The sequence below is a fragment of the Centropristis striata genome, chromosome 1 (assembly GCF_030273125.1).
Source record: "Centropristis striata isolate RG_2023a ecotype Rhode Island chromosome 1, C.striata_1.0, whole genome shotgun sequence".
In the NCBI taxonomy this organism is placed as follows: Eukaryota; Metazoa; Chordata; class Actinopteri; order Perciformes; family Serranidae; genus Centropristis; species Centropristis striata.
The window spans coordinates 22,317,714-22,450,359 of record NC_081517.1 but is presented as its reverse complement, the minus strand read 5'-3'; the positions used below and the strand labels follow the sequence as shown (position 1 = coordinate 22,450,359).

General features: G+C 40.6%; 1 protein-coding gene across 1 annotated transcript; it reads right to left on the bottom strand.

Annotated features, from left to right (window-relative positions):
• Window positions 1-16,902: 16,902 nt before the first annotated feature.
• LOC131968183 (glycine receptor subunit alpha-3-like) lies at window positions 16,903-122,895 on the bottom strand. Its single transcript, XM_059328989.1, has 12 exons — window positions 122,876-122,895; window positions 122,210-122,454; window positions 121,396-121,549; window positions 89,927-90,057; window positions 78,452-78,519; window positions 63,011-63,234; window positions 61,695-61,777; window positions 51,263-51,400; window positions 49,785-49,999; window positions 24,404-24,553; window positions 19,765-19,893; window positions 16,903-18,362 (listed from the first exon to the last, which is right to left on the bottom strand). The coding sequence occupies exons 1-12, from the start codon at window positions 122,893-122,895 to the stop codon at window positions 18,042-18,044; spliced, it is 1,878 nt and encodes a 625-aa protein (XP_059184972.1). The 3' UTR covers window positions 16,903-18,041.
• Between the last annotated feature and the right edge of the window lie 9,751 nt (window positions 122,896-132,646).

Sequence of the window (132,646 nt, the reverse complement as noted above, 5' to 3'; positions counted from 1 at the left end):
GTTGCACAACATGCTTACTGCTCAGTTAAACAGTAGACCAAGGTTCAGGTCTCTGCATGTCGACTTTCCCACCATGCTGAATTTATTAGAAAGCAGTAGCTGCTAACTACAAACTAACCTTTACTATTGCAGATTGGCCCTTTAAGTAAAGCACAATGCATTCCAGTGAACCTTAGTGTTGTGATGTTTCCTTGAGGGCATCCTAAAAATAATACTGAATGAAAGTTTTTGTATATAAATAAACACCACTATTTATACTTTGCAGAATATGAGATTTAGGAACATCCATACCAGGGCCGGAATTTCACGAGGGCCACGGCAATTTGGCCTCATGCCCTTAAAAAACACATCTGCCCTGAGGCCACGGTGGCCTTGAGGCCCCTCCCACTGCCCCAGTTGGTTTTGCTGTTCCTCTTTCCTGTTAACACAGCTTTGACACCTGCGACTTTTGAGAACAAAAGCATCTTTTGATGACATTCATCATCAGTGGTGGGTTTGATTGGAGCCTGGCATGAACCGCTCAGACGGGCTATAATGACAGTTTGACACAAATCTATCACCGGCCAAGCAAGAAGACTTCATCAAACACTCTAACCTGTCCCACCATAGTCTTGTGCTGCGCTAACGTCACATTTCAAGCTACTGAAAGTTTTTTTTGTTGCGAGCATTCACATACTCGTCCCCACACGATCGCTCCGTGTTTCACCATCACCGAACTAAATACTGTCAACCTGTCCGGCCAGTCAGAGGTCAAAATGCACTGTTGGATATGCCGTTCGGTAGCCGCAAGCTAACATTAGCTAACAGTTAAAGTTGTTTTTTTTTTTTTGTTTTTTTTAATGTATTTTTTTGGGCTTTTTCATGCCTTTAATGGACAGGACAGCTGAAGAGAGATAGGAAGCAGGGGGCAGAGAGAGGGGAATGACATGCAGTAAACGGCCGACCGATGCGGGACTCGAACCGGGGCCAGCTGCAGCGAGGACTGTAGCCTCTACACATGGGGCGCCTGCGTAACCCACTACGCTACCGACCACCCCGTTAAAGTTGTTTTAATCACACTAAACTGTGACTTACTGTTTTGAATAACCTCCTGAATAACTAAATAGCTTTCAAAATAAGAGTGCAGTGTGTTAACAGAATCCACCACAGAATTTACAAGAAGACTGTCAAAATAAGATGACTTAAATAAAATATACAAGAACCTTTATTCTCCTTTAAAATTATTCTTAAAACATGCAATAATTAAGATGAGTGTATATGATGCAATAGTTGCATTAGAATGTGTGAGAGGCACCAAATTTGGGCTTTTATGGAAAAAAATTCTAACCAGTGATTTTTCCACAGGATAGCAAAGATTCTATAATACTGTATCTCCCCACTGTCAAAAATGTTCTGTGAGGTGTTTGCTCTCATTTAGCTCTCAAAGAGTACGAGATTGATGCATTTTACTTTACAAGGAGATGTTTCTTTACTTGCTTGACAGTTTCAACTGAGACTCCAATCTTCCTCAGAAGCGTCATTACTAGTCCTTAAATTAGTTTCAGTATGAACGTGGACTTAAAATCATGGTTTTATTTCATGGCCTTGGTGCCCTGGCTTTTGGCCTTTGTGCCCTCAAAATATTGACAACACAAAAGACCAAGTGGCCTCGTCCCTAAAATGACGAAATTCCAGGCCTGGTCCATACACTTACCTCCTTCCTTCTCTCACCCTCCTTTTTCATACATCTCCTCCATTATTTAACAGGAATTTGGAGATGTCACCCTGCAGGTTTCTGACTCTCACAGGACCTGAATTGGCAGACGGACACAGGCTCCACTGATAAAAAAAGGCGCAGCAGAGGATGTACTTCCTGCATCAGTTTGGAAGTTAAACAGGTTTTTGATGTATCACAGTTCAGTTGGACAGGCCACCAAACAGGAAAAAAACAGGCTGTAGAAGAGATTGGAAACATAAAGGATTTCAAACTCCCCTCTTGAAATCTAAAGAGCACTATATAACACAACAACCAGACTGATCATACGCCATCACACTCTTGAACAGTTAAACCAGACCCTGTCTTTTGCCTCTATACAGTTTCTTCTTATAATATCACTGTAAGATAGTCAGTGTGCTTATATAATGGCCTGTACAAACTCCAGTATCCATGTTTGTCCAGTAACAGCATTACTAGTTGTATTGTACAGCAAACACAAACACTCACTTGGTCTGGTATGATCGGTAGCTTATGGTGGCAAGTGTTAGCACATTTTTGTAAAATTGTCAGATTTATGCCTTTAGCCCAGGCTCCCGAGTGCTTTATATTAAGCTCTCCTTTCTCGGACTTTACAATAGCTATGGCAGATTTGCCACTTAAAATTTGTGGTATTTTCTATCTGATGTCTGTTGATTTTTCCAGCTGAAATTATATGTGAAATTGTATCAGCTGTAGCTAGCCAGCAACTGAAAGGCTAACATTGGCTCCTTGTCTGTTAATGTTTAATGTTGACTGTGCTGTATTGCGCTGTACAAACAACTTCATTTGAACAGCAACTTAGTACCACCCATATTTACATTTGTATTTAGCAGTGACCTCTAATCAAGTTGGTAACTATGAAGGATGGAAAAAGGGAGATTGCTGCTGGATGGTCACACACAGGATTTCACCAGGGAGATCGGCATTTGTGTCTCATGTGAAACCAAACATAAATAATGTTATTTGAAGTAACATTACATAACATTTGTGCTAAGGGCAATAACTTTGGAAATGCTGCAGTGGGTCATATTCGTGGGAAGTAACAAACAACCTATGTGTTCGTATGATTTGGAGGACTTGTTGACAGCACCATTTCTTCTTCTTACCCTTTACTTATCCTGTAAGATTGAGGGCACGGGTTGGTTTATGAAGTATCCACTGCTTCCTCTTCTTACACTCTTCTTTCACCTTACCCTGTAAAATTGACATTGCAGACCGGATAATGAAGTATCCATTGTTTACCCTTCTTACCCTCTTACTATTTAATTACACATTACATTTCCACAAGGCATTTGGGGGGGAATACAAATGGTTTTATTTAGGGCTGGGATTTTAACGTGTAAATTAAGATTAATTAATTACACAAAAATGAACGCGTTAAAAAAATCGACGCATTTTAATCACACTTATTTTTGCACCGCGGAACATTTCTCACTGGATGAGTTTCAGGCGGACCGATTATACTGAAGCACCAACTAGCGTTCATGAGTTCAGACAACAACAAACCACAGTGAACATGAAGGAAGAAGCTGATGAGACCGCTTTGGTTGGCCCCGTGGATGATGGGACATTTAGTTACAAAAAACCAACGGATGGAAGCGTCGATAAGAGCATGGTTGTGTTGCTATGCAACAAGGAATTCACATATCACCGCAGCACATCCAGCCTCAAGTATCACCTCAATGCTAAACATATAGCAGCTAGCGGCTAGTGTGGTAGCTAGTATGGATTGTGTTTTACATAAAAAAAACAAAGTATTATAGTTTACAGAAGGTCTACCTACCTATAGGCTACCTGAATTTATGAAATGTACTTTATTTCTAATTATGCTATTACTACACCTAATGGCAAAAATTGCACTGGTCTGTTGGACTTGAACAAAAATAAACAATATTTTTGTTGCTTTAGCTTATGTATTCAGTCATTATTCAATGGTATACTAGAAATACATGTGAAAAAAATTACTTCTCACTGTTCTCAGGTCAAATATTTATATGCGATTAAAATGCGATTAATTTCGATTAATTAATTACAAAGCCTCTAATTAATTAGATTCATTTTTTTAATCGAGTCCTGGCCCTAGTTTTATTATATTATTTACATTGAACTGTCTTCTATTACTTCATGATTATTATCCATTGTTGCATGGTTTGTCTGTTCTTCTCTTCTTTCTCCTTTGATAAAGATGGTGGCGCTGGCTATTGTGTCACCTGCTGCTGTGCCCCTCCCAGACCCCGACTTCTACTAACATAGGCCATGTTAACATGGTCTATCTTGTTCTTCTCTGTCTGGCCTGGGAGATAGATCCGTCTTCTGTCAATCTCCATGAGGTTCCTTTTTTTCCCCCCTGTTAAAGACGTTTTTTGAAGAGTTTTCCCTTGTCCGCTGTGAGGGACAAAGGACATAGGGTGTCATATCATGTACAGTCTGTAAAGCCCTTTAAGGCAAATCTGTGATTTGTGATCCTGGGCAATATAAATAAAATTGACTTGACTTGAGGACAGTGAAGAAGCTGGCATCTTTTATGCTTTTGTCCATATGAAAAAAAGCATTAATCATATTACTTATTAGATTTGATTTCCCAAACACTACGTCTTACAGAAAGTGCAGTTTTCTTTAAACGGATTCAACTAACACACATAAAACTGAATATCATCAGTGTAGCAGTGATATGAAATACCTTTAAATTGCCTTATTATCTGTTCAAGGATGAGCATATATCAGGCAAACGTGAAAGGACCAAGTACTAACCTTGGGGGACACCACATAAAAGAGATTCCGATGAGAAGGAAAACTGCCAACAGATATAGAGAACCACTGCAGGGCGGACCCAGTGACACCCACCCGCTGCTCAAGTCTCTCAACTTGCGCAGCATGGTTGTCCGCAGTATCAAAAGCTGCACTGATATCTAACTAATACTGAACATTCTCATGCATTACACTGCATCAGAATATCATTTGAGACTTTGAGATAAGAGCCATTTCAGTTGAGTACAGCCGGTGGTAACCAAACACAAAATGATGAAACATATTATTTTCTTCGATTGCAGCTGTGAGCTGCTTAGTGACCACTTTCTCCAAAATGTTTGAAAGAAAAGGCAGCTTGGAGATAGGCCTGTAATTCTGGGGTAGGGAGGGATCAGTATTTGTTTTTTGGAAAGAACAGCAGGATCAATTGAGCCAAATAGTGAGATCATGAAGTGTTATAGGAGAAAAAACTCCCCAGGGGATGGGAGGAGAAAGTGATTGGACAATGTCAATCTGATATTATTTATCTTTGTTACGGTCCTTATTTGAGAAAATCAGAACAGCAGGCAATGAAGGAGTTACACTATTACTTATAGCATCAAATAAAACTTTGGGATTGGGCAGACTCTTAGACACAAGATTAGAAACAAGAAACAACAAGAAATATGTAGTTCTGGTATCCTTTACCGCATTATTAAAGGAATCTACATTAAAAGACAATTCAAATAAAATACAGCTGTGGTCAGTAATAAAAAGATCATTGTGTAATAGAGAATCAATATTCAAACCCAGAGTAAAAACAAGATCCAGAGTATGTCCTCTGTTGGCCCTGACCTATGTTAAGTGAGATTAAAAGACTCTGTGATATTAATAAAACTATACAATATCACCCTATTTATCCAGGTGAACTCCACTGGGGAATTTAATGTTTGTTTCAATCATCCTATTTTTCGGTCTGGTTTGCTGCTGGGGCTTACTAATTATGTGCCAATGAAGCCTCATGAAGCATTTTCTTTATTTTCTGAGCCCACTAGATGGCGCCCTTGGTTCATTGAAAAAGGCTCTAGCAATGGTAATCAAGTGTGTTTTCAGCCCTTTGTTGAACAGAGAGCTCCATCTAGTGGAGTCAGAAAATACAGGAAATGCTTCATGAGGCTTCACTGGCACATCACTAGGGCTTACTATGCCTCAAACCAGAGTACCATTTATGTTGATCTCAGATGTATTAAAATGGTTGTTAATGTTATATATGAATTTATTTTAATAATGGCATAATAATTACCAAAAATATGTTATTATATCAAATAATATGACATAATATGACATGATACGACATGATAATACAGTTGAAGGATTTTGGAGTTCTTTGCATAGAAGAGGTTCACACTGTCCCCTCTTGTGCAACATTAAAAGACAACACGTATGATTCCAAAAATAATTTCATCGAAAATAAGCAAAGAAAAACAAAACACACATAATCTTGTCTAAGCAGACTTTTTACAGGTGTAAATGTGTGTATTTGACAGTATTTGAGGCCACTGAAGTTCTCAAAATGGCCACTTGGCTTACAAACCAAGGAGGCATAAACAAAGGTGGTGGAGAGGTAAAGTTCCCTGTTTTGGGAATTATAAAAGAAAACTATGCACTGGCAGTTATAAGCACAGTTTTTATGAATCAGAATTGTATTTGGTGTACGTAACTTTACTCATTGGAACATATGCAAACATTTGTTGTAAAGTCTATGCAGTTTATAAATGAAGCATCTGGTCTTCCCCAGAAAGTCTATCAATTATCTATGAAGCCCACATTATTTGCTGCACACCACCTTGACAGTCAGCAGTATAATGATGACATCCAGCTAGACATGTCATCACTGGTCAGATTTGACAGTTTTGCATATGTACACACTGACTTATACATCACTTGTGTTGTTAGAGATCAAATGACATGGTTGTACTCAATCAACTTCAAGGCAGAAAAACATAACATATTCAGACAGACTGAGAGAAAATAAGGACAGTTGACATTAAGAAGTGGCTACCAAGTTTATTAATGCCATTGGTATTTACTTAGAACTATATAAAATATTCATATCTTATTTTTCCAAAATAGTGTTAGTGCTCTCAACTCTGTATTCAACAAATTAGGCATTTGCTTGTGTGTACACTACTAAACCCAACATATTAATGACAGTCTTTTAGCTCACAGTATATAATAACTCATTTGTTATGCTGTGATGACATACTGTTAAATTCTGACAGAGAACAACAAAGGTGTGACTTAAGTGACATTTTGTTAAAACTGTTGTTAATACAACCACTGAGATAAGAAATTGGCACAGATTACAGTCCAGCTTTGATGATACTGAAGTCAGCTTTGTTTAGGACTCCAATGGCAGATAGTCCATGGATTTTTTTAACACTGTAGTGAAGTAAGACCTGGGATAAGCACACAATTAAATGAAATATTCTCGACAAATCCACATACCTACACCACATTTGAACTACAATACAAGAATAAATACAAAGCAAACTTAACAAAATGACAAAATCCATGGCTCAGATAAAACATTGTGATGTGTTTCTAGTTTTCTTAATACAGTGTGTTGAAAATCATTTAGGGAAAGCTGCAAGCGAAATCTAGTGAGGGAACCAATTGTTCCAGTGCTTCTGTGGTTTTAAGCTGAACAATGTAATACTCACAATTTTCACAATGTGAAAACAGAAAAGAAAGGCATATTACATTTAAAAATCTTTGGAAATGACCCTTTCCTGCTTCATCAGCTGCCTCCTCCCAGCTGCAAAAATGACACATCAAACTAAGGACAAAAACTATGGCTTCAGCCCATACAGTTATATGACTGCTACATAAATATTATTTCACATTTAAACGTCTCTTTTTGCACAAAATTAATCATCTTTGACCTACCATATAAATGAACATATAGTATATTTACTTTTAAATATAGAGTATTTTTTATTGCATGTCATTGTAACAACAGTGTAAATGCATCCAGTTCACATATACTTTTATACTATTAAATCTGACCAGATTCCCAACAGCATTACAGAGACAGAGTTTGTTAGTAAGGTAGTGAAAGAGCAAGCCCGAAGTAGAAAACTCAAACATCTGAGGAAGCTGTGTTTCAATTCTTCCGGTTGAGCAGACTTCTTTGTATGAAAGGTTCTGCTGGGAATTAGACAAAGTCATCAAACTACTACACTGATCATTACTGAGTAATAGTGGTGGAAGGTGTCTCCACCTAAGTCAGACCACTTGAGTTAAAATGTATGTTAGCTCTATGTGATAGTGATGTCCTTTTCCTTATTATACCTCATTTCAAGAAATGAAAATGTACCTTGGCCAATCAGGGACCGGGTTATAGATGATGACGTTAAATACAGTCTGCCACTAGCCAACAGTAATTGTAGCTCCGGGAGGAACCAGCACTAATGCTAGTGTTTGTACAAAAGCAGCCATAACTGCAATTATTAGTGAAATCAGGCGGCAATCATCTGGTCTGAGCAGTGAAGCAATCCCATGTAAAGTGTCTGTATTTTTAACAAAAAACAAACAGGGGTTGCCAACACTATTGCAGAAGAACTCCAGTCCTAACTAACCCAATACAAAATGAGATGGCTTCTCACTTGATCACCTCAGAAAAAAATCAGTAAGATTATGGTCTCAAGCCGAGTTTCAAGTCTTCTCCAATACAATATGATGTTAATTGTGTAAATAATGGTCCAATTTAGAAGAAAATAGACGAGAAAGAAGCTTATGATTTGGGGCGTGGCTTCCTTTGATTGATAGGTCACTAAAACGACAAGCTGTCAATCAGGATAGAAACGTAGCAAAACAACGCGTAACCACGGCAACGCGTACATTATTTGTGTTTTGTCATTTTTTGTCTCAGAACTTTTACCCTTTCACAGTGTGTTTTCACTTAATAAAAGTCGATTTGACTATTTTGGTAATTTAAAAATAATATTGTTCAGCTTTCGGTTGTACCAACAGACACTCCAAGAACTCGGCTGTTCAATTTGTTCAGTAAGTAACACATTTTCTTTTAGCGTTGCATTTAATTTTAGATGCACTCGTCCTTGCGCCTCCCCAGTCCAAATGTGGTCTTTCCTGGTATCAAAAACCAAACATGGCGACCCACGTGATGGCGACAGCTGTAACGCCAATCTTGATGCTTAAAACAGGAAATCCACAAACCAATTGATGATGTCATGGTGACTACACCCATTATTTATATAGAGTCTGTGACTGAAATAGATGAACAGGATTCGTAGTTTGTTGGAGGCAGAGATGTTTTCACAGTTCTACCAACTGTATTTTGCAAAAGTGTGATCTATCAACTATGCTAACATTTATCCATGGGGTATCCACTGAACAGCGCACTGTTATCTATCAAGGCAAAATGTCCCCCCCAGCTCCTGCCTACTAACAGCATTTAGAAAGGTGGAAAAAAAGGCCAGACTACTACATAGAGCCACATGCTAGGATGGTCTGACCATAAATTGGTGCAACAAGTCATGGGGTGCTGTGTCAAATGGCAACAATGTGAGGATGTCTTACTACATCCAGTTGCATTTTGCAGTATGCAAGTCATGGGTGCATCTCAAGACTCTTCATTGCAACCACATTGTCCTCACTTGTGTCTTTTCCTTGTGTCTTAGTCCCTGTCACCGGGTAGACATGGAGAGTTGGAAGGAAGCCATATGAGCAGAGAAGAAATAAGAAATATGTTTTAGGAGTGCCATCCTCTGAAGTGTCACATTGAACGTATGATTGATGGTGATCACAGCTGGAGTAGCTGTTAGTGGGCTTTTACAGCTGGAGAGGCATTGTTTGGTTCTCTACACATGCAGTGTACTAATGCTAAGGCAGCACGGGGAGTTGCTGCCAGAGCAACAGTGTTTTCTGTTACTCTACTATTCTCTACTACTCACTTTAATTGTATCATTTCTAAAATATAATGGGGAAAATAACCAATCATGAAAAGAAGAATTATTCAAACAGATTAAGTTGTTTGTGGTCCAAATAAAATATAACCATTGTGAGTGACACACTAGAGATCCCTCCTCCCTAGGAACTTTAGGATGGTTGTAAAGATGGCGCACCAGAACAACTTCTAGCTGAAGCGAGAAAATATCTCAAAATATCTGATAAGCAACATGAGATGCAGCGAGCATGCTTACTGGCTAGTTTGAGCAAGTCCTCTGTACACCTTATAGTGTATTTAGGGCTCCTAGTTTATGACTCCATGTTCGGCAAAGTAAGTAGTAGTCCCAAATATATGCATACTGCATGCAACAGCATATACTTTGCAATGGCAGCGTCAGTATGAACTATGAGTAAAAAGACAAACTATGTGATTTGGAATGCAGCCACAGTCTGTACATGCCCTGTAAGTCCTGAGCAGAGCTCTGATCAGGCAACCAAACAGAAAATACCAGTGAGGGAAAGCAGCTTAAATCCCTTTTGAGATTTAATTACTGTTGTGTGGTAATGAAGTCTAGACTCTTCAAATCTGCACTTTAAGTTGCATTTAAACATTAAATTAAAATAAATAACTTTAATTAAAGTCCAAGCAAAGATAATCACTGTGAAGTAATTTTTGGTGGTATTACAAATATTAAGATACAGGAATTTTGGGAACTGTATGCTAATATGAAAACTATAATGTCATCACAGCGATATGCAGTGTGTTCACAATGGAAAATTTGTAAAAAAAAAGAATATTAATAATAAATTAAAAAATTAAAAAAACAAACAAAAAAACACTTGAATTTGCACACAAAGCTACAACTATGATAAAAAGAAAGCTGCAGGAAGATCTGGCAGTGTAATCCTAAAAGCATACATATAGCAGTAGTATACTGAAAACATATACATTAACAATAAGAACTGTACTGTATATAGTTCCAGTAGTATCATAGTTGTCCATAGTATGAGGATGTAGCATGGCATTTAGACTGAGCTGTTTAGTTAAAAACTAAAGAAATGGCCAAATGGCTGCTACTATTTACCTTGTAACAAAAAATAAATCTAAATGCAAATTATTTTAGGGGTTTCTTTTAACAAACCCTTGGTAGGAGCTAGACATCAGAAATGTCTTGAAAAAGGGAAACAGCAAGAAGTTGTTTACATTAAAACCATGCAAATATTTCAAGGGGGAAACCCTGGTGTAAATATTACACAGTGAGTGCACGGGAAGGCTTCATGTTCACAAGCTAACATCCTTCCAGGAAACACTGGAAACTGAGTTTTTAGAACACTGCAGTCTTTGAAGGGGAAGTTAGCCTGTTATTCTTTTAACTCTTTCAGGATCATAATTATTTTCATGTTTTTTATCCTTTTGTGAGAAATTAGGTATGGCTGTCTGGTAGGACAGCTGTCTATAGCAGACACTCAAATGTAACACAGTCAGTTTTGATAACATCAGTAATGATGATAGTGAAATAGCAAAAGAGATACATCTGTGTTGGTGCGAGGTCATGCACCAACTATTGAGGTCAGTCCGAGCCTGGCTCCATAAAGGCAAACTGGAAACATTTTTTGGGAGATCCAGCTTTTTAGCCCTGTTTAACATGTGATGCATTAAATGAATATCTGAGGTTCCTGTGAAGCTAGACATGTACAGAGCAAAGCAGTCATGAGGCTGTTCAGTATATCATACATATCCTGGTTCAGGGCCTATCACTATGCAGAAGGAAACAATTTAGGAGTGACCACGCACTTTATTTCTGTCACACAGCAGGGATTTGAAGTGTTTTTTCCCCTGTTAACCCTTCAAAGGGCACTCATTGAAATACTTACAAATTCCAAATTTCAACCCTAGAGAATATTGGAGGATATTACATACTGCCAGAATGTGTACGGACCCAGGGGAGGGGGGTAATATTTTGAGAAAGAAGTTTACGAGATTAAAGTGGCAAATCTACGGGTAAAAAAGGTGCAGATTTATGAGATTTAAAGTGGTGAATCTGCGAGAAAAAAGTTGCTTTTTTCCCCACTTTTTTCTCGTAAATCTGTGACTTTTTGAGCAGATTTGCCACTTTAAATCTCTTAAATCTGCGACTCTTTTCTTGTAGATTTGCCTCTTTAATCTAGTAAATTTTCAACTTTTTTCAACGTGTTTCTATGACCTCACAGAGAGACATTGGGGACCCCATTTTGGATATCCGCTGAAGTTACCAAATACGGTTCTTCGCCCGATAAAGGGTTAAAAGGGTTTTTTGAGGAGTTTTTCCCTGGCCGCTGTGAGGGTCTAAGGACAGAGGATGTTGTAACATGTACAGTCTGTAAAGCCCTCTGAGGCGAATCTGTGATTGGTGATTTTGGGCTATATAAATAAAATATATATATACATATACATGATTATACTGAATGTCTTTCCTTCAATGGATTTTTCTTCCCTGATGGCATGGGCATATTCCAAGATGACAAAGTCACTATTTATCGGGCTCAAATTGTGAAAGTGAGTGGTTCAGAGAGCATGAGACATCATTTTCACACATGGATTGACCACTCTAACTGGTCTGCCTCTCCCATCATCAATACTCTTTGCAAAAGATTATGCAACTCATAGAAATACTTGTTTTGACACTGCATAAGCTTATCGAAAGGATTCTATGAGAAATGCATGCCATAATCAAAGCTAAAGGCAGTCCAATGAAATTATAGTGTGTGACCTCTTCTAGGCCAGGAAGTGTGTATTTATTCATACTTTACTGTGGGAATTTAGACTTTTAATGAGACTTTAGGTAGTGAACATTTCCACTGATTTCCTTAATGTATGTCAATAAACCTGAGGCCTGAAACACTGACCATCATTATCACTGTGATCATTAAGAAAGGTCAAGCAGGTTTCACTGCAAGTCACATTGAAGTATTACCATCATGAACATTATGTATGCTCTGAGAAAAAAAGAAAGTCAGGAAAGCAACTGTAATGTGTAGGAAATGGGCCAAACCTTCAAAAGCACTGTACCACTTACTTAAAGAAAAAAACACAATGTAATACTACACCACAAACCTTTGCAGACCCCTCCGCCGTTTCAAACACAAACAGTCTGAATCTTGCAGTATCGGCTGATGTTAACAGCTGATAGGAATTTAAGTGAAAGCCAAGCTGTTTCCTAGAACAACAATGAAATTCCAATGAAATGGTTTGCACTCAGGGGTCAAAATTTCATAAGCCAACAATAGTTTGGCAACAGAACTGATCTGATTGTACTACTAGAAAATATAGTAGACCAAGTTCAGTCTGGCTCACCAATTGCAGACTGATTATAAATTTTATGGGACACAGGACACTTTAAGTCCATCACAGACCATGTGATGTTTTGAAAGTCTTCCAAGGTTCACAGTCTGATTTTCAGCACTCCACTGAGGCTCTGTGCAAAATGACACCAATCAGCCACTCTGAGACACTTCGCCAAAAATGCAGAAGCTACATAGAAAAAACTTGTACGCACACAAAAGAGGTGATGTCACATCTCCACAAAGTTCTATCAGATTAACATAAAACTGGAACAAGCAGTATGGCATGCCACACTGAGGCCCTGATCTCAACTTAATGCATGTTAGCCACCAGGTGACTATTTAAGAGGTTGAAAAATTTACCAAGCTTCCTTTTCCCAGCTCATCTTAGTATGTCAGTCCAATCTGCATTCACTGTTGCAAATAGCATTAAAAGTCCTTCATGATTAAATATCAAAGTCACTCTTAACCTTGCATCTGGCACATGGGCCTGTGGGTCAGACTTGCATTGCCTCCGAGGGTGGCAGGGTCCGGCTTGCGGTGGAGGCTTGGACCTGGTTAATACCTGCTCGCAGGTCTAGTTATGTTTGTATTTATATGCGCCCTCTAGTGGTTGACTTTGAAGGATGCTAAGGTGGAAGTGACATTACACTGCAAAAAACATAACGCTTACCAAGTATTTCCTTCTCATATCTAGTAATAGTATGTTAATTATATTGTTTTGAGTATAATTTACCTACTGACCAGAGCTTTATGTGCTTATTTAATTATTAATATTAGTATTATGTGCTTATGTAATCATCTTATTGTTTGAAAACTTTTTAGGATTGACATTGTGATCTTTTTCATGCTTGTCAAGCTAATCAACTGTTGAATATGGTGAGTTTTTACCTAAAACATTGGCTCCAATTGAGAGTTTTAGTTGCATGTAGGTTGAATGTTATTTTAAAAGCATTTTCTATCACCAAATATGCTCGTTTCAAGTATTTCTAGCTTAAATTAATGTTACTACAGTCGGGCTTTTCAAGCCACAATTGCTCAAAATAAGTATATTTGAATTTATTATTACTATTATTGTTTTTTCCAGTGCCGAGATATTTTTACTTATTTAAAGATTTCTTACAAAGAAACATTAACTTACTGCACTGGCAGATAATTTTGTTTCGAGCTTGTATTAGCTTAATTCTAGTTATTTATGTCTTATTTTTTGTCGGTTGGTTTTTGCAGTGTACAGAGTGAAAAAGCAAAGGGGGAACGAGGATATCAAGTATAAAGGACCTCGGGGTACACTTTGGGTGGGGTGATTGATGGGTCAAACAGGAATTTACCCCAAAAGACTCGCACTAGGTAACCAAAGTTACCACCTAATTTCCAGTAGTCACATCAGCTATGTAACTACCTCACTTCTGACGGTTATGTGAATTTAGTTTACTATATTTTGAAATGCCTAATCATACTTTTCTGCCCTACACTGTAAAAAACCCCCTGTTGATTTCACGGTAAAAAATCGGCAGCTGTGGTTGCCAGAACTTTACTGTAATAAATATGGTGCAACTTTTTGTAATATTACGGTAAAATTATATTAACACTGTTGTTTTCCTGTTCAACATTGCCATTTTATTCCATATTTTACCCTGAAAATAAAAATAAAAATTCCATCAAAAGAAACGCTGTTCTGCCATATAAAAAAATGAAAATACTTTATAAATGCTGCATAAATTAATAATTTTACCATTAAATATTACAGTATATTTTTGTTAGAGATATGGTGTTTAGTACATTTAACTGTGAGAAAAAGTATTTTTTACGAAAGATAAATGCAAAAATGATAGTGATGCTTGTATATATATTACAGTATATTTTTGTTACAAACACGGTGCCAGTGTAGTTTACAGTGGAGTAATGTATTAAAAAAAACAACTGTAAAAAATACTGTTTTGGCTGATCATTTATGGTGTTTCATTGTTACTGAAACTGAATTAACCCATTTATCATTTTACGGTCTTTTTACTGTCATGGTTTAGCAGACATTTTTTACAGTGTAGGGAAGTCATTTTTTTTTTGCCAAAAATGCAGCCCACTGACAATATTCATGACATATTTAAAACAGCTTCCTTACTGGTGGATACCTGGATACCTAAACATAAAAGTCCCTAACTTTGAAAATGCTCCTGTGAGTCATATTTAAAGGTCAGAATAGATTGCTTTGCATTGCTAGTGATATGTTAGCCATGTGACACATGGTTCAGTGGTTTTTAGCCAGGTATAAAAGTAGAATATTCACTTCACAATCTCACTGCTGGTCAATGTCACACTTGGCCCATGCAGCTAATGAAAACAAGCAAGAGGCAGGTAATGAATTTATGCATCTGAGCCGTGAGACACAAGTGGGCAAACAAATGTGTAATTCATGTGTGTGTGTGCCTCTGTATTCCTAATCTTCAAGGATATCAGTCTCCAGTCAGTTTCATTGTTTCTCCTCACAACAGTATCAACTAATCTAAGCAGTCACCCATGATCTAAACAGTCTGTTATCATAGTCAATTTTTGTTCTGAAATTCCTTCCTCTTTTTTTTCTTCCATGGAGTGTTACACCCTCTGTAAATGGAGTACAGTGTATCCAAACCCCTTTCTTTCTCTGCTTTTTGTTTGTCTCTATCACAATGTTGGAATCCATGAAAAGTTCCAGGATAGAGCAGAGATATAACGGTGATAATGTCTAAAAAAGAGAAATGGAATTTGAGAAAAGAAATATACACAAAGTAACATCTAGGAGGCACTGATTACACTTCACACCTCTCTTGAGATGCATCACTGTAAGTAACTGCAATTGTGTTAGCCTAACATATGATTTCGTACACTAAAAATAAGAAAATAAGTGAGATTTCTAACTATATCTGCTTTAAATCACTGAAAATGTCAGTAATTGTCAACTTGAGGAATAAAAGTTATTTTAAAATGGTACTCTGTCCTTTTTCATGCTTTCATAAATCAAGCACTCAGACAGGTCTAACCCGCATGTCATTGGCACATTTAAATAGAGTTGAAACACATACACATGCACTAAAAGTAGCATAACTGCACAGGGTTTTTGTGCAGTGTTCTCTGGATATGCTGTCTTGGAACAACAGATTAACTTGTTTTCTGCGTTAAGACCCCTGGTTTGTTAATCCAACATTAACCAAAATAAATAAGTTAGCACCAGCCGCTATGACAAAGTCAGCTAGATAACCTTGTAAAAAAAAAAAAAAAAAAAAAAAAAGAGCATACAAAGCAAGTTAGCGCTGAGCTGCAACCAGTTATAGCAACCATTGAACCAACTTTTCAAACCAGGCTTTCTTCAACAACAAAGCTAGCAAGCTAACATAACTGGGCTAAAAAAGCACAGCATTAGCACAGGCTAAACACATGGCTAAGCAAGGCTGTTTCACTTTTCTCAGTGTACATACATTTGATTTTGTTTAATGTGATTCATTAAGTATAGGGCTGTTCACTGTCCACTACCGGGTAATAGCCGGACAATACCCGGAATGAGGTGGGTCTCACTCGCCGAAACGCCCCTACTTTGAATACGAGCAGTCTGGAGCGGACTTGTCAGGACTTTTTTAGTCCCTATTGAAGAGCAGGGTCTTTTTTCTCCCCTGAAAACAGCCTGGTTACTGATTGGATAGATCGCTAAGCAAGATGTGACGTAGTACTCTACATGAAACAATACGGGATTTGTAAAAGCCCGCAAAGCAGTGTTCCTAACTTAGAGACTTTGTTGCTATATTTAGCGACTTTTCAGACCCCCTTAGCGACTATTTTTCAAGAAAGCGACTGGAGACAAATCCAGCAACTCCTTCTTACTAGCGGCAGTTAACTCTGTAGCAGTACAGTGTGTATGTGCTGCTGCTACAGGAGGTGTTCACTTAGCGATCTCTGTTATTTTACAACAAGCACCAGACACTCTTTGTACTTTGTTTAACAGAAATAACAAGTACCTCCTTTATCAAATATGAGCTAGAGCACTCCATCTGTACAAGCTTTGGTGCCATGCAAAATGTGCTGTTGGTCTCAATGCAACACACAGAGGTGGTTAACTTCCCACCGTGCTTAGCCACTAGCAAAGGTGATTTAAATCGCCAAAATTTGTCTTCAATAGTCTAGATGTTTTTTTAAATAAAAGGTCTCCAGACGTTTGAAATACTGCAGTTCCATATAGCTGCTATGATTCTTCTCATTCTTCTTCTAAGCTTATAGTTAATGTATGTGTTATAAACCAAGGTTTGTGTACAAGTGACCTGATAATTTGTGCACAGTGATACTGGTTTAAAGCTCCCTTTCTGTATGACACTGTCATGTTAATCATTCAGTTGTTTTCTTGCCATCTCATCACCTAATCATCATCACATGAATTTCAGGGCTCTTGAACTCCTCACATCACAAACCTTTTCACGTAACCTCCACTCTGGAAACAGAGCCATCCTACAGCCTCCAGGGCTAGGCTCTGGCTGCTCCTCACCTGTGGAGAGACCACCTGAGGGCTCAACAATCAACAGACTCTTTCAAGAAATATTGGATAAAAGCGTCTAAGAAATGACATTGTGTAAGAAAGGCCTAAAAACTTTTCTCTTTAAAAAAGCCTCTTCTTAAACGTATTGTTGTGCTCTTGTTTTTAAACCTGTTTTAATATTGTTGTACGCACCTTGGGATTGATTTTGACAATGAAAAGTTCTTCACAAATTAAAATGTTTTGTTATTATTTCTTAGTGATTTTCAAATGATTTAATTCCTGAAAATTCCTATAAAAAGTTGATCAGTTTAATAAAAATATTGTCTCTGTGCAGTGTCAATTAAATACATGTCAAAGGGATGAGCAAACTATTGCATTCTGTTTTATTTATATTTAAGACAATGTCTTAATTTTTTGGGAATCAGGGTTGTAATTTGTGAATTTATACTGGCTTTATGCTGAATATGTTCATGCATACTATTCAAGACTTTTAAATTCAGACTCTGTCCTTATGTGTAAACAATCAACTCTGTTCATAAGTAGCAGTATCCTTAAGTGAGCACCTTGCTTTGTACTTAAAATGAAAAAACAATTTCTCCATTCTGCTGTGGACAGTTTTTGCACCTTATTGGAAAGAAGTGATTTGACATGTTTTCATCCTGAATGGTTCTCGTGGTCAGAGTAAAGGAAAAGGGAAACAAAAGTGATAAGGTGTCCTCATATGAATAGTGGTACAAGGATGTGTGTTTTTGTCTACACACAGTATATAAATAATCAATATTTTTTCTTTCTCTATTGCTTATGTACATCTTCATGTCGAAGTATCTTATAAAGAACCCAGTAGAATATATTGAAGAAGAGAAAGGCCAGAGGGAAGCCGGCCCTCGACACAGTGTCAATCTTTTTAGCTCGGTCAATAAATAACTTCCTCATCTCTTCAGTGCTTTTACCCCCTCCACCTGCTGATGGAGTCTGGCTGGTGTTGGCTGGGAGTCCTGGGGTGTTGAGCACAGTCACAGTGTTGTTGGCGCTGGCCTTGGAGTCCTTGCTGTTGCTTGGAGTGGAGGTCACAGCAGCCGTGGAGGTCAGTTTGCTCTCATGTACTTCCCCTTCCTGTTAGGAGAGACAATGAAGAGGAGGAAAGGGTTACACATCACATAATATTGCTAATTTATTATTCTCTTCACAGACTGTATGTGCCAGGCACTGAAAACTATTAAACTGATGTACAGTTTTGTTTACATATTATATTGGCTTTGTTTGGATCGGTTAGTGCTGAATTTAACACTTGATGTCTTCAGGAGTTTAACTTAGCATAATTGTGATCCCTTGGATTTTTTAAAATGTTATTATAGTGTAATAGATGCACTTCCCATTCAAGCCAGGAAAGCATTACCACATTTCTACCATTAAAACCGGGGGCGCTGTTGTGTTTTTCTACCATTAAAGCCGGGAAAGCGGATACCTCGTTTTGTAGTATTTGTAGTTTTTTCCACCTATTTTCGGTCTCTTGGCCAATGACATGCATCAGAATACCTGTGTAGCAATGCAACATGTTGATTTAAAAAAAAAAACTTTATTGAAGGTTTGGACAAATAAACTCAACTTCTCATGAAAGCCACAGGTATAAGCTCTCAAATACTTTTTGAATTTCATTTCTATCTGCCACAGAGGCTGAAAAATCTATTATTTAGTAGGCATTGACAATTGTTATTTTAAAATCTTTTTGAGGTTTAACAGGCATTTTTTCCAGGCGTTTTAGGCCTAAATGGGTTATTTTTATATAACTTTAACAGCCTGAAAAGATGAAACAATCCCACCAAGTTTTGTGATTGTGTTTTTAAGAGACACTGTACTGTACGTAGCTTTTCACACTCTAGCATATCATTCTAGTTTGGGCCATAACTATATTATCTATATGTTCTATACTATCTATATCACCTCTGCCAGTGGCTCCCCACATGCACACAGTGTTTCTGTCCACATCGTTGCTACTGATAGAGGAGATCTTTTAACAACACACTGGTTGAAACATGCAAGTGAAACATGCACCATTACATGCATGTGCACGCGCGAACACACACACAACCACATACACACAACCACGCACACACTAACAACTACACACACAACCACATACACACACACACACACAACCACATACACACATACACACAACCACACACACACAACCACATACACACAACCACGCACACACTAACAACTACACACACAACCACATACACACATACACACAACCACACACACACAACCACATACACACAACCACGCACACACTAACAACTACACACACAACCACATACACACACACACAACCACATACACACACACACAACCACATACACACAACCACACACACACACACACAACTACACACACACACACACACACACGCACAACCACATACACACACACACACACACACACACACGACCACAACTACACACCCACACACATACGTACGCACACACACACACACGGACTGTGCCATTACCCTGTGGTTGCGTGTGTAGATGTTGGTCATAGATCCATAAGGAGGGTCTGTTGGTTTCAGGCCGTTGTCAACATTAACACGACGGAGGGAATCAGCTAGCTCCTCTGGATCAACTGCACCTTCACTGTTCTACCAGTCGACAGCATGCACACCAGAAGTCAACAGAAAGAAACCAAAAGGAAAGAAAAGCTACAAAAGCATCCAAAAACCAGGCTGGGAAACCCATTCATTCAGCCAGCCTATTTTTAAATGTTGCTATTACATTTTGTGTCTGTTTTTGTCTTAATTATCTACAACTCCTGGATCAGTTATTGTTATAGGACAACTGTCAAATAATATTTACTAATGCATGCTGAACGCATTACAACTCATCAGGTGAGGATCATATAAAATTAATAAAAATTGTCATTTATACCTTGCCAAAATAATTGCAACAATTAGTGGTATCCCCCCGAGCTGTGATATTATTTGAAGATGAAACTTAATTAGACCGACACAATTCATTTATTCATGTTTTGTTATGATGTTGGTTACGTTATGATGTGTAATGCATATGTGCAGGCTGTGAAGATGTGCCAATAGCAGTGTTAGTACTGTGTACTAGTGATATCAGCACAGTTGAGAAGATATTAGTGAAAAGTACACACACTCTTTTTACCTCCTCTGCACCATGGAACGTGTAATGGTGAGACTGCACTGTGAAAAATTCAGCAGATTTTGATTTGAGGTTTAAATTGGCCTATATCTTTTACAACTGAAAGGTGCATTTATAGCTGGTTGGAATGTTCGTGATAAAATGGATGTAACGTGAAGTGTGACATGAGGTCAAACTTGATGTGTGTGAGGCATAATATACATATAATGATTCCTCCCATTTAATTTATATTATTTGGTTTCAATTCACCACCATCTAGGTTCCAAATGTTCCATTTCTACATAAAGTGTGTTCACATGGTTCAGAGTTTCTGTAAATGGAAGCATTTCCTCGTTAAAAATCCCCATGTATGCTCAGGAAATGGAATACACACATTTCTTCAGAATGCAACAACTATTGATGCTTTCATCCCATTTCATGATTATTATGTTAACCTCAATTCAGTCATATCTTGAAAATTTTTTAGATACTGTATTTAGACTCAATTGGTATGTGTGAATATTGATATCTTAACCCTGGATTTGTGGCTTCCTGTTGAAGTAACTGCTCTTTGTGTATGTGAGCTGACTGAATGCTGAGTTGAGCCTTTCCCAAGCCACAGACGTCCTAATCATGCATAGACAACAGACTCATCCAGTGTTTGGATGGCTGTCTGTCAGATAAATAACACAACTGTAAACCAAAAAAATATGAAATTAATGTATCATGCACTGATACAATAAGTGGGTAGTCTCAAGCATGCACAGTCAGGTGAACTGACTCTTTATATCTACTGTTGCTCTTCAGTAGTGGTGCCGTTTTCATTCAGTATTCTCTTGAATGGTGATTTTCACCCTCCTTCCTCTTTCTTATTTAATGCTAATCCTCTAAGCACTAAACTGGTATAGCATGCCACCACAAGGTGGCAGCATCAAACCACAACCTAAATTAAAACAAACTTTGCAAAAGTCTGTTTACACACTAGAGATCAAAATTAAAGTTTAGAACATATATTTATATATTAACAGTTTATGAACTCTTGATTTTTTCAGAAATAATGTAATCTTCATTGCTAAAACATTTACAGGAATGTTTGTGGTGGCTATACCATGCTACTAAAACAGTGTTTTACATAATAACCAAGGCACTTCAACAAAAAAACTTTATTTTGCAGAAAACACAATGATCAGAATTAGAGAACAGCAATAACTGTTGCACAGAGAAAGATTACAACTATATTTCTGAAGGTTGCAATAGTGACCAATTAGAAGGAAGTGTATACATTGCAAAAAAGGTGTGTCTAAAAACAAGATAAAAACACTAAATCTGAGGGAAATGATCTTGCTACATGGACAGATAATTTCACTTGACAAGATTTATTAAATTAGGATTGTTAAATCTAGAAATAAGCATGTTGAACGCTTAAAATAAGAAATGAACTCTTAAAACAAGATAAATGATCTAACACTTCTAAATCTAAAGTTTTTTTTTATCTTGGTAAGAAACAAATAATTGTCAGTGCACTCTGCTCGGACCAGTTCATCGCTGGCAGCTTTAATTTATCTTGTTTTAAGAGTTAATTTCTTATTTTAAGCGTTCAACATGCTTATTTCTAGATTTAATAATCTTAATTTTAGAAATCTTGTCAAGTGAAATCATCTGTCCATGCAGCAAGATAATTTCCCTCAGATTTAGTGTTTTTATCTTGTTTTCAGACACACCTTTTTACAGTGCAGGCCTTTAATTTGAATGACTTCAGCCCATCTGCTGCTACTGAACATTACTAGTATCTCACACTGCTCTGCTGTGATTTTTGTCCACTCTTCTTCCAGTCTCTTCTACAGTTCGGTGACTGTAATGGGTTTCTTGGCCATAACTTTATCTCCAAGGATTTTCCAGAGGTTTTCTATTGGCTTTAGGTCAGGACTCTGGGCTGGTCATTTCATCACTTCATTGTTTTCAGTTTCAAGGAACTCCTTTACCCGTTTTGCTGTGTGACAGAGGGCTTTGTCCTGCATGAAAATTGCTGGCTGATGTGAACATGTGAACCACATGTTGTTGAAGAAGGTTCTAATAAACATTCACTCTGCCATGCAGCTGTAAATAGGCCCAACTCCTGCTGCAGAAAACATTCCCCAACCATGACACCTTTCACTAACTTCTTTACGCACTTTCGGTTCAGCTTTTCCTCAGTTTGACAACAAACATAATGTTTCCCAAATGAATTTAACTTGCTTTCATCACTATGTTGAACTTTGGAACACAACATGTTCCTCAGCAAAGGTTAGTCTATCCTTTTCATTCTTTTTGCTAATGAGAGGTTTGAACACTGTAGAGTAGGCTTTCTATGGTGGCCCTGAAGTGCAATTCACAACTGCCGTTGTGTTTTCTGTTTTGTTGTTGTGTTTCTTGATTTGTTGTTGTGTTTTTTGATTTGTTGTTGTGTTTTCTGTTTTGTTGTTGTGTTTTGTTGTTGTGTTTTTTTATTTGTTGTTGTGCTTTCTGTTTTGTTGTGTTTCTTGATTTATTGTTGTGTTTTTTTATTTTTGTTGTGTTTTCTGTTTTGTTGTTGTGTTTCTTGATTTGTTGTTGTGTTTTTTGATTTGTTGTTGTGTTTTCTGTTTTGTCATTGTGTTTTTTGATTTGTTGTTATGTTTTCTGTTTTGTTGTTGTGTTTCTTGATTTGTTGTTGTTTTTTTGATTTGCTGTTTTTCTATTTTTTTGTTGTATTTTTTGATTTGTTGTTGTGTTTTCTGTTTTGCTGTTGTGTTTCTTGATTTGTTGTTGTGTTTTTTTGATTTGTTGCTGTGTTTTTTGATTTGTTGTTGTGTTTTCTGTTTTGTTGTTGTGTTTTTTGATTTGTTGTTGTGTTTTCTGATTTGCCGTTGTGTTTCTTGATTTGTTGTTGTGTTTTTTGATTTGTTGTTGTGTTTTCTGTTTTGTCGTTGTGTTTTTTGATTTGTTGTTGTGTTTTCTGTTTTGTTGTTGTGTTTCTTGATTTGTTGTTGTGTTTTTTGATTTGTTGTTGTTTTTTTGATTTGCTGTTTTTTTATTTTTTTGTTGTATTTTTTGATTTGTTGTTGTGTTTTCTGTTTTGCTGTTGTGTTTCTTGATTTGTTGTTGTGTTTTCTGTTTGTTGTTGTGTTTCTTGATTTGTTGTTGTGTTTTTTTGATTTGTTGCTGTGTTTTTTGATTTGTTGTTGTGTTTTTTTGTTTTGTTGTTGTGTTTTTTGATTTGTTGTTGTGTTTTCTGATTTGCCGTTGTGATTTGCACTTCAGGGCCACCGTAGATTTCAGTCTAAATGCTCTTAAATGTTGAGACACTGTATGACGAGACAGATCCTTACCCTGTTCAGCGCTGAACTGGCGAGCAATTCCAGCTGCATTGTTAAAGTGATTGCCCATTGAGATTCTCCGCATTACCCCGTCCTCTCTTGCATTTGTCTTTCTTGGAGGACCAGCCTTCTTGGGAAACTTGAATGAGTTTGTGACGTTGTAAAGTTGCAATATTCTTAAAATCACAGATTTGGGATGACCAACTTCTTTTGCTGTGGCTGATAGGGTCATCCCTTTGGCCTTCATCTGGACAACCTGCTGCTGTAGGTTTCAGTCATTTTACAACGGCTCATCATCTCGTAAAGTCAATGAAAACTGGAAAGTTAGGCTGCTAGTTAAATAGGGTTTGTCAGATAATTAAGGAAATTAGCACCAGGTGCCAGATTAACGTCAAATCAGGTATCTGAAAGTGTTCTCTAATTTTGATCAGTGTTCTTTTTTCAAATATCTCATTTAAGTTTTTATAATATATGTTACTCATGAAATATGCTTCAAATACTGCTCTCTTACTCCTGTTTGGATCATTTCAAATAGGACTATGCAGTGACCTTGATATTGAGGAAATTGCAGGTAGTTCTCTAATTTTGATCTCCAGTGTACATGTGCTCACCTTTGTGGAAGAGGTACTATAAACAGTAGCATGTGTAGTGTTGAAGGATTTTTCTCTACCTTGCTTTTACTCTTGTGATGCCGTCTGAATCGCAGCAGCTCCTTATGTTGTCTTGACACAAAGTTGACAGCAGCGTACTCCAACAGTGCAGAGAAGACAAAGAGAAGACACACTGCCATCCAGATGTCTATGGCCTTGACATAAGAGACCTGTAAATGCACACAAACACACATCAATAAGTAAATGTCAATCTGCAGACTTATTCACCAGAGGCCTCTTGTAAATGTAGTATGGAAGAGCATGCAATAGAAATACAATGTTGTTTCAAGTTTCAGGTTTTACATCATTTTGGAAATTAGATACTATTGACCACTAGTGAATAGGGGTGTGATGATACAGTCAGCTCACGAGACGAGACTTTTAACACTATTTTTTTTTAAACTTAAATTACAAAATATGACTGGAAAAATAGTCTTTCATTCAACTGAAAGTCACAAAACAGAGTTTCTGCTACAATAATTTAGTAGCGGCGGCATAACTGTCAAGTTTTGGATTTGAAAATAAGGGAAGTTTTCCGGCACCCATTGCGAGCAGTCCCACCACCCCAACCAATTTCCAGAACCCCTCAGAGAGTTACATGTCCTCCTCCTCCTCAGCTGGGTGGGTGGAGGGAGTCTGACGAGTGTCACCAGGAGGTAGTCTGGTCCTAGACGGTTGATCAGGATGTTGTTGGTGGAAGTCAGTGATGAGGTCTGGGTCAAGAATGTGCCGCGCCGGAACCCACGACCTCTCCTCCTCGACCATAGCCCTCCCAGTCCACCAGGTACTGGAGACCTCTCCCACGGCGGCGGGACCGAACCAGGCGTCGGACTGTAAACGCTGGATCTCCATCAATGAGACGGGGAGGGGGAGGACGAGGCACTGCCGGAGCCAACGGACTCTCATGGACTGGCTTGATCCTTGAGACGTGGAAGGTCGGGTGGATCCGCATGGAGCGTGGGAGTTGGAGTCTCACTGCAGCTGGATTAATTATTTGCTGGATCGGGAACGGTCCAACAAATCGGCGAGCCAGCTTCTTTGACTCCACCCGCAGAGGCAGGTCCCGGGTGGAGAGCCAAACCCTCTGACCAACCTTGTAGTCCGGGGTCGTGGACCGCCGTCTGTTGGCTGCCGCAGCGTGACGTCTCCCCGAATGCAGAAGGGAGGAAAGTGCCTGGACCCAGGTCCTGCGACAGCGACGGATGAAGGCTTGAACCGAGGGGCAGGAGACCTCCCTTTCCAGGGCCGGAAAGAGAGGGGGCTGGTACCCATACGCACACTGGAATGGGGAAAGGCCGGTAGCAGAGCTGGTTAGTGAATTGTGGGCGTACTCCACCCACAGAAGTTGCTGGGACCAGGACGATGGATTCCGTGAAACCAGGTAGCGCAGAGCCGTTTCCATCTCCTGGTTCATCCGTTCACTCTGTCCATTGGTCTGTGGGTGGAACCCAGAGGAGAGACTGGCTGTGGCCCCCACCAGGCTGCAGAACTCCCTCCAGAAGACCGAGGTAAACTGGGGACCCCGGTCGGACACCACGTCAGCTGGGAGGCCATGCAGGCGGAACACCTGTAGCAGCACCAACTGGGCAGTCTCTTTGGCCGACGGTAACTTAGGCAGGGGCACGAAATGTGCCATCTTACTGAAACAGTCCACTACAGTAAGGATGACTGTGTGGCCCTGGGAAGGAGGAAGACCGGTGAAAAAATCCAATGAGATGTGGGACCAGGGGCGATGTGGAACCGGGAGGGGCCGAAGGAGCCCTGCAGGTGCCTGATGTGAGGCCTTGTGCTGATTGCAGGTGAGACAGGCCTTAATAAAGTCACTAGTATCTCTAGCCAGCGTGGGCCACCAGAACCACTGGGAGAGGAAGTCTCAAGTGCGCTGGGATCCGGGGTGGCAGGTGAGCTTGCTGGAGTGGGCCCACTGCAGGACCTCCGACCTCAGGGCCTCAGGAACGAAGAGGCGGTTGGGAGGGCAGGCACTAGGACCAGCCTGCCCCCCTGTAGCTGCTCTTACCCTCTCTTCCATGTCCCAGGTAAGAGTAGCCACCACACAGGGGGGTGGAAGAATGTTGGCTGGCTCCTTCCCCCAATCCCCTTCCTTCTGGAACTGGCGAGACAGGGCGTCCGGCTTAGTGTTGCGGGACCCCGGTCGATAGGAAAGGGTGAAGCAGAACCGGGTGAAAAACAGGGACCAGCGGGCTTGGCGAGAGTTCAGTGTTTTGGCTGTGCGTATGTATTCCAAATTCTTGTGATCAGTCCAGACTATAAACGGTACCTTCGCGCCCTCCAACCAATGTCTCCATTCTTCCAAAGCCAACTTTACCGCCAGCAATTCTCTGTTGCCAATGTCATAGTTTCTTTCGGCTGTGCACAGATGCCGAGAGAAGAAGGCACACGGATGTACCTTCTGGTCAGAGGCAGACCGTTGTGAGAGCACCGCCCCCACCCCCACGTCGGAAGCGTCCACCTCCACCACGAACTGGCGGTCGGAATCCAGCAGCTGGAGAATGGGCGCTGTGGTGAACCTGAGTTTGAGGGTCCTGAAGGCGGCCTCGGCCGCTGGGTTCCAGCAGAATGGCACCTTGGAGCTGGTGAGAGCCGTGAGGGGAGCGGCCACAGAGCTGTAGTTTCGGATGAAGCGGCGGTAGAAGTTGGCAAAACCCAGGAAGCGTTGGAGCTGTTTACGGGAGTCAGGAACGGGCCAGGAGGTGACTGCCGAGACCTTCGCCGGGTCCATCTGGAGACTGCCCTTGGCCACAATGTACCCCAGGAACGAGACTGTGGATGCGTGAAACTCACACTTCTCCGCCTTGACAAACAGGGAGTTCTCGAGGAGACGTTGGAGCACAGACTGAACGTGGTTGATGTGCTCTTCTTGAGACTTGGAAAAAATCAAGATGTCGTCTAGGTAGATGAACACAAACCGGTTGAGCATGTCCCGAAGGACATCATTGACCAGAGCTTGGAAGATGGCAGGGGCGTTGGTGAGGCTGAAGGGGTGTTGAACGCAGTCTTCCATTCGTCTCCCTCCCTGACGCGGACCAGGTGATAGGCGTTGCGAAGGTCGAGTTTGGTGAAGATGGTGGCCCCCTGGAGCAACTCGAAGGCAGATGAGATGAGTGGCAGCGGCCCTTGATGGTGATATCATTAAGACCACGGTAATCAATGCAGGGCCTTAAAGTCTTATCCTTCTTCTCCACAAAGAAGAAACCAGCTCCCGCGCGAGTGGAAGATGGACGGATGATGCCTGCTGCCAGTGAGTCGTTGATGTAGACCTCCATCGCTTTCCTCTCGGGAGCAGACAGCGAGTACAGGCGACCCCTGGGTGGAGATGTGCCAGGCTGGAGGTCGATGGAGCAGTCGTAGGGCCGATGAGGAGGTAGAGACAAAGCTTTAGATTTGCTGAACACCAGGCGGAGGCTGTGGTACTCTGGAGGCACCCTGGAGATGTCAGGTGGTGGACTGGAAGGGGATGACGGGGGTGGAGACGAGGCTTGTTTCAGGCAGGTGCGGTGACAAGTGGTTCCGCACTTGCGGATGACCCCCCGTTCCCAGTCAATGTTGGGGTTGTGCTGACGTAGCCAGGGATATCCCAGAATGAGAGGCTGACTGGGGGAATTCAGGATGTGAAACTGGGCCAACTCATAATGGTTCCCTGACAGCAGCATGGGTACCTGGGTGGTCTGGTGTGTGACAGTTCCCAGGACGTGGCCATCGAGAGCTTGCGCCGAAACTGGGTCACACAATGGAACCCGCTCGAGCCCCAACTGCTGTACCAGCCCCTCGTCCATGATGCAGGCGTCTGCCCCAGAGTCTATTAAAATGGCCAGGGTGCGAGGACCATCGGAAAGGAGCAGGCGGGCCTGAAGTCGTGGCCTTAGAGGAGACTGCGTTGTCGTAGGGCTCACCCGTACCTCCTCGTTTACGGGCGAGCCTGGTCTTTTGCTGGGCAGGTCAGTCTGTAATGTCCAGCCTTGCCACAGTACATACAGAGGTTTCTCTGCCTGCGTCGTTCGCGTTCCTCTGGCGTGAGGGAAGCACGGCCCAGCTGCATTGGCTCAGACTCCACTGGTGGCCCCGTGCAGATTCAGATCTGGCGGCCGCCAGGCCGAAAACCTTGCGCAGCTCCTCAGCAAACAACTGAAAAGAGGAGCAGGCTGGAGACTGACTCTCCCACTCCGCGGTTCCCCACAGGCAAGCTCTACCGGTGAGGTGGTTGATGGTGAATGCAACTTTTGCCTGTTCAGAGGCAAAAGTGCGAGGCTGGAGGGAGAACAGCAAGGAACAGTTTGTCAGGAAGGGGCTGCAGGTTTCAGGGTCACCGTCGTAGCACTCAGGGGTCCCCACCCGGGGCTCAGGAGAAACATCAGGGAGTGGTAGAATAGACAGTGCTGGTGGTGGAGCTGCTGCCGGTGCCTGAGCAGGAGGATTTGTAAGCAGCGCAGTTAGCTGCTGCATCTGTGCGGTTAATGCCGTTAGCGCCTGTGCATTAGCCTCTGCCGCCTGCCTGGTTTCCATTGTGGCAGCAGCCATCATGGCCTCGTGCTGCTGGAGGACGCCCTCAATCCTCTCGAGACGGCTCAAAGGGGTAGGATTGTGTGCTGGGTCCATTCTTGGCCAGATTGTACTGTCACAGATCAGGAAGACCCAAACGCAGTACAGTCTTACTGTGATTTTAATGTTCTTTATTTTACTGCAGACAACAGATGACTGCACTAGGCAGCAGGCAGGAACACAGTCTTTCTTAACAAGTCTATAGACAGAGCTGCAGTCCAGAAGTCCAAAGCAAAAGCAGGCCGAAGAGTAATCCTCCACGGAGAAGCCGGAGTGGCAACAGAAGCTGACAAAATAACACCAGGAACTCACAGGCAGGGTTCGGAGTCGGGGACGGAAGGCAGTCAGATAACCAGGGCAGAGACGAAGATTCTGGATCAGGAACAAGCAGGGTCGGAACCGGGAAATCAAGCCGAGGAAAAGCGCTGGAAAGTTCTGCATACTACAAAGACAATCTGGCGCTGTATTGCTGGGCTGGTGTAGCTTAAATAGTGGCTGGATGCTGATGAGGAGCACCTGAGTGCACAGGTGAACAGAGTTGGCTGATGAGAAGGGCGTGGCCAGCAGGGAGAGTGAGCAGAGGGGAGGAGAGTGGAAAACTACTGGCAGAGCAGCAGAGGAATGGATGGTGACAGTCTGCCATTATTGGACAAACGGATTCATCCAGGTGTGTCTGACCTCAGTTGTCACAACAACAATAATCAGACACACCTGGATTAATCAATTGGTCAATTGGACGTCATGGTGACTATGGCCATTATCTATTTAAAAGATATTTTTGGGCATTTTATAGCTTTATTGAGAGAGAGATGTTTGTTATGATATGAGATGGAATTACATGTTTGACCGCTAGGCGGCAGTACTAGTTCGTAGTCAACCCATCGGACGTTATAAGGTGGTAGAGTAAGACTGTATAACAACATGGATGCTGTTGACAAACGTGTGATATAAAAGTACGTTAAAAACTAACAACCGCCTCATCCTTTGAACAAACACGAACATGACATGGTACCAGGAGTAAATTCAACTCGACGACATGGATTTGAAACCGCCGGAAAGTTTGAAACTAACGGGGAATGTCGACGAGAACTGGCGCACCTTCAAACAGCAGTTTCACCTGTATGTTGCGGCTATGGGACTTGAGACGAAGCCGGAGGCAAGAAAGATAGCGCTGCTGCTAACGATAGCAGGGCCACAGGCCATAGAAGTATTTAACACGTTTGTGTTTGACAGTCCTGATGATAGTGAAAAGTTGGATGTAGTGCTTAACAAATTTGACGCTCACTGTTCTCCGAAGAAGAACGAGACGTACGAGAGGTACGTGTTTCGGTCTCGTACACAGCGGCAACACGAGCCCTTCGATAGCTTCCTGACGGACTTGCGGCTGAAGGCGCAGTCCTGCAACTTCGCAACGCTGAAGGACTCCATGATCCGGGACCAGATCGTCTTCGGCGTGGAAGATAGAAAGGTCAGTGAGAGGCTACTACGAGAAACGGAGCTGACACTGGCAGGTGCCATAAAGATCTGCCAGGCGAGTGAGCTGTCCCAAAAGCATGTGAAGACGTTCAGCGAGATGTCTGCAGTCGCCTCGGCGCAGGTGAGCGACAGCGCGGCAGCGGTTGGAGCAGTGTCGTATCAGCGGAGACGGCGCACACAGACCCGGCCTGCACAGCAGTCGGAGGACGTGATGATAAACTGCAAGCGCTGCGGCTCACAGCACAAGCCTAGACAGTGTCCAGCGTTTGGTAAGCAATGCTCCAGTTGCCAAGGCAAGAATCATTTTGCTAAACAATGCTTCTCCAAACGGAAAGAGGGGAAGAAAGGGAAAACTGTAAACCTAGTAGAGGAGCCTGAGCTTAGTGACACGTTCTTTGTTGGTATGGTGAATTGTGAAAGTGAACAAATAAATAATCCAGACAACGTACATGATGTCACTAGAGAAGATAAATGGATTGCTCCTCTGATGATGAATGGGACTGTAGTCACCATGAGACTGGACACTGGTACGAAAGCAAATCTCATAAGCATGTGTGATGTAAAGGCAATGAAAAATAAGCCACAAATAAAGAGAAAAGAATCTGGACTGAAAGACTACAATGGGCAGCCAATTAAATGTTTGGGCACGTGCAGGTTGAGTGTCACAGTAAAAGGAAAAGTGCACCACCTATTCTTCTTTGTCGTGAATGAGGGACGTGAATCACTTCTCGGTGACAGAGCCTGTGAAGAACTGGGACTTGTAAAAAGAGTATATCGTATCGTCCCAACCACAAACCCAACAAATGACTCTATGGACACAATAGTTCAGAATTATTCAGATGTCTTCAAGGGTTTTGGTGTTTTGCCCTTCACATATAAAATACAGTTGAAAGAAGGTGCCCAACCAGTTGTGCATGCAGCACACAGAGTTCCTGCTCCACTGAAAGACAGTCTAAAGAAAGAACTCGACAGAATGATCATGCTAGGGGTGATCAAAAAGGTAAATGAGCCTACAGACTGGGTCAACTCAATGGTCATAACAAAGAAAAAGAATGGAGAGTTGAGAATATGTATGGACCCCAAAGACCTAAATGAAAGCATAAAGCGTGAACATTATCAAATACCCACACGTGAGGAGATCATCAGCGAAATGTCAGGTGCCAGCTACTTCACAAAGGAAAAGCAGCACAAGGTACTGTACCTTTAATACTCCCTTCGGCAGATACTGTTTCCTCAGACTGCCTTTTGGAATAAAGTCAGCACCTGAAATATTTCACCGAGCGATGGAGCAGATCATCGAGGGCTTGGATGGAGTTCGAGTATACATTGATGACATCATCATATGGGGGTCCACAGCCCAAGAGCACAATGAGAGGCTGAACAGAGTCATGGAGCGCATACAAAGATATGGACTAAAACTCAACAAGAGTAAATGTGAGTTTGGCGTTCAAGATATCCTCTTCCTCGGAGACAAGCTGTCTGCATGTGGTGTCCAACCAGCTCAAGACAAAATACATGCAATACAGAACATGCCAAGGCCCACAGACAAAACAGGTGTGATACGCATCATGGGGATGGTAAATTTCATAGGAAAATTCATTCCCAATCTGACAGCAAAGACATCATGCATACGAGAACTGCTGCACAGGGACTGTGAGTTTAAATGGACAGTGAAACATGAGCATGAGTGGCAAAAACTCAAGAACACACTGACCACAGCACCCGTGTTGTCATTTTATGACCACACAAAGAGGATAAAACTGTCTACAGATGCTTCCAAAGATGGTATTGGTGCCGTTCTACTACAGGCTGAGGGTGAGCACTGGAAGCCAGTAGCGTATGCATCTAGAGCTATGACAAAATCTGAATGCCGATACGCTCAGATCGAAAAAGAATGTCTTGGACTGGCATATGGTTTGGAGCGGTTTCATAGCTATGTGTACGGCCTGCCATCTTTCACAGTTGAGACAGATCATCGACCACTGGTCGCCATCATTAAAAAAAATCTGAATGAGATGTCTCCACGGATTCAGCGGTTAATGATGAAGATGCAACGATATAATTTTGAACTGATATATACTCCAGGTAAACACCTAGTCCTTGCTGATGCCCTATCCAGAGCAACTACAGGCGACAGTGTGAGTGCAACTGAGGAGGACATACAGTGTCACGTGAACATGATGTCGGCTACACTGCCTGTGTCTGACACAAAGTCAAGATAAATAGCTGAGGCTACAGCAAAGGATGTGGAGCTACAGCATGTCATGAGGAACATGGATGAGGGATGGCCAGCTGGTTCATGTCCACAATTCTACCATGTCAGAGGTGAGCTCAATACTGTGGGTGGTCTGTTGTTCAGAAAAGACAGGATTGTCATTCCACAGGCACTGAGGATGGACGTTTTGCACAGAATCCATGAAGGCCATCTCGGCATTGAAAAGTGCAAAAGGAGGGCGAGAGAGTCTGTTTTCTGGCCTGGAATTAATAAAGACATTGAGACACTGGTGAGTAAATGTGAAACATGCCAGAAACACAGGAACAAGCAGAGCAAAGAGCCTATGGTGGTAGCTGAGGTGCCAACAGCACCATGGCACAAAGTAGGAATGGACTTGTTTCATCTCAGAGGTAAAGACTATTTAGTGGTAATAGATTACTACTCAAACTTCCCTGAGATGGCGCTACTAGCAAACTTGTCATCAACTTGTGTCATAACTCATGCAAAATCCATCTTCGCCAGGCATGGCATCCCACACACTGTGGTGAGCGACAATGGCCCCTGCTTCAGCAGCAAAGAGTGGCAGAAGTTTGCAGTGCAATATGATTTTACTCATGTGACGTCAAGCCCACACTATGCACAGTCAAACGGGCAGGCTGAAAAAGGAGTTCACGTTCTCAAGCAACTCCTAAAGAAAGCCACCGACAGTGATTCGGATCCCTATCTGGCTCTATTGAGCTACAGAGCATCACCTCTTCAGTGCGGTCTATCACCAGCTGAACTGCTGATGAAGAGGAAGCTCCGAACAACTTTGCCAAGTCATCCAAATGATAAAGTAAAGCAAAAGAATCCCTCAAAGATTGAACATAAGCTACGCCAGCAGAAAATGGTGCAAAAGTCATTCTATGACAGAACAACCAAGCATCTCCCTCCACTGACTACCAATGACACAGTCAGGATTGAGGATGCTGATGGATGGAGTACAAAGGCGACTGTCCTGCAAGAAGTTGCTCCACGATCTTACACAGTGAAAACTGAGGATGGACAAACCCTCAGACGCAATCGTCGCAGTCTGTTGAAAACCTCTCAAGGGACTGTTGGTGAGCTCAGTGTAACAGGTGGTGAATCTCAGGTAATCCCCACACCTGCTATGAACTGGCACACTGATTCTCACGCACCTACTCCAAGTGAACCTGAGTTAAGGAGATCCACAAGAGAAATCAGAAAGCCTGATAGACTGAACTTGTAAACAAGACAATCCAAAATACAGGTTAAACATAGTGAATTAATGTATATTGGTTGATGTTATAAGTGTATTCTAATGGGTCTAATGTTTGCTTAGATCTACGTTATGCTACCTGATACTATTTATACTTTAGATGTGTAGCAGGGTTATGCTGAATGAGAAAAGGTGAAAATAACTGACAGTTACTGAGATTTCATGTTCATACCTTTTGTTTTAGAAAAAGGGGGATGTTATGATATGAGATGGAATTACATGTTTGATCGCTAGGCGGCAGTACTAGTTCGTAGTCAACCCATTGGACGTTAAAAGGTGGTAGAGTAAGACTGTATAACAACATGGATGCTGTTGACAAACGTGTGATATAAAAGTACGTTAAAAACTAACAACGGCCTCATCCTTTGAACAAACACAAACATGACAATGTTCAGAGTGAAAGTGCTCCGAGCCGGATTCGAACCTGGGCCGCTCACGAGGACTTAGCCTCTTCCAGCTGTGCCACTGGAGACACACCACATTTATTATTTATACAGTGTATGCTTGTCACTCATCTGACATCACACACTAGCCTCGCGACAGCTGCCACCTATAGTACCTGTAGTAGCTACTGCGGGTGGCAGTTATCGCAAGGCTAGTGACAGAGTTCAGATTGGGAATGTTTTTTTTATTTTTTTACTCCCGCCCGGGCCCGGTTAAAATATGGGAGATTTACGGGAAAATACTAATACGGGAGGACGGCAGGAAAGAAGGGAAAAATACCAGGCCAAAACGGGATACTTGACATTGTCAAGTAATCTGGAGGTTATTTGAGATCCCTGTTAGCCATACACCAACAAAAGATGGTATGAGACTGTGAAAACACGAGGCTTTGGTTTAGCACTTTCCTGACGTGATGTAGTACACAAATGAAACTTGTCTATTCTAAGATGTTATGTGATGATCAAAATACATAAATGACTGGAATGACCAAAGTCAGTAATGATTTTTATTATGTGTAATGATATATTACCAAGTTGATGGGATTGAGTGATTTAACTGTTGAGTTAAACTACGATAATGATCAGTGGAAGAGTACGTGCTGTACGAGTGGTACGTGTGGTAGCTGATGTGATCATTTTTATTAAATGTGATGACTATGATATTAATTCTGATGACTGTGTTGAACAGAAGGGACAGTTAGAGTGAAGTCAGTTAGATAAAAGGGGAATTGAAAGGAGAGCAGAGTTGAGCCGAGACATGTTGTAACTTGGTGTACGTGCAAAACTGAACGAAGTCGTGAAGTTGGGAGGAACGGACTAAAGGAAATCTGGCCAGTAACAGAAGAATCAGAGTTAGAAAGAGAATTAAACCAATGCGATGACTAGTGAGGAGTGGCAGTAAGAAAGTTCGAGAACTAAGGAGTGGCAAGAGTATAAAAGTTGCAGCGCAAGGAAAGATCGATGTTATCCTTCGTGAGGAGCTGCAAGACTCTTCGACTCTCTCTCTCTGGATCTAAGGACTATCACATCGGTGGTAGGACTTGGATTTTTGCAACTAAAGAAGAAGATGGTTTTTAGGACGTTTCCATCAAGAAAGAAGATTTCCAATTTTGACGAGTGAGGACGAGAGATGAGTTTTGAGGGGTAACCATTTTCCAACACTTGTCAAGATGGATTGATGGATTTTTCTTTCTTTGTTCTTGCTGTTTTTGGATTGCGGTTTCGGTCAAGGACCTTTCTGACTTTGGACAAAGTGGACTGCCTCGGCTGAAGACCGTTTTTCGGACAGTGCGTTTCAAGTTGCTCGGCCAAGCAACTTTTCCCGTTTTCCTCTTCAAATTGGATGGATCGCAATCCCCAGCTATAGCTTCAATTAACATAGGAAAGTCAGGTTTAGGGTAAGACAAATCAAACAATAATCATTTTATTATTATAAACTTTTGAATTTGATCTGTAATCAACTTTATAAATATTATATGCTGTATGCTTGCACCTTGCTATATTATCAATAAATCCTCAATTGCATTTAAAGTGAAGTAGTGGACATTAGATTTTTAAATCCTTTGTTATTATAAGGTTGTGTGTTTAAACAAGGTTCTAACAGGTTGCTCTAGCCAAGCAAATTAAACTTGTCCTTGGAGCTTATTTTCCCAGCTACTAAAATTAACCTAGTAAATCAACAAGTGCACAGATCGTTTAGAGGACAGCTGCCGTTAAACAGGCGCGGCCAGCGTGGTATCTGTGGTTTATGGGTTATCCCACAGGTGCTATTCCGGCTTAAGCAGGGCAGGTGCTCGGATTAGGCAGTTAGCGCTAGGCGAGTCTCTTCGCCACCAGCTTATAAAGTTCCTGTACCACTTATTGTGATAAAATCCATAGTGTAGAGAACGAAACCCCTTAGTGGAGAGCTGGTCCAGAAGTCCCTATTTTCAGGGCATTCTCGGGGATCAAACAACATGTATGAGCGGCGGCCGGTCACTGCTCAATTATGCCCGCCTCTACTTCAGAACTTCTTCAGTGACCACAGCGCTCTCTCTCCGCGGGGACGAGCGAATTGAGATGTCATGACAACTGTAACAGTGCGAGCCCTCTGTTAGCATCACTCCAGTTTCCAGCTTTTCCAGAGTGAGGTTAAGCTAATGCTAGCTAACGTTACTGGAAGACAACAAAGCACACTGTGGCCAGTCAGCCTCCACTTGTTTTCCTGGTGAATGTATTTACTAAGCGTTATGGTAAGAACGTGTTAGACCCACCTTCAAAATAAAAGCAAATACATGTCGCTTTCAAAATAAGAGCACATGGATGTGTTAGCAGAGTCCACAACAGAATTTGCAAGAAAACTATGATGCCTTGAATGAAACAGAAGAACCCTTATTCTATCTTCTTTACAATAATTCATTACAATATGCAATGATTAAGATAGAATAGTGGCATTAGAATGTACGAGAGGCACCAAATTTGGGACCCCCCTACTTTGTTCGGGTTCCCCCAGTATAGACTCAGAAAATACTGTGGGAAACACTAAAGCTTAACAATTCAATTCAATTCAATTCAATTCAATTCAATTCAACGAATCACATATTTGCCTCAAAGGGCTTTACAGACAGTACATGGTACAACACACTAAAGTTTTCCTTGTCCCTCACAGCGGACAACGAAAAACTCCTAAAAAATAAGAGGAAACCTCAGGGAGTGTGACAAAGGAATGCAATAGATGTCGTTATGGGTTATTTGTCCACAGATTTTTGTGGCTATTCCAAGCCTTTTATTTGGCACTACTTTTTCCTCAACCATAGAACTCAACCGTATTCGGACCAAAACAGTTGATGTGCAGCATTGCAAAGCATAATCTTACGTATTGGACATATTCAAATTATAGTGTATAGATAAACGGGTATAACACTTTTAAGGTGGCCTTTGTTCATGTGATTAAAATCCATTTGGTTGCAGCCCCCTTCTGCAGCAATACAATCATTAATTTACTGCCTGTTTTTACAAACTGGGAACCTGCAGACCATCATCTACTGCAGGTGATACATTGACTGTGGCTAGGTACCTCATACAACCTCAATTCAAAAAATACCCCTTTAAGGATGGCAATGTCGGTCAATCATTGGTAGGTCCACTTATACCACTACTACATCATCAAGATAATTTGTTTGTTACTTACCTTGCATCTCAATAATCCAATAAAATATTTTTTAAGTCTCTACTTGGATTATCTCTGAAATAGTAAGTCAAAACTTTTTTTTCCCCAAAAAGTTAATTTCACTTTTTTAAATTTATGTCCGCACCATTTCACGTTTTCCTATAATCATTACATGCATTATTTTACAATTGCAGCTCATTCCCTTCACACGCCTGAAGAAGTGAGGACCGGCAAAAATGTCCTCACTCTGTGGTATAACAAAAACAGAGACACACGTTGTTGAGGTATGAGTACAGTGTGTTTGAGAGATATGGTGTGCTAATACGGGTTATGTAACAAAGTGCCTCATTTATGATTTTTTTTTCATGCATAAAAGATACCAGACCAAGACTTAGAAACTCTCTTTCACACACATACTAGTAGATACATGATGTGTGTCATCAACACATACTTGTGCTTGCCCATGAAAAACTTCCACAAACAAAAAGTGTAAAATGTTTGGTCTTGGGAGAAGGAATAAATCAACTTTGCCATTCACACATGCACTCTATTTGTCCACTTCCTTCCCCAGTCCCTTACCTATGTCCCGTACTGGATATTTATAAATAAAAATGATGTGCATTTTTATTTTTATATTGATGTGTGTTGCACCAAAGACCAAGAAGTGGAACCCTAATGAAGCATGACTTGCAGATTCAACAACATACAAAACAATACTAAATGTGGACTTATGTGTTTTTCTTTGTTTTGTTTTTTAAATATGCTCAAGGGTAGCTTGTATCACCAAAATGTATTTTATTAAAATATACACATATTTTAATTCAAACAATTCTATCATTACCGTAATATTTAACCATTTTTTTCCATTTTCATTCAGATTTTGTTCTTTATACATTGTTAAAAACCATTATATTTTATTTATATTATATTCTGTTAAATTATACATTTTTAAACAAATATACATTTATTTTTATCATGTTTATTAAATATTTATTGTATATAAGTGTGGGGAAACCATGACATTTTTATCTGGACGCATTACGGTAATGAATTTGTGAGTCAAAAATATGTTTAACAACAAAGAAAATATTATTTTAACACAAAACAATGAATCGTGCTCATTCATATAAAAGTGAAATATATTTAGTTTAATTAAGTATGTCCTTATAATCTTCACAGACATAACTTAGACTGGCTTCTTGAGAATCACCCCAACAGCAGTTATTCATTTGACTACATTGTGGATCCCTTTTCACTGACACTTTGACACATTGACTCCATGTTTTTTTTTTTTTTTTTTACCTCTTTGACAGACTTGTGCCAAGTAAGGAAAGGGGGAAGTGAAGCAGAATCTAATAAATGAGACAATTTGGCATTTCACCACTTTCACCAGTCAATTGGTTTACAGCCCATCCCAGTATGGTGTCACATATTCTTTCGCTATACTGCACTATTCAAAACTCTACAGGACTTCTGTTTCTTGCAGATGTGCAAAGTTCATGACGACATATCCATATGTTGAGATGTCCCTCTTGGACACAAGGAAGGCTGGTTGTCTGGACATACAGAAGATTACCAGGGATGGATCGAGCATGTGAAAATATTCTTTCTCAGGTCTCCAAGTGGTGATAAAATGTGTGATGTGGATGAGAACAAACGCAGAAGATGGGTCTGTTAGTAATGCTGTATTTCTTGATTAGTACCTGTAAAACATATGAAGCCTAGTGTAAGTTCAATCAGAATGACTATTATGGTTTATTTATTTACAGTTCTCACTACTCCTCCAGCTTCTTCTTAATAAGATTTTTAATAATTGAATGACGATAATCAGCTATCATTCCAACTAGATTTTTTCACAATCTCCATCCGTGACAACATCAACAATGTTGCTGCTGTTAAACTGTAAATCATTCACATTGAGCTGCCACAACAGGCACAATAGGTGTCTAGGGTGAGATTAACAGAAGTCCATATCCAGTGTCCAGGTTGGGAAAAGGGGATATTTTTACTAACAACAGTGATACTTATTGAAATGTTACTTCTTATTTTTACAAAACAAGAGAGATCATGAGACATGAGATGTGTATGAAGTGGTTTATTGCATTTGTGTATTTTGGTTCAAAAGCAGATCAACTTTTTTACTGAGCTGCAAATCAGCAAAGATGAGAAGTCAGTGTAGAGTACAGTTAACTCTTGAAAATAATAATAATAGGAGCTACAAAAACATAACAATTAACCTAATGCTTCTTGTAATTCACACTCAACACTGACAACTCCTTTATTTTTTAACTGGTGCACATCACTGCTGGTTCGGACACCAATACGTAACAATACATCTCGGTAAAATGGATTATGAGACGTCACTGATACTTGCAGGATCTTGTGATATTGTAAAAATCCAGCTGCCATGAAAAGTAAGTGTAGCACCATCCACATGCCAAATAATGGCTTTTCTGAGTATCCTGGTTAAATATTAAAAAAATGTATGTTTTGCCAAGCTAACACACATAGTGACAATGCCATTTCCCTGTTATAAAAAGTGGGAAAACAAAAATAATTAAGGTGAAGTCAGAAATTCTGGTGAACGATTCTTGGTATTTACATTTACATTTACATTTAGTCATTTAGCAGACGCTTTTATCCAAAGCGACTTACAGGAAGAGTAAAAAGCAAACATTTGAATTCAACTGCGAAACAAAGACACCCCTCCCATTAGTACTCATTTAGTAGGTCCAATTTACCACGCCTTCCACTACTCTTCTCTTTTTTCGCCCTATGGCATTAACCTTCCCCTGGCTGGAATAGTGTTTGTGGCTTTGCCTAAGCCCCTTTGTTTGTTTCCCATTTACAGAGCCAGAGCTGCGTAACAATACCCCTTGTTAGGTTTTCTTTGCATGAACACACAGAATGGACAGCTACTGGTCCGTGAAGAGATACTTGCTGAATTTCATAAAAAGTGTATTGGAAATGTTCACTGCTCCTGTAGGGGTTGAGTGCAGTTTCTTGCTAAATAAACTTTAGCTCCATTATCTTGTCAGAGACATGAGGTCTCAAAAGACATAAGTGCTGTTCAAGGTGGCTTTCAAGTGGTGTTGTTGGAATTCACTCTTCCAAATTGGGAGATTAAATCCAGCAGATTTTTCACTACCTATAAAACTGGTTTAGCCAGTGCATGGGGCTGGAGCATATTCCTGTCCTACACTAAGCATATTCACATTAATAGGAAATTTAGTGTCTCTACTCCTACTGCCCCAACACATCTTGGTTCAGTAAATCAGTTCTTAAAACAGATGAGATATGTAATCTGAGCTCCTCACCCTCTCTTCAAGGCTATCTCTAATGTTAACCCTTTGAAGTAATCTAATATGAGAGAGCATCAAATTCAAATCTCTAATGCTGGCTTACAAAGTTGTCTCCAGTACTGCTCCTACCTACCTGAACGCCCTGATTCAGACATATGCTACCTCACGACCGCTGCGCTCTTCCAATGAACGGCGCCTAGCTCTGCCCCCCGTTGGTCCAAGGCAATCCAGACTCTTTTTCTTGTTTTGCATTTCTTGTTCCCCGCTGGTGGAACACACTACCAGTTCCAACCAGAGCAGGGGCATCCCTCTCTACCTTTAAAAAACTCCTGAAGACCCAGCTCCTCAGAGAGCATCTTCTCTCCTAGCACCACACGATAATTCTACTCCTCAAAGAATTGTCACTAGCACTTATTGATGCACTAATTATTATTGCACTATACCTTGATTGTTTGTTTTTACTCTTCCTGTAAGTCGCTTTGGATAAAAGCGTCTGCTAAATGACTAAATGTAAATGTAAATGTAATATACTTTACTTGGCTATAGAACAGGGTCCCAGAGACTACACCGAGTTCCAAATTATTACGCAAATTGTATTTAAGTGTCATAAAGATTACATGTTTTGTTTTTCAATTAAACTCATGGATGGTATTGTGTCTCAGGGCTCTTTGGATCACTGAAATCAATCTCAGACACCTGTGATAATTAGTTTGCCAGGTAAGCCCAATTAAGGAAAAACTACTTAAGAAGGGCGTTCCACATTATTAAGCAGATGACCATTTCCAAGCAATATGGGAAAGAAAAAGGATCTCTCTGCTGCCGAAAAGCGTGAAATAGTTCAATGCCTTGGACAAGGTATGAAAACCTTAGATATTTCACGAAAACTTAATCGTGATCATCCTACTGTTAAGAGATTTGTGGCTGATTCAGAGCACACATGGGTTCGTGCAGATAAAGGCACAATGAGGAAGGTTTCTGCCAGACAAAAACATCGGATTAAGAGAACAGCTGCTAAAATGCCATTACAAAGTAGCAAACAGATATTTGAAGCTGCTGGTGCCTCTGGAGTCCCACGAACATCAAGGTGTAGGATCCTCCAGAGGCTTGCAGTTATGCGTTATTCTATCAGTTATTCTATTCGGCCACCCCTAACCAATGCTCACAAGCAGAAACGGCTGCAGTGGGCCCAGAAATACATGAAACTGAATTGTCAAACAGTCTTGTTCACTGATGAGTGCCGTGCAACCCTGGATGGTCCAGATGGATGGAGTAGTGGATGGTTGGTGGACGGCCACCATGTCCCAACAAGGCTGCGACATCAGCAAGGAGGTGGCGAGGCATGTTTTGGGCTGGAATTATGGGGAGAGAGCTGGTCGGCCCCTTTAGGGTCCCTGAAGGTGTGAAAATGACCTCTGTAAAGTATGTGGAGTTTCTGACTGACCACTTTCTCCCATGGTACAAAAAGATTAACCGTGCTTTCAGTAACAAAATCATCTTCATGCATGACAATGCACCATCTCATGCTGCAAGGAATACCTCTGCATCATTGGCTGCTATGGGCATAAAATGAGAGAAACTCATGGTGTGGCCCCCATCCTCCCCTGATCTCAACCCTATTGAGAACCTTTGGAGCATCCTCAAGCAAAAGATCTATGAGGGTGGGAGGCATTTCACATCCAAACAGCAGCTCTGGGAGGCTATTCTGACATCCTGCAAAGAAATTCAAGCAGAAACTCTCCAAACACTCACAAGGTCAATGGATGCAAGAATTGTGAAGCTGCTATCAAATAAGGGCTCCTATGTTAAAATGTAACTTGACCTGTTAAGATGATTTTGATTGAAATAGCTTTTGATTTCAGTAAATATGACCTCAGAATGCTGGAAAATCCAAAAATGAGCAGTTTCCGTTCTTAAAAACCTATAAAATGTTATAAAACTCTGTCGTGCGTAATAATGTGGAACAGTGCATTTTAAGTTTTTTATTTTTGAAAAAATACTGTTATCATTGGGAGGTTTGTCCAATCACATTAGAATTAATTAAACTAACGGTTGATGACTTAAATTATGCTCACTGTCATTTGCATCGACTATTTAGGAAAATCGGAGAAAAAACTCAGTTGCATAATAATTTGGAACACAGCGTACAGGTGGAAAATAGCAATCTGCTAGAACCTGGCACAATGCATATTCTCTTGTTGTACAAGATTAATGTCTTATTGTGCGCTGTCCCTGTCTTGAAATAAATAAATTACAATTACAATTACAATTACAACAGTGTTGGGCATGACACGAATTGTGGAATTATTTTCCTACGTAATAAATTACATTAGAGTTATTAAAATCCATAATCAATAACCAGATCATGAACTGATTCATGAACTGATTCATGATCTGCGATGTGACCAAGATGGCTTTTTTTACCTCTTTTTGGCTATTTTGACCAAAACTGATTAGTGGAAGCTACAATCTGGGCCTCCCACATGCTCTACCACTAGCTTCTGGATAGCTGCAGTAGGCCACAACCTGGGCCTACCACACCAGCTGCAGCCAGGGTCTACACCAGCATCCACTTCCTGCCTGGATCTTCTCCACTACCATCTGAATAGCTGATAGGAGGCCACAGCCAGGGCCTACTCCATCAGCTACAGCCAGGGTCTAGACCAGCACCCACCTCCATTCTGGATCTCCACTGGAATTTAAGTACAATGCATTCTCCACTATTTTTATTGTTCTTTATGTGCAATCCTGGTTTCACACCAGGTCAAACCTCTCAAAATGATGAATTTAACAGAGGGAGTTTAACATTTAACTCACCAACCAGAAATGCATCTGATGACCACCAGCTAATTCACCCTGCTCACCAACAGATACTTTACAGTTCTCAAACACCGAGCCCTTTATCATACCTGCAATCACTGAAAACCTTAAATGACTGCTTTAGGTGCAATGTGGAATCATCTCACACTCCTCAGGAAATGTTGTAATGTAAAGTTCAAAGTGCCTAGTTATACTGCTGCTACTGTTATCAGGAAAAATACAACCAAACCCAGGGCCTGGCCTAATGCTAAATATGCCTTCTCTATGTGACTTTAAAAACACAACAGGTCTCGGCTTTGTGCACTACAATGTTAGAAGTCTCCTCCCAAAAATGGACATGCTGAAATTATGGGTTGATACAACAAATATGGATATTATGGTCCTATCTGAAACCAGGTTAAAACATAATTACAAGAAGTAAAAAAGCTAATGGCTAAAAGATGATGGCAGATGATTTGGTGTTATGTTTTTCATTCAGTGAAGTTTCGTGATGAATGATGATGATGATAGGCCGTGCTGCTCGGACTGGTCGGAGCACAGAGTGAGTGTTGACTGTGGGGAGGAGGAGGTTTTCAGGACTGGGGCAGGTGTACTGCTGGCAGGGAGAATCACAGGTGTCGTGCCCTAACCAGAGATTGGCCTTGGTCATTAAGATAAAAGCAAAGAGGTCTTAAAGGAGTAAAATAATGTTAGAAAGAGGAAATATTGACAAAGAAAGAGGTTGCTAGACAAAAATAAATCTTAGACCGGCTTTTAGAGAGCTTTGTGAAATAAAAGGCTGCAGACAGATTGCCTCTGAAAATGTAGGGACACTAAATCCCCAAAAAATACAATTCCTAAGTAATGACAGAGGATCAACAACCAATACCGATCAGTCAAAAAAGGTACAAAAAGGTCCCGTTACAGATGGGATGGGAACATCCCTAGCAATAGTATGTGTCGGCCTAATACTGTTTCTTTCTTTGTATAAGATGGTTGGCAATGGGAAACGAGACAGCTGCAGCATTACAAGTAACTTTACTGCTACTGTTACTGTTAATACAATCAAACTGCACTTATTGTAAGTCGCTTTGGACAAAAGCGTCAGCTAAATGACATGTAATGTAATGCAATGTAATATTAATGTCTGGTGGTACATCAAATGTTATGTCTTATCTGTGTAGAAAACAATGGCTTATCATGAAGTCAGTTCCTAGTAAAACACTGATGCAGATTGTTGTATGTATGTTGCAAAGTGTCTGAAGGAGACATGCCTTTGCCAATAAAGCATATTGAATTGAACTGATTAGGCTCTACCCTGTATTCTATCCATGAAACCTCTAAGTGTTGCATTATTCCACAAAACTGTATGAAAATGAAAGCAATACCAATGAGCAATTGACCTTGACCTTAACTGCAGTAGTCCTGGGAAAAACTAACAATAAGTGTGCTTTGTGTAAAAAGCCCACTCCCTTACACATCTCTGTTATTACATATCAAACATGCTAAGAACAGCTTATTTCAGGGGCAGTAGTTAAACTCTTTCAGCTTCCATAACCACTGCTCCACTGGGATAATATGAAAAACATGATAAGTTGTCTCCACAACTTGTGCTAAAGGGCATATCAAGTCAGGCCTGTGATGACTTAGTGAGTGGCAGATCTCATTTCAGCCAAGGACCCTGAGAGGTCCCAGCTGGCACTTGTCACATATTGGCTAATGCTCCACCACGTAGGATGGGTAAGCCATGGTGAGTTTTACCATACGGCTCAGCTCCCTCTGTACTACGTGCCCCGCTACAGTAGCTGCATAGCTGCAGATGCTACACCAAACCACCTGTCCATCTCACTTTACATTCTGCCTACAAGACCTTGCTTTGGGCAGCGACTCACTTTCAACCCAGGAGAGGGGGCAATCCAATGCATTCTTGCAGATAAGCATGGCCTCAGACTTACAGATGCTTTCTCTCATCCTGACCGCTTCACACTGCTGCAAACTGCTGCAAACTGTTCCAATTCACACTGAGTGATCATACACAGGGGCGGCTGTGGCTCAGTTGGTAGAGCTAGTCGTCTTCTGATCGGAGGGTTGGTGGTTCAATCCCTGACCATGGCAGCCTACATGTCGAAGTATCCTTGAGCAAGATACTGAACCCCAAATTGCTCCTGATGCTGCGTTCATCGGTGTGAGAATTCCCAATGGTGGCAGGTGGCACCGTTTAGGGTAGCCTCTGTGACCAGTATGAATGTGTGTGTGAATGGGTGAATGAGCGCATTCTGTTGTGTAAAGGCTTTAAACATGGCCCTCAGATTCCATGTCCCTAACCTCCCCAGGATTCAAGACATGTTCTTTTGCAGAAAGTGGTCTCAACTTGACATTCCCAGTTTTCATTCACTACATGTTTGGCTTGCCAGGTCTGTCCAGCAGCCTCCCAAACCACCTGATCCGACTCACCACCAGGTGGTGATAAAGAGCATTTCTTGATATGATTTTGTATCGGTGCAGCAACGCAAAACTACAATCATGGAAAAAATTATTAGACCATTGTTTTCTTCAATTTCTTGTTCGTTTTAATGGCTGGTAGAACTAAAGGTACATTTGTTTGGATAAATATAATAACAACAAAAATAGCTCATAAGAGTTTAATTTAAGAGCTGATATCTAGACATTTAACATGCTTTCTAGATAATAACAAAAATCATTATCAATTGATGGACAATTATATTTGTGCAAACACATGTACCTTTAGTTGTACCAGGCATTAAAATGAACAAGAAAGCAAGAAGGAAAAAAAGGTGGTCTAATCATTTTTTCCATGCCTGTAGTTGACATTTTAGTTGAAAACATTTTTTTAATGTCGTATATAAGTGACACATTTTTACAACTGAAGAATACAAATTGCTTTGGGCCTACACCAATGATAAATGAACATTAAAATGTCAATAAATAACTGTTTCATTTTGTTTAATTGTGTTGTCACAGCCACAGGGAGCCACTCCAGATGGCCTGAAGAGCCACATGAGGCTCTGGAGCCTCAGGTTGCCTACCTCTGGCCTAGAATGTTCTGGTACCAAGTACACTCATGAACATCTCTATGCTCAAACATAGTGTGTAATATGGCCAAATCATTGCTACTACAGAATCCAATAGCAAGACACCCTAAAGCAGGGGTGGGCAATTCATTTTCCCAAGGGGCCTCATGACTAATACCACTAGGTTGCGGGGGCCGGACCAAAATTCTGAACTAAATTGTGCTCAGTATTAATTTAACCACCACAATATATGTTATGATAAGACTGTTTATGTGGAGTAAATCAAATACAGCAGTAAAAAGTAGTAAATACTCCAATCACTATATCACTTTTACATTTGTTAGTTTTTCATGTTTGTAAATTTTCTAGGTGTTTTACAATGTTGTGATGCTTTTATTTTGAAATGGTGCCGCCCAGTGTGAAACAGGTGCCTTAACTTTGAAAGGTAGTGCCAGAAAATAACAGGCGGAACAGTAAAATGAAAAACGAATGGCAAATAAAGAGTGCTTCATAATTCATATAAAGATGATAAAAATCTAAAAGGCTTCTATAGCGCCTGGCTGACAGGGCACAAGGTTAGTTAACGTTTATATTACTATATTTGGTAAATGGACCTGCACTTATACAACGCTTTTCTAGTCGCTTTGCGACTGCATTCACCCTTTCACACACACATTCATACTGGTGGCAGAGGCTACCCTAAACAGTCCCACCTGCCACCATTGGGAATTCATTCACACACCGATGAACACAGCATCGGGAGCAATTTGGGGTTCAGTATCTTGCTCAAGGATACTTCGGCATGTAGGCTGCAATGGTCAGGGATCGAACCACCAACCCTTCGGTTGGGTGCCAACCGACTCTACCAACTGAGCCACAGCCGCCCCGGTGTCTTAACTTTAGTAAAAGTGCTTGTTTGCTCAAGTGCTAATGCTAATGTTTGTTATTGTTTTCCACCTCGTAGCTACAGTGGATTAACAAGATGGTCAAGGAATGTCTTATTATTATTCTCATGGAGCTACAATTTTAAATAGATCTTGTGAACTATCAGTTAAAGAGTCGACCGTCATTTAGCAAGGACTGCTACTAAACATACATTCAAACCACAAAAACAATATAGAGCATGTATGTTATGCAGTAAACCAGTAATTTATTAACTTTATGCAAAAAGCAATACGTGTTTATGACAAGATACCGAGGTACCTCAGTGTATTTAGTGGAACGTGTTTCTTTGCAGGTGGGTATGCATGCAGGCAGATATACGTAAACTAGGGTGACCATATTTTGATTTCCAAAAAAGAGGACAATTGGCACGGCCTCGAGACACAAATTCAGACAGGCTTCTCCGAGGTTGATGAACATGCTTTATTATGCTTCAATGGTGCAAAATCAGTGGCGGTTCTACACAGGGGCCTACAGGGGCCTCTGCCCCTGTAAAGAAGCCTTTGGCCCCTGCTGTGGCCCCTGTGTCAAATTAATAATAAAATGATCAATTTATAACAATGAACAATGAAACAATTCTAACCTTTTTTTTGTTCAAACAATATCTCATTGTACACAGAAGAAACCCAGAATGTGTACATTGTATAATAGTTTAACTCTATGGAGTCTTATGGGGCTATTTTGTCCATTTTTGAATCCTTTTCATGTCTTTACATGTCTTTGTAAGTCATTTTGTGTCTTTTTTGGACATTTGTGTCTTTTTTTGGTAATTTTGTGTCTGTTGTTGTGTCATTTTTAGTTATTTTGTGTCTTTTTTTGTCATTTTGTGTCTTCTTTTGTCATTTTGTGTCTTTTTTTTGTCATTGGTGTCATTTATGTTTCTTTTTTTGTGTCTGTTTTAGTTATTTTGTGTATTTTTTTTGGTCATTTTGTGTCTTTTTCAAGACATTCAAAGATTTTGAATGCTTAGATATCATCTTTGCCATTCTTTCATGTGCTAATGTGCCCCTCTGATTAAACACTGGCCCCTCATTGGCCCCCACAGTAAAATTGGTCTAGAACCACCACTGTGCAAAATTAACTTCTGTAATAAAATAAAATGAAATCTGTAAAAACTTGTAACAAAATAATAGCTCTCGCAGACTCTTTTCAAATAAATGAATAAATAATATGAAATAATGTTCTAAATATGAACTCTTCTGTTAGAAAATCTAGCTTCAACAATATATCTCTTAATAACTGCAATAAGATTAATAATAGCTGTTGTGGTGTTTCACAGTATGAAATGCCATTGCACCTTCCGCTGCATTTAACAGCATCCTCTGTTTTCCCAGATCTAACAAAGAGCTCAGTCAACTTTGCAGAGGAACTCTCACCTCGCACAGCTTTTTTATGTTTTTGCGGTGTCCATGTGAGCTTTGAGATCTCCAGCACCTTTATTAGACACTGAGACATATGTGCCAGCTTTGCACACGGTGCACTCCGCCTCCCACCTGTCCCGACCTGGTCCCAACCGGGAAGGTACGTCGGAATTTTTTTTTGCAGTTCATCTATGAAGCTGCACTTACGCTTCGGCATTTCCCGTGCAATGCTGCTCCGCTGTTCGATCTGCCCTCTGTCTGCTCTGCTCTCTGTCTGTGTGTGTGTGTGTGTGTGTGTGTGTGTGTGTGTGTGCGCGCGGCGCTGACCGGCCCACAAGGCAGCCTCTTGGTAATTACGTCTCGCAAAATTGTATGCAAAGCACCGGCCAATTTACGTGCACGTGTACTGGTCCTATGAAAACCAGTGAACACCGGACATTTTCGTGAATTTATAAAACCAGGCCGGACGCCCCGGACAGGACGTAAAAAGTGGACATGTCCGGGCAAAAGAGGACGATTGGTCACCCTACGTAAACCACCTTCAAAATAAAAGCACTGCGGTTGTATTGATTTCTAATTTCTGGGTAACCTCACACGGGCCAGACAAGGACGGCCAATGGGCTGGATGTGGCCCGCGGACCGCCCGATGCCCAGGTCTGCCCTAGAGGTTTCTCCATGAATGCCAGCTTGAATGTTAGAGTCCCCCAGCAGGAGTATAGAGACCCCTGCTGGCATTCTTTTCCGGACACCACAGAGATTTCGAGTACTCCAAACTGTTTGGTGCACAAGCACAAGCAACAGTCAGAGACCTTCTTCTAACTGATGAAATATAAAATAGAGAAACAAAGACCTTAGGCAGTGAAGTCCTGGAGCCTGAACTCTGTGTTGTCATTGTGAGGACAGTGGTGATGCCTAGTGCCACTCTGGCTGGGGCAGCGTCCATGTTGATCCAGAAAGAGACCCAGGACAGGATGACAATGAGCAGAGAGGGGATGTACATCTGGATCAGGTAGTAGCCCATCTGACGCTCCAGGTGGAACCGCACTTCAATACAAGTGAATTTACCTGCAACAAAGCACAGTTAACAGTTAACACACTTATCTATAATTATGATACATTTCTGAACCATGGAAACAGCAACAAACAGAGGGCAAGGCATTGTTGACTTTTTCTATTCAATCAATTAATAACAGCAGGCATTTACTTGATAACGTTCTTTAAAAAACACAAACAGAGCTTAGCTCCAAACATGGGTATGGACTTGGGGTCAGCTCAAATCTATAAATATCGAGGAAAGCCTGTCCTTTTCTGAGCTTCCTGAATCATACAATGCCTCCTCCTCCACACAGTACCAAGGCCAAGGACACAACTCCCTGTTTGTCTACTGTCTATGGTCAGATCCCATTTAATAAAAAGACATAGCAGTTTGGATGTCAGTCTGTTTGTTTCTCCCTCTTGTAGCTGATTCTTCTCTTGGCTTGACTCCAGCAGCACAAACATGATTGATGAAATGTGGCAACCATTTCACCCTGTGTGCATGTTACAGTATCTGTGTCGTGAAGCCTTCTGCAGTGTGTGTGTGTGTGTGTGTGTGTGTTCTTGTACTTCCTACATAGTGAGGACCAGAACACGTTTTTAACCAACATAGTGAGGACATTTTTGCAAAGTGAGGACATTTCGGCCGGTCCTCACTTTTTAAAGGCTTTTTTGAGATTTCAGACTTTGTTTAAGGGTTCAGGTTACATCAGGTTTATGTAAAGGTAACCATGTATTAGGGTTAGGGTTGGGCATTTAGTGGTGATGGTGAAGGTTAGGGTAAGGGTTAGGGAACAAGGTCATTATAGTTAACGAAAACAAAACAAAATAACGAAAACTAGAATTGAAAAAACATTTTCATTAACAGAAATAAAATAAAAAAAAGAGTTTAAAAAAAAAGAATTAACTGAAACTGTATCATTTGGTTACGAAACTAACAAAAATTATAGTGAAAATGTCGTTTGTTTTCGTCTTTGTCAGCTTTTTTCATACATAATGAAGATGGATAAAGGCAAAATTTACTGTGACCTCTTTTAATCTCCCACCCAACAAATACCCCATTACAAAAAAGTAAAACTAACACTAAAACTAGCAAACTCACTCTAAAAACTAATGAAAACTAACTGAAACAAAAATTCACAACCCAATTAAAACTAAAACTAATGAAAAATGTAAAACTATTATAACATTGCAAGGGAATTCACTTTTACAATGAGGGCCCTCACAAAGATAGAAGTACAAGAGTGTGTGTGTGTGTGTGTGTGTGTGTGTGTGTGTGTGTGTGTGTGTTACCTGTGTTGTAATGCTTAGTGCAGTATCTGAGGTCTGATTCATCTTTGAGGATGAACTGTGGTAGCGTGAGGCCTTCAGCCACTTGGACCGGTCCATTCGCCTGCCACTCAAAGATCAGGTCGTTCATCGTGTAACCAACTGAAAAAAGGACAATTTAATAACCAACAATTGATAAAACATAATGCAACCTAAAGGTCACGGAGTAGAAATCATTAAAGTGATAAATGAGTTTAGCAGAGGAATCATGATTCTCTGGCATTTTGAGTTCTTGTGAGTTATTTTATTGCAGCAATTTATATTTACATAGTCTCAGTGAGGGCTTAGTGGTGCTTTTTGAGATTCTTCAGCCTCAGTTGGGAATGTTGGTTAATTTATTTAAATCTAGTTTGGTCTCATAGTACGTCTGTCCCTCGGTCTTACCTCACCGTGTCTTTCTTTATTATCACTTCATAACCAATTGTTTTTATGTGACAAAAACAATCATTTTTCAAGGTTTCAATTTCAGAACACTTCATTCAGAGAGCCTACTCTATCACAAAGGAAATGTATTCTTGTTATATCAGTATATATTTGGTGGGTAACAGAAGAAGAACATGGGATACATGGAAACTAAAAGCAGCTTTATTTTTTAGCAGATTTGGGTTGTTAACACCATGGCTATAATAAAACCAGCAGGTGGTGAGACACTAGTAGTGGAGGAAGAATTATGATTCCACCAAAAGTTAAGGATTGTTTATTTGTTTATATAATTGGATCCCCATTAGCCATCACTCTGTTGTGGGAGCAATGGCTATTCTTCCTGGGGTCCTCAAACAGGACACAGTATAAATACATAGTAAAAGCATACAGAGTAACAATTAGAATCTAGAATCTCTGGCAGTTATAAGAAAAAATAAATTCAATAATTTACCAAAAAGTGGAATACCGATTCAATTCAAAGAAATTATTAAAAACAGTTTACATACATACAACATACAAAATCAATACCTGGCTTATGAAACAGAAAAACAAAAGCTAACAAACAAAGCAAAACACAAAAAAAAACAAGAAGTCAGACCCTATACATTCACCTTTCTAAAGTCATCTTTTTCAGTTTTTTTTTTTTAAACTACTTCGGCTCTCCAGTAATAAGAGCTCAGATGGAAGCCTGTTCCACTCAAGGAAAGTAGTAATACCTCACAATACAATTTACTCATTACAAGTAGATTTACATACTTTTTATAAATACAATTAAATAAAATTTACTTCAAAAGATCAAAAGTAAAACTAGTTATAATAATTTTATTATGTGTATGCAGCATTTTAATGTCACGAGAACATGATATACTTGCAACCCATTATCCATTAAAAAGCAGCATCGCAGTGTTAATATCAACACTTCATCTGTAAAGTCACTAGTTGAAGTGACTAATCCTTTTTGTCCTTTTAGCCAGCTCAAGTTAGATTGCAGTGGGGCTGACACACATTATAAATAAACACACGCAGAGACGCTCATCCACTTCTGATGTTTATTGAACAGAACTCTGGATGACTTTCCTTAATTTCAATACAAAATAAAACAATTCACTTAACAAGATCCAAATCATCTGGTTTTCTAAGTGTGTATTCTAGTGTGTGAGTGCGGTGGGAAAACTGTTTACACTCCGCCTCCTCACCCTCCAAAACATCATTCACAAAAATAGCCACCTGCCTGTGGAAGGCACATTACATACGTCACCATCCAAACACAACTAGGTTGGCTCCATATTTTGTTCCTTTCCTTAATAGTAATTTCTTTTACAAATAAAAAAACACAAACATAATTAACCCTTTGATGCACAACATATAAACACCTTCTAATGCACAACATGGGTCAAAAATGACCCCCATTAATTTCCCATGTTATTTCATGCTGGCTGTGTGTTTGAATATCTTTTTTTTTTATTACAACAGATTATCAGATCATTATATCCATTTTTCCTTTCATACTTTATGAGGAAAAATTGTTTCTGTGTTACACACATGGGTCAAAAATTACCTTGTGCATTAGAATTATACCAGATTATATTGGAAAATCACATATTTTAACATATGAGACTTATTAGAGCCACCAAATAATAATTTCCATTGGAAAAACACCCATTTAACAACATAGGGTAGTTAATATTTGTGTCTTCTTTGTCAGGTTTTAAATTGGTGACCCTTTGATGCACAACATGGGTCAAACATTAGGATGTATGATGTTATTTGAGGAAAACCTGCAATACTAAATGATGAAATTCATTTATTTTTAAAGATATAGAATTTAAAAACTTATATTTAAGTTTTCAATATGGCTCCAACACTAGTAACTGTACAAAGTATACAGTACCATTCAATTGAAAAAGCCTCACAACCCAATACATAATGAATGTTTTTATGTCAAATGAAAAAATCCATGCACGCATAAATCTTCATTTTCAGTTAACTTGTTACATTACAGCTTGTTACCATGATTACTAGGAGATGGTTACAAATTGGAAAGAGTAGGAAGAGAAACAAACAAATGTATGAGGATAATAACAGAATGGAGGCCAAGCTAAAAGCCATACAGTCAGTGCACTGCATGGCTTTTTTTTGCAAAAGCAGAAACCAGCTGGTACAAGCCTAGAGCCATACAGAAAACATTTTGTTTATTGTGCCTCTCAAGGTTCAGTTAAGAGATTGTAAAAAGGCATTCTCTTTTTTTAAACATGTATACCATGTTAAAAAAACAAACAAAAAACAGGAGATTATACCCTCGGTCGTTCACACAAGCATTAAAGCTTCGGAGCTTTTAAAAAAATGTTTATAAATGTCACAAATGCCCCTGGTGGTAGAACTGTCTCTGTGACTGTGACTGTCAACTCATCGCACTTACAAGTTCTGCTAGTCACACAAACTGCAAAACTCAGAATACTAGTATTTTCATTTCAAACTACTTCCAACTACTTCAGTCTGGTAACATAAAAAACTGATACAAATGAGATTACTGAGGCAGGGCCAACCTGCACATCACGTTACCCTACAATTCAATGTCATACTGTATAGCAGTGATTCCCAACAGGGGGGCCCGACCCCCCCCAGGGGGGCGCCCAAAGATCCCTCTTGATTTTAAGGGATGTAATAAATCTAATGTGTTAAATATAGATGAGTCAGCATTTAATTCATTAGTGGAACAAAAACAACTAAATAAGGGCTACATTAAACGTTTATTCATTTATTTAAATAGAAAAATCACTATAGAAAAGTTTAAAAATAAAGGCTATATCACGAGAATAAGGGCATGTGTAACATCCCTCCTGCAGTATACACAGGTAACCTCACCTAGCGGTAACCTCACCTAGCGGTAACCTCACCTTGCGGTAACCTCATCTAACAACAGAAACACAGAGCTAATGGAAAAATGGTGAAGCGTCAGGGAGACGAAAATGCTGAATATCTCAAAAAGAAAAAGAGAGGGTACCATGAAAGTCACATTGAATTTGGCTTCATAGAAGCAATGGACAATGGGGGGGTCGCCAAAGTTTACAATGGCAAAAATGTGGGTCCCTCAAGAAAAAGGTTGGGAACCACTGCTGTATAGATATGATATACAGTGAGGGAAATATGTAATTGATCCCCTACCAATTTTTTGATTTTTGCTAAATTTTCCCACTGACAAATAAATGACTGCTCTATTACTTTAATGGTAGGTTAATTTTAACAGTGACAGACAGAATATAAAAAAGAATACCCAAAAATGTGCACATATATAAAAGTTATACATTTATTTGAATTTGATTGAGTGAAATAAGTATTTGATCCGCTACCAACCAGCAAGAATTCTGTCTCCCACAGAGTGGTTATGGGCCCATGAGGTACACAACTTAATCCTCTCACATTAAGAAAGGACTCCTATTCTCAATTAGTTACCTGTATAAAAGACACCTGTCCACAGAATCATTCAATCAGATTCCAACCTCTCCACCATGGGACAGACCATAGAGCTCTCAGGACGTCAGGGACATTATTGTCAACCTGCACAAAGAATGAGCTACAAGACCATCAGCAGGTAGCTTGGTGAGAAGGCAATTATTCAAACTAAAAGAAACCAGCAATCATCCTCGGCCTGGGACGCCACGCCCGATCTGGCCTTGTGGGTATCAGTGATCATGAGGAAGGTCAGGGATCAGCCACAACTACACAGGTGGAGCTTGTTAATGATCTCAAGGCAGCTGGAAGCACAGTCACAAAGAAAACCATTGGTAACACACTATGCTGGAATGGACTGAAATCCTGCAGTCTGCAAGGTTTCCTGCTCAACAAGGCCCATGTACAGGCTGTCTGAAACTCACCAGTGAACACCAGATGATTCAAAGAAGGCTGGGGGGAACGTCATGTGGTCAGATGAGACCAAAAACGAGCTCTCTCTCTCTCTCTCTCTCTCTCTCTAGAGAGTAAGTAAGTCCGCTCGGGGTCCCCAAAGGAAAGATGCTCCATATTTATCCTGACTACACCACCACGGTTATGAAGAAAAGGGCAGCGTTTGGAGACGTGAAAAAGAGGCTGAGATCCATAGAGGGAGCCAAGTACGGGCTGCGTTTTCCGGCTACGCTCCGTGTCACTCTCCCAGGGAGTAAGGAGTGTACTTTCGAGGATCCCACCCTGGCACTGGACTTCATTAACCGTGAGACACACGATGCCGACCCAAGCGAGTGAAAACTTAAACTCTTAAACACTATCTATCATGATCAGATGAACAGATCCTACCACCCCAGAGCTTATCATGTCCATGGTTGCTGAAAATGCTTTCGATAGGCTGTAGTGGGGGTATTTGTTTTATGCATTGGATTAGACTTTTATATAGCATGCCAGTAGCATCAGCTTGTACCAATGGGATGTACTCAGAGCATTTTGCAATTTCTCGTGGAACAAGGTAAGGCTGCCCCCTATCACCACTGCTTTTCGCATTAGCCATAGAGCCTTTAGCAATTGCAATGAGACAGGACACTACAATAGTGGGCTTATTCAGGGAGAGACGAGAGCAAATAATTTCATTTTATGCAGATGATATGACACTGTATGTTTCACACCTGGACGTTTCTATGCCCAGGATCCTCTCCATCCTTGGTAAAATCTCAGGGTATAAAATAAACCTTCAGAAAAGTGTTATTAGAAAGAAAATTAAAAGTGTATTAATTCCCTGCCCCGCACTTATTCTTTTCACAAATTACCTTTAAGGTTACTCAAGATCAGTTCACGTATCTAGGGGTGCAAATTACAAACAGTATGGGCAGACGCATCAAAGAGAATTTCAACCCACTAGTAACCAAGGTAGAGCAGAACCTTAAACGCTGGATGCCTCTACATCTGTTGCTCGCTGGTAGAATAAATGCTATAAAGATGAATGTTTTGCCCAAATTTAGCTATCTTTTTCAATGTCTTCCAGTGTATATTCCCATGTCATTTTTTAAACGCCTAGATACTCTCATATCCAGCTTCATCTGGAATAATCAGAGTCCACGATTGAACAAAGCCTATCTACAACGTCCAAAGGTGTTAGGTGGTATGGCTCTGCCCAACTTTCAGTTGTATTATTGGGCTGCTAATATTCGACCTATTCTCTATGCTATATGTGCTATATATAGGCTATATGAGGATCCAGGTGCCGATGCCCCCTCGTGGTGTACTCTTGAAGCTAGATCCTGTGCCCAATCCTCATTGTCAGCATTAATCTATGCACCTCTAGCCTCAGACACCGCCCACTATACAAGAAATATTTTAGTCCGAACAACACTTAAAATATGGAAGCAGGTCTGCCGGCACTACGGATGGCATGGTTTTTCACTGAAATCCCCAATCCATGCAAATCATATGTTTCCCCCCTCTCTTCAGGACAGCGTGTTTCTGCAGTGGCAAAACAGAGGACTGCGCACACAGCAGGACCTCTTCATAGATGGTTCCTTTGTCTCTTTTCAACAACTGCATACTAAATTTCTTATTCCACATACATACTTCTTTTGATACTTACAGTTGCGTGATTTTATCCGAAAACAGCTGCCTCATTTTCCAGAATGTCCCCCGAGCTCTGATATTGACTCCTTATTGGCACCTTTAAAGGTATAATATCTAACCTATATAGAGCACTTTTATCCCAAAAAACCCTGTCCCTTGACACCATTAAACATAGATGGGAGCAGGATTTAAATGAGAACTTACTTGATGAAACCTGGGACGCAATATTAAAAAGAGTCCACACTATCTGTGCAAGGCATGAACTAATACAGTGCAAAATCTTGCATCGAGCTCACTGGACCAAAGAGAAGTTATCAAAGAGATTCCCAGACATAGATCCAGCGTGCAACCGTTGTAAAATGACCCCATCCTCATATTTACACACGTTTTGGAGCTGCTCCAAACTGACGACCTACTGGACTTCGGTGTTTAAAACACTCTCTGAGGTCCTGCAGTTTTCTATAGCCCCCTGCCCCATCATAGCTCTTTTTGGAGTACCGTCCACTGTTTACAGTTTGAACAATTCCCAGTGTGACTTCCTGGCTTTCTGTACCCTGTCGCCTAATCCTTCTGAAATGGAAATGAAATCCCTCCGTTAATTAGGACAACCACAGATTTCATTGTGCTAAGATGACAACCCGCTTAAATACTATTCAGTATGTACTGTACTTCTCTAATGTTTATTGCTTGTTTTGTTTTTTTCTGTAAAATTCTCTCCTTTTTATGTTTATATATGTCCTCTTTTACAACATGCTTAACTTATATTATCTTAGATTTAGTCATCTATTGATCATCATTATTATTATTATTATTATTATTATTATTTATCTATCTATATATTTATTCATTTTTACTTTTTGGGGTGGGGATTATGTTCTGAGTGTTCCTGTTTGTCTGTGTTTTATTGTGAAAAAACTTAATAAACAAAGTTTAAAAAAAAAAGTATAACATTAATGGGAGGTTATTACATTATCAGGTTAGCCTTCATTTCGCAAGTCCTGATAATGTAATAATTCCCCAATATTGTAATAATTTAACAGCAGACCAGCCATTACTTGGGTTCAAGTGGTGATACTGTGTAGGCAACTCTAGCTCAAGAGCTCTAGCGCCACCAACAGGTCAAAGTTGAATGTTTATTAACTTTTGACCTGTTCATCCGTTTTTCACAAAGGATGTATCACTGGAACCCTTGGGCCAATCCGAGCTCAATGCATCCTCAATGGGGTTTTTCGGCCATATTGGATTTTACGACATTTTTGATTTGATCAAAAACCTTCCATTAATGTTATACTTTATTACATTATTGGTAAAAAAGTGTATTACATTATCGGGAAATGCACTTTATTACATTATCGGGAAGTTATTACATTATCAGTTTTTATTACATTTTCAATGGACTCAAGTGCAGATTTTTATTACATTATCGGGTTATTACATTATCGGGTTATTACATTATCGAGAATTTATTACATTATCAGGTTCTACGGGGCTGTTTATCTGCTAAGGAGTCAGGACAACTTCACCACAGTGAGGGGAAGATGGACGGGGCCATATAACGTGAAATTTTGGGTGACAACCTCCTGCCCTCAGCCAGGACACTGAGAATTAGTCATCTTCTGGCTCGACAATGGCCCAAAACATCAGGCAAGGCAACAAAGGAGCAGCTTATTAAGGTCATGGAGTGGCCCAGCCAGTGTCCGGACCTTAATCCCATAGAAAGTCTGTGTAAGGAGTTGAAGCTTTGAGTTGCCAAGTGACTGCAGGTCTTCTCCAAGTCCTTCAGGTTTTGAGGAAAAGAGGAGTGGACCAGAATCACCAGAATCCCTCCTGAGATGTGAACAAACCTGGTGACCAACTACAAGAAACATCTGACCTGACCTCTGTGCTGCCAACAAGGCTTTCTCCACCATGTTTGTTAGGGGATCACATACTTATTTCACTCAGATTTTCATATAATGTGATTTTCTGGATATTGTGTGATATTAAATTAAAAGATGGATCATGTTATGATTGGAATCCTCTATTTTTTGTATATGAGTGTCTCCTTTATGTCTCCTTAGTGATAGCAGCAGCACAGTGATAAAAAGAATGTCTTATTAATAACATATATGAATGTAAATAATAGAGCGAGATACAGTCATGCCTTTGCCCAGTGGGCTGGAGAAGAATAAATCACAAATGAAGACACATATGTCCAAGTGCTATCTGTCCCTTGGGGCAATGCTTTTTTCCTGATTGAACAAATGGTGAATTAGTCATCACCACAGTATCAGCTATATTAAATACGACTTCATTTTTTTTCAAAAGATAAAGCAAAAGATACAGGAAGTTAACAGGAAGTTAAGAGGATGGAGGCACAAAACAAAGAAAACATGATATACACATCAAAATAGTTGGATGAAAATCATAAAATTACATATATTATTATGTCACATCTTTATCTACACATTTATACTTGAAATTAAAACGTCCACTTGTAAATCATTTTAGTCTTTGTAGTATCCATCTTGTGTCTGTACAGGTATTGGTTCAGCTTCTGTTCGCTGTATGAATCCAACCAGCATACTAAATATTCAGTGGCATGCACAGTTCTGTCACAAAGTCCCTGTGGGTTTGCTGTAGCATGCTGCTACACACACACAGAGTATAAATACAGATCCCAGTAGATGCATCAGTGAGCTTAGGGATATACATATGGCACGGACAGAAAGCCATCACAATTATGATGAATAATACACTGTAGCAGGAGAAGGCAGGAGTGATGAAGCATGAGCCCAGCAATGTTATTAATCAACAACATGTGACTCATATGGATGGTTTGTAGGATATTGTTGTGAAAGCTTTCTTCTTTAACCAATTTATTCATGATAGCTGCTCTAAGATGGAAGCCCACTAACACTTAACCCTTAGACTACGAATGTGTCATCCAGTTCCACTATGATTTCTGGAGTAATGTGATGAATAATAAACCAGAGGAGAAGGACACAATAATGGTGAAGAAAAAATATTCACAAAACTGGCGACAGAAGGGCATAGTAACATGTGATAGCAAGGTGAAACAGATAGCCATGTTCAGGTCTCAATGGTTCAAGATGGCTATATTGACATAATGTGCCTTGGGTTGTTTACTTTATATCTGACACTTAAAATAGACAAGTGTGTTTTAACCATGCTCATCCATTTCATAGTCCCCATGAAGCTCACAGCTTAAAGAATGAAAGCCAGGGGCATCCTAGTGGGGGAAAAGATGAGATTCAATTTTTAAAAAATTATATAGCCCAATTTTTTATTTATTTATTTTTTTTTTTTACTTGAACCATTTTTAGAGATTTTTCTCCTCATGCATCTAAGTATTATAACATCTTCTCTTTTATTTATTTATTTGCTACTATACTTTATGATATATATAGTATCATGCTCTACCTCTAATTATTTAGTTATAATTTACTTTTATTTTTTATTTTATTTTATCCTACCTTACTTTATGTTTTATTTATTTGATCTAATTAAATTCTCTGCTCCATGTTGAGATGGGGCTTCCTCAGTTTGTGCTTTGTTTTTAATGGGGAGGGTGTTGGGTGGAGGGTTGGGGATGGGCGGAGGGTTATTACTATTATTATTATTACTTTCTCCTTTTTTATGTAAAGCAGTTTGTGTTACATCTCTCTTGTATGAAAAGTGCTATACAAATAAAGTCTGATTGATTGATTGAAAATCACAAATCACAGATTTGCCTCAAAGAGCAGCTTTACAGACTGTAGAAGGTACAACACGCTCTGTCATTTGACCCTCGCAGCACACAAGGAAAAACTCCTCAAAAAACCCTTTTAAAAGGGAAAAAAAGAAGAAACCTCAGGGAGAGTGACAGGCAAGATCCCCCTCCCAGAACAGACATACATGCAATAGACGTTTCTATTCAGTGAACTGACATTTATGATTGTTAAAAATATTTTTGCACACTTCAAAGTATCTTCCATGCACTTTAGAATATTTTCTTAAGTTAACCAGTCTTTAAATAGATTATCTTTATTTGTAATATTCATCTATCCATTTGTTGAGTTGAAATTTGTTTTAAAATTCAGTGTCCTTTTCTTCTTCTTCCTTTTATTTCAGACAAGATGGAGGGAAAAAAGGCATCTATACGGAAATATAAGATAAAATAAATTCTGTAGAAAATTTTAAAAATGTTGGAACAGCTATCTGATGTCATTAAAAGAATACAATTGAGAAAAGTATTTCTTCATTTTAAATCATAGAAGATAGTTGGTTTCAAACTGGATAAGAACTAGATTTAGGTTGTGTTTTGGTTGGCATTGGGTATGTAGTTGTAACAGTTTAGGTTAGACTACGGGGTTAGGGAATTCATAATGTCATTGCAGGTCCTCACATGTATGCCATTACAAAGGTGTGAGTGTATGTGTAATTATACTGCACTTACAGCTCTCCAGTTGCATGATACACGTCTGAACATCCATAGGGAAGTTTTTTAAATCCATGGGGCATGACAGAGTTAATGTTAGTCTGAAAGCAAAAAGAGAGGGAAGAATAAATGAAAGATGTGTCAAAAACAGTGACAGGGTTTGAAGTCATCCACAAATGTACATATTTTTAAATTGTGACACTAAGTGACATATCTGTGAAGCCCCACAAAAAAAACCCTGTGTGCATAATCTAAGATAAAACAGCTGCTATTTTAACTCTTGCTTTCCATCCTATCTACTGCAAAGAGTACAAGCAGAAGGTTGGCTAAGACATACAGCAATACAAAACTTCTGTCAGCATTACAGTGAATATAGCTGTAAAATAGACACATGCACATTCTTAGGGATTATCACAAAACACTTCTGTCAGGGCTTGGAATTAAATTACTATTATTTCAGATATGATCAGAACTAGGAAAAAGTATATATCGTATTATATTATTATTAGGGCCGGGACTCGATTAAAAAATGAATCTAATTAATTAGAGGCTTTGTAATTTATTAATGGAAATTAATCGCATTTTAATCACATATAAATATTTGACCTGAGAACAGTGAGAAGTAATTTTTTTCACATGGATTTTTAGTATACCATTGAATAATGTCCAATAAGAACCAAGTCAGTTCAAGTCCAACAGACCAGTGCAATTTTTGCCATTAAGTGTAGCAATAGCATATTTAGAAATATAGTACATTTCAGAAATTCAGGTAGCCTATAGGTAGGTAGACCTTCTGTAAACTATAATACTTTGGTTTTTTTAAGTAAAACACAATCCACGCTAGCTACCACACTTGCCGCTAGCTGCTATATGTTTTGCATTGAGGTGATACTTGAGGCTGGATGTGCTGTGGTGATATGTGAATTCCTTGTTGCATAGCAACACAACCATGCTCTTATCAACGCTTCAATCCATTCGTTTTTTGTAACTAAATGTCCCATCATCCACAGGGCCAACCAAAGCGCTCTCATCAGCTTCTTCCTTCATGTTCACTGTGGTTTGTTGTTGTCTGAACTCATGAACGCTAGTTGGTGCTCCAGTATAATCGGTCCGCCTGAAACTCATCCAGTGAGAAACGTTCCGCGGTGGAAAAATAAGTGCGATTAAAATGCGTCAATTTTTTTAACGCGTTCATTTTTGTGTAATTAATGAATCTTAATTAACGCATTAAAGTCCCGGCCCTAATTATTATTTATTTTTTAATCTTTCAGTATTCATCTCAGATATGCCTAACAACCCACCGCCCCAGCTACACAGCGTCAGCCCATACTTACCTAATAGAGTATAAAACATTCCCATTCTTAAATATTCGGAGCAGTTTGTTATCTGTTGTGACTTCATGAAAGTGGGCCCCCTTCTCATTGGCAAAGAACAAGTCTGGTTTCCATATGGAGTCTAACATAGAGGGGTCCAAGTCCAGCGAGTCATCTGGGTATTCTGCATAGGCAAGCCTGGGGTCATTCCACTGCTGACGGAGGAAGATATTCACACGGTAGTCCTACAGACACAGAGACAACATCAAGATATTTACAGGACATATTTTATGGAACCAACTGGTAAAACATAAATTTGCCTGATGAGCCAAGTTTGGCTAGATCCAAGCATCATGGAAGATTTTCTGTGGATGACAACTGTTAAAAAACATTCTTTGCATGAGAAAAAGAGATGACAAATGACATTGTTGCTTTTAGTAAGAGATTGAACAATTGTATATGTAGTTCTATTTCACTCAGGTTCCTCTACTGGACAATATGGGTAATACTCTCCTACAATCATAAACAAGACAGCCAATTAGGATGGGCCTACCTGAATACATGGAGAACCCAAATGAAGTAACAAAATAATAGTGATGTGCCAATGAAGCCTCATGAAGCATTTTCTGTATTTTCTGACTCCACTAGATGGAGCTCTCTATTCAACAAAGGGCTGAAAACACACTTGATTACCATTGCTAGAGCCTTTTTCAATTAACCAAGGGCGCCATCTAGTGTGCTCAGAAAATAAAGAAAATGCTTCATGAGGCTTCATTGACACATCAATACAAAATAATGCAGCATGCACTGCTGTCTGCTATCTTTTTGCTCTTCAATGAATCTCCTTCGCCAGGACTGCCCACTGGTGATGACCATTGGAGCGGGACATGTTGGGGTGATGGTGCCCACTTTGCCTCACACAAAGTGACAGCTCCTTCAAGGTGATGAAGCAGATTTAGGAAAAAGGAAGTGTATTTGTTCACCAACCAATGCAAAACTGTACCCACCCAATACCTACTATGGTGACACATGATGATCCATTCCACACGTTTGCATTCACTGGCCAAGAATGGTAAATGGACTCCACTTACTCGACACTACAGGCTGCGCTCATTCACCCATTCACACACACATTCAGACTGGTGGCTGAAGCTATCCTAAACGGTGCCACCTGCCACCATTGGGAATTCATTCAAACGCAGATGAACACAGCATCGGGAGTAATTTGGGCCATTTGCCCAAGAATAGCGCTCTACAAACTGAGCCACAGCCGCCCCCAGAAAGCTGCTTACACTTTTCCGCTGCTCAATCTCATATTCTCCTGTTGGAGAAGGTAGGATAAGAGCAGTTGTCTGTAATTCTAGTAGCCCTAGGTCTCTGTTCAGTGCCATTATACACAGAAATGACTCAGATAATTGACCATCCCCCAGTTCTGGTGGGTTCTGTCTCAGGAGGTCGGTACAGGGCCTGGAGAGGATGGCCCACACTGGGCCATCCTCTCCAGGCTTGGCTACTGAGAGGAACAGGCTGAGGAAGGGTAGTCTGTCTGTACCAGTTATGGTGATGATCCAGTTAGCTAGACCATAATCCAGCCCTGCCTTTTACAAGGCAAAGGGATTGGGGTTCCAATGCTGGTACAGTGGCTGCATCCCCTGTTGTATGCAGTTGGTTCCATTTTCTCCTTTTTGCAGTATTTGATGGAAATTCCTATTAAAGCTACCATATTTTCATACCTCAAGGTGTGTGAGTGTTGCCACTCTCCTAGGCAGTACTTTTACTTAAGGGATCTGAATACTTTTCCCACCACTGGTGTTGGGGACATATGGATGGTAGCTTTGTGGTGTTCATACAGTTAGACGTCAGACTTTATTTCAGGATTCATGCTTGCTAGAATGACACAGGGGGTGCGTCAGCTGTGGTGCAACAACTTGGCAGAATAAACCTACATGCCTCCCTAATCCCTAATGACCCAGGAATTGTGGTGTGCATGGTGTCTTTGCTTGCCTTTCCACCTCTGCAAGGTTAGGCCATGGCTCTACCAATTTCAGTTGCAAACTACCTGGGTCCACGTTATGTTCTGACCATGTTGATTATTTTGCTCAAGCCCATGTACCCATAGAGTCCAGTAGAGTAGCCTGTGTGAGATAGAATAAAGGTTACAATATTGTAACCCTAGCTCTATAAGCAGTTATGGTGCTGTTTTTTGCAGTTGTGTTCAAGTAATGTTAACTTATCCATTCAATATTCATAGGTGCATTTGTAAAACTTAGCTTTACATTTTTTCCACTGAGAAGCAAAAGTGTATGCTAATGTTGTCTCTTCCCCAAACAGAACCAGGAACAGGATACCTCCAGTGAATACATATCATCATTTCAGTAACTCATTAACTATAATTCTATGCTGTCAGAATTGGGTCATGAAGCCAGCACACAAAACAATTCCTCACAAGCAATGCATGTGATTTCACACGTACAGATATTAACCATTGTTCACAGTTTTGAATCCCTTGAGCTCAAGAAGATGTGCTCTTGCTCGTGGGTTATTTCTGCGCTCGTGACACACATTATACACGACCCTAGAGGTAGCTTCCACTCGCTCGTGGAGTGCTTTTTACGCGTGCGGGGAAAGATTTTGACACTTTGGGGGCGGAGCCACTGGACTTTGATTGACAGCTCTCAGGGAGCCTGGGGTTGCCAGGTTAAAGGGGAATAACAAAGCTTCTTCTCCTGCGAGCTTGAGCACATCCTCTTAGACTCAAAGGATTAAAATCTATGCATTATGGTTAATATCGCATTAATTCATTCATTTATTCATTCAATAACCGTTAACCTCTACCACTTATCCGCACTCTTGCACTGGGCAAGAGTCGGGGTACACCCTGGCCAGGTCGCCAGACCATCGTAGGGCTGACATATAGTTACAGACAATGACGCTCTCATTCACACCTATGGGCAATTTAGAGTCACCAATTAAACCTAAGTGCATGTTTTTGGACTGTGGGAGGAAGCCGGAGTACCCAGTGAGAACCCACACAGACACGGTGAGAACATGCAAACTCCACACAGAAGAGCCGCAGGCGGGAGGCTAACTGGCGACTATCTTGCTGTGAGGCGAGAGTGCTAACCACTATACCGGGTTAATATATGTGCGTGTGAAATCACATACATCGCTCACATTGTTTTGTGCGCTGGCTTTATGACCCAATTCTAGTGTCATATAATTCTGCCTGCCTTAAATGCTATTTAACAAATAATATAGTTGATCACAACATCACATTTAACAGCAGTTAAACAGGTGTATACTGGCAATCTAATTGTCCTCCCAGCTATTTTAACCTGTTATATGAGGGTATGTGTTAAAAACATTAAAAGGTGAAAAGCCCGGCTTAGTTGGGGGAGGGGTGGATGACCATGCAAAACTCATATGTTGTCATATATGTTTTTTGTTGTATGATAATTAAGGTAATCAATAACAGGTACATAGATTGTAAGCTTACTGACCTGATGAAGTATCACTCCATTGCACTACAAGTTCAGCTCAATAAAACATTCCGAGAATGCACTGTAAAAGACAGTGAGCATATCTGTTCATAATGCTCACTGAATGAATATGGCATCACTTGCTTCTACTTCACTACACTCAAGTCATTTTGTCTTGGGCAATTCAAGTCAAATCACAGGTTGCCAAGTCGAGTCGAGTCTTTAGTAAAGGTTAGTCCTTAGTTCAATAGTCTCATTGTTCACTGATGCAGAAACCTAATTAGAGTTGAAAATACAATTTACTTTACAGCGATTCACTGTTAGGGTTATCCTAAAAGTCCATACATCAGAATCAGAATCGTTTTTATTGCCCAGTAGGTTTTCACATACAAGGAATTTGCTAAGGTGTATTGGTGCAAGAACAAACAAATTATTGAAATATAGATATAGGCTACATTAAGGCAAGTACGTCAGCAGCTTAAATAGGCAGCAGCTTAAATAGAAAATATGAATAGAAAAGTTAACAAACTAAAAATATATAAAATATAAACAGTTGGAACTATGTAAAAATATGTCATTTCATTTTTCATTTCACCTTTATTTATTCAGGGAAGGCCAATTGAGAGCAAGCTCTCATTTCCAATGGCGCCCTGATTACAGTACAAATACAATTTTAACACATTACACTACATATCCATAATAATATATAATCAACAGAAGCACAATAAATTCAATGAGTACATACACATTCAGAAATCATAAGATTAATAAGAATGTCTTTAAAATGATTAAAAGGAATCAGTGTATCCAACTGAAGCTGTGACAGTAAATTATTCCATTTAAAAGGAGCAAAATAAACAAAAGCAAATTTCCCAACCTCCGTTTTAATAGCAGGGATATTTAGAGCCAGTGGGTTATATGAACGAGTTGGAAAGTTAAAAGATCTGAAGCTCACTAGGCTCGATAAGTAGAATGGTAGTTTTTTCAGTAGTGCCTTATAAATAAACAATATACAGTGTTGCTCCCTTCTTAGAGCCAGGGAAGTCCAACCAACATTATGATAGAGGTGGCAGTGATGGGTCATGAACCCATCGCCAGTAATAAATCTAAAAACAGAATGATAAATTGTATCAAGTGGTTTTAGGACCGAGGGACAAGCATGCATATAAATAATAGCACCGTAATCTAAAACGGATAGAAATGTGGCATGCACTATCTGCCTTCTACAGTGCTGAGGAAGACAGGATTTATTTCTATAAAAGAATGCCAATATAGGCTTCAGCTTCTTTAAGAGTTCTGCTACATGTAATTTAAAAGACAATTTATCGTCCAACCAAATACCCAAGTACTTATAATAAGAAACCCTTTCCAGGGGAGTCCCATCTTCTGTGTTGAGGGTGAACTTATCTATATATATATAGATATAAGTCAACAGTACGTTTTTTTGTGAAAATCAAGTACTTTGATTTTTCTGGATTTAAAACCAATTTAAGGTTAGACAGAGTTCTCTGGATAATGCAGAAATCATCTTGAAGATTATTTAGAGCTTGTTCAACAGATGAAGCAAAAGAATAAATTATTGAATCATCAGCATAAAGATGAATTAAGCTGTTAGTGACACCACAATTAAAATCATTGATATAAATAGAAAAAAGCAGAGGTCCTAAAACTGAACCCTGCAGTACACCTTTGTATATGTTTAAAAATTCTGATATAAAACCATTGCCAGTCACAGCTTGGGATCGATCAGATAAATAATTCTCTACCCATTTACAAGAGTTATAGTCAAAACCAATATTATGCAATCGCTCAAGAAGGATGGTATGATCAACTGTATCTAAAGCCTTAGAGAGGTCTATAAAAAAGGGCAACACAATCAAGATTTTTGTCTAATGCTTGAGCAATATCATTCACAACCTTAGAAGTAGCTGTAACAGTGCTATGCCCAGGCCTAAAACCAGACTGAAAAACATTTAAAACTGAAAATTCTGATAAAAAAGATCTAATTTGGTTGCTAATCAAGCGTTCTAAAATTTTCGCCAAGCAGGGTAATTTTGAGATTGGACGGTAATTATTCAATTCATTTGTAGGGCCACCTTTGTGCAGGGGAGTTACAAATGCTGTTTTCCATATATTAGGAATAGAGCCAGTTAAAAGGGTTAGATTAAAAATGTGCAAAAGGATGTCAACAATAACAGGTGCAGCTAGTATAAGAAGTCGAATATTCAACTGGTCAGCCCCAGTTGGCTTCCTAGGATCAAGACTACACAGAGCACTGAGAACTTCAGATCTAGTAAAGGGCCTAAAAGAAAAGCTATGGGGACTAGTATTTGCAAGAGTAGGATTAAAATTACTGACCAAACTGGTAGAATGAAAGATATCACCTGCAGCAATAAATTGTCTATTAAAAAGTACACATTGTTCTTTTTTATCAGAAATGGAGATGGAAAATCTGCAAACCTGCAAAATCTGAGTGGGTAAAGATGAGGTCGTTCTATTTGAGAGCGTTTTGATTGTTTTCCAGAACCTAGATGGGTTACCGGAACAATCTGATAAGGATGTGACATAGTAAAGAGATTTAGCATTACGTATAGATACAAGACATTTATTCCGAAGATGACGAAAATATTTCCAGTCACTATTAAAACCTGAGGCGCGAGCCTTGTTCCAAGCAGTATCCCTAGCATGCAATAATTCAGCAATTTCTTGTGAGAACCAGGGGTTGCATCTGTTCTTAATTCTCAATTTCTTAAAAGGGGCATGTCTATTCGCTACTGAATTAAAAGCTATGATACAATTATTTAAAGCTAGAGTAGAATCAGAGATGTTAGTTACGGAAGATGTATCAAGAGAAGCAATTTGATTTAAAAAATCCTGGTCCACAAACTTTTTTTTTCTAAACAATTAAATGAGGCTTTAATTTAACTTGTTTAACATCTCTAATACAAGCAATTGGACAATGGTCACTAAAATCAAGCGGAAGAACCCCAGATGATTTAAAATTATGTGGCCTATTTGTTAGTATAAGATCCAATAATGTAGAATTCCCGAGATTTGATGGGTCTGGTCTTGTAGGAGCAGATATTAGTTGAGAGAGATTTAAGCCAATGCACAGATCTTTTAGACCATCAGATGCATTACTAAGCCAATCAAGGTTTAGGTCACCCATTAAAATGATCTCGGAGGAAAGGTAAGATGAGATCAATTTAGCCAAATCAGAAATGGCAGTTGATGGTGCAGACGGGGGACGATAGACACCCAAGACAGTGAGTTTTCCACCGTTAGCACTGTTACTTAAGGAGACACTTAAGGCCAAGTATTCAAAACATTTTGGCATGGCCACAGAGTCAACAACAGCTACAGAAAAACTCCTAACATAAATGGCCACACCACCACCTCTTGTAGGCTTACATCTATCTGTTCTGAAAACATTATAACCATCAAGAGCAATATCATTATCACCCACTTGATCAGTTAGCCAAGTTTCAGAAAGTACAAAAATATCTGCCTTTGTTTGTAAAGCCCAGATATTAATGTAATCCATTTTCGAAATCAGACTGCGCACATTCATATGAATAAAACTCAGTCCTTTTAGCACCTTAAAATCCGCCTGAGACTTAAGGACAGATTTAGAAGATAACTGCTGTGAATCGCAGCACTGGATAGTTATTGTTTTAATCTCAATTAAATTAGAAGGGTTTCTGAACGGAATCTGCATCATTTGATAACCAAACCATTTAGCACTAGAATTTGGAATAGTATAAGTAGACAGTGGGGTAAGAACAAGCTCAGGCCTTTCAGAAATCCTCACAGGAATGAGAGAGTCATACATGGGGAGAGCCCCAAAATTTTTTACAGCAGCAACAAGACCTGCACTGTCAGGGACAGGGCTGTGAGGAGAGCAGGTTGTAGACTGGGCAGGGTCTTGCTGCAGACAGCATCAATGTGAGCTAAAAGCAATGAAATTTATAAAGTTGCGAATCAACTTTTCAGCCCCCATCTTGTTCAAATGTAGACCATCCAGATTGTACAAGTCACGCTCTGTTCAAAAATAATCAAAATTGCTTATGAAGCCAAGTCCAGTGGCAGTAGCAAAGTTACGCATCCAGTGTTGTAGACTGTAAAGGCGACTGAAACGCTCTGAGTTTTTTGACAATGTGGGTATTGGACCAGACAAAACACAAATCTTCCCAAGACTTTCAACTGTGTTTACTAGTGATTCCAGATCGTGATGGAGTTTCACAGATTGTCTAGACATAACATCATTTGTACCTGTGTGTAACAGGACATGATGAACAGAAGGATGGAGATCAATAATGGTAGGAATTAGCTCTATGAAGTCAGTTGTTTTTCCACCGGAGAGACAGTAAGTAATAGAGCCTGGGAGATGCACGTTTCTAATAATGGAGTCACCAATTACAAGAATTTCCGGAAGTTGGTTTTTACAGCCTTTATCATACACAGATAGTCTAGGCGACAGGAGTACATCGGTGACGACTGTGACATCCGGAGTAGTAGAAGAAGAGTTTGAGTCACCTGCACAGATGACGTCATCACTCACCGTCCCGGTGACCGTCTCCACGAATGCTGGAGGGAGCGAGGACTGTGGGGCAGGGAGAGGGGGCCAGGATTCAACGTCGGTTACTGGTGTAGGTGGTGAACATCTAGCCCGTTTACCATGGGACATCGGTGGAGTAGTTGGAGGAGTACGGCGCAATCTTCCCCGGGGGTGAAGCGCAGCTGGAAGCTCCGGCGTGTTGTTTGAGCATGTAGCCGGTAGCGTTAGCTCAGCTAGCGGGGCGAAGAAGTTTGACAGCGGAATGAGGCCATCATCATCTTCTATATCAGACGTAAACAGGGGGAGAGAGATCCGTTTCCGTGTCTTATCAACAGACGACCATGAGGAAGAGTGAGCGTCCGATATGCGGGGGACATCAGGGTTGGCAGATGCGGCGAGGACATCTCCGGGAGCCGACGCCGCCGAGGACCGCTGAGTGTCCGGAGTTTCGAGGATTGCCAGGCGGGAGCACAGCTCGGATTGCCGCTGGAGAAGCTCATTGATGAGGCGTTCTATGGACTGGAGTTCCCCCTTTAGGACCATGAACTCTGTGGTGGGAGCCATATGCAGCGGCAAGTTGGTCTTGTTCTTGTTAGCCCGCTAACGCTAGCACGCTACCTCTAGCACGCTATTTAAATGAGGGAAGGAGCTGTGAGTGTGCAAGTACACAGTATTAAAGTGGAAATGAAACATGCATTTTTTTGGCACAAAATGCATCCTGCCTATTTTTTAATGGTTAAAACCACAGAAATGACTAATTTAATTTCATAGTTTAACCTAGCTAGCTAGACAGCGCACCGCCATTTTGGAGTGACGTCATTGCTTACGTAACGGGGTTGGTTGGTTCTTTCGGCATGCTAGAACCCATAGATATTACCAGCTATACTACACCTAAGTCTGTAATTCATTTAAGAAGAGAATGACAATGGATGAAGATGAAGTAGAAAGGCTGAGTGAACATCTTAAACCCATTGTCTACTGCTGACACTCGAGTAATGGTACAGAGAGAAGAGGAGGATGTAGAGCCGGGGCTCGTCCGTAATCCCTTATTTATTTATTTTATTGTGGTTACTTTTAAATTTTTAACAGTCATTTCAGACCAATCCTGAGCTGCAGAGATATGTTCACCTGTAGGCTGTGTGTCAGAGTGCTGAGGGTATTTATGAGGGCTGTCCAAATTGGGACAGAGTCAGAGAGCTACGTTTGTGATAGACGTTTTTGTATACGGTTTGTTTTGGAGTATGGACATAGTTGATGACTTAATACCTGCCGACTTAACTTTACCTGTCTCACTGCCTGTCTGTCACTGCGGTGGATTGGTGCCGCTGTACTGTCAGAGTGTTGTGGCTCAGTAGAGCTCCGGTTATAACAGCGGTTAAATTAAAAACACTCCAGCGTCTGTACTTAGCATTTTCTGGAGGAAGATTTCATAGAGCAGAAGAGTTTTGAGTTTAGTGGTCCACTGGATCAACAGACTAAAGCCTGGAGCTGCTTTTTTAATTGAGTGTTTTTAATTCCACCGCCAGCCAGCACAGCGGTACTTCTCTCCGTTTCAGCCGAAGTTTGATTTGAAAAAAATTTACTATTTTGTTCTCTGCCTTAACTTTGTAAAACTAATTTTGGAACCCGGAGCAATACAGTAGTGTCCTTCCTTCTGTTTTCTCTTCTCCTTTGGCTCACCAGTCTTGCCCTTGCCATGAAAGATAAAACCTTACTCTGTTTTTCTTTTAAAAGTTTATATTTTTCACGTTTTTTTGTATAACTATTGATAAGAATAGGACTCAATCTAGTAAATAATGTTAAGTTGGTTCACTGCTTCATTTCCACTTAAATATTTGCAATGTGCAATATAAAGTCAGTTGGCTGTGCATACATTAATGTAAAGTATAGAGGGTGAAAGGGGAGAGTCAGTGGGAGTCTCTGGCCTTGTTGAAGAAACTGTCTTCATGGTTGGAGGTTTTGGTCCTGATGAACAGTAGCCCCCTGCTGGAGGAGAGTGACTCAAAGTGCCTGTGTCCACGGTGGGGGGGTTCGGCTACAATCTTGCCTGCATGCTTCAGAGTCCTGGAGACGTACAGGTCCTGGAGGAATGGCAGATTGTAGCCGAACACCTTCTCTGCAGAGCGAATGATACGCTGCAGTCTGCCCTTGTCCATGTCAATGGACAATTGTGACTCCATACACTGTAAAAAATGTCTGTAGGTTTTACGGTGAAAAACTGCTAAACCATGACAGTTAAAGACGTAAAATGATAAATGGGTTAATTCAGTTTCAGTAACAGTGAAACACTGTAAATGTATATATTAGCCAGAACAATATTCTAAAGTTGCGATAACGATGAAGAAAATGAAAGCAAGGAGAACCAACTAGATACAAGCACCCCAAACAAACAAAACATAGGCTGGTGTTTCTTTAGTTTTTTTCCCTCCAATTGTTTATTGTCCTCTCTAATAATTATTAAACACTTATTTACTCCCTTTATTTTTGTGAATATGTATAGTTTTAAAATTGCATTTTCTGTTTCTTTTTCTTCATGTTTTTACTGCTAATTGTAAAGTACTTTGTGATGTTTTATGCACATGAAAGCTGCCATATACATTAAGTTCATTCATTCATACACTTATAAAGTCATTCACTGCCAACAGCAAAAAAAAAAGCTAAATTGTTCAACCACAGGTTTGATATTGAAATTGTTTTCATGAGGACAAACCTGTGGTATTATCATGTCTGCTTGTGTAGTCAGATAAACTAAACACCGCTCGCACACAGATAGAGAATGGATTAAAAGGGATGGAGAGATTGAGTGAACAAATGAAAAAAAAAGTCTACAGTAGTAAATCTGTTTTACAGAGATAGCGTGTACAGACCAGAGTGAAGCAACCTGGCTCTAAGCCCCCTGTGTGTGTGTGTGTGTGTGTGTGTGTGTTTATAGATGGGTGTGTGAGACACTGGACACAGAGTGACTGCTGTCTATTTTTCTCCTCTCTTTCGTGACGTAATGGTAAAACAAAGAAGGGAAAACTGTGTCACAAAGCAACCAGCATTATCAATGTTATGTTACCATTTACATTTTTTTTATTGTTTTTTTTTAAAGCCATGTTTTTGTGTTTAAGACCACAACAAGGCATGCTCCATAAAAACTAAGCACTGAAAAACAAGAGGGGTTAGAGTACATTTAAGTGATTAATTTCACTACATCACAAGATCCATCCACACAATGTTATTTATTCAAAATATAACAATTCTCAGTGAAACAAGTATCATACAACTGAGTTTCATAAGAACAACAAATTTAAAAAATAAAATAAAAAACAGTCTTTCTCCAAGTTGCAGCAGGTAATTCATTGCAGCCACAAAAATATCTTACCAACCAAGAATACAGATATTATTAATATAATTATTATTTATAGTGACAGCAACAATGGGGACGTAAATGCAACTGTAATTTTTGACACAATGTATGCAGCTATCCATTAATCTATTATGTACATCCAGTGTCAGCTAAAAAGATATCTGGCTGCAGTTATTTTATGTCAGTAAAACATATTTAACACGTGTTGACGTAATTTCACTGTACTCTCTTGTTTATAAGAGAGAAGAGGAGTGGGTAGATGAAAAGACAGATGGCGAGAAAGAGAGAAAGTCCTAATCCTAATGTGACATATGGCCTGTGTAAATACGTGTAGCTCAGTGCCCCTCTCTACCACTCTCAGTATAACCTGGGTATCATCACCTCTGCACTGAACTGACCACTTTGACTTGAAGTCCCTTCATTGGCTGTCTGACTTCCAGATCCCGCTCTCAGTGTTCAAATAACTCAAAGAAAGGACTTTTAACATATCCCTGATGGGCCTAAATATTTCCCCCTATAATTGGATACTAAGTGTAGCTATAACCAGAAAATGGCTAAAACCAAAAATCCCTACAATTGAGGATTGGGTTGATATTATTCATAATATCTTTAGGATGAAACAAAATCCTTTAATTATTAGACTGCAATTTTTTAGAAAGAAGGGAAAGTTAGATTGTGTACATGACAGCTTTAATACCATTGTTAGTATGTGAATTTGTCTTTATTATTTGTTCTTACTTGTTCTTGTGAAGAATTTTACATTAGTGTGTACTGGACGGAATGTTTGTTTGAGCTTGAGTGGGTCATGTAACAGCTAGAGAGGAGAGTAGCTTTTATAAACTTCTGAAAGAAAATGTAATTATTATTTTTTTTTAAACCTGCTGTAATTCTTACAATTTTCACTATTCATAAAAGCACCCACAAGTTACGGACAACGCTTTATTTTTCTTCAAAATAATAGTCCCCTAAAACAACTGGATCATAACAGGAAGAAGCTAAGAACGAGGGTTGTTTTTTCAAGATAAAAGCATCCAACTGCCTTGTATTGTAAAAGGAAACTAAGGATGGACCTTTTTTTTCTGAAAGTGGTTATTTTTGAAATATTTTCAGGGCTTGGAAAAAATGTGATGTTTGATTCCTATTCCAACAAAGAAGATTAAAGGAAACGTCTACTGCTTCAGCAGCTCATTTAAGTCCTTGCTCTACAAGTCTCTTTACCCAAATATTACATATATATATATATATATATATATATATATATATATGCCACAGACAGACTCCAAAGTCAAATAACACAAAGTAGGCTAAGTGTTGTGTAAACAAACACTCTCCCGTCTATAAGCTCTCTGTCATGAAAGATTCATTTTAGTCAAATCAATAATAAAAGTCAAATGAAAGCAATATTGCAAATTTTGAAATTAGTCATGCGTTTGATGTCTCTCTCTCTCTCACACACAGACACAGACACACACACACACACAAAGGCACACGGCATATCCATAACTCCCAGTGGTGCAGAAAGCACTTAGACCTTGTCGCTTCAATCATCCATCCACTCATCCATCTTTAGAGAAAGCTTGACTGATCACAATCAGTTCTGCTCGTGTAGCAAGACACGGACTACAGGAAGCAAAGTGATATTGGAGTGCATGGAAGCATCGCATATGTGTTCAATCATAACTGACTTAGACACACTATCTATAGATCAGTCATACAATCAATCACTCGTGTCAGCCAGACACCACCAGTGTCCCAGTCAGATAACGCTAAAAGGCTATGGTAGACATTTAATAGCCTATAAGCTAATAGCCTGTTTAAAGAATTAAATAAATTATATAAACATGCTTTGGTTTGTCACTATTTAAAAAAAACCTCCACCACAGAGTTTTATGTTAATGAGGGCCAATGTGTGCCCCTTGTAGAGGGACTGCTAACAGGTTCGGACAGTTTTTCAGCCAGCACCATAGACAGGGTTTGGATATTAGTGACGTTCAGAATTTATTTCTTTTAAACCTCTAAGACCTGCATGTGTGCCAGCACTTCTGGCTGCCTTTCAGAGGCTTTAGAGCATGGGTCTCAAACTCGCGGCCCGCGGGCCAATTGTGGCCCTCGTGACGATATTTTGTGGCCCTCAACTTGATGAAAGTTTAATGTGAGTTTTATATGAATGGCACTTTACCGTGTTGTGTGTGAAAGGTCCCTTTATTGCGCAAGCTTGCTTCACTTGTTTCACTTGTTTCTATGACGACGTTAACAAAAAGAAAGGCAGCTGCTTTTTTTTGGTCATTTGTCTTTATTTGTTATTTTGTGTCCTTTTTTTGTAATTTTGTGTCTTTTTTTTGTCATTTTGATACTGCCTCGCGGCCCCCACATAATTTGAGTGTGAGACCCCTGCTGTAGAGGGTTCAGTTTTAACCCCTTGGTGGATTTTCTCTCTCACTAAAATGTGAGGTAGATTTCTTTGTGTGTTGATTTTTTTAGGTTGCTGGAAGAAAAGATGAATAATTCCTGACAATTGACGAGTATGTGTTTTGCCTTGTCTATACACTACAGTCAGACATATAGTCAGACATCCAAACTGCTCAACTGCACAGCCTGCCATGTACTTCATCACTTTTTTTTCTCAGCAGTGCAGTTAGTTAGAGACAAACTGCAAGCCGATATGTGCAGATCTTCTCTTGGGTCCCCTTCTGGGATATTTTTTATTTATCCTGAACACATGTGTATGCATGATATTGATGCACAAAACAGCTTGTGTGTGGCCTGGACTGAATTCATGTCACTGAAAAGTATTTGCCGTCAGAGTCACTGAATGTCTTCACTGCATTGCTATTCATGTCTCCTTGTCTGTCTCTTCTGATATATCTCTCTCTCTGACAAGTAGAGATAATGACACAGGGGGGCAGAGTGTCGTTCTCTCTGGCCACAGTTTGAGGCTTTTCTTTCTTCTGCCTACAAATGACTAGCTCTCTGGTATGTGCTAATAGAAAGTGGCCCTTATGATATCCTAAGTTATAAATCATTTTTATTATTATTTTTAATTTGTCAATAATACTAATCAGTCTAATACTACCTCTACTGCTATTACGAATTACAATAGTATAGCATAAAATCAGTGATACTACCTGTTACAGCCTGTTTCATTGTTTTTTTTGTGTTTTTTTGGTGTGTTTTTTTTACTTCTACCATGCATTCCAATACACATACCCGTTTTAATATGACAGGAAAATGATGTCCAGATACACAGTATAACAGTACATATGGGCAGCTGGAGTACATTAATTTATAATTACTAACCTCTTATCTGACCTCGCCAGACGATCTGACATATAGAGACAGACAACCATTCAGGCTCTCATTCACACCTACAGGCAATTTATAGTCACCAATTAAAACTAAGCTGCATGTCTTTAGACGGGGGGGCTAAAGGGGCCCGGAGGACCCAGAGAGAACATGCAAACTCCAACCTTGACCCTCTTGTTGTGAGGCAACAGTGCTAACGCTACAGGTGGAGTATATACCAAAAGTAAAAAGAAAAATTATTCAATTCGGAACACAGCTCTAGTGTCTTTTGACCATTGTCCTGAGTCATGCATTTTGTTTCCTTTGACTTCTGAGACGTATTAAGCTCGCTAAAGCCAAAAAAACAATGTATACTCTCATCTAGATGGAAAATAATATTTAAAAGATGGCTATGAGCTGTTTAAAAATTGACTGTCCACCTAACCCCTATTGTTATTAGTACAAAAGGGGGAACAGCTCTGAAACTGTATTAAATAATTTACAGCAGATCTTGAAGCTTAATAATGACTGACAAACTAACATCATTTATTTAAATGTGTTGATATACACACACATATGCAGACAGACAGACAGACAGACAGACAGACAGTCTCTCCTATGACACATTTATTTGGGTTTTTAGTGGGAATGTAAGTGGACACATTTGAATATTTTTTCTAAATGCTTAGATTGAACAATATTTGTATTTTGTAAAACACATCTGTGCTCTCAAACTAATTTAACCTTTATGCTAATGTTCTGTCATTTAATGCAGTATCTCCTGAACTTACCATGGTGGTTTCTGCAATGGAGCCAAAGCTGTTGATGAAAATGTTACAGGAAACATTGACTGGAGGACCTGGAGGGTAGAGACAGAGAGACAGAGCAAAAGAGACAGAGAGAGAGAGAGAGAGAGAGAAATAAAATGATTACAATAGATGGATATAAGATCAATAATACAACAAAGCAAGATGTTATGGCCTTCCAGCTCTGTGCTCTCCCTTGTTTATTTCCCCTTGTGTGTGTGTGTGTGTGTGTGTGTGTGTACGTGCGAGAAGGGGCGGTGCATCCTGACTCCACTACTCTGCTCCTGACAACCACCTCCACCTGTTCCCTCTGCCACAGTGGCCGCTCATCATCTCATCTCCTGCAGAAAATATCTACCCCCCATTCATTCATCGCCAGAACGTTATCCTCTCCAGTGGTATTCTCGGTCGTTGCTCCTCTGATTAATCATCCCGTCTCTGAGTTTTTCCCCTCTGTCAACTATTTTTTCCCCCGTGTTCCTCCCCAGGAGATTCCTCGTTCCTGTGCCTGTCTCCACCAGTCTCTTCACCCTGACTTCCCTTCCCTTCCCTCTCATGTTCTTACCCTGTCGTTCTACAATTCTACAATGTCATTTAGCAGACGCTTTTATCCAAAGCGAGGTGCATTTGAGAGTTAATACTACACAAGCAAAGATGAAGTCAAGAAACAACACAAGAGTAAATGCCATGAGTTAAGTGTGAGTCCATTAGGATGCAAGTGCTTTTAGGTCGCGTGAGTGGTCAGTGTGAACAGTTTGTTTTATTATTTTATTATTGTGTCATCTGTGTGAAGGTGTTCAGTAAAGAGTTGGGTCTTTAGGCTCTTCTTAAAGATTGGTAAGGGCTTAGCAGATTGATTGGAGTTTGGAAGTTTGTTCCACCACCGGGGCACTACAGAGGAGAAGAGTCTGGTTTGAGATGTAGAGCCCTTCAGCGGCGGAGGAGCTAGACGCCTTGCACTCGAAGAGCATAGTGGGCAAGGACCTGAACAAAGGAGTTCAGATATGCTGGGGCTGTGCCCGTTGCTATTTTGTAGGCAAGGGACAAGGTTCTGAATTTGATGCAAGCTGCGACCGGGAGTCAGTGAAGAAATATTTGTAGCGGAGGGACATGTGCCCTCTTGGGCTGCTTGAAGACCAGACATGCCGCCACATTCTGGATCATCTGCAGAGGCTTGGTGGTGCATGCAGGGAGACCTGCCAGTAGAGAGTTGTAGTAGTCTAAGCTCAATATCATAGTCACTGACCAAGGCCTGTCTTGATAGTCAAGTTCTGTGCAGAGCTTGTGGGCACAAGTTGCATGGATCCAAGCTGAAGATTGATAGGCTGATATAAGACGGGATGGGCTGGGATGACAAAAAGGTCCGTCTTAGAGAGGTTGAGCTGAAAGTTGTGTTCTATCATCCATGTGGAGATATCCGCAAGGCAGGAAGAGATACGAGCTGAGACTGTGAGGTCTTTTGGTGGGAAGGACAGGAACAGCTGGGTAACAATGGTATGGGAAGCCATGATTGAGGATGATTGTGCCAAGTGAAGTGGTGTAAATTGAGAAGAAAAGGGGGCCTACTACTGATCTATGGATAGGCTTTGCAGTTTGGACACTTCTCCCTTCCAAGATACTTTAAAAGATCTCCCTGCAAGGTAGAACGTGAATCATCGGATGCCTGCTCCTTCCGGAGACCCCTCCACCAGCCAAGACAGAAAGGCGTCCTTCTTCAGCTTGACGGCCTCCCTTCTTGGGTTGCCCCCACGACAGGCACCGACGGCCTTCAGGCCACAGCTCCTACCAGCCGCGTCAACAATTGAGGCTTTGAACATGGCCCATTCGGACTCCATGTCCCCAGCCTCACCCGGGATGCTGGAAAAATTCTTCTGGAGGTGTTAGTTAAAGATCCCGCAGACAGGGGCCTTCGCTAGACGTTCCCAGTTCACCCTCACTACACTTTTGGGCTTGCCAGGTCTGTCCAGCATCCTCCCCCGCCACCTGATCCAACTCACCACCAGGTGGTGATCAGTTGACAGCTGTGCTCCTCTCTTCACCATGTCCAAAACATGGGGCCACAGATCTGACGATACGATAATGAAATCCATCATCGATCTTTGGCCGAGAGTGCTGTGGTGCCAGGTACACTTATGAACAACTCTATGTTTGAACATGGTGTTTGTTATGGACAAACCATAACTAGCACAGAAGTCCAATAACAAAACACCACTCGGGTTCAGATAGGGCAGGCCGTTCCTCCCAATCAGCCCCCTCCAGGTACCATCATCGTTACCCAAGTCAGTGTTGAAGTCTCCCAGAAGAACTATAGAGTCTCCAGGCGGTACCCCTTCCAGGACACCACCCAGAGACTCCAAGAAGGCCAGGTACTCTGAACTGCTGTTCAGTGCATAAGCACAGACAACAGTCAGAGACCTTCTCCTCGCGACTTGCAGCTGCAAGGAGGCGACCCTCTCGTTCATCGGGGAGAACTCCAACACAGCGGCGCTCGGCCGGGAGCTTGTGAGTATTTGTGCGAGGGCAGGTAGAGCCTCCACCAGCAGCACCTACCGCCACCGCCATGTTATGTGAATAAATCAAGTGAGAAGTTTTATCATGTTATATTGAAATTAATGGACCCAAATGCTACTGCAGCCACCATCGGCACCGCTTGTTTGAATTTTCGGTAGAATGCAGGCTTAAGGCACTTTCTGGCTTGCCTCACCGCTCAGACTCGGAGGTTGCCCCCTGATCCCACTAATGCGGTGTGTTCAGCAAACTTTAGGGTGATGTTGTCCTTGTGGGAGGCGACAGGTGGGAGTCATGGGTGTACAGGGTGTAGAGGATGGGGCTGAGGACTCATTCCTGTAGAGTGCTGATTTTTTTTATTATGCTTCGCTGTACTATTACCGATCATGACAGGCAGGGGCCTGCCAGTTAGAAAATCTAGGAGCCAGTCACAGAGGATAAGGTGCAGGCCAAGTGTAGACAGTTTCTGGGTGAGTTTGTGAGGGTATTGAAAGCGGAGCTGTAATCAACAGCATGCTGATGTAAGAGTCATCTGTTATCACAGATGGGAATGTCCACATACATTTATGAGGTCAGGCACTGATGTTGGACAAGAAGGCCTGGCGCCCAAAGGTGCTCGATGAGGTTGAGGTCAGGGCCCTATGCAGGCTAGTCAAGTTCTTTCACACCAAACTCATCAAACCATGCCTTAAGTGACCTTGATTTGTGCACTGTTGGAACAGAAAATGGCCTTTGCCAAACTGTTTCCACATAGTTGAAAGCATAGCCTTGTCCAAAATGTCTTGGTATGCCAAAGCATTAACATAGCCCTTCACTAGAAATAAGGGGCCTAGTCCAAACCATGAAAAACAGCCCCATACCATTATCCCTCCTCCACCAAACTTCACAGTTGGCACAATGCAGTCAGGCAGGTAACGTTCTCCCGGCATCCGCCAAAACCCAGACTTGACCATCTAACTGCCAAACAGAGAAACGTGATTCGTCACTCCACAGAACACGTTTACGCTGCTCCACAGTCCAGGGATGATGCGCTTTACACCACTCCATCGACTCTTGGCATTGGACTTAGTGATGCAAGGCTTGCGTGCACCTGCTTTGCCATGGAAACCCATTCCATGAAGTAAGTAAGTAAGTAAAGTTTATTCATACAGCACTTTTCACAGATAAAATCACAAAGTGCTTTACAGAAGATAAAAATAAAGAAATAAGATAGGGGAACATAAGACAATTAAAACGCAGATAAAACAATTAAAACACAATGAAACATAAAAATGATAAAATAATATGTACTATGCATGGTGGTCATCTAAATGCCTGACTAAAAGGATAGGTCTTAAGGTGATTTTTAAAAAGAGTCCACAGAAATAGCAGACTGTAGGGGATGAGGCAGATAGTTTCAAAGTTTAGGTGCCACATATTCAAATGATCGATCACCACGTGTTTTCAGATGGGTACGTGGAACAGACAGAAGATGTTGTGTGTTTGACCTAAGAGACCGAGCTGACAGATATGGGTGAAGTAGTTCAACAATATATAGGGGAGCCTGACCATGCAATGCTCTATATGTGAGAGTAAGAATTTTAAACTGAATCCTGTATGAGACAGGGAGCCAGTGAAGAGACTTCAGGACAGGGCTGATGTGGGAGCGTTTGTTTGAACCACTGAGTAATCTTGCGACGGCATTCTGAATTGATTGATGGCGGTCAAGAGCGAACGTACTTAGTGAGAAGAAAAGTGAGTTACAGAAATCAATACGAGAGGAGATAAATACATGTATGAGCATCTCAAGTTCAGCTTTTGAAACTACAGATCTTTAATGATGTTTCTATGATGGGAAAAGCAAGATCTGGTCAACTGCTTTATACGTTTGTCAAACAATGCAGACTGATCAAAAAACACCCCTAAGTTATGGAGGTTAGAGCGGACAGCAGAAGAAAGAGTCACCCCCACAACAACCAAAACCTCAGTTATATTGTCATTCAGCTGTAGGAAATTTTCTGCAAACCAGTTCCTAATAGCCCTTACACAGTCAAGAAGCCTAGACAACTTGAAAGCATCACTTGGTTTTAAAGAGAAGTGGAGCTTGATGTAATCCGCATATAAATGGTATGCAATATTATGTCTTTCTATGATCTGACCCAGGGGCAGTAGGTATCAGGAGAATAGCAGGGGCCCCAGTACTGAGCCCTGTGAGACGCCATATGACAGAGAAGAAGAATCTGACACAAAGTCACAAACGCTATGCTTGACATGCCCACACAGTCCTGCAATCTCTTAAGGAGGATATGATCTACTATGTCAAATCCAGAGCTGAGGTCAAGTAGTCAAGTCAAGTCAAGTATAGTTTATTTGTCCCAACTTGGGCAATTTGGTTGCAGTCTAGGTGTATAAAAGACACAAAAAACAATACATTCCAACTAACATGCATAAAACAAATCACAGCCTCATTATATATATATATCTATACCTAAAAATAAAACAAAACAAAACCAATAGTGCAACAGAAGGCAATTCCAGGTGAAGTGTCAACCACATAGGTACCCAACATCAACATCAACAACATCATCATCATCAATATCAAACTCATCGTCATCATCATCATCATAAACATCACCATCATCGTTCAGCCAGGTTCAGTTCCCTAATGGGAGTGGGGACGAATGAATATCTGTACCTATTCTTTTCCCCCCTCAAATCAACAAACTGAGTCCCCACAATCTTGCTAGCAACCTTCACGATGCCCTGTAGGGCATTTTTCATGTTTAGTTCCAAGGTTTCCATACCAGCAAATGACAGAAAATGAAATAACAGATTCGATTGAATCTTGAAATGCAGCTAGTTTTCTTAAACAAAAAAGGCGCTGCTGGCCTTTCTTACATAGCACTTCTGTGTTGAAATCAAATTTTAGTTTGTTGTCAAACACTGAGCTATCACCTGCATCAGAGGACATTAAAATATCATTTGAAATTCTCATAGGGACATGACCTGTCGACAAGGAGAAATTTACAATAGCTAAAACAGCAGGGCCAATAATTGGTAAAACGTAAAATATATAAATAATAAAAAATAAAGAAGATAAAGAAAGAGGATATTACATCCTGAGGTGTAGAAGAAAGCTCAATTTTTCTTATCAAATCTGTCAGGTTTTGTAGGCCGATAGGTTGGAATAAGTTCAGAACTGTAGGAGATGTAGTAGGGCAGGAATTGGGTGGACAAGCCCCATGCTGAATACCAGACCTTATAGCTCTTATTTTATTGACACAAAAGGAACTTATTGAAATCTTTGGTAGGAAACAAGGTAATGTAGCGGAGGGTGGTGATTCGTGTTGCTTTCATCAACGAAATTTTTTTGTAAATATCGTCTTCAACGAACCTTTATCACGAGACGAAAATGACACGAGACGCAACGTAAAATGCTGGTCATGTGACGATAACTATAATTAAATATATAATGCAAAAAACGAGAAAACGAAAAAAACGAGACTAAATACTGTTCATAAATTAAAGACACTTCTAGAATGTCTTCATTTTCATGGACTTGCACACACAGTGCGGATGCTAGCCAGCTGAAGCATAATGATTGTGGTACTCGATGTTAAGTATCCTGACGGCTGCACAGGTCCAGAAAGTTTGTGGAATAAATGGAATTGGTGCCAAAGCCAGTGCGGTGTGGGAAAGTTTCGGATTTCACTGTTCAGCTCAGCAGCTGCACAACAATTGCGGCCGCCGTCGATAACTGCACAGCGGTCGCCGCTTTTGTAAACAACCGGCGAGCTAACTGTACATGTGGTGTCCACCGCTGATCTGAAACAAACCGGCTTTGATAAATGTGCACTGAGTATCTGGTGCTTGTTGTAAACAAACGGAGGTTGCTAAGTGAACACATACTGCTGCAGCACATACAAACTGTACTGCTACAGAGCTAACTGTTAACCTGTTAGCACCGTTCTGCTGCACAGCGCTGACTGCCCAGCCTCTTAAAGGAGCCACGCCACTTTTATACTGGATGTACTAAACGCGGCCTTTTTGTGCTTTTTTAGTAATACTGCAAATGTTTCACAGGCAGTAGGAATTGCCAAATATAATATATATAATATTTATCTCAGTGCAGTTTCTGTTAATAGAGTCCGAGAGTCTATTTTATTTGTTTCGATTGTAGTTTTTTTATTTATGTTTTATTTACCTAGGATGTTTCAATATTTATTTTCCACATTTCAATTCCAATGTTTAATATTCTTGAGATTTAAAAATTCATTGTTGTGGAAAAGGATGAATTCAATGATACTATCATTTATTGTGATAGTTTCTGGGAAAATATTTTAAAATGTATTTATTTATTTTATTTAAATGTATGTGTGTATACTTCTAACATGTTACAATAATAACAATAATATAATAATAAGACAAGTCGGGTGCAGTGTGAGTCGGACAGACCTGGCAAACCCAAACGTGTAGTGAGGGTGAACTGGGAACGTCTAGCGGAGGCCCCTGTCTGCAGGGTCTTCAAGTGACACCTCTGGAAGAATTTCTCCAGCATCCTGGGTGAGGCTGGGGACATGGAGTCCGAATGGGCCATGTTCAAAGCCTCAATTGTTGATGAGGCTGGTAGGAGCTGTGGCCTGAAGGCCGTCTGTGCCTGTCGTGGAGGCAACCCAAGAACCCGGAGGCCGTCAAGCTGAAGAAGGAGGCCTTTCGGTCTTGGCTGGCTGAGGGGTCTCCAGAAGGAGCAGACAGGTACCGTTCGGCCAGAAAGGCTGCAGCAGCAGCAGTCGCTGAAGCAAAAACTTGGGTATGGGAGGAATTGGGGAGGCCGTGGAGAAGGACTTTCAGTTGGCCTCAAAGAGGTTCTGGAAAACCGTTGGGCTGTCATGGTTGACACGCCTCTTCAGTGTCGTGTGGAGGTCTGGGACAGTGCCAGTGGAGTGGCAGACCGGGGTGGTGGTTCCCATCTTTTAAAAAGGGGGACCGGAGGGTGTGTTCCAATTACGCACGGTGGAGGGATTAAATCTCTCTCCTGGCCTGGGAACGCCTCGGGGTCCCCCAGGAGGAACTGGACATTGTGGCTGGGGAGAGGGACGTCTGGAATGCCCTGCTTAACCTGCTGCCCCCGCGACCTGGCCCCGGATAAGCCGGGGCCAGGTCGAAGACTAAAATGTTAAGACTTTTAGTCGACTGAAAGTTGACTAGACTAAAAAGAATATGAACATGACTAAAACTAATAAAAACTAAAATTACAGCTTGACACAAATACTAGACAAGACTAAAATTAAAACAGGCTGCCAAAAACAACACTAGTGGTGATACAAAATTTTGGGATTTCTTTTTGAAGAAGAGATTAAATTTGCAAGGTAAGCAGTCCGGGCTTCCTTCACAGGTACATTAAAAGAAATATGAAGGTCTCTGAGGTGAAGGCGATGCACTTCAAGGCCAGTGGTTTTCCATAGCCACTCAATCTTGTGACACTTCTGTCTCATATTTCGGTCAGTGTCTGTTACCCAAGTGTTGCTGATTGCCTTCAACCTAATCTTTAGGGGTGAAACCACGTTTAGCAACAAGGCGCAGTGCTCATTAAAAGACTATGTTAAAAGCTCAACATTGTTAAATTTTAAAATAAAATCACAGCGGAAGTGCTCTAAAAAGTGAATAGCCGTATTTTGAATGATGACAGTGGAATACATTGTTCTTTTTTGAGACCTCCGCGGTAGTACAAGGTTGACAGCTGTAAACAAACCTGGGGGGAGTGGCTTCGTTCAACTGGGAAAAGTCATTCTGTTGTTGCCAAGTCTCTGTCAGACTAAAAAAAGTCATACTTGTGGTCATTGAGGAGTTCCTGGAGAAGGTGTCCTTTGCCCAGAAGTGAGAGGATGTTATATAATCCAAAGGAGATCAATGTGGTTGCTCTACCTGGTTAGATTGGCTAACACACCATGGTCCACCCTCCTGCTGGATGTTCTTGGTTGACGGCGAGATGAGGACCAGAAGGAGTTGATTGTAGTGGAGTCAATGTTAAAACTCTGTCGGGACCCACGATGAAGATATCTCCGATGAGGTATGCGCCTGTTTCCCGGGCCGGGGTGCAGCATTGGTTGTAGAGCTGCTGGGGCAGTCGGACTGAAGTGGAATTTGAGAAGCTCAGCAGCCGAGTATTGACGAGGAACTTGTCAGAAAAAGCACAGCAATCCACATGAGTATAGCAGGGCCAGGTAGAGAGGCAGGTGTAGCCAGGTATGGACATAGCAGTCGGAGAGAGCCAGGGAGTCCAACAGGTGAGCAACTAGCGCCACAACCAGCGCTTATCTGATATCATTCCTTGTCACGTTAAAAATCTTTCGCAAGATTTGTGAGCTATCCAAACTTCTATTTATGACCTGTGGAGGCAGTAAAAAGAAAAGAAGAGGAGGAGGAGAAGGAGGGAAAGCAGTAAGCAGCCAGAATGACGTTGCAGGGGCCGGCGGCTCCTTAAGAAGAGTAGGAACTAATCGAATCTGCACAGTCCTGCTAATAGGCTAACAGTTAGCTCTGTAGCAGTACAGTGTGTATGTGTTGCTGTCGCAGGAGGTGTTCACTTAGCGATCTCTGTTTGTTTACAACAAGCACTGGGCGGACACTGGGTGGGTACACAGTTAGTGATGCCGGTTAATTCAAGATCGCTATGTTTATGATCAGCAGAGATGCTGTGCATAACTAGCCATGCTGCTATGTTTATGATGCTGATGTTGTGCACAGTTAGCGACGGCGGCCACAGTTGCGTCTCCCGTGTTTAATTCATCGATTATGTTAACACGGTCAAAACTGTCGCCAAGTGATTACGCGACAATCGAAAACCATATGTCACCTCCAGAGACTCGTAAATCCCTCTGGGGGCCTTTCTGTACTGGAGACACGCAGAATGAGCGGACATTTGAGAGGTGTGGCCTGAGACTTTCCCGGTGGCCACTCTTCCCCCTAAAGGAAACACAGCTTAAATTGTTTGCACTTGAAAAAAAGAGAGAAATATTCATTTTCATTCACCTTTATTTAACCAGGCAGGTCATTAAGAACAAATTCTTATTTACAATGGCGGCCTGACAAGCGACAAGGGCCACTTGAGGGAAGGGGAGGTGGGCTAGGGAGTAAAACACAGTAAGGATCGTAAAAAACAGTAAGGATCGTAAAAAAAAATATTTAATTTAATTTAATTTATTTTATTTTAACTTTTATAAATTTTAGTTTTAGTTTCAATTTTTGGAAGAAGAAGTTTATTAAAAGCTCATGCTTACATCATGCATGTAAAGAGTTATAATAAAACATTTCAAAATGCATGTGCAACTCAGTAAATAAAAGTCTGTTTGTCAGGACTGGCAACCAGAACTCAAACGCAGACCAGAGATCAGAGTGATAATCGTGAATTTATTTTGAGTTTCACAAGGAAAAACAGGTCGTGGTGGGAGTTGCTGGGAATTCTGATGTGGGTTTGGGATCCAGAGCTCTCGGTTTTGGCTGGGCTGGCGGGCTGGACTGGGTGCAGGCTGGGGCAAGACGGTGAGCTGATACGACGATCCGGCGGGGACTGGAAGGTCAGTCTGGTCTTTATAGGAGAGTTGATTGTGGGATGAGGAACCGGAGTGCAGGACTGATGAGATGAGTTGCAGGTGTGTTGGCTGGAGTTGCAGTGACCACGCCCACCAGCGGTTCATTCATCCCTCCAGCTGTCAGATCACAGCCGGAGGGTTGTGACGCTGTTGGTCCTGTCATATATTTTATCATTGTAGTTTTCTTAAAATCTAGTCTTGTCTCATTCTTGTGAACCCAATATCGTGTCTCATCTCGTGAGCTGAGTGTATTGTCACACCCCTAGTATAATGTGATATCAGCATCAATATATCAGCAGGGCAACAGACAACTAAAAGTCGGTATAAAAAAGCCAGAGAGCAGCGGTAGTAAGCAGGAGAGCAGCGGTAGCAAGCAGGAGAGCAGCGGTAGCAAGCCAGAGAGAAGCGGTAGCAAGCCCGAGAGCAGCGGTAGTAAGCTGGAGAGCAGCGGTAGCAAGCCGGAGAGTAGCTGCAGGCAGTTGCGCCAGCATTCACTCAACCGGAAGCCAATAGGAGTCACCAAGTTAGCAAATTCAGTGCGCTCAGGAAGGCTTTCTCATAGTATCGCATGTCTAACTATGTCTTTTAGCCAATATGCTTTTAACAGAGCCTATGGTCACATTTTAACAATTTCCGTGTGATTTTATCCTGACTGTATCCTGCCCTGTCCTGTAAACAGCTCTGTATATACTAAATGTTTTATCATGTTTGTTGTTTTGTTTTATTTTTCACAGTTTTTTTAAAAATCTATTATTATCATTGCCCTTGTTTCTTACTTTTTAATTTTTTTTATTGCTATGTAAAGCACTTTGTAACTGTGTTTTGAAAGGTGCTATACAAATAAAGTGTATTATTATTACTATCAACTTGTTTTCAACCCTCTTGAAGAATCAACCTGTTATTCGCATAACAGTAGTGGATTGAAGCAAACATTAATGTGCATTTGTTTTAAAAAAATGCAATACATTTGAATGAAAACCTGGCTAGAACCAGTAATTACTGCTGCTTTTACCAAAAAGTGATCTGTGAAAGCACGATGAAGAAGTTTGAGTATTGAAGGAACAATGACAGAGGATAACTGGAACCTAATGGGCTGGACTAAATTTAGTTTGTAAGGTACCTGATTTATGTATAATACCAGTTATGGTATGACAAACAATGTCAAAAACTTTGACGTTTCTGTTCTGATATGATCAAATGTTTAAGCAAAGTTCAAGTGAAGTTCCAGAACAAATGGGGCTCTGTTTGGGGATTCCAGGGACTGCCTAAACTAAATCATTATCCTACACACTGTGAATAGTGCCTCAAAGAAGAAGAGAGCTTTGCCATGTGTATTCTTGTAAAAAGTTGCGGACAGACATACAGATAGTTGAGTAATTACCTTTAAAGTTTGGTCTTATCCTGGCATCATATCCAGATGTCCTGCCCATCAGTTTGTCTAGGAAATCAGAGGGAGACATTGGGACCTGCCGTGTCCTCGCAGCATTGTCCACCTCCTTACACTGACCGACACTGTCATTGGAACAAAACACAGATAATACAAATATTCATCTGTGACATTTTCATACCAGGATGTGCATTTTGCTACACTCCTTGTCATCTCATGACTGAAGCCAGATAGTGAGTCAAGTTATTGACACTTTATCATAGCTTTGATGGTGATTAAATATGAGGTTTAAACCTGCACAATTCTGCTTTCAAATCTAAAATTCCTGACCAGGGAGCAGGGGCGTCGCCAAGAATTCTGGGCCCCATGAAAATATATCTCACCCCATCACCACAGCCTAAGTCAACCCTGCATAATTGTTATTTCAGTAGAAATAAAACACATTGAATTTTCTTCAAACATAAGTATCTATCATATAACCTTTAAACACAAAGTAGCTAATATACATCAAATAATTTTATGTTTGTATATTGTTTTTTTATGTGCTTTAATGTTTTATATATTTTACCGTGTTTCTATTTCTGATTTGTATTCACTGTGCAGCATTCTGGTAAACTTTAATGTTTTGAAAATATGCTCCATAAATAAAGTTGATGGCACTGGAAAACTTAACAATATATTATAAAGTGCATGGAAGATACTTTAAAGAGTGCAAAATATTTTTCACCAATTCAAAATATATATTCACAGTCAATACAAATCTGGTTATGTTCAAGAAAATCACCCTCTTCAGTTTAAATAAATTAACATAATGATCTATATCATGAGAAAATAACTAAAGAAAATAATTCATTCATTATCCCTAATCACTTATTCAACTTGGGTCGCGGGGGGCTGGAGCCGATCCCAGCTGACATTGGGCGAGAGGCTGGGTACATCCGGGAAATTAGCAAAAAATCGCTCCAAAGTAGACTGATTTTACCCTAAAGTAATATTTATAAATATGTCATTTGAGATTGTACCTATGATGCTCAGTAATTTATGACTATATTAAACTTTTATATAAAACCCAAGTATAATCCAGACTAGAATTCTGCTGACTGACTGCCTTAAATCTGAATTTCTGGTATTTGCTTAAATTATTCTTTAACTGTGTATGTTGCTCACCTTTCTTTTGAAAAAATAGTAAAAAGCTTTTTTTCCCCTCAGCTTGCTTTCTCCTTTATTTCTTTTTTTTTTTGGGACCCCAAATTGCTTTTTCGGGGGATACATGTCACTGCATATTTAGAATTCCTTTCTGGAAATGAATTCTAAATGTTTGTTTTACTTATTCAGACAATTTTAGTTAACTTATGAGGACATGCTGAGGTGAACGTATTGTGTCACTTCCTGTGTTTCTGTGTGTATTCATAGTGCTTGTTAGCTGCTCTTGCTGAATACAGTTAACTCTGTCGAAGTTACACATTATAGTGGATACCTATCCGGCTAATCTATTCATATGTTAGTTTTGCTTAAGCACTTGTATCTCTCTCCTCCTTGTAGCGATTTTATGCCTAATCTTATCTGTCTGTTAAGTTACTCAGTTTTGTTAACTACTTAGCTTAGTTGCTAGCCATGTCATCTCTCCCTCACTCTCCTGCTCTCTCTTGCCTGGTGTGTCAAATGTTTAGTAACTGCTCGGCCACCTTTAATGATAATGGTACATGTAATAAGTGTAGTGCTTTAGCTGTGTTGGAGGCGAGGCTTAGTGAACTGGAAGTGCGGCTCCGCACCATGGAAACAAATTCAGCAAAGTTAACTGCAGCAGTTAGCCATTCGCCATTAGCCGGTGCAAGCTGGCATATCGTAGATAGCCATTCCCCGACACCTGCCGCCCGGCCAGACGGCTGCGTGGCTGTCCAAAGGAAAGGCGCAATGGTTAACCACCAACCACTTCACATTTCCAACAGATTCTCCCCACTCAGTAACACACCTACTTTGAAACCAACTCTGATCATTGGTGACTCCATTCTTCGGAACGTGAAATTAGCAAAACCAGGCACGATAGTTAATTTCATCCCGGGGGCCAGAGCGGGTGACATTGAATCATTTTTGAAACCGCTGGCTAAGGATAAACGTAAATACAGTAAAGTGATTATTCACGTCGGCAGTAATGACACCCGGTTACGTCAATCGGAGGTCACTAAAATTAATGTGGAATCGGTGTGTGCATATGCCAAAACAATGTCGGACTCCATAGTTTTCTCTGGACCCCTGCCAAATTTGATCAGCGATGATATGTGTAGCCGCATTTCATAGCTCCAGCACTGTTTGTTGAGGTGGAGTCCAGCAAACAACGTGGGCTTCGTTAATCATTGGCAAACTTTCTGGAGGAGACCTGGCCTTATTAGGAGAGATGGTGTTCATCCCACTTTGGATGGAGCCGCTCTCATATCTAGCAACCTGACCAAGTTTATTAGCAGTCCAAACCCGCCCACACAAAGCTAAGTTGTTTAAACCAGGTTCTAACAGAAGAGGAGTTATCCAAAATAACCTGATAAAAATTGAAACTTCAACTGCAAATAAACAAAAACGTGGACTCTTCAATAACTCTATCATCTAAAGCTTTATTAGTAAATGAGTTAATATCAGATTGCAATATTGACTTACTTTGTCTAACTGAAACCTGGCTGCATGATGAAGAAGATGTTAGCCTTAATGAATTTACCCCTCCTAGTCATATTAATACTCATATCCCTCATGGCACAGGCCAGGGAGGAGGAGTTGCAGCTATATATGACTCAAACCTCCCAATTACCCCAAACCTAAATTAAACGACAACTCATTTGAAATCCTTGTTCTCAGTCTTTCAGACCCAACCTGGAAAATCCAACAGCCAGTCCTATTTGTCATAAGCCTCTTTCATCGTGCTGTTTCATGCAGGGACATTCACGGCTCTTTAACGTCTCGCCTCCACTGAATGCGCCCAAAGCGGGATGCTGGGATCAAATGATCCCACTGAGATAGTCACAGAGGCGGAAATTGGTGGGACTGTTGAAAGCAGGACCACTTTGACCGGGCCATCCTGGCAAGGCGGGATATTTGACGTCGCGCGTGACATCTACAGTCATCGAATCACTGCTCTCTGCAGCCGTCGTCGCTAACTTGGCACAGCGCCCGCAGCATATTCTACACAAAACAGAATGCTAACTGTACACGTGGTGTCCGCAGCTGACTGTAAACAAACGGGCTTTAGTAACTGTGCACAGAGTGTCCGGTGCTTGTTGTAAGCAAACGGAGGTCGCTAAGTGAAGTAATCCTGCTGCAGCACATTCATACTGTACTGCTACAGAGCTGCATAGTCTATTAGCACTCTCTCCCACTATTCGCCCACCTCGTTCCACGATGCTGGACTGCACTATGAAAGGGCACGAATGTCACGCCTTTGTGGGATCACAATGAACGACCTAAGGCAAAAAGCCGGCACAGATCTTTCCGGCAATATAGCGGGATGGTAGCCTGGGTATACCCAGACTGCCTTGCGTGCTCGATTTCATTTCGAACTGCCAAAGGGTCTGGAAACCAGAGAGGTTTCTTAGCCCTGTTTTAGGGATCCAATCACAGAACGGGGAGGGACGGCAAGACGATGACGCGTACTACCCAGCAGACGGAAGCTTGTATTTTTCTTACGGATCCAACATGGCTGCAGCAGACGCGAAACTCTCTTTAGCTGTAGATGGTGTTTTAAATAGTTTAGAACGAAAGTTGAAAGGCAAAAGGTCTCTCGGCGGCTCCGCTGTCCCCCGGCTCGTAGCGAGATCACCAACGTTGCGGTAGCAGGGCTAATAGTGGTAGCTATACGCTACCATTGCGGCGTTACTGTAGCGGGGCTATTAGCCGCAAACGCCGGTGATCTGGCTACGAGCCGGGGGACAGTGGAGCCGCCGAGAGACCCGCAGCAGCCTGTTTATTGCCCATAAAATCAGTGGATATGTGTGGCTGAATGACATGAGGGGGAATAAAGCGTGAAAATAAATAATCTTGCAGAAAGCGAGAACTGGAGAAGCAAAGCAGCAAAGCAGCACTCTCACAGACACACACACAACAAACATCAATTTCTGTAGCTCTACTACGTCATCTGGTAGAGCTACCTACAGACGCTTTTGATAGACATTCTAAGCACCCAATAAACGGCTCCAGAGGATCGTAAACCACACCTCCTCTACGGAAAAATGAACGGCTGGTTTCCAGACTAGATCTCATTTGAGATTAGTCTGGTTAGCCAGGCTAGAGGGATGGCACTATGAAAGGGGCTATAGTTTACTGGCCTCCTGGTCCATATTCAGAATTTTTATCACAATTCTGAGTTTTTATCAAGTTTAGTACTAATTACAGATAAGGTAATAATTGTAGGTGATTTTAATATTCATGTTGACGTTGATTCAAATAGCCGTAGTACTGCTTTTATCTCCTTATTAGATTTGATTGGCTTTAATCAGAAAGTTCACCAAGCCACTCATTCTTTTAACCACACCCTGGACCTTGTGCTGACGTATGGGATTAAAATTGAACATCCAATTTTTTTCTCCCACAGAATCCTGTTTTATTAGACCATTATTTAATAACTTTCGAGGTCCTGTTACTGGACTACTCACTAATAGGCAAGAGTTTCTACACGATGTCTATCTGATTGTGCTGTAGCTAAGTTCAAGGAAGTGATTCCACCTGTCTTTAACTCTTTGTCATGCTCCAACATAATAGAGGACTATGTTAACTTCAGTCCCTTCTTAGTTGATAATTTTGTCGACAGTACTGCAGAGTCACTGCCAACGACACTCGACTTTATTGCCCCACTAAAAAAGAAAATAATATAACAGAAAAAGTTAACTCCATGGTACAATTCTCAAACCCCTGAACTGAAACAAATTTCACAAAAGTTTGAAAGGTAATGTTGTTTCACCAACCTGGATGAATTTCTTTTAACCTGGCAGGACAGTCTTAAAACATAGAAGAAAACCCTCAGTAAAGCCAGATAAGCCTATTATTCAACATTCATTGAGAAAAATAAGAACCCAAGATTTCTTTTCAGCACTGTAGCCAGGCTGACAGAGTCACAGTTCTATTGAGCCATGTATTCCTATAGCCCTCACTAGTAATGATTTAATAAGCTTTTTCAACGATTTTAACTATTAAAGATAAAATTCAATATCTCCTGCCATTAACTTGCACTGATAAATCTTTAAATCCAGGAGCCTTAGAAACAGGTACAAACCCTGATATATATTTATATTGCTTCACTACCATCGATTTCCAACAGCTAACCTCAATGCTCTCTTCATCTAAACTGTCAACCTGTTTCTTAGATCCCATCCCAACAAGGCTGCTTAAAGGAGTTCTACCCTTAACTGGTACTTCTTTCTTAGATGCAATCAACCGGTCATTATTAACAGGCTATGTGCCACAGTCCTTTAAAGTAGCTATAATTAAACCTCTTCTTAAAAAGATTCATCTTGATTCTGGAATCTTAGCAAACTACAGACCAATATCTAACCTCCCCTTCCTCCCTAAGGTCCTGGAGAAAGCAGTCACAAATCAGCTATGTGAATTTCTACAACACATGAGGACTTTCAGTCAGGATTTAGAATTCATCATAGCACAGAAACGGCACTGGTAAATATTACAAATTACCATTTAATTGCTTTGGACAAAGGACTTGTCTCTGTACTTGTCTTACTAGATCTGAGTGCTCCAGTTGATACAATTGACGATCATATCCTATTACAGAGACTAGAACGTGTCATTGGCATTAGAGGGATGGCACTGGGTTGGTTTAAATCATATTCATCAGAACGATCCCAGATGAACGATGATTTGAACAATGAATTCTCAGTGCACACTGATGTTAACCACGGTGTTCCACAGGGTTCTGTGCTTGGACCAATTTTATTCACATAAGAAAAGAGATCATATTTCTCCTGTTCTAGCTCCGCTGAACTGGCTCCCTGTAAAATCCAGAACTGAGTTTAAAATCCTTCTTCTTACTTACAAAGCTCTAAATGGTCAGGCACCATCATATCTTAAAGAACTCATCGTACAATATTACCCTTCTAGAGCACTATGCTCCCATAATGCTGGATTATTTGTGGTTTCTAAAGTCCTTAAAAGTAGATTGGGAGCCAGAGCCTTCAGTTATCAAGCTCCTCTCCTGTGGAATCATCTCCCAGTCTCAGTACGGGAGGTAGACACCCTTCCTTAATTTAGGAGTAAACTTAAAACTTTCCTCTTTGACAAAGCCTATAGTTAGGACTGGCTGAGGCCTTAGACCAGCCCCTATTTATGCTGCTATAGGCCCAATGTGTCGGGAACATGATACACTGGGCCCCTCTCTTCTTCTCTCTCTCTCTTTACCTTTACACATGTCTCAATAATACATGTCACAAGCTTGTATTTTCACAGAGTACTCGCACTTTTCTCTGCTCTCTCTTTCACAGGGTGTCAAGCTGTGTTCCTGCTCAGCATCACTCCTGCTGGTCTCACTGCCGTGGATCTTGTTGGGCCCCAGATGGGAATGCTCCTCTCCTGTTGTCCACTCTACACTCACGAGTTTTTCCCTGGCTGATGCAAGGGTCTAAGGACAGAGGTTGTCATACCATGTACAGTCTGTAAAGACCTTTGAGGCTAATTTGTGATTTTGGGCTTTATAAATAAAATTGACTTGACTTGACTTATGACAGTGGTAATTAGAAAAAAAGTGCTAATTCTTTTTTTTTTTAAATTTAGGCCAGTTAAGGGCCACCCTCCCCACTTCCCCCCTCACTCCATTGCCCCGCAGGGAGTTGAATGACCAACAGTGAACTATTCTGACAGTGGTGGCCTTTGAGAGAACCCATGAATCCAACATGGAAGATGTTTTCAGCTGATGAGCAATATCCAGTTTTATGTAATCCTACTTCAGTAAAAACTGATCCACAAAAGAAGCATGGTTAAATTCATTATTCAAACTCAACGGACAGTTTATATGGGTCTATTGGCCTTCTGGCCTAAATGGGTGGTAGCTTATAAATGCAAAGGGAAAGCTTAATGATCCCCCTCACACTCGGCCAGTTCGGACTTCCAGCCCCCGTACTTCCTGCCTCCCTACCAGCCCATTGCCTACCGTAGGTTGTGTATGTGTTTGTCAGTTGGGACAAGAGGGAACATTTCCTTAAATAGTTCCGCTCACTACTGTACTGCGGCAGACTGTAGTATAAGGATCATGAACCTTTACTTTATGATTTGAAAGTACTGTAGCTACCATTTACCCCAGCAGGGAGTGAGCTTTTAAAAAGCTGTGTGATAACTCATTTAACCTCTTAACATGCATTCATACAAGGCAGTTTTTATATTAAGGTTTTTATTATTAAGGGAAAACAAAATCCAAACCTACATTGCCCTGTGTGAAAAAGTGATTGCCCTGTCAACCTAATAACTGGTTGGGCCACTCTTAGCAGCAATAACTGCAATCAAGTGTCTGCGATAATTTGCAACGTCTTTTACAGCGCTGTGGAAGAATTTTGGCCCATTCATCTTTGCAGAATTGTTGTGATTTAGCCACATTGGAGGGGTTTCAAGGATGAACCACCTTTTTAAGGTCTCCCACAGCATCTCAATAGGATTCAGATCAGGACTATGACTAGGCCACTCCAAAGTCTTCATTTTATTTTCCTACAGTCATTCAGAGGTGGACTTGCTGGTGTGTTTTGGATCGTTTTCCTGCTGCATAACTAAAGTTTGCTTGAGCTCGAGGTCACGAATGGATGGCCGCACATTCTCCTTCAGGATTATAGAAGAAGCGCTGGATATAGCAGGCGAACACTATGGTATTGTGACTTAGGTTAAGAAATCACGCGACAGAGCTTCAGGTTTATGTGGCTTTAATTGAAGAAAGTGTGGTTCTGAAACACAATATAACAGTACAATATGCATTATTTACCGAATGAGAACATACATGAAGCAAAGGTTGCATGCAAGACATATTAATGAAAACACATACATTAAACTAATGTGACATGTAGGGCAGACAACTAAAAAATGCATTCCAATTAAGTAAGTAACTCCTTTACATCATAGCCCAGATTATTAACAAGGAGAAATATAAACCGCACAAACAATGCCAAATGTGTAGCACATGTCTAGCCTAGCTTACATTGCTAATGTAGCACATTCACTTTAGCTAATTTGCTGTTACTAAAACTATTGCACTCAAATTAAGTTGTTAAGAAATACTCACATTCGTCAATTATACACACTTCCCCAAACAGGAGATATCCACACAGCTCCACACCTTCTCAGCAGATCGACTGATCAAACTCTACAGTCCGGACACCTCTTAAAGGGCCGGTAACAGCACAAATACTCAATACATTAACACCTCTGATCTAGGGCTTTCCTACAAGGATTATTTTGTAGACAGCAGAATACATGTTTCCATTTATCACAGCAAGTCTTCCAGGTCCTAAAGCAGCAAAACAGCCCCAGACCACCACCATATTTCACTGTTGGTATGACTTTCTTTTTCTGAAATGCAGTGTTTCTTTTAAGCTAGATGTATTGGGAAACACCTTCTGAAAAGTTCAACCTTTCTATCATCAGTCCACAGAGTATTTTCCCCACAGTCTTGGGGATCATCAAAATGTTTTCTGGCAAAACTGAGACGAGCCTTTATGTTCTATTTGCTCAGCAGTGTTTTTCTTGTCTTGGAACTCTGTCATGCAGGCCTTTTTGTTTTACCAGTCTCACTGCTAAACTGACCTTACACTGACCTTACGGATGAGTTGTGCTCTTGGGGTAATTTTGGTCGGCCAGCCACTTCTGGGAAGGTCACCACTCTTCCATGTTTTCGCCCTTTGCGGATGTTCACTGTGGGTCTAAAGCTCCAGCCCCAAAGCTTTAGAAGCAGCTTTATAACCTTTTCCAGACTGATAGATCTCAATGACTTTCTTTCTCATTTTTTCCTGAATTTCTTTGGCATTATGTCTAACTATGTCTAACTTTTGTGGATCTTTTGGTCTACTTCACTTTGTCTGGCAGGTCCCATATAAGTGATTTCTTGATTGAGAACAGGTGTGTTAGTAATCAGGCCTGGGTGTAGATCGAGAAATTGAACTCAGGTGTGATAAACCAAATTTATGTTTATGTTATGTTATGTGTCAAACTGCATTTTGTGTTTACTTGTGTTATATTTGACTTTTGATGATCTGAAGCATTTATTTGTGACAAACATGTAAAAAAAAAAATCATGAAGGGGGCCAACATGTTTTCACACCACTGTACATAAAACTCAGACAAAAAGATTTTCTCATTGTCATGTTGGCATCATCTAGCCTTGGGGTGAGACAATCTCATCTTGCCTTCAGAGAGCTCCAACACAGAAGCACACCACGGGGAGGTGAGTGTAGAGCTGCTTGCTGGTTGATGCATCACCACACATTTTCTCTGTCGGCTGTCTGAGTGAGTGTGCCCATCGACGTGGACGTGTCTGCTCGGAGTGCGTGAGTCATGCTACACATCATGTATGTGCGTGTGTGTGTTTATTTATATCTTTATTTCCCTTAGACAACAGTCCAATGTTTCTACCTGGCAGTGGATGTACATGCTGATAAAGCTTCTGTGGATGTTCATGCTGGCTCACTTACACTTCCAATGTCAGCAGCTGATATAGATAAGATTTTAATCAATGTGTGTGATTAGATTTCTAATGATTTTGGTGACCCATCCCACTAATGCGATTTAAATTAAAAGTTGGTTCTTGATTAGAAACCATGCAAACAGGATAAATGGCAATAAACATTCGAGAGTTTTAAAATAGGCCATGGCCCATTCCAGGAGCTAACAAGACATTTGAAATAAAAACATTTTTTATGCATTCCTGTTTGTTTTCCCTGCAACTGAGAACTGTGCTGATAAGGAAGACTATTCTAAAAACTCATTACTATTGTGAACCACAATAGAGAGATACTTCAGTCTCAAAGGGCAATAACTGGATTTTGGAGTCATTTTTCTAAAATGCCAAAAGTATCCGGACAAGTGAAACTTCTTTGTTGAAAACACGAGTAGATTAAGCTAAGCTAAAAAGGAGATATACTGTATAGTCTCCTGTAAGAGCAAGCCAAAGTTAAAATGGAACATCCGGAATCTGTTAAAATCCCATCTGTTACATCCGTAATGAACACAGCCTTTGTCAATAGTATGACAAGTGTCTAATATAATTGTTTATATAATGTGACTGTTTGTTTAAGAGGCCTGTAACCAACACCATTTCCCATGAACCCAATCTTTACAGACTTAACGTTGAGGCCCAACAAAAGCGGCAACCCCATGGTTGAGTCAATAGGCTTAGAATATGCAAAGTAAAGCAAAGCCAAGGACCACTTATTTTTTTCAGAAAGACCAGTGAAATAAATGTCATGACTTACTGCTGGCTCTGCCCTTATTGATTGCTGTTATTTATGCCCACAGATAAGGCTCAGAGACACCATCACCCTGAAGGCCTTAGTCTCATTAGTTAGTTAGCTCCTATGCTATTCAAAATTCAAAACTACTTTATTTATCCCAGAGGGGAAATTCAGTATTCTTCTTGCTCAACATCTCCCTTGAACAGTTTCTTTGGATGGCAGAGTTAACAGCCACACTCACACAGAGTTGTCATCGCATAGCTTCTTAAATCAGCTGAAAAGCTGCTTAGGTTGCTGTCGCGCTACGTCTTTCCATGATTTCTTCTCCTCCTTTTCTCCCTGCCGCCTATCTCTTCTATACTGTCCTCCCTTAAAACATGTGCAAACAATATGAAGTAGATGTGTAGAGAGACACAGCACAACATACCATCCTTATCAATAATGGGTGAGCTTTTAATGTACAACTACTGTTCCTCTCACACTCAAAGGCCATTTAAAAAGGGTCAGGTAGTGAATACATTAAAAAAAAATTCCTCTGCTGCTGCTGCTACTACTACTACCTAGTAGGGCATCTTGTTACTGTTTACGCCTGGATTCCACTGGATGCGTAACGGCTGCAGATCCGTCGTCGGAGCCGTTACGCACCCATTATAATCAATGTGTGAGATTCCACCAACTGCAGATCCGCTGCGTAATGAGTCCGACAACGCAGGGCCATCCAACAGCCCTCACAACACTTCTATTTTTGTCGGACGACGGAGCACGACGCATAAATTCAGCACAGAACAGATCGTTCGGGACAGGAAGTCGTGCACAGACACAAAATAAAACACCGGTATATTTTCAAAGTAAAATACCTCGGGTTCGCTAACGAGGTCGGCCGGCTCGTTAACAAGCCGGCCGACCTCGTTAGCGCTCGTTAAGACGGAGTCGCTGGATTTGTCTCCAGTCATTAACGAGGAGATGTTGATTATCTTCCAGTTATATCAATTGATTAGGCGTGAATTCGCGAGATCTCGTGCGTCCTCGGGACTCTGCTGTCCGCAACAGCTCCGACACAGACGGATCCGGTGGGTGTTGACGGACTGCGTAGATACGCAGCCGTTGCGGACAGACCCCTATCGGAGTCGTTACGCATCCAGTGGAATCCAGGCGTAAGGAAGAAATTCACTGAGCCTAGCATAGTTTTAACTCACCTTAAATGTTGTGTGGATTAGGCCACAGCCAAATGTGTCACATTTTCAGGTTCATACATAAATTTCAGAAGAAAGTCTTGATTTGATCAGCTTCTGTTTGTGTATTTTTAAGTTAGCTAGACAGTAAAAAGGCGAGAACAAAGTATAAAAGTTGAGAAAAAGAAAAAGGAAAGAACTTTTTAAATGCATTCTGTGCTCCTCTTACATCTTACTTTTTCTTCAACCAGTGAAGATGGTTTTTCTCTGGACGGTATTTCATGTGCGTTTGAATACATACACCTGCTGGTTCGCTGTTTGACAATATCAACTTTTGTGTTGTCTGTCTGTTTTCGGTCTGTAACGAGGTTCTTAAATGTTCTGCTGGTGTATGGTCACCAGGAATTATTAAAAATCAAGCCACCATGGACTTTTCGTCAGGTTATAGCCTGGGTGAGCCTTTCCCTTAACCGCACTTTGTTCGTCTCAGGCCACACCCACTCAAAAGTCCGCTCACTCTGCATGTTTCGACTACAAGTTATCCCCCAGAAGGATTTAGAGATGGTTGAAGTATGGTTTTCACCATCGCTAAGATCAGCAGCTGAAAGCACAAGATCAGCAGCTGAAAGCAGCATGGCTAATTATCTCCGCTTACCATAAACATAGTGATTGTGAATTAACCGGCATCACTAACTGTGCACAGAGTGTCCGGTGCTTGTTGTAAACAAACAGAGATTGCTAAGTGAACACCTCCTGTAGCAGCAGCATATACACACTGTACTGCTACAGAGCTAACTGTAGCTAACTGCCGATAACGGCGGCTCTTCTTAACAAGCAGGCCTCCTGCTCGTTAGCGGCTCATTAAGAAGAGTAAGAAGGAGTCGCTGGATTCGTCCCCAGTTGCTTTCTTGAAAAATAGTCGCTAAGGGGGTCTGAAAAGTCGCTTGATTTAGCAACAAAGTCACTAAGTTGGGAACACTGCTTTGCCGGCTTTCACAAATGGCGTGTGTTGTTGTCGTGTAGAGTACTACGTCACATCCTGCTTAGCGATCTGTCCAATCAGTAACCAGGCTTTTTTCAGGGGAGAAAAAAGACCCTGCTCTTAAACAGGGACGAAAAAAGTCCAGACAAAAGCCGGCTCTGGACTGCTTGTATTCAAATTAGGGGTGTTTAGGCAAGTGAGACCCGCCTCATTCTGGGTATTGTCCGGCTATTACCCGGTAGTGGAAACAGCCCTATAGTCAGGATCAAAGCCTGGCGGGCACTCTCTCCATGGTAGGCTCAGTTTTCCCGTTGCTTTCCATCTGATCATGGAGCTGGTCTCACTTGCCTTCTGCAACTACAATGCTGAAAAGCTCTAACCTGTCTGAGAGGCTTGGTTTGAGATGCTGACAGAATTATTTATAACTAGCTCTCTGATTAGTCTGGTTATACAACAAAATATACATGAAGCCGACATAGTGAGACAGAGCATCTAGTCATATTGGTCTACCTTGGTTTATCCCTAGCATTATGTAACACTCCATCTTATCAGCACGCCAACAATCATGCGTGTATGATCAGCGGATGTGGTTAAGTTTGAGCTAAATCTAAAATATCACCATGATGTCCAGATCCATTTTTTCTGGTAAGAATGAACTTTTGTTCAATAATCTTCTAACTTGAATTTTTGGGAATAATTTTCACAGCATGCGAGAATTGTTGTATGTATAAAAAAAATGTAAAGTATAAATCTGATATTTAATAAAAATAATTGAATGCTTCTCTGCATTCATTAGAGCAGGGCAGTGAATCAAGCTGGATGCATGTAAATGAGTGTGCAGGTGTTTTTACCCCATATCCCCCTACTGATACTATACTAATAACTAAAGTAAAATAATGCATTATTAATTGTTGGACTGCAACTAACAGTTGTTTATATTTTGGAAACTTGAACTCATTCATTACTAGGGATGGGTACCTTTCACATTTGAACCGATATGGTACCGATACCCGGTACCTTGGAATCGGTACCGGTACTCAACGGTACCAATTTTCGGTACTTTTGCGTTTGTTTATGTGGTAATAAATGTTAATTTGTTTAGTAATAAAATCTAATTGTTTTCAATTCAACATATTTATTTCTCAAAATATAAACTTTAAAAAATATATCAAAACAATATAAAATCCAGGATGAGCAGTGCTTTATTGTTGAGTGAACGTGCATTTTGTAACATGAAGGTTGCAGTGTTATCAAAGAATGCAGAGGAGCGCTCTCAGGTTGTAAGTGCACGGAGGAGAAAAAAAAAAAAAGGTTGCAAGTGCACGTGTGATTTGTTGTGATGACGTCGTAGCTGTCAGACAGTATTGTGGCCATAGCATGGTTGGAATAAACAAAGTTGAGTCGGGCTGCTCTGTGCACATATCGAGGATGACGCAGGAGTCTGAGGGATTTAATTTCAGCGAGGCAGTTTGGAGTTAATTGGCAGGTAATATTCCTGAGTTGAAGAGCGGAGTATTAGCGGAGGACCAGAGATGCAGCAGCTAGTTGCTAGCTGCTAATGACTGGTCTACAGAAGAATGGAGAGAGCAAATGGAGTAAGGAAGGTCCAATCTCGAGGCAGACGAAGGCCAAGCCCGGGTAGATTGGAGAGATAGCAGCTGGCTGCTAGCAGGCTTAGAGCCGGCTGTTCGTCTCTGCGCCGGGTTGGAAGAGGGCAGCAGCTAGTGGCCGCGGTGAGCAGACAGGACCAGACGAGGAGGTAAATAAAAAAAATAGTGCGATCGTCAGCACGCTTGTTAATCAAAGACGTTAAATGAAAACAGGTTGAAATCAATGATCAGTTTAAAGTTAACGCCGTTTAGGTACCGAAACATGGTACCGTTTGATTTTACATGAATCGGTACTCTGTAGTACCGACGGAATTCGGTCGGTACCTATAAAAGTACCGAATTCGGTACCCATCCCTATTCATTACCATCAAGTATTTCTAAAGTACAACTGTTACACTGCATGAGCAGGAAAGGGTTACTTTGATCAGGTGTTGTGGAAGAAAACTATTGGAGAGCGTAAACTCTTAAGTACAACTTTTAGTAAGAACTCATGGAGAAGAAAGCAGAAAAAAGAATGGATTGTCTGGAAGTCTAAGTAGTGGTATTTAAAACAAATAGAAAAATGAATGACAGCGGCTCACTGATGCGGTCAGTCACGTAATTTCTGACAACCACAAGCTCACAGAAATACAGAAAAAGTAAGGCTGAGAACTGCCTTATACGTTTACAAGAGGATGTTTGCAGCCAAAAAACGACAAAATATTTTATCGGAAGTACCTTTCATTTAGACGGTGACGGCGTTTTTGGGGCTTAAAAACGCAAAAATGTGAAACCACCCTCCAGGAAAACTGTAATCTGCTCCGCCGTAGCGTGTCCGTCTACACTGCCAAGACACAAAACTCTGCTCAGATCTGCTCACGTCACATACTCGTTTACGTCACATACATGCTCCAGTACAGGGAAATAAACAAACATATGGGATTATTTCCATGCGTGGGACCTTCAAGCTGCTCTGGCAGCTCTAATGAATTTACAGGAGTATTTCCACCAAATGTACAGGATATGTACAGATAGTATTAGTGAACAGAGAAGGATCTGGAATTACCTCTATCACATTTTGGATGCACCGATTGGTCAGAGGCGAGCCAGACGGCTTTGGACGAGACCTGGGAGATCTAGTGGATGGTGGAGAACTTTGTGGAAGGAGTAGCTGATGAAAATGCGTGGCATGAAAACTTCCACATGCCTAAAGATGCTCTTATCACTTTAAGTGATGCCGCCTGGCATGCATACCCAATAGAATTACACACACTTTTTCTTCACCGTATGCACGCAGATTTCTGTTCAGACCGTCATCATGTAAACGTAGCCTCAGCACACAAAAGCCACTGGAAAAGGGACACCAATATTCAGAGACAGGCTGCACTACACTCAAAATAAGGAAACTGGTTATGTTAAGTAAGCTATAATTTCATGTTTCAAAGGTGAACATGATTAAATCATGTTGGGTTTGCATGAAATCAAACAACTAAACATTAGATTCATTCATGTTGTTAGAAAGTCAGGCAATTGAGGTTCTACAGGTAGGCGGGAAAAGCAAAGCGGCATCGCACCAGGCGGCAATCTCCGTGTCTGAGCATGGAGGCCAACCAGGAAGTGCCTTAAGCCTGCAATCCACCGAAAATTCCAGCAGGGGGTGCTAAGTTTGGCTGCAAAAAAAATCTGCCCATTCATTTAAGTGCAAAATTTGAAAACTTCTCACTTGATTTATTACCTCAGAAATTTTTTTCAGGACAACACTATGGTCTCAATCGCGAGTTAAAAATGATCTTCAAGACAATTTGATGTCAATAGTTCTAATAATGGCCCCATTTAGAAGAAAATATAAGATAAAGAATCGTATGATTTGGGGCGTTTCTAGCTTTGATTGACAGGTCACTAACAAGGCGAGCTGTCATCAGGACGGCAACGAGTCAATAAAGTTATATATAACGTTATATAGATAGAAAAGAGATTTACCGATTTGGTCTCATAACTTTGACCCTTTCACACTGTATTTTCACTTAACAGTTTATTTGAATGTTTTGTTCAGTAAAATATCTTGTTCAGCATTTGGTTGGATTTGGACTAACAGACACTCCAAGGAGTCGCTGCTCAGTTTTCTGAGGTAAGTAACATACATTTTGTTTTTTGCTAGCCAAAACTAACATCCCAGTTAATGCTAACATGAATTAGCAGTGACTTCTCTCAGTCAGGTTGAGGTGTAGAGAGGCTGTAGTCAGTGATCAGATCCCTCTCGCTCCTCCACAGTCCAAATATGGTCTGCTCCGCGTAGATGGCGACGCAAGATGACGACGAGTGCAACACTGAACTCAACCTTGAACCAATGGGTGACGTCACGGTGACTACGTCCATTATTTATATACAGTCTATGCATCGCACGAGAGGACATTGCTATCGCAATACTTCATCGCAAGGAGACTTGGGAAGAAGAAGATCGTCATCGTCCGTTGGCGTGTACATGGAAAAGGTGAGCAGAAATCCATTATCGTCCATCTAAATTCAAATGAAATACTATGCATAAATGAAAAGTCCATCATTTTCAGCGATATTTGGTCATAATGATTGTGTGTTATTTACTGTTGTCAGACTAAATAGCCGATGTCAACAAGTGTATGTTGTGTCTTCACTATCATGGCGGTGTTGATGATTACAAATGGGAAAACTCCCTGGGAAGAATAATAATTCTGGTGAATTGCCGGGAAGTGTTAGCCTGGCTAACACCAGACTAATCACAAATGAGATTCGTCTGGAAACCAGCCATTCATTTCTCCGTAGAGGAGGCGTGGTTTACGATACTCCAGAGCCGTTTATTGGGCGCTTAGAATGTCTATCAAAAGCGTCAGTAGGTAGCTCTTAGCCAATCGTATCAGTTATACCAGATGACGTATGTAGAGCGACAGAAATTGATGTTTGTTGTGTGTGTCTGTGAGAGTGTTGCTTGCTGCTTTGCTTCTCCAGTTCTCGCTTTCTGCCTGATTATTTATTTTTACGCCTTATTTCCCCCTCATGTCATTCAGCCACACACATACACTGATTTTATGGTCAATAGACGAGCTGCTGGGGGTCTGTGGCGGCTCCGCTGTCCCCCGGCACGTAGTGAGATCACCGGCGTTACGGCAGCGGGCGGTAGCGGGGGGGCTAGTAGTGGGGCTAGTTGGTAGATTAGGCTTTTGCCAAATCCTGTCGGAAGCAAGGCTAACACATACTTTTTGGTGGTGAAACAGGAGTGTAAAGTCAAACGTTGTTCTTCTTTTAAAATAAACTTTGGCTCTAAACTATTTAAAACACCATCTACAGCTAAAGAGAGTTTTGCGTCTGCTCCAGCCATGTTGGATCCGTAAGAAAACTACAAAACTACAAGCTTCCGTCTGCCGAGTAGTACGCGTCATCATCTTGCCGTCCCTCCCCACTCTGGGATTGGATCCTTAAAACAGGGCTAAGAAACGGCCATAGTTTCCAGACTGTGTAGAGGTTCGAAATGAAATTCGAGCGCGCAAGGCAGTATGGGTATACCCAGGCTAGGGAAGTGTGGTTTGCAGAAGAATTGTGTGCAGATTGTTTAGTGTATTTTACAAGTGAGCATGAAGGTTTTGTAGCGATGCTGTCATACTTCCGGGAACGCCCCGGACTCAAGCACGCCCTCTGTTCAGCAAATCACAAAAATGCCGGTATGGGGAATTCAAGATGGCGGCCCGCAGCTACTGAGGAGGAAGAGGTCTAGTCCGTCCCGTGTCTGCTCCGTTAGTTTGCCGATCCCTGGCAGCGGGTTTCCAGTCCGTGTTGTATTTTGTAGTGTTCGCTTCTCACCTTTGGATGATCCACTTGCCCCAAAACTCCAGGCTTCAACTGATGGTCCTTTTCCGACGTCTGCCGGAAACCGGGAGGCAAAGCCGCGACCAAAGCTGGTCTATTAGACGCCCGAGGCGGCACTTAGTTTGGGTTTTAGTTGACCAACTTTTATTTAAAAAAACTGACTATTTTGTTTATTTATTTGGTACCTGAAGAGGACTATTTTTGGTTGGAAGAAAGAGACTGTTTTCAGTGTTTTGGGCTGTGTGAATTATGGGTTGTATTTGGGGGCACTTAATTGTATAATACACTGTGTTGAATTGCAAATTCTTGTGTGTGTGTGTTTTGTGTTTAATGGGTCAGCTTTGGAAAAGGTTGCTTAATTTCTGGTTGTTAGTAGGGTCCATGCATGGGTAGGCATGGGTCCTGTGTAAGGTTGACAAATCAAAAATACAAAAGAAAATTGTCAGATTAGCTCTGACTGGCACCCCGGCACTGTCAAAGCGATACAGTTTGTGTTTACTTGCTGTGCAGCTGTCACAGTACAAGCAGGTTAGCCGCCCGCCAGCTAATCTCATAGTTGTGCTGCTGGTGGGAAAGAAGCTCCTAGTTTTTGTTCCGGTAACGTTATGTCCTTACTTTCTTGTGTATCTTAGCTAGGGATGTAAGCCGAGGACTGGTAATTTAGTCATCTAGCACATCCTAAAATTTGACTTTTTCAGAGTTTTTCCAGTATAGAAGCAGCTCAGGTTTAAGTGTCGGGAGTCACTGTGGGGACGAAAGAAACAGCTGTGATCTCGTCCCTCTGCACTTTAACAATGAGCCTGCCCTCAGAATATAATATTTTAATGTTTCTTCTGCCAATGTTTTTTCATGGTTAAAAAATGTCAGCGTGTGTTAGGGCTGGGCGATATAATCTAGACAACAAGATATAACACGGGACAATATTGCATATATCGATCAAGTTCATTTTGCTTTGGGCCACAACTGTTTCTCCTCTCCCTCTCCCTTTATCCCTACACACACCATCTTTCTTTTTTTTTTAAGTATATTTTTGGGGGCTTTTTCACCTTTAATGGACAGGAGAGTTGAGAGAGACAGGAAATGGGAGTCAGAGAGGGGGGAATGACATGTAGGATGAGGCAGCTCAATGCGGGATTCGAACAAGGGCCGCCTGCTGTGAGGACTAGCCTCAAAACATGGGACGGGTGCTCCAACTACTACTAACTACCAACTGAGCTAAGCACCACCCCACACACCTTTTCTGCTCCGCCTCCCTCACACTGCGACCACAAGCCCTCCCCCTGCTCCAGCTGACTGTTTTGTGTGTGTGTGCATGCGTGGGTGAACGAGAATGACAGAGAAGTGAATGAACAAAACGCGTGTTGGGAGGAGAAAAAAAAGCATAATCAATTTGTGGTGCTTGGTGTTGATTCTGTGGCACTGCACCACTTGTTGGTGTATGGGAAACACTGTGGTCATTTGTTTTGATTATGTGAAATAAGGTAATACTGTAAAAAAAAGGGATCTAATGTACATCAGTGAAAAATCACTGTCCTGTCACACTGTCCTGTGAGGGATGTCTTGTCTTGAGTTTTTTGTCTTGTGAATTTCTGGTTTTATTTTGAAAAGTAACTTCCCTCTCGTTTCAGGTCACTTGCCCTTCCTCCTGTGTCAGGTCTGGTGTCTTCCCTGATCCCTGATTGTTTCCACCTGTGTTCCCCTCCCCCGTGTGTATATAGTCTTTGTCTTCCCCTGTCCTTGTTGCCAGAGTATTCGTCGTCCTGTCGTTTGCTTCCAGCCCTTCACAGTCCTGTATTGAGTCAAAGTTAAGTGTCAAGTTTTATTTTCTGTATTGTCTTTCCTCTGAAACAGAGTGATTTTTTGTTCATAGTTTTCTGGTTAAGTTTGTTATTTTTCTAAGTCAGAGTAATTTTTGTAGCATTGGTTTCCTCCTTTTGGAGCGTTTTCTGTTTGATAATTTTGTAACATTGATAGAGAAGATAATTTCATAGCCTGTGTGCTTTTCCTCTTCGGAGTGATTTTTTGTTTCTAACTTTTTATAGTGTTTTCTTGATTAGATCAGAGTAGGTTATTTTCCTCCTTCGGGAGCGTTTTTGGTTCTGTGTTATTTTGTGCTGTTGGTGTGTCTTCGGACTATCTAGTATTTCATAGCTTGTTGTTTTATCATTTCGGTCTACGAGAAATCCAATCAGTGAAATAAAGCCTGTCATTTCTACTGCCTATCTGCATCTGAGTCCTCTTTTTACCCAAGCCTGACATGTCCTTTGTAAATTGTTTTGTCACAGACGGATGACGAAAATGTTGGAACAGCCATGGCAGAGACTTTGGAATCTTTGTCATGCGACATGAAGGAGCAGAGCCCGGTGATAACCCTGAGGATGTCGGAATCATTCTGGAGGGGGTGGAAGTACTCCATGAGTTGGGAAATGTACCTTTTGCTGTGGCGATGTTGCTTGCTCTTTTGTATGCGCTAAACCTGAGCTACCCTCCAGAGCTGAAATATACCTTCGAAGCATTGCAAAAGATAATAATGGAACTAGATGGAAGAAGACTATCCAGAAAAGTACAAGTTCTCAAAACATTTCTTTGCCGTTAGTAAGTACGGTAATGGAGATTCATTGTCACCACGATTGACAGAGAGGATGTAGAGCTCTGATAAACGGTTACATTTGAAGGAGTCCCTGACACTGATTCTTAACCCTCCTGTTGTCCCCCTGGGTCAAACTGACTCTGTTTTGACTGGTCCTTTCCTCCTTTTCTTCTCTCCCTCCATCCATCCTCCTTTCCTCCCTTCCGTTCTCCCTTCTTCCCCTCCTTTCCTTTCTTTATTCCTCTATTTCTCCTATTCATCCTTTCTTTCTTTCTTTCACCCCATCCCATCCCAAACTACTCCCAAGAATCAAGTTATGTTGTATTGCCCTTACAGATGTGCGATAGTGGTGCTCTTTGTTCATCTCCTCTGGTAAGTAACACGTACACTCTCCAGATGAGCAGAAGAATGGATGTCTTTGTTCTGCTTTCATGCCAAAACAAGAAATTAAATAGGGCATTTGCGAATTACTTGCCATTTTAACCCTTCCATGTGAATGAAAAAACAGTGCTCGGCGAGAAAAAGTCATCAGCTGGTGCACTGTCATTCCAAATCTGTCAAGAAGTGGTTAGAGTTTGTTATGCGATCATCAGCTCCAGGCCCTTTCACTGTTACCTCAAACACAGGCCATTCTGCCTTGCCAGATTTAAAACTGCATAATGTATCACTGCAAAATGTATCACAATTGAAGGATATTTCTCATGGGGGATATCAAACATAAAACATACAACAGGAAGCCTGTCGTTTTAAAGAACAAAGGGATAGACATAGGGAATGATGGGCCTTTAGAACATACACATAAAATAGATATTTTACTGTTTCTAATGCTCCTTGGGGAATGCAGATCATGGCATGAACACAGTGATTTCTGCCAGACCGAGGCCGAGCCATGACTACAAGACCGTTTCAACTGAAAGGCCTTAAGATGTTTGCGGATGTATTTTCATTGTATCATTTATCACATTTTGTAAAGAGAGTAGACAATAACTGCTCATTTTTTTTGCTTGTTTTCAATTTTAAGATGTTATATCTGAATGCCATTTTATATATGTCTCTTTCCAATGCTTTTGTTTTGTGTAAACAATTACCTTTTTGTTGAAAGGTGCTACACAAATAAACTTGCCTTGCCTCCTTCAACCCAATTTCCCAATATTCCAGCATCACATACAGACAGGCAAACAGAGCAACACTTAGCTTTGCTATTTAGCCACATTACCTTCAGTAGTAACAGGTTTTCTTTGGATTATATTTGTCATCCACTGTTACTGAGGTAGTGACAGAGTTCACATTCACACACAAATTGGTCTGATATGATGGATACAGTGGAGTCTGTTTTTTTTAAGAAGAAGGATTTAATAATGCAACAGCTGCAACTAGCATAGACTCTTAAGACTTATTTAAATTTCACATTATGATGGCTGCCTGCTCAAAAACAGGTGCTGTGTTGTTCTTAAGAAAAAATGGTCTTTTACATCCCAACTATAACTGTGACTGCTCTATTTGAATACCAAATATTTTTCTGTCTATTCTTTTCATACATGTCCTAAAATTGCTTGTGTGTATGCAAGTCCTGTTTCCTTTGAAACGCTTTACTCAGATGCATCATGCATAATCTCGAAATGGAATACACTTATGTTGTGATTGGATATTTTTTTTAACACAGAACAACAAAATATTATTGAAAAGGCTTTGTGCTGTAAAATAGAGCCCCGAAATTTTCACTACAATTCTTGTAGTAGCGTTACAACTCTAGGAACAAGAGTGAAGATGAAATGCAAAAGTACTTCTTGAAGAGTGCTGCTTTATTAATGTTCAAAATCAATTATCTAGAACCTTAAAGTAAAGGATCTGTCAAACAGCTATTTGTTATACGTTGTAAAGATGTAGTGGTGTAATGGCTTCCTAATCAATGGCAACCTGTGCAGAGAGTGAGGGCATTAGTTTTGGTTAAAAGCTGAACAGCACACTTGGAAGACCAGTAAAACTAAAATAGTAATAACATAATTGATTTGATTTTTTTTTTTTTTTAAGTAATTTTTTAGTATCTTATTTATAAAATAGGAATGGCCATACTTTGGTAATGTTTTGTAAGTGTTAGGACCACGGGTATACCACAGATGGACTTTGCTCATTTGTACGTAATCAACTGGTTTGAATGTAAAGGAAAGGCAACAGCATTCTGGACCTCTGTTCCTGTTTGGTCTCAGTGATTGTCCTTCTCCAATCCTCTGATCTTCAACTCAGGAATATTCCCTGCCACTTCATTCCAAACTGCCTCACTGATATTAAATCATGATTTATACGAATTATAATCACGATTATTAATCACGATTATTCATCATGTTAGGGAAAACATCTGTATTTTTATTGCACTACTTTTAGGAAAAAATAGGAACAGTTTTTAGTGTGTGTACAGAGTGTCTGGTGCTTGTTGTAAACAAACGGAGATCGCTAAGCTAACACCTCCTGCAGCAGCAGCACATACACGCTGTACTGCTACAGAGCTAACTGTTAGCCGGTTAGCAATTTGCAGATTCCAGCTCTGCAGCTGGGAGAGACTTTAAATGTGTCAATCTACACTAAGGGTGACAGGTGTGTCTAATGGAAAGGTAGTGCTGACAGACAGCTACCAGCGTAGTGGGTGAGGATCCTTGCTTTATCAATGAACATGTGATTAATAAGTTCAACAGCACATACACAGTTGGATATTTGTGTGACTTAAACAGTTGTCTATAATAAGGTTTCCTCTACAATAGGGATGTCACGATTACCCGTTTTCACGGATTAGTTAATCGTAACATTTACTAATACCGCCAATTTCCGGAAAAGATTATGCTGGAACCATGTTGGTACATCAGCGCAACTCGCCCGGAACGAAAATAAAGTTACACAACAACCGCGTGTCAACTTGTGTTGCTTTGTTTTCAGTCCGTGCAGCTGCAGACGGAGGTGACAGGAGGTAAAGCATGGAAGGGGAAGAGCTGTTCTCTCTGAAAAAACCTGTCAAATCATCCATGTGGGAATGTTTTGGCTAAAACAGGCAATACATCAAACATGTTTCAACACCTGTGGGATAACCACCTGGCGTTGTACGACAACGTAAAAGTAAATAGTACCTGGGTTAAGTCATGTCAATGTTTACCTAACATAACAATGAATTAGTAGAAAATACTTACTGTGTCATTTGCCGTTAATTGTATGAGACACTGATTCGGGACAAGTTAAGCCGCATCACATAACGTTACGTTAAGCCCAACATGTCTCATAGTAGTGAGTGAGTCGTCAAACAATTTCAGTGTCACTGTGCAATGGCCTGTATAAGAAAAAGTAATGTAATCTTGTAGAGGTCCTCAGTCAGTTTCCGTATGGAGCAAAAAGCAGTAAAAGCTCTATGGGATGTCCCTTTCATTTATTACTCATTCATTTGTGGCAATGTAATTTAAAAATAAAATTAAAGGACCAAAATAATAGATACATATTTTTATCTGGCCACATAAGATTGGACAAACAAATTATTAAAATTATTTTAATAGCTTATACATTTAGTATATATGACATTCCCCCTGGGATTATTATAATTATTCTTGTACTTTTTGGTCACTTTACATTGTTGCTATATTATTTTGTTATGAGAGCATCCAAAGAGGGAAATAAATAAAAAATTATAAAAAATGCAAAAATAATCGTGATAATCGTAATCGTGATTATTCCAATCACAATAATCATACCAAGAAAATCTAATCGTGACATCCCTACTCTACTGCAACTGAAGACAGAGTCAGTGTGGATTGCACTACAGGTATGCATCTTTCACAACTCACTGACAGTCGCATACAGTACAGTATGTAGGGTACAACTCCGATGGTCAGAAGAAAAAAAAAAACTGTGGGGCTGATTAGTCGAATCAGCTATGTTCTTGATTGGTTGGAGCAAAAACCTGCAGCCACAACCCCCTTAAGGAAAGGGTTAGACACGCCTGGACTTGGTGTTTGCATAGTATGTTGTTCTGAGTAGCTTCTGAAACAGCATTGAGCACGATGGAAAACATAGATCGGAAACCAAAACAAAAAAGATGCCAGAGGCTTAAAATGGCTTGCACTGAAGGAAAGACAAGGAAAATACTAAAACATTAAAGAGAGTTCTGTGTGCTCTTGCATATTGTATTATGCAAGAAACATGTCAAAATTATGCAAAATTCTTTCTCCCAATTTTACGAAACCGGGATTTTACAGGAGTTTTGAATTAGTGAAAGTGCTACAGCATCCAAAAAAAAACCACACAAAGAAAAGAGGGAGAAACAAAGGTTTTAAGTATTATACATGAATGACAAGCTGGAGGTGGATCCAGTCCAGCTCCCATTGAATGACAAGCTATAAGCCTGTTAAATTTTGTCTCTGAAACCATCCATGACCCTCTAAGAAGATTTACTGTGGCTTTGATCTTTTCAGCTGCTTTTTTAAGCTTGCTCAAACTTCGGGGAATCTATGTGTGTTAGACAGCCTAAAATTTAAATAGCAAGGCATTTTAAAGTTACACAAAGCAAATATTCCAACAAAAACTTAGCTTAATATTAAAGGACGTTCAGCTGAGGGAGAAAGCAGGAGGAAAGGAGGTAATGCTCGGACTAGATGTGACAGATCAGGCAATCGCCAGAAGGCGTCAACCTGCCTACTTGAACTTAGTTAACTACTATAAGGGATTCAAAAGACAACATGTTATAAGCCTGAAGGTTACATCAAGTGTAAAAGGAAGATGCTGCCAGAAAAAAAAAGGAATTTCACTGCATGCGAGGTCACCGTGCTGATCTCCGAGGTGGAGACCAGAAAAAATGTGGCCTCAGCTCTGGGATCAGCAACAAGCGCAAGCAAACTGAGTGGCAAGGTGTCACTGTGGCTGGATCAGTCCCACACCATGGCAGAAGTAAAAAGTGGACATTAAGGTGAGTTTTAAAATCATATAATACATTGTACACATATCATCCTGGGTCAGTAAATCAGCATGGTCACTTTTTTTTTTTTTTACTGTTTCTCTATACAAGGCCAATATAGCAAAATATTTTCTTGTACCTGACAAGTTTCGGCTACCTTGCCTCTGTAGCCTTCATCAGAGGTGTCACGTGATGTTGGTGTGATGTGTTATATGGAGTTCCCACATCAGGTGGGATGGCCGTGTCCCCTGGGGTGCTCCGGGGGGTACCCGCTTCCTGATTTCAACCGCCTCTTTGATCCAGAGATGGAATCTGTTGCTTTCCGTTCTGATGACCTTGGCTGCATCCCAGTTCATTAGATGGTTTTCCCTCTTACAGTGGTCTGAAATGGCATATTTCAGATTTTCCTGCGTTGCTTTCATTCTTGTTGCACGGGTGAGCATTCCAGATGTTTCCTTTTCACATTCTTTCTGGTGTTCCTTTTCCTTTCCCTTTTCTTTCATCGATGTGTTACATGGAGTTTTCCGACATCACACCAACATCACGTGACACCTCTGATGAATGCTACAGAGGCAAGGTAGCCGAAACTTGTCAGGTACAAGAAAATATTTTGCTATATTGGCCTTGTATAGAGAAACCTAATGAACCTCTTCAAGATACAGCATGGTCACTAATCATACGGTCACTTAATTCTACGGCCAAGCCTAATGCATGCCAAAATCATCTTCACGCATCATTTTATAAGCCACACTTTGCCTATTCCTTGTTGTCCTAATTATTCATAAAATATAATATCAGTTTTACACCACACCTGACTTATTCTGATTGCAATTTCCCACCCACATGTTTTTTTTCTCCAGGGAGAGAGGGATCTGTGCGTCCTGGATCACTGTGCACCTGTAGCTTAACATCTTCATGTTAGACAAAAGGGGAAACAGTCGGCGATTGTGACTTTGATACACTGATTATGGCATGTTATCTGTGAAAAATATACAAACTTCGAAATACTACTATTGCACAAGTAAGCAGCGGTACGCAGGTGGCAGCTGAAATATAAAATATAACAATATATATTACAAATCATTCGGGGTGTGATGAGATCTCGCAAGATTAAAGTCGACAATATTTCTCGTCGCTTTAAAAATCTGTCTCACATTTGTGACCTGTGGGGCAGCAAAAGGAAAAGAAGAAGAGGAGGAGAAGGAGGGGAAGCAGCAAGCAGCCAGAATGACGTCGCAGGGGGCGGCGGCTCGTTAAGAAGAGTAAGAACGAATCGAAGCAGCACAGTCCTCCTGCAGCAGTCTCTCCCAGCTGCAGTGCCGGAGTCTGCAAATTGCTAATAGGCTAACAGTTAGCTCTGTAGCAGTACAGTGTGTATGTGCTGCTGCTGCAGGAGGTGTTCACTTAGTGATCTCTGTTTGTTTATAACAAGCAGCGGACACTCTGTGCACAGTTAGCAATGTTGTTAATTCAAGATCACTATGTTTAAGATCAGTGGAGACGCTGTGCATTATTAGCCATGCTGCTTTGTTTTGATCAGCTGCTGATGTTGTGCACACTTACAGCGCCCACAGTTGCATCTGAGTTTAATCCGTGATGACGGTCGAAACTGTTGCGAAGCAATTACGCGATGATCAGAAACCATACGTCACTTCCGGAGTCTCATAAATCCCTCTGGGGGCTTTTTGTAATGGAGACACTACATATAGTTTGCACTTGTAAAAAAGAAATAAATATTCAACTTAATTCATTTTATTTGAACTTTTATAAATTTTAGTTTTAGTTTCAATTTGTGGAAGAAGATTATTAAAAGCTCATGCTTACATCGTGCATTTTAAGAGTTATAATAAAACATTACATTGACACAATATATGACTGGACCAACAGACTTTTATGTGTTGCACATGCATTTTGAAGTTTTCTTAAAATCTCGTATCGTCTCGTTCTCGTGAGCACAATATCGTGTCTCGTCTCTTGAGCTGAGAGTATCGTCACACCCCTACAAATCATCTATTCCCCTCATATTAAGAACGGGTTATGGAGAGTGGAAAAATGGCCTTTTCCTCCAGTGTTAGGGAGCCATAAACTGTAAACACAATGCCAGTTAGATGTAGGTTTAGTTTAGATATGAAACACATTTTAAATAGAGCATAGAAGACAGTTTCTGCCAGATAAAAGTGTTTTGTGGTGCAACTAACCCATTCACAAAGTTTTTGTGTTTATGCAGTGTTGATACACGAGTCCCCTAGCTTGCCGTCTCCTTTCTTAGTGTCTCCTCATATGCATTAAAATTCAACAGCCAACTCCTTGGAGTGGCTTTTAGTAAAACTGAATGCTGAACAAGACATTTTTTAATGAGCAAAATGTTCAAATGAACTTCATGAACTGAAACAAAGGGTCAAAGTTCTGAGACGAAAACACGACAAACAAGTTCAGGGTTATTAAATGTACACAGTTCCATGAATAAAGTATTAGCATCCTGTCAATCACAAAGTAGCCATCCCAAAATCATACCTGGCTTTATCTTCTATTTTCTTCTAAATGGGACCATTATTTACACAATTAACATCATATTGTCTTGAAGAAGGCTTCAAACTATGGAGATAGATTTGGACCAAAATGTTCAAACAACACTCAAATTGAAACAAAAAATTATCAAAATATCAAATACAAAATTGAAACAAAAAATGAAACAAAAGACAAAATTCAAAACAAATTATTTTTGAAATTGCAAAAGAAATCTGTCTTAAACTCTTTGAATAGCTGTTGTTTTTTTTTGTTTGTTTGCTGCTGGCTTTCCATTAGTGCTTCTCTCTTTGTGATGCCAGACTTTTTGCTTGCAGTTCTGGCACAAATTTCACGTGTGGGTGGGTTTCTCTGGGGTGCATTGCGATTGCGGATGCGTTTTGACTGACTGCTGTTGAGCTGCAACTGACCCTGGAAGCTGAAACAAACTGCTTTCTGCTCGTTTTGGTGGACTGCGGAGAATTTCTGGTGGACATGTTACAGTGGGATAGATAGCAGCCTGTTGGCTGCGATGTTCCTGTCTGTTGGTGTTGTCCCACCTTACACTTGCGCGTTTAGAGAAATCGTAGTTTTATTACTTTCCCCTGTGACCTGCCTGTGACCTACGTGATAGCATTTCAACAATTTTCTACTCGTACCCACAAACTTGAATTTGTGTTCACAGTGAAGACTTCATAGTCGTAGAAATTAGAGTTGTATTCACAAGACATTGCACTCACAGCTTTTAGATTCATACTCACACAAAAACAATCTTAACCCAAACTATTTCTCAGACTCACGTTTTTGTGCAACTATTTTATTGACATACAAATGTTTAACATTACGAATTCGAATGGTTACAATCATGCACACACCTTTATGATAGCTATCTTACTCCATATGGATATCACTGGAAAGCTGTTTCTCGATTGGTAGAGCGGTCGCCAACTGTCGATCCTCGCCCATGGCAGCCTACATGTCATATCCCAAGTATCCTTGGGCAAGATACTGAACACTAAATTGCTCCCGATGCTGCCTTCATCGGTGTATGAATAATTACTGATGGTGGCAGGTGACACCGTTTAGGGTAGCCTCAGCTAACAGTGTATGAATGTGTGTGTAAGCAGAAATATACGTATATAAAAAAAGGCTCAAGGCAAACATTTATACTGTATGCAAAAAAACTTCATGGTTCTTGCTCAAAACTGCATGATATTATAAAAAAGTATCTGATGGCATTGGAATGGAAACCTGCATTTTCTCATGGCCAGCAGGGGAAACTTCACTAGTTGTAACAAGAAGTCTGTTTGTAAGTGGGTTAATACAAAAATTGAATTGGCAATATCTGTAAAGGGGAGACTTGTGGTTACCCATAGAACCCATTTTCATACAGTTATCTTGAGGTCAAAGGTCAAGGGACCCTTTTGAAAATTGCCATGCATGCTTAAATTCTTAGACTCAGCAGCCACTTGGGAGTGTAGCGACTCTAGTTCACTTGGTGGTGGCAATGCACCAATGAGCTGGTTACCAAACGCAATAAACATAAGAAGAAGCAAAAATTAAAACAGCACCACAATCAGCAGTACAACCAAATGTTGGTGCAGTTTTAGTTGCCTTTGGCAATATCTCTGCCATGTCTTCAAGCAGTTTGCCAAGTTACACTGTAAGATAGTCCAGTCCGACAAGGAAGGTGGTGGGTAAACAGATGCAAACATTTTGAGTTCAAAGTGAGCCAAGTGAGGTGGTGTGTATTCAGAAGAGAAGAGGACCTAGCACTGACCCTTGAGGCGCCCATGCGGATAAATTGTGCAGTTTGGACATGTCGAAGATAATATTGTGTAATGTGTAAGAGAAAAGTGGTGAGTAAAGGAGAGTTCTCACCCACTTTGTCACATTCACAAGCTCTGTTAATTAAGTAGATATTCTTATTAAACAGAAAATCTCAAGCATACACCTTCTGAATCCAAGTTTCTCTCTGCAACTGAAATAAGACTAGCTTAATTTTGTTGTTATTTCACTTCATTCAAAGTAGACGAAAACAAAACAATACATATTGAAACCTGAGAATATATACTGAAACCTAAGAATATATATTGAAACCTGAGAATATATAGAGAAACCTAAAAATATATATTGAAAGTCTGAGAATATATATTAAAACCTGAGTATATAAAATGCAATTCACGTAATTGAAGCAATGGTCCCATCTTTTGTTTTCGATGTAATCTGTCACTTTCACAACAACTTCTTTTACAAAGGCCATCGCAAGAAAGCATGTTATTTTTATGCTTTTATACTCAACTCAACTCAACTTTATTTGTAAAGCACTTTAAAACAACCACAGCCGCAACAAAGTGCTGTACATAAACAAACAGAACAAGAGACAATAAAATAAATAAAACAGGAATAAACACTAAAATAAATATATTCATTGCTTTAAAAAAAAAAAAAAAAAAAAAAAAAAAAAAACAGCAAACCATAAAACACTAAAAACAAGAGCAGAGTCTCATGCGTGGTTAAAAGCCAAGGAATAAAAATAGGTTTTAAGATGACTTTTAAAAATGGACAGTGAGGAGGCTTGCCTGATGTGCAAAGGTAGCTCATTCCATAGTTTGGGGGCTGCAACAGAAAAAGATCTGTCCCCTCTGAGCTTCCGTTTAGACCTCGGTACCTCCAGGAGCAGCAGATCAGCTGACCTGAGGCACCGAGCAGGAGCGTAGGGGTGGAGGAGCTCAGAGAGGTACAGTGGGGCGAGACCATTTAAAGATTTAAAAACAAATAAAAGAATCTTAAAATGGACTCTAAAATGCACAGGCAGCCAGTGGAGGGAGGCCAGGATGGGAGTTATGTGCTCCCTCTTACGAACTCCAGTTAAGAGGCGAGCAGCCGCGTTTTGCACTAACTGGAGCTGTGCGAGGGAGGACTGGCTGACTCCAAAGTACAGTGAGTTACAGTAATCCAGCCAAGATGTAATGAAGGCATGGATTACTGTTTCAAAGTGCTTGTGTGTGAGAAAAGGCTTCACCTTAGCCAGCTGCCTGATGTGGAAGAAGCTGGACCTAACAACAGCACTAATCTGATGATCTAATTTAAAATCACTGTCCATCTTAAAACCTAAATTAGAAACAGTCGGTCTTAAAAAATTTGCCAGAGGGCCCAAGTCAAAAGGAGGGGTCACACAAGAGCCACTAGGGCCAAACACCATCACTTCTGTCTTCTTCTCATTAAAATTTAAAAAGTTCAAGGTCATCCAGGCCTTGATATCTTCGAGACAAGACAGGAGCGGTGTGAGAGAGAAGACATCTTTTTTCTTCAGCCGCACGTATATCTGACTGTCATCAGCGTAGCAGTGAAAAGGGATGCCGTGCTTTCTCAAGATGGAGCCCAAAGGCAGTAAATACAAGGAAAAAAGGAGAGGCCCTAAAATTGACCCCTGTGGGACCCCATACAGCAGTGGAGCGGGGCTGGACTCCGAGGTACCAAGGCTTACACTTAAACTTCTGTCAGTCAGGTAGGACTTGAACCACTCCAACGCAGTACCACCGATGCCAACTAGGTGGCGTAACCGAGCCACTAGGATGCTATGGTCCACGGTGTCAAACGCTGCAGTCAGGTCCAACAGAACAAGAATTACATGGTCACCGGAGTCATTAGCCAGGAGGATATCGTTAAAAACTCTGAGTAGAGCTGACTCTGTGCTACGCATAGTTTTAAAACCAGATTGGAACACTTCCAGGACACCATGTACATCAAGAAAAGACTGTAGCTGACTGTATACAACCTTCTCCAAGATCTTAGAAATAAAGGGCAGCTTGGAGATAGGCCTAAAATTAGCCAGCACGCTGCGATCAAGGCCAGGTTTCTTAAGTAGGGGCTGCACCACTGCATGTTTAAAACCTCGTGGAACAAGACCAGTAGACAGACTACTGTTAATGACATTTAGCACAGACTGCCCTATACTGGGGAAAACCTCTTTAAAGAAACGAGGGGAGACAGCATGGGAGACACAGGGAGAACCTGATGGCTTAATATGGCCAACCAGATCCTCTAAAAAAGACAGAGACACTGGCTCTAAACCATGAGAAGCTGCAGAACAAGGAGCAGTGACGGAGGGGTCAGATGCAGGAGCAGAGATGAGGGACCTAGCAGTAGCAACCTTATCAATAAAAAAGTGCAGGAAGCTATCACACATTTCAGGAGATGTCTCCAAGCTGACAGGCTGTGGAGCATTTAGAACAGAGTCAATGGTTTTAAATAACACACGTGGGTTATGATGGTTGGTCTCAATGTTTGCCAGGTATTGTCTTTTTGTTTCTTTAACGGTGCTCTGGTAGCGGCGCCAACAGTCTTTAAGAATTTGGAAGGAAACCTGCAGCTTGTCCTTCTTCCACTTCCGTTCAGCTCTGCGGCACTCCCGCCTAGCTTCACGGGTTCTGCCGTTAAACCAGGGCTCAGATTTAGCTTTGGGCTGCACAGTTTTTAATGGAGCCACAGAGTCCAGTATGGTCCTGCAGGAGGAGTGAAACCACACAGGAAAAACGGCTGAGTAATTTTCCCAGAGTCACAAGAATTTTCCTCTTATCGAGTATATTTATCTCTGAATGGAGTTCATAGAGTAAAATTTAGAGTAAGAGTAAGAGCAAATTTTCAGAGTAAGTAAGTTTCAGAGTAGTCTTGGCCTAATAGGCGGAGCTTAGCTGCAAAGTTAAGTTTCGTTTTTCAGCCATATTGTTTTCCCCTCCACCGCTGCTGAAATCACGGAGTCGCAGCTCTGAAGTTAAGGGAGAAAATCGCTGAATTTTAAAGTGAGTAATAATCTTTCGGTTTTAACTGTTGTGTGTTTGAAATGTTGGCTATACAAAACCCCATGCCCTTTCCATTTCCCATTATTGGTTGTTGTATATTTTGAAAAGTGAGACTGAAACGTACTGGTATTGCTGAGCTGTCATATGTGTTGAACTTGAAACGGTTTAGTGTTTATGCCGTTTTGTAGTTAATTTGCTGGTACAATAAACAAGCACCTTATGCCTTTAATGGACGGTGAAAATGCCTTGCAACGAACAGTACTGGAGCTAATGCAGTGAGTGTTAACATTGCTAGCTTAGCTTTACGTTCAGTTGGCACAACCTACTTCGCCTCTGAAATGATTCGCTCGTCATTGTGACTAAATATTGTAAGGTAGAACTAAGTACGGTAGTCTATATCAAGTTGTGGAATTACAGCTAGCACTGGATGTTAAATAATAACTGGCTGTGAGCTGGATAATGTTAGCGTTGCCGTGTTTGGAAAGCACATGTATGTAACTCTTATTAGAGTAAAGTGGTTCCTTGTGGTAATGCTAGATCAGGAAACCAGTACAGCCTGATTGAAAATCACATCACTATTTATGTAGTCCGGGGTTTGCTGTTGCCGTGTGACTAAATGTATTGTAAGGTAACGGTAGTCTCTATCAAATTGTCGAATTAGCACTGAAATAACAACTGGTTGTGAACTGGATAATATTAGCGATGCTGTGTTCGGAAAGCACATGTATGTAACTCTTATTAGAGTAAAGTGGTTCCTTGTGGTAATATGCTAGATCTGAGTTGGGATGAAAATCATATTACTGCAATTTATGCAGGCCGGCATTTGTTGTTGGTGATTATTCTAAAAGTTGTGTGAAGGCTGTCATAGTTTGTTGCAGAAGGCACATATTTTCCAACTGCGTGGCCACACGTACTTGACTCGGAATAGAGTGACGCAAACGTGGTGCCATCAAAGTTCTTTCCTGTAGAATCTCTGGTGCCATTCCCTTTAGACTTGAGAGAGTCTGGCGATAGTCCATTAGTGTTCAGAAAGATACGCTAAGCGGCAAGATTATTGACCATTGTTTATGTTTTTTTCCTAGCAGGATGGAAAACAGCACCGTTGTCAGAGTGAAATATAAAGACCAGAAGAAATATGTGTTTTCTCCAACAACATTTGAATCATTTTTGGAATGTGGTGAGGGTTTAAAACATAAACTTTAACTTCATAAACACCTGTAATGTCTTGTAATGTTTAAATTATGTGTAAAATCATTTGTTTTCTAAAGTTGCCAGGAAATTTGACCTTCCGACAATGGACATTAAAGTCTTTGATGAGTCAAGGACTGAGGTTGATCAGGAAGCTTTTGAATACTTGATGAAACAGCCAAATGTTCCAGTCCTGGAAATTGTTATCCCAGAGACAACATCTGAAGGTAAATGCAACTTAGTTTTACACTTAACTCTAACACAATTTATTGTGCCTCCTGATGATGCTTGCCCTCTTTGGCTGCAGTATTCTGCCATCATGATATAAAGAAGGACTGTGATTTCTTTTTATTGTGTATCACAGATTCTTTTAACTCAGGCTCCCTTGCTGATGCTGAGGCTAGTTCCGGGTCTGATGACACTTTGATACTGACACGTAGTCCAAGAGCATTGAGACAAGGAGAGAAATATCGTCTTGCCCAAGTAAGATTTATCAATTTTGTTTTGGATGTAGGCCGACAGGTGCATTTCAAAGTCATTTGTTGGTTTCTCATATCTGTTTAATGTTGAACATCATTAATAGATGGTTGAAGACATCTTAAAAGGAAGTCCAGGAGGGGACAAGATCATGAATGAATATGCTCGAACAAAGTGTCTGTCAGATAGCAGAAGGCGTGACCTGGTGAAGATATTGGTTGCTCATATGACAAAGGAACATGGGTAGGTTTTTAAGAAATAATAATAATAATAATAATAATAATGGGTAACACTTAATATTAGTGTTACATACAATGGTAATGTCTGTATAAGTAACTTGTAAGGCATGTACTAAGCAAGATCAAACATTTGTTAGGTCCTTACTAAGGTGATATTGGTAATAAATCCCTAATTGTGCATGAACAAGACATTTGCAAATACATACCTAACAAATGTTTGATTTTGCTTAGTACTTGCGTTACAAGTTACTTATACAGTACACAGGCATTAACATTGTATGTATTAGTGCTAATAGATGTAACACTAAAATAAAGTGTTACCGTTGGTTATGATGCTGTGGGTCTAATATGTATGTATCGTGTATCATGTGTTGTGTGTTTGTAGAACAAGCCCGCCTCGGCGTGTGAAGGAAGACTACGCACTGGGCATCATCTCCCTCTTCCCCTATTTGGCTGACCCAAGGAGCAAGCTTGGCTATGTAATTAGCTTTCCTCTGTAGTCTTCTTTTAGAATTTGGTTGTATAAACCTTGATTTAATGAAGTGTAATTACTTTGCTCTTGTAAAACATACAGTAAATACTATTTGTTATGTTTGCCATAGGAACATTATTACAATGCAGAAGATGGAAGTGGCTATTTGGCATGGAGGATTAAAACACTGCAGAAAGAAGCATCAGAGGGACGAGTTAAGCGTCCACGACTACCGCAAGCAGGTGACTTACTTAAGTTATTGTTATTACACATCATAGCTAATTGTCAACTTCCACTGCCACCTTAAAATAAACATTGTTATTTTTTCTTCTATTTACATTTCCAATATATTTTTCTACAGATTAGGCAGTGACAGTATGATTACTAAAAAAGCACAATTTATGGATACATTTGATTATCTCTCATAGCTAATATGGCCACCAAGTGCAGGGACTTTTAGTTTAAACTTTGGTTTAATAGGCAGGCAAAATAAAGCACATCTCTTTCAGCCTCAAGTAAAGACTCTCCTCTTTCGTGATCTACTACACTAAGGCTTGAGCTGCCCTAGTCGTAGGCCAGACTCTTGACATGATGTGTATGTGTGTGTACTCTACTTAAAAACCTAAAAAACCCTATCTAACCCCTCTCTGCATCTGCACTTGTTGTTCTGTATATTTCCTTTGTACTTTGTCTGCTAGTGATGTTGGCTATGATTATGTCCTCCATTGTAAGTCGCTTTGGTTATAAAGCGTCTCCCAATGTTTAATCAAACACTTTTTGTAGTTACAGTAAGAACGTACCCTAAAAATGTATATTTTTGTTATTTCAGGTGGGCCATCTGTTGACAGAGATCCTTGCCAGGAAGGCAATTGGTTGAGCGATGAACGCCAGTGTCAGGAAGCGATTGCTCTGATGAAGCACACGGCTGATGAATCGGTGGTGAAGGAAAAGATGAGGTTAACCCTTGTCTATCGCCAGAGGATTCTGCGTGACACTGACAAGTCAACTGATATTCTCGCCATTTTTCCAAGATTTATGGACATACCAGGCCTGGTTAGTCTTTAAGTATTCTTAAAAATGTGAATTCCAGAGTGATACTTCAGCTGCATTTTATACATCACTGGTTTCTCTACTGTCTGTTTTGTAGATTGAGCAGGATTTTGCACTTCTCTTTGGTGACTCAACCTCTGCAAAGCTGATGGAGAAATGGTCCACCAACATAAAACCAAAAGTCATTTCACAGAGCCGTGGCCTGACACAGACTGGGGAGCTCCAAGACCTCATCCAGAATGCTGTTGCTACTGAAGTTGAAGAAGGTAACAGTAATGACTGTAGAAAAGTAATTTGCAAAAAAACCAAGTCAATGTGTTTGTGGTGAATGGATAGTCCACCACTCCACACTATCCTCTTACTTTTATTCCTGTCCTCCTTAATGTGCATGTACACCAGAAATAATGACTTCCATCGCATAGGTCTATTAGATCGCCTTTGGTGTATACACAGTTACTGTTATTTCCAAACTGCATTTTTAGACAACTGGGGTCTTAGACGACTTCATTTGTTTTATATATACATGTTGTCTGTCTTGTGCAATCCAGGTTGGGACAGTGACATGTCATCCATACTGCTGCTGGTCCACCTTCTACCACCCTCCAATCCAGGGCGCAAAAGGCCAGGAAGGATTTCAGCTCAGGAAGCCTGTGATCGTGTGGTGAAATTCATCAAGGTGAAGTTTCAGTCTAAAGTATTTTTTTCTCGGCTCTAAAGCCTACTGGGGGCCCTTCGAGGGTGTTGAGAAGGAGACAGCTTGTTGGGGGGTCTCAGTTGCAATTGATCTATTTTATTTGTTAATACTAATAAGGGGGGCATTGGCAGGCTTATGATGGGTCAAGGGGGCACAAAAAAGGTTAAGAACCACTGGTCCTTTAAAGGTGAACTGTGTAGGATTGTGGCCACAGTCGGTATTGCAACTAAGCTGCTCATTGAAACTATAATGTTCAGCTAAAATTTATATTTCTAGAAATTCAAAATTCATTTCTGAAAAGTGCAATTTCCCCAGTCATAATGAATACTTAGAATTTGGTGGTGGTGGTAAGTATACATGAAGTTTGGAAATAACCTGCAAAAAAATATTGCACAGTGCACCTTTTGAACAAAAAAACTGATGGTTAGATTGAAACTGCTCCAAAATGTCTTGTTCTTATGTTGACAAGACACAGATGAAAGAATAGCAAAACTGTATTCAAAAACAGACATGTTTCTTTAGAATATATATACAATACTATACAATACAATACTATTTCTCAAAGCTGTTTTGAAGGTACTCTTTTTGTCTTTGCTTTGTGTGAAAAAGGATAAATGAATATAGTAATTGTAACTTGATTCGCATAGTACCTTTTATTTTCGATCTTTCATCAAAGGCATATTTTGTTTTTGTCACAAACAATGATGAAAGCTAGTTTGTAATATGTAAACCCTCCTTATACAGGTTTCCTCTTGACATTTGGTCTCTTGTGTGTTTCCTTTCTCAGACTGGTGTCAGCATAGAGGGCCATTTGGAGGGCATCACGCAGAGTCTCCAGCCGTATCTACTTGCAGTTGGACCAAAGAAAAGTAGGATCCAGTCTTACTTCATTGTTGTTGACAAACAGGCCTTGCCATGCAAGTCTTCCAATTCACTGGATGCATTCGATGAGCTTTTTAAAGCTCATTATGTTTTCGGTACCACTTACTGCCATGACCTTACAAATGTGTACACTTTCTTGCAAACAGCCATCTATGACATAGATGTTGAAATCACTAAAGTCAATCCAAGAGTGGCTGAGCTCAGAGCACGAATGCTGCAGTAGACAAGAATGATCTGTTTCATTTGTCAGAAGAGTCAAGCTAATGCTAATGGCCTTATACGGCACTTCAAACTTGTTCATGGTCTTTGTTCGGGCAGAAGCCTGAAGTTAAAATGTGGCCAAAGAGGCTGTTCCCATGTATATCATAGTTTCTCAGGTTTAAGAAAGCATCTCAGTAAGTGTTGTACAAATGACAACTTGAATGTTGATGATGGGGAATGTTCCACCTCTACAAACTTCACTTCATCCGAGGAGACAGACTTGCCAGATCAGGGTTCACCTTCTGAGTCTGTACTACTAGAAAGGCACATAGCCAAAAATTGTGCAAATATTGTGGCAGAACTTAAGCGTGTTGGCAATCCGGTGACTACGATTGATTTAACTGTGAGTACTGTACAAGAAGTAATTGGAGACCTTGACCGTTTAAAACAAGTACATTTGAAAAATAGTCTTGACTTACAGGAGCCAATGAAAAGTGTTGTTGATTCCAAAATTGATCAATGTTTTCAGAATGCATTGGATCCTTTCCTTCCTTTAAACACTAAGAGTAAGAGAATGAAATACTTTTCTGAGAAATGGGGAAAAATTGATCCAGTTGAATATGTTCTAGGAACACGATTTGCTACACGTTTTATCAGAACAAGTGGGGGCTATGGTCAAACCATTGTGAAGGATAAATTCATATACATACCAATTCTTGAGACGGTGAAGTCTATTTACCAGCACCCTAATACAAACGATATGATGGCTAGGGACCCCAAACAAATGGAAAACTTGCTGTATGACATACAAGATGGAGAATTCTTTAAGGATCATGACCTCTTCTCCAAACAAGTGCACACTGTACAGTTGCAATTATTTTTTGATGAATTCGAATGTGCTAACCCAATTGGATCTAAGCGGGGAATACACAAGGTTGGCGCCATCTATTTTACCCTGAGAAATGTGTCGCCCAAGTACAACTCGAGTTTGCTAAATATTCATCTGGTTTCGTTATTCCATGCCCAAGATATCAAAACATACGGTTTTGATAAGATACTAGCACCCCTTGTGAAAGATATCTCAACACTTGAAACGGAGGGAATTCAGCTTCCTCAATTTGATCATACCATCTATGGGACCATTATCCAAGTGACTGGTGACAACCTAGGTCTTCATTCTTTATTTGGGTTTGTGGAATCATTTAGTGCTAGGTACTGTTGCCGTTTTTGCTTACTGGAAAAGGAGGACTTTCAGACAGTATTCAGTGAAGATAGTCCCAAAATATCATTTCGAACTAAACAGCTTCATGTTGAGCATTGCCAGAAAATGCAGACCAACCCCACACTACCTTATGTGATGGGAGTTAAAAGGTCTTGTCCTTTGAATTCTTTGCAATATTTTCACACCAGTGCAAACTTCTCGGTTGATATTATGCACGACATATTAGAGGGCGTTGGACAGTATGAGATGAAATTACTCATTGAGCACCTCATTGATAATTACACTACATCAGCAGAAGTACACCGAAGAATTCAAAGTTTCAACTACGGTTTCACAGAGCAAAATAACAAACCTCCTGGCCTAAAAATCTCTGATGCCAATGACTTGGGTTTAAATGCCAGTCAGAGCTGGTGTCTTTTGCGTCACTTTCCAATCATGTTTGGAGATCTTGTGAATCCCAATGATCAGCACTGGTACCTTTTTATTTTGTTGCTTCAGATTGTCAACATTGTTTTTTCTTCAGTTGTATCCCAAGGCATCACCATATATTTGAAGCACCTAATTTCAGAGCACCATGCTTTGTTCAAGCACTTGTTTCCCAACAAAAGGTTGTTACCTAAGCATCATTTCATGGTGCATTATCCCATGTGTATACGTAAAATTGGGCCCCTGCTACATACATGGTGCATGAGATATGAGGCCAAACATAATGTTTTTAAAAAACAGCTGAAAAGTTTTAAAAACATAACTAAAACTTTAGCCAAAAAGCACCAATGCCAGATGGCTTACTTGTGGCAAACATTTGATCCAAATGAGTTGAAAATGGGTCCTGGCAAAATGGTCTCCTTAAATGAAATGAAGTTTGGTGGTAAGGTGGCAGAAAAACTTGAAGTACCAGTTAGGGCCAGGGTTCTGAAAGTTAAATGGGCCAAGGTCAATGGAAGAATGTTCAGGCCGGAGTTGGCTGTTTGTGTGAGAATTGATAATGAGATGCCGGTTTTCCATGTCATCAAGAATGTTCTCATCAAAGATGAGCAGGTTCTCTTGATGACAGTTGCTCTTAAAACACATTGTTTAGATGAACATACCCATGCATACAAGGTTTCACATACCACTGGAGCACCTTTTGTGTTGGATATTAAGACTCTAATGTACAGGAATTTTGATGTACTGACGTCATATGGTGCTGCTGATGATTTGTTTATCGTGCCTTATTGTTTTATGTAATTGTGATTCCAAATGTTTTAGTATTTTTTATATATATAATTGTGTTTATTATTTATTATACATTTGTCAATTTTGACTGAACATTTATGTATTAATATATTTTTATTTACTATTTAATGTACTATTTTATGTTCCTTTTTTATTAGTTTTACAAGATTTTTTGTAATTTGTAAGTGAAACTGAAAGATGTGAAACTGAAAATAAACAAACACATGGGAATTCAAGTTGTTGATTTTTATTGGTTACTCTGGAGAGAGTCATTCTTTTTAACTCTTTAACTGATCATAAACATCTCTTGATGTAGAGTAAAAAAAAGGCAGAGTTAATTAAAAACGATTCACAATAGAGTTAAAAAAGGATCAGAGTAAATTAGAACGACTCACAATGGAGTCGCGTTTAACTCTGAACTGAGTATATTGTATGAAGAGTAAATTTCAAAACACTCTAATTTGAGTCTGATGGCACCATGCAGAGTAAAATATTTACTCTAAATGGAAGAGAATTTACTCTAGAAAAAAATACTCTTTCAAAAGAGTAATTTGTACTCTTTTTAGATAGGGACCAAATGTTATCTGTGGCAGAGTAAAATTTTCTTCAATTTGAGTAAAATTTACTCAGGCAAATTTCCTGTGCAGGAGCTGAGCTCCTCAGTGTCAGCAGAGACAGGAGGCACACAGAGCTGGTCAAAAGCCACAGAGAAATGACCGGCAGTGCGAGAGTTAAAAATCCGACGTTTCTGAACAGGAGCGCCAGATTCAACTAGAGCACAGGAGAAAGCAACGTCAAACAGCACAGGCAAATGATCAGAAAACACATCGTCACAGATCTCCAAGTTAGACACAGATAAACCATGAGAAAGGACGAGGTCTAAAGTGTGTCCATGTTCATGTGTGGGACCAGACACACACTGCACCAAATTAAAAGAGTCAATAAGGCTCAGGAAGTCCTTCACCAGCCGCTTTTCGGGACAACACACATGAATATTAAAGTCCCCAAGGAAAAGGGCACAGTCATATTTCGGCATTATTTCAGCCAGGAAACCAGAAAAGTCATTCACAAAGTCCTTGTTGTATTTGGGGGGCCGGTAGATGATGGCGCACAGCACCGGATCGGATCGACCCACCTCAAATAAAGACACCTCAAAGCTGGAATATGACGTTGAGATGGTGCGCTGCTTACAATTAAAGTTATTTTTGTAAACAGTCGCCGTTCCTCCTTCACGACCTGATGTCCGCGGGGAGCTAAAGAAGGAACAGCCAGCAGGTAAAAGTTCGACAAGAGCGCTGCATTCACCGGTACCGATCCAGGTCTCTGTCACACAGAGGAAATCCAGGCCACGGGAGCTAAAGAAATCCCTCAGGATGAAAGTTTTGTTCGCCAGAGATCTGGCGTTCACCAAGCCGATCCGGTGGGAGCTGGCGGGGCTTGTGACCCGGTGGATCGGGGAGCCCGAGGCAGCATCCTCAGGAGCCGGTGGTTTATCCCGTGCGGAGAGAGCCGGAGGGGGCAGAGGCGGTGGGGCCAGGGCCCCTCAGATGAGCCGATGACAGGTACCAGGCAGGTGTCTATGGGATCCAAGAAGCGCCGGGGCACAGCAAAACAAGGGGATAATCCAAGTCCTGTCCGAGAAATGGACGAAGAGTGCGTCAGCTGGAGCCTCAGCTTCACCAGCCGACCGCCGCGTCTGCCGCGGCGACGCTTACGCCGTACAGGTAAGGCCAAAGCCCGGAACAGGTGAGGCGGAATCCCCGCCAGGAGCGGGGGCAAAGTATTCTGTCCATCGCGAACAAACGCACCGAGATCATTGACATTTTGCCGGAGAGACAGAATGGTATAGCGATCATACACCAGCAGAGACTCAATCTGTTTAGTGCCGATGGTTAAAAACAACAGAAACACCAAACATTGCAGGAGCAGCAGACGGCCAGCCACACACAGGCGCCATCTTGCAAACTTCACACTCTCCAGTAGAAAAGATGCAACATACTGTTGCATCTTTTATAAAGGTTCCCCATAAGCCTCACTTTCACTAACGTTTTAGCTAACAGTATGTCCTTGACAACAGAATACAGATAGGCTGCCACCACAAGATACCATGTTCTTAGTCTCTATTTTCAAACTGACAGTGGATCATAGGTGTTTGTTTTTAGTGCCAGTGTAAAGTTTTGTTAATGTAGCTAGAATGCTAGCGAGCCGAAAGCATATGCTAAAGCATACAGCATTAGCATGCTAGCTAGCACATT

What these genes read in the sequence shown, in the direction of transcription:
- LOC131968183 (XM_059328989.1), bottom strand. Translation starts at nt 122,895, where the DNA reads ATGACAGCTCAGCAATACCA. An exon ending in GACCAACCATCATAACCCAC is followed by an intron (nt 121,550 to 122,209) that starts GTGTGTTATTTA and finishes ACCTGACTGCAG; the next exon opens with CGTTTGACACCGTGGACCAT. An exon ending in CACTAAGCATTACAACACAG is followed by an intron (nt 50,000 to 51,262) that starts GTAACACACACA and finishes GCTTTGTTGCAG; the next exon opens with GTAAATTCACTTGTATTGAA.